Genomic DNA, 144179 nt, shown 5'->3' with positions numbered 1-144179 from the left:
AGAGTATTATAGGTTGTTTAAGAACTAATTTAATATACAAAAGCCAATTGAAAGTCAAATTCATAATGTTTAACGTCCAAACTCAAAGAAACGTAAATGGATAAACCACCACTTGCACGACCATAGACTGCCCTAAGGGATGCAAAGTTCAAATACTCATAATAACCAATTACGGGTTTCTTTTCCAAGAACCATCTTTCCTGAAACATTAAAACATCAAAATCCCCCCAAAATATTTCTGTATCTGGATCCTCTGTAAGGGTTTTCAGACCGTTAGTATTCCACAAGCAAATATTAAAGGGCTTTGTGTCCTTATTTGAGCCCTTTAAGCATCATTCGTGTGTGTCAACTCTCCCTTTGTTACTATTTTAGGAAGCCAACTCCAATCATCACTGAGGGCTATATCCTTCTTTAGCTTTTCACACACACAGGTGCCCGGGGTGCCACTTGTAATCTTGATCCCGGATGACAGATGGGCAATGGTAAAGTATAATTGGCTAATGATTTTTCTCTCCTCCACACTAGCAAAACAGGCAACAAGACCATCAGCCAGAGGTTCCTGAGTAAATATAGAATGTCGAACCGGGGTCTAGCAGTACTGTACTCACTGCAACCCCAGGCCTCTCGTAGCTAACAGAGTCTTGTAGTAGACGCTGGTGGAATTTTCCAAGGTGGCTTATGCAGTTTGTTTAATAATTTACTTAATGTCAGGGGGTCTAGCAATAAAATCCACATTGTATTTCCCAACACACCACAGGACTTACAGAGCACAAAATTGCAATTCTATACAATTTCTACATAAGTGAAGGTGTTTTGATGGAGAAATGAACCAATATGTCTATCATCTGCTAAGGAATATCTATACCGTAACCAAACAGATCAACACTCCCTCAACATACAGGTGATGCATAATGCAGAGTGTCAGACCACAGACATTGTTCGCATCTCCCTGGAAGTACCCATGACTCTTACATGGTTACCAACCAACTGGCAAAAAACTTTTGTGATAATGTTTTACTTGGTAAGCAAACCAATGAACATTTCCATTTGTTTTAGGTAACAGGCTATGCCTTGCATAAGAATACTGCAAAAAGAACAGATGTTGGATGGATTGCTGAACAATTAAAACATTCACCCCAGTCACAGAACTGGGTTAAATCGATTGTTTTCTTGCACACTATGCTATTTCAGTTTAGACCCACATATGCAAATCAGTCTTGACCCTGCTCCATATGCCAGGCCAGGTCCTACCTGAACCAGAAACCAGCATCCTGTGACTGGTTTCGGGGAATCACCCCTCATCAACCAGGCTAGTTAGAATCTGGTGGCATGGCGAGTTTTAGGTAACAGCCTATACCTTGCCTAAGAATACTAGAGATCAAGTGAACACAGATATACCAGTGCTCAAAAGAGAATCTACTCTGTTGTGTAAATCGCCTTAGGGCTCTTGAGGGGAAGAGTTCTATGTCGCCAGCTAAGTAGTGGTGCACTGCAATGAAACCTGAGGCCTGAAGCACGATCATGGCCGCCTGTGCTGTGTGGCACAATATTTCAACACAAAAGCGTCAACTCACAGTGACAGAAGGTGCTCAGTCAGATGATGACGATTCCCCGCTCTCCACACCAAGGCCAGGACTCAGTAAGGGCAGCAGAAGGAAGGGCATGATGCACATTTATCAGAGTGAATCATTTCTAAGGTTAAAGTTGACTATGCCAACAATGGTTTAACCACAACACCAAACAGATTTGCTGATAAACGTTTCTTTTTTTAGTTCTAGGCATAAAGTAATAAGACATATAATTTGCCAACTCTGGCAACGATTCAATGACGTGAACACCCGAGGATAAACAATATGCAAAATAAAAGGCTAACGTACAAAAATGTAATGCCTTTTCCTTTCCGATGTTGCCCTTGCACTACCTCTCGAACTTTCAGCACCAATACCACGGCCGCTACTACGCATGTGTTTTGTGGTTCTTAGTCAAATATGCGGTTATATGTCGTTACTACGAATTCCGTTGCAACGCATGCGTTACCACGGAATTCGTTTTCCCCGCATCACCTTTACCACGTCGCTCTTACGTCATAAAGAGGAAGCGGAAGTTTATTCCGCTTCCTCTCTAATGACGCTGATTTCTTCGGCACGGCGGGTTCGATTTTTATGGGGGGGAGACCCCCCCAACCCCCCTTTTTAATCCTACGGGGTTTTTTTATGCGTGGTAAAGACGATCGTTGAAGGCATACGCGTTGAAAAGACCTTTACGTGGTAAGTGCCCCGTTGTAAACGTTACGCGTAGTAATGCCTTCGTTGTTAATTATTATTATTATTTATTATTTATTAAAGGGGCTTATAAAGCGCCTGGTGACGCCTCCCGGCGTGTCCCCGCGCTGTGGAGAAGAATCATAACCAGAACCAAGGAGAACAGGCTGATTAACAGGTGAACAAATGGGTCTTTAGCAGTTTCCTGAAGGAGGCCTCATTATTTTCTAACCTGATGGGTGTGGGGAGGGCGTTCCATTTCTTAGCCGCCAGAGTGCGGAAGGACTTGCCTCCCATCCTGGCTTTTTTTATGCGTGATGTTTTAAGCAGCCCCATTCCCTCGGAGCGAAGGGACCTATTCGGCTCGTAGGGTATAGCTAAGTCGGACATATAAGAGGGGGCTTTTTGATGGATGATCCTGTGACACCACAGGAGAGCTTTGAATAGTATCCTCTGTCCAATGGGTAGCCAGTGGAGGGAGGCCAAGGAGGGTTTGGAAGGAGCCCTACGGGGAAGTCTCAGCACAAGGCGTGCAGCTGAATTTTGCAGGACTTGCAGTTTTCTGATGTTTTTATCCGTTGTTCCCAACAGCAGTACATTGCCATAGTCTATTCGGGAGGTAACAAGTGCCTGAGTCATGGTCCACCTGGAGTTCAGGGGGAGCAGATCCAGGGTGCGGTTAAGAGTTTTCATGACTCCAAAGCACTTGCCTACCGTTTTTTTGACATGGCTGTCATACGAGAGCTTGTTGTCTCTCCAGACACCCAAGTTCTTCGCTTCTTTACTAGGATTAGGTAGGGGTCCCAAACTAGCGGGCCACCAGTCCTTTGTCCACATAGTGTCTCTTCCTCCTATTACCAGTACCTCTGTTTTTGTACCATTTAATTTGAGGCACTTTTCATTCATCCAGGCTGCCAGTCTACTCATGCAGGATTTGAAGTTATCAGCCTCAGAGGAGGGTGTTTGAGATAGAGAGATCAGCAGTTGGGTATCGTCGGCGTAAGAGACTAGCTCTACGCCGAACGATTGTACCACCTCTGCCAGAGGAGCCATGTACAAATTGAACAGGGTGGGACTCAGGGCAGAGCCCTGAGGTACCCCCTGTTCCAGTATCATACTATCAGAGAGGAAGATCCCTCTTTGAACCTGAAAGCTTCTGTTGGTGAGAAAAGCCTTCAGCCATCCCAGAGCCTCTTTGATAACACCCGCTCGGTTTAGACACTGTAGCAAGGTGTAATGAGCTACAGTGTCAAACGCGGCACTTAGGTCTAGCATGATAAGGGCCATAGTCTTGCCTTCATCAGCTCCCTCCCGCAGTGTTTCAGTAGCTCTCAAGAGAGCTGTTTCAGTAGAAAATCTTGGTCTGAAACCGGACTGAGATGTATGAAAGGCATTTTGGGCTTCCAGATGAGCCATAAGTTGGACGTTGGCAATTTTCTCTGCTAGCTTAGCCAGATACGGTAGCAGGGAGATGGGGCGTAAATTCTCTAACAGATCCTGACTCACATTGGGTTTTTTTTTGATGGGGAGGACTATGGCTTTCTTCCATACTGCAGGTAGACAGGCATTGGAAAAGGAGAGTTGCAGTATGTGTCTGAAATGGGGCTCTAAGACAGACAGACAAGCTGCTAGAATTTTCGGAGGCGCAGGATCACTTGGAGAGCCGGATTTGATGCTTTTGCAAGTAGATATTAGAATGTCGGCAGAGGGAACAGAGAAAGCGTCTAGATGAAATTGAGTGCTTATATGATCTTTACTTTCTACAAAATCAATACCAGGCACTTTACTTCCAGAAAAACTTGCATATATGTTCGCGATTTTGCCAGAAAAATAATTGGCGATTTTATTGCAAGTTTCCACAGAATCATTGTGGGAGGCAGGGCTGGATTCAATTGTTGATATTTCCTTAAATATCTGAAAAAGCTCCTTCGAGGAGTTCTCAGCTTCCTGAATCCGGTTATTGTAATGGGAAGCTTTGGACGCTCGTACCTTTTTGCTGTATTCTTTTTGTGCGGCTTTGTAGCGGATTTTGATTACCGGACAGAAATTTAGACGCCATTCTCTTTCAAGCTTTTTGCAAGCAGTTTTGGCGCTTTGAAGCTCCTGACTAAACCAAGGGGCCGATTTATTTTTCCTCATGGCATTAGTCATGGTGCGTTTGGGGGCAGTGCTGTCAAGGGCTTTAGTAATGCATGCTTGCAGGTGATTATATGCTAAATCACATTCCAGACCTTTCGGTGGTCCAGCCTCTTGGAGGATTTTAGTGAAGGAGTCTATGGAGAAATTCTTCCATTTCCTACATGTGTATTGCTGTAAATTTTGTTTATGATATACATTGCCGTCCATTTGGAATAATATAGGGATGACAAAGTGATCGGACCAAGGTATTGGCTGGTGAGGTAGAGTTTGAACTCCCTTTCAGTTCCCAAATACAGGGTCTAATAGGTGTCCTAGTTGGTGTGAGGGTTCGGAGTTTTTAAGCTCTAGTTGTAGGGAGCGTAGCTCAGCTATAATTTCTGTCGCCTCCTTATCTAAGGGATCCTCAAAATGGACATTAAGATCGCCTAGTACCAGTAAGCGATTTTTTCTGAGAGCAAGGTGGGTAAGGGACTCCATAAGAGTGGGAATAAAATCGTAGATCCTGCCAGGAGGACGGTATATAAGGATACCAGAGAGAGAGTGATTAGGCCCTATGATTATGGTGAAGGAGCCAGCTTCACTGTGGTCAACAGAAGTCGGAGAGAGGGTGCATTCAATGGGTGCTTTCGTGGCGATAGCAATGCCGCCTCCTCTACCCTCCTTTCTATCCAATCGTGATAAGGAATAGCCAGGTGGTAGGGCCTGAATAATGTCAGGCTCAGAGTATTCGTCCAGCCAGGTTTCCGTGAGAAACAGAATATCAATATTATCATCTTCAAGTAGATGAAATATCTCTACACGATGTTTCCGCATGGATCTGCAGTTCAATAGAGCTGCCTTTACTGTGCTTGTGGCTTTGCCAAGAGTCACGTTAGTAAATGGCGTAAACGTACATGCGCTACAGTTCTTCATCGATAGTGCACTCATGTCATGATTGCAGCACAGGGGAATATGGTGCTTTCCCTGTTAATGATGTTTCCCCAAATATGCACCAAGGCAGAATGCCTTCTCACTCTCTTAGACAGATTCGTATACCCCACTTGCTGTCTGGTCTGCATTTCTTCAAGAGCAGTGTTATAGTACTGGAGTGGTATTTGCAAAGGCGGTTTACAGTTCTGCCAAATGCACCTAAGTGGGAGAATTAATGGTAAGGCCTCAGCATTTGCATGATTGAACCATGCAGCACACAACAATGGGTACTCATAGCTTTTGTCACCACCTTCAGTTTGTTTTTGAGTGCCCTGTTCCCTTCATCTATTCTGGGTTCCACTTTCGGGGATCCTTCTGCAATTGCTGTGTTCTAAGCCCTCTCTCTACCCACATATTGATGTCTTCCAATTGAAGGGGGTGGAGACTTAACATTATATGCTCAATAAAATGATATTGAGGCCATTTTATTAGCTGTCATTGATGTGCCAACACGACCTGAGCCAGACACACTACCTGGTGGATGCATTTTATCTAAACTGCCTTTTGTGACTGCGTGCTGCTCCTGTCTTGGTGCTTATACATCCCCTTCAACCTTATGCAACTGTGCTTGGTGGGGGTAACTCAAGGCCTAGATGTTGGTTTTGTGGTGCATGTAATGAACTGAGTGTGGGATCACTAGTCTCCTCAATCTCCATTTCAGTGTCATCACGTCCCTGCCCTTCAGTTTCTGTCCCTTGGCATGACGATATGTTGTGCGAAAACAATACTGCCTAATGTTGTGTTATTTATTTTAAGCACAGGACTTTTTATTCTATTTGGTTTTTCATATGGACCTATGCCCAGACACTGTTATTACTAACACTTTATTATTGACAACGTATGTATGAGTGGGAATGGGACAGGACCTTACTTCATGCATGTACGTATGTGTAATTTCTATAATCTGAACGGAGTCTAAAGCACTGGAACGCTATGTGGGATCAAAGGCAAGAATACATACAACAAGTGATTTGAGAACTGTTACTGCATCGTGACTAGTGTTCTTAGGAATGTGCATCTTCAGCTCTTTCCTATTGGAGCAGGGTTGGAACTATCCTGATGGTTACGAGGTGTTGTTTCAGATCCTGGTTGCATAGATGAAAAAGACCTGTTGCTTTTTTTTCTTTCTTCTTTTTTCTGGTCTCATGTCTGATAGTGTCCTATCTGCTGGTTTGCTGATCGCACTTGAGATGTACAGCTTGTCAGCCACATAGGCAGGGGTACACGTCATGATGGTTTTGTAAATTATGCAACTGGGTTTAGATATGGTTTAGTCCAGCGATTGGGCTTCAGGAGGAGTAGACAGTGGTACCACTGGACCTCTGCTTTCTCCCCTCAAGGCCGCTGAAGATTCCCAATGAGGAATCAGTTTCCACCACAACTGAAGGATTGGCAACTGATCAATGGTTGTGCCACCAGTGAACTCACAAGTCATTATTACATTGCATTGTAAATCCCAAATAGCAGAGGACGCCTCTGTTGGGACGACAATGTACTCTGCACGATATACAGTTTTTTCCCATCCTACAGACCTCTGATTATTTTTTTTGAGTGTTGGTTATGCCACACACTAATCCTGTGTGCGTGCATTGACATAGGCTTAGGGGTCCATTAGGATGGCGGGCGGATAGCCCCTGCCAGGCAGGCGGTAGCCACCGCCGGCCTGGCGGGGGCAATCCGCCCGCCATCCTGACTAAAAACACCCCCGCCATATTATCATGGCATGGTTGGCCGCGGCAGACGGAAAGACCGTCCGCCGCTTTTCCGCCTCGGTCGCCTTGCGGCCGGGGCGGAAAAAGGTTTATATGGTGGCCGTGTCTATTAGACACCGCCAGCCATATTAGGATAATTCAGAAAAGGGGGTGGTGATGAACAGAGTGCCTGAATTAAGCAGACCACTCTTACCCAGTCCAAAGATCAGGGCTTGATCCATCACCGTTTTTTAGCTCACTGCACCATCCCAGCTCAGAACTTGGCTATATGCAAATTAGTCTGTTCCTGTCCCAGTGCATGATGGGAACAGGGCAAACCAAACTACCAAGCCAATTCTTATACTGGGAAGGAAACAAGCTTCCGGGGACCGGTTTCTGCCATTTCAGGCGTCGTCGGCCCGGCTTGCTTGAATCCTGATGGTGCAATGAGCAAGGGACTCACATCTGAGTATACCCTTCCACGCTCAGGATTCAAGCAAGCCGGGCCGAAGAGGCTGAAATGCCAGAAACCGGTCCCCGGTAGCTTGTCTCCTTTCTGGTGAAGAATTGGCTTGGTAGTTTGGTCTGCCCTGTTCCCATGATGCACTGGGCCAGGGACAGACTAATTTGCATATAGCCAGGTTCTGAGCTGGGATGGGGCAGTGAGATAAATAACGGTGATGGATCAAGCCCTGATCTTTGGACTCGGTAAGAGTGGTCTGCTTAATTCAGACACTCTGTTCATCACCACCCCCTTTTCTGAATCGTTTTTGGCCACTATAGGTGTGGCAGGGTATACTCAGACATGAGTCCCTTTCTCACTGCTCCATCAGGATTCAAGCAAGCCGGGCCGAAGAGGCTGAAATGCCAGAAACCGGTCCCCGGTAGCTTGTCTCCTTTCTGGTGAAGAATTGGCTTGGTAGTTTGGTCTGCCCTGTTCCCATGATGCACTGGGCCAGGGACAGACTAATTTGCATATAGCCAGGTTCTGAGCTGGGATGGGGCAGTGAGATAAATAACGGTGATGGATCAAGCCCTGATCTTTGGACTGGGTAAGAGTGGTCTGCTTAATTCAGACACTCTGTTCATCACCACCCCCTTTTCTGAATCGTTTTTGGCCACTATAGGTGTGGCAGGGTATACTCAGACATGAGTCCCTTTCTCACTGCTCCATCAGGATTCAAGCAAGCCGGGCCGAAGAGGCTGAAATGCCAGAAACCGGTCCCCGGTAGCTTGTCTCCTTTCTGGTGAAGAATTGGCTTGGTAGTTTGGTCTGCCCTGTTCCCATGATGCACTGGGCCAGGGACAGACTAATTTGCATATAGCCAGGTTCTGAGCTGGGATGGGGCAGTGAGATAAATAACGGTGATGGATCAAGCCCTGATCTTTGGACTGGGTAAGAGTGGTCTGCTTAATTCAGACACTCTGTTCATCACCACCCCCTTTTCTGAATCGTTTTTGGCCACTATAGGTGTGGCAGGGTATACTCAGACATGAGTCCCTTTCTCACTGCTCCATCAGGATTCAAGCAAGCCGGGCCGAAGAGGCTGAAATGCCAGAAACCGGTCCCCGGTAGCTTGTCTCCTTTCTGGTGAAGAATTGGCTTGGTAGTTTGGTCTGCCCTGTTCCCATGATGCACTGGGCCAGGGACAGACTAATTTGCATATAGCCAGGTTCTGAGCTGGGATGGGGCAGTGAGATAAATAACGGTGATGGATCAAGCCCTGATCTTTGGACTGGGTAAGAGTGGTCTGCTTAATTCAGACACTCTGTTCATCACCACCCCCTTTTCTGAATCGTTTTTGGCCACTATAGGTGTGGCAGGGTATACTCAGACATGAGTCCCTTTCTCACTGCTCCATCAGGATTCAAGCAAGCCGGGCCGAAGAGGCTGAAATGCCAGAAACCGGTCCCCGGTAGCTTGTCTCCTTTCTGGTGAAGAATTGGCTTGGTAGTTTGGTCTGCCCTGTTCCCATGATGCACTGGGCCAGGGACAGACTAATTTGCATATAGCCAGGTTCTGAGCTGGGATGGGGCAGTGAGATAAATAACGGTGATGGATCAAGCCCTGATCTTTGGACTGGGTAAGAGTGGTCTGCTTAATTCAGACACTCTGTTCATCACCACCCCCCTTTTCTGAGCCATATTAGGATATGCATTTGGGAATGCCTTTCCGTGGCGGCAATGCCGCCACGGAAAGGCATGCGGAGTCCCCCTGCAGCGGCCCGTTGCGGGCCCCCAGGGACTCCGTGGGGGTGGGGGGTGCACATGGGGGGTACCAATGGTACCCCCCTGCATTTCAATGCACAACATGACAGGCACCTCGCGGTGCCTGTCATGTTGTGCATTGAAATGCACAACGTGCATTTTTAGCATTGCGGCGGGCGGTGCTTTCAGCACCGCCCGCCGCAATGCTAAAAATGCGGGACGCGCCCGCCACTGTGGCGGGCGCATCTTAATATGTAAAACGGGACCCCCGCCCTTATGGCGGGTGGTCCCATTCACCGGTAGGATGACGGGCGGACAAAGTCCACCTGTCATCCTAATGGACCCTTTAGTCTTTTCACAATTAAAAGTTCTGGAAAAAAATAGGAACAGGTAAGCGAACATCAAGAGCACCCTGATAGTAACAGAGAACTATCGTCACTGTCATAGGTTTAATGCGTGGAATGTGGTGGTATCAGTGTTCCATAGTCAGTCAATTTTAGTGATAGGCTTTTACCTGTAAACTATAAATGCATGCTTTCAGGTCTATTCATATACTATTATGGTGCTCACAATTGTAGTGTTGTGTAAATGATGAATGACAAACTCTTTTTATTTCCGATGGACTCCTTAGACCTGTGATGTAGGCGTTTGAGGGTAATGAAATGAATGCAGGTTTAGAACATTGAGTTCTTGCTTGCATGCTGAAGATTAAAGATGTGTATAATTATCCATCACCAAAGAGCTCTAAAGGACAGCAAGGGCAAGGTCAAAGTTCCTCAATCTATTAAGGTTGACCCTGAAGCCAGCACGCCACAAGGTGCTAGAGATGATTTGTATGAACCAGTTCGCCGAGAAAGAACACTACTATCCACCAACAGTTATTCTGCTGCTGCATTGTAAATACCGCCATCATCATTTGATACTGCCAAAAAGCACAATATTGATGATAAATGTCAAAGGAAACTCTGAACTTGGAGCAAGACTTCACAGCTGCCAGAGGTGAGGAGTGTGCTAATCGACAAGCGGCTGACATGGAGGCTGGAGGTACCCACAGTGCGCCAGTCATGAGCATGAAAAGAAGGCCAAACCCTAAAGCTGAGGGACGCAAAGTGATGTCTCCATAGGAAAAGAAAATGAGTTCCAGATGTGGATTGTCACTTCCACATGATGGTAGATGTCCTGCCGGTAAACAGTCAAAATATTGAGTACAAAATATCAAATGGACATAATATCGAGTTTAAAATATAGAATGGACAAAATATCGAATGGACAGAACATAGACATCAAAAATATCGTTTTTAGGGTAAGTAATGTAATATCGAATGTTAAAAATATAGAAAGTTAAAATATCTAAGTATATAATATAGGTTATTACAATTATCGAATTTTTAATAATATCGAATTTTTTATAGTGTTTTTTATGTTATTATATGTGTGAAAAGTGTGTATTTATGTAATAATTAATTTTAATTAATGAATTTTGTTTTTTTAATTTTTGCGTAATTTAATTCTGTAGCGGGTTGTGGGTTTATAGGGGAATAGGGTGGGAAGTAATTTAATTATAATTAATTAAATATGTAAATGTATTTATTGGTATTATTTTTAAATAATTGTTAATTAATTTATATGTGGTAATTAATTACATTTTAATTGGCAATTAATTTTAATTATTGATTAATTGCTAATTATGTTAATTTTACTAATTTATTTTCTGTAACGGGTTGTGGGTTTATATGGGAATTGGGTGGGAAGTAATTTATTTTTAATTAATTAAATATGTAAAATTATTTATTTGTATTTATTTAGAATTAATTGGTAATTAGTTTTTTATGGGTAATTAATTAAATTTTAATTGCCAATTAATTTAATTTAATTGATTAATTGCTAATTATGTTAATTTTACTAATTTATTTTCTCTAGCGGGTTGTGGGTTTATAGGGGAATAGGGTGGGAAGTAATTTATTCATAATTAATTAAATAATTTAATTTATTTAATTGGATTTAATTTGAAGCAATTGTTAATTAATTTTTAATTGTTAAATAATTAATTGTTAATTTGTAATTCATTTGTATTAATAGGTAAGTAATTGTAATAATTAATTTTAATTTGTAATTTTAATTGATTAATTATTATATTATATTAAATTGGTAATTACTTTAAGTTAATTTTTTATAGATATTAATTTATATTTTTTTAAATAATATATGAAGTATTTACTTTTCCTACTGTTGCACTCTCTGGAGTGGGAATAGTAATTTTAACCCCTACGCTATCCAATGTTTTCCCTACTGTTGCACTCTTTGGAGTGGCAATAGTAATGTTGACCCCCTACGCTATCCAACGCTTTCCCTACTGTTGCACTCTTTGGAGTGGGAATAGTAATTTTTACCCCTACGCTATCCAACGCTTTCCCTACTGTTGCACTCACTGGAGTGGGAATAGTAATTTTTACCCCTACGCTATCCAACGCTTTCCCTACTGTTGCACCCACTGGAGTGGGAATAGTAATTTTTACCTCTACGCTATCCAATGCTTTCTCTACTGTTGCACTCACTGGAGTGGGAATAGTAATTTTTACCCCTACGCTATCCAACGCTTTCCCCACTGTTGCACCCACTGGAGTGGGAATAGTAATTTTTACCTCTACGCTATACAACGCTTTCCCTACTGTTGCACTCACTGGAGTGGGAATAGTAGTTTTTACCCCTACGCTATCCAATGCTTTCCCTACTGTTGCACCAACTTGAGTGGGAATAGTCATTTTTACCCCTACGCTATCCAACGCTTTCCCTACTGTTGCACTCTTTGGAGTGGGAATAGTAATTTAAACCCCTACGCTATCGAACGCTTTCCCTACTGTTGCACTATTTGGAGTGGGAATAGTAATTTTTACCCCTACGCTATCCAACGCTTTCCCTACTGTTGCACTCTTTGGAGTTGGAATAGTAATTTTTACCCCTACACTATCCAACGCTTTCCCTACTGTTGCACCCACTGGAGTGGGAATAGTAATTTTTACCCCTACGCTATCCAACGCTTTCCCTACTGTTGCACCCACTGGAGTGGGAATAGTAATTTTAACCCGTATGCTATCCAACGCTTTCCCTACTGTTGCACTATTTGGAGTAGGAATAGTAATTTTTACACCTACGCTATCCAATGCTTTCCCTACTGTTGCACTCTTTGGAGTTGGAATAGTAATTTTTACCTCTACGCTATCCAACGCTTTCCCTACTGTTGCACTCACTGGAGTGAGAATAGTAAGTTTTTACCCCTACGCTATCCAATGCTTTCCCCACTGTTGCACCCACTGGAGTAGGAATAGTAATTTTTACCTCTTCGCTATCCAACGCTTTCCCTACTGTTGGACTCACTGGAGTGGGAATAGTAATTTTTACCGCTACGCTATCCAACGCTTTCCCTACTGTTGCACTATTTGGAGTGGGAATAGTAATTTTTACCCCTACGCTATCCAACGCTTTCCCTACTGTTGCACTCTTTGGAGTTGGAATAGTAATTTCTACCCCTATGCTATTCAACGCTTTCCCTACTGTTGCACTCACTGCAGTGGGAATAGTAATTTTTACCCCTACGCTATCCAACGCTTTTCCTACTGTTGTACTCACTGGAGTGGGAATAGTAATTTTAACCCCTACGCTATCCAATGTTTTCCCTACTGTTGCACTCTTTGGAGTGGCAATAGTAATGTTGACCCCTACGCTATCCAACACTTTCCCTACTGTTGCACTCTTTGGAGTGGGAATAGTAATTTTTACCCCTACGCTATCCAACGCTTTCCCTACTGTTGCACTCACTGGAGTGGGAATAGTAATTTTTACCCCTACGCTATCCAACGCTTTCCCTACTGTTGCACCCACTGGAGTGGGAATAGTAATTTTTACCTCTACGCTATCCAATGCTTTCCCTACTGTTGCACTCACTGGAGTGGGAATAGTAATTTTTACCCCTACGCTATCCAACGCTTTCCCCACTGTTGCACCCACTGGAGTGGGAATAGTAATTTTTACCTCTACGCTATACAACTCTTTCCCTACTGTTGCACTCACTGGAGTGGGAATAGTAGTTTTTACCCCTATGCTATCCAATGCTTTCCCTACTGTTCCACCCACTGGAGTGGGAATAGTAATTTTTACCCCTACGCTATCCAACGCTTTCCCTACTGTTGCACTCTTTGGAGTGGGAATAGTAATTTAAACCCCTACGCTATCGAACGCTTTCCCTACTGTTGCACTATTTGGAGTGGGAATAGTCATTTTTACCCCTACGCTATCCAACGCTTTCCCGACTGTTGCACTCTTTGGAGTTGGAATAGTAATTTTTACCCCTACGCTATCCAACGCTTTCCCTACTGTTGCACCCACTGGAGTGGGAATAGTAATTTTTACCCCTACGCTATCCAACGCTTTCCCTACTGTTGCACCCACTGGAGTGGGAATAGTAATTTTAACCCGTACGCTATCCAACGCTTTCCCTACTGTTGCACTATTTGGAGTGGGAATAGTAATTTTTACACCTACGCTATCCAATGCTTTCCCTACTGTTGCACTCTTTGGAGTTGGAATAGTAATTTTTACCTCTACGCTATCCAACGCTTTCCCTACTGTTGCACTCACTGGAGTGAGAATAGTAATTTTTACCCCTACGCTATCCAATGCTTTCCCCACTGTTGCACCCACTGGAGTAGGAATAGTAATTTTTACCTCTACGCTATCCAACGCTTTCCCTACTGTTGCACTCACTGGAGTGGGAATACTAATTTTTACCGATACGCTATCCAACGCTTTCCCTACTGTTGCACCCATTGGAGTGGGAATAGTAATTTTATACCCCTACGCTATCCAACGCTTTCCCTACTGTTGCACTCTTTGGAGTGGGAATAGTAATTTTAACCCCTACGCTATCCAACGCTTTCCCTACTGTTGCACTATTTGGAGTGGGAATAGTAATTTTTACCCCTACGCTATCCAACGCTTTCCCTACTGTTGCACTCTTTGGAGTTGGAATAGTAATTTTTACCCCTATGCTATTCAACGCTTTCCCTACTGTTGCACCTACTGCAGTGGGAATAGTAATTTTTACCCCTACGCTATCCAACGCTTTTCCTACTGTTGTACTCACTGGAGTGGGAATAGTAGTTTTTACCCCATGCTATACAATGCTTTCCCTACTGTTCCACCCACTGGAGTGGGAATAGTAATTTTTACCCCTACGCTATCCAACGCTTTCCCTACTGTTGCACTCTTTGGAGTGGGAATAGTAATTTAAACCCCTACGCTATCGAACGCTTTCCCTACTGTTGCACTATTTGGAGTGGGAATAGTAATTTTTACCCCTACGCTATCCAACGCATTCCCTACTGTTGCACTCTTTGGAGTTGGAATAGTAATTTTTACCCCTACGCTATCCAACGCTTTCCCTACTGTTGCACCCACTGGAGTGGGAATAGTAATTTTTACCCCTACGCTATCCAACGCTTTCCCTACTGTTGCACCCACTGGAGTGGGAATTGTAATTTTAACCCGTACGCTATCCAACGCTTTCCCTACTGTTGCACTATTTGGAGTGGGAATAGTAATTTTTACACCTACGCTATCCAATGCTTTCCCTACTGTTGCACTCTTTGGAGTTGGAATAGTAATTTTTACCTCTACGCTATCCAACGCTTTCCCTACTGTTGCACTCACTGGAGTGAGAATAGTAATTTTTACCCCTACGCTATCCAATGCTTTCCCCACTGTTGCACCCACTTGAGTAGGAATAGTAATTTTTACCTCTACGCTATCCAACGCTTTCCCTACTGTTGCACTCACTGGAGTGGGAATAGTAATTTTTACCGCTACGCTATCCAACGCTTTCCCTACTGTTGCACCCACTGGAGTGGGAATAGTAATTTTATACCCCTACGCTATCCAACGCTTTCCCTACTGTTGCACTCTTTGGAGTGGGAATAGTAATTTTAACCCCTACGCTATCCAACGCTTTCCCTACTGTTGCACTATTTGGAGTGGGAATAGTAATTTTTACCCCTACGCTAGCCAACGCTTTCCCTACTGTTGCACCCACTGCAGTGGGAATAGTAATTTTTACCCCTACGCTATCCAACGCTTTTCCTACTATTGTACTCACTGGAGTGGGAATAGTAATTTTTATCCCTACGCTATCCAACGCTTTCCCTACTGTTGCACTCTCTGGAGTGGGAATAGTAATTTTTACACTTCCACTATCGTACGGTAATAATATTGGATATTATTTAATTATATTATGTTACTATATATATATGTTTTAACAAATATGATTGTAATTTTTTTTATAACTTTCATTAATTATTTAATTATTATAAGTTAATTTAAGTATTTTTAAGTATATTTTAGTAATTAATTTTTAATATTAATTTAATTGAACATTGTTTTTAATAAAGTCGATATTTTTATAAACTATATGTTTTTTAAACGATATTTTTTACTCGATATTTTTGTACTTACCTGTTTGTAGATACAAACTCGATATTCTGTCTGTCGATATTTTGTCGCCGATATTTTTGATAGTCGATATTATGTCCCTCGAAATTATGTCAGTGATCCGTCCTGCCATGAGTCATATTTGCTACGGCTTTGGCAAAGCGAACCATTTTGTGATGGTTTGGAAGGTGAATGAAAAAGTAAGTGCCCCACAGCATGAAGACACAATGAACTACTGAGAGCTTCATTGATGATGTTCAACTCACTCCTATAAGGCCAAGTGGTCACATGAACTGAGGCAAATCAACACCAAACAAAGTTGATTGTCTTCTAAATCATCATCTAAGAGTTCCTGTGCATGTGGGACTAGTCGAATGTGAGAAAAACCACAGACTGAAGAAAAATCGACACAAAAATGCACTAAAGATTCATGAAACTTTCCAAAGATCACACTGAGGATAAATGGGTGTTTAACACCTTTTATTATTGATAGCAGTGCATCGAAAAACATCATGCCTGAGGGACAAATTGTGAATTGTATCCATTACCACAACTCATGCAGTCAAAAACTAAAGTGTGTACATGGGCTGCATCAACACCTTTAAAATGACAAGGTTATATATAGAATTGTTTATTTCAGGCACAGCCCATAAAACACATCAAATCCATAAAAACCTACAAATTGAATACTTAAAAAGGAATCAGACAATATAGGAGCTGGATACAGCAGAATATAAAAATGTTATTGAAAGCAGTTAAAAAAACATTTGATCATGTTAAAAAGGATAAAAAGGCTAGGCCTAAGAATGTAACTATTTGTGCAATTTCTTTAAGGGCCTCCTGATCTTTTTTGAGATAATCGAGTAATAGTGGCTGGGAAAAATTTGCAAAATAGCAATCATTAGGGAAATACAAGGGGGTAAATAAACCGGGTATGTATGTACAACAACTCATGTAAACGTAATATTTGAGAAAAGGGTAAAACGGTTCACTGTCAAGATTCAGGTTTGCCAATTGCCTTTTTCCTTAACGCCCAAGAAATGTACAGGTAGTTGGAGACTGCGCAGGCTAAGGGATTTCTAGTGTCACTTTTAAAAAGTCTCTCCGCTTCTCAATGGTGCCTTACACCCAGATTTTTACATACAGACTCCAGCCATTTTTTTGCGGATGTTGCTATCGGCTGGACAGAATAACATAAAATGGGACTCTGTCTCCACTATGCACGAGCAGTTTGGGCAACAATCTGCTTGTGTTGTAGCATTGGCCCATTTGGATGTCTGCGCTCTTAAAGGCAGGACCCCACACCTATATTGCACATACAGACATTTTAGTTGGTGGGGGAACATTTTATTAAAATAGGTTCAAACCTAGGAGTGCTTTTGTGGTTAAAAAATTTACCTGTGACAGAATTGGTCGGGTGGGTCTCCCAAGTTTGGGATATGACTGCTGCCCAGTAAGACTGTTTTATTTTTTGGGCATCACCTTTTACTATTTTTTCCGGAGCGGTCCATAAATCGCTCATTCCTATTTTATGCGTGATGTGTTTCAGCCATGGTTTTCTCAAATTTCTATCAAGAGTCATAAGATCTTTCACACACACTCGATAGGCTGCCAATTCATTAGTGGACTTTAATCAAACCCAAAATAAAAGGGATTTTAAGACCACTATTAGGTGAATAGGATTGAGAGCCAAGTCTAAGCGAAGAGGTGTAGTGGGAGAGTTTAGGGGGAGCTTAAAAAGTGTTTTAATTAACCTATTTTCTATTTTTGTAAGGCTCTCAGTGTCGATGTAACCCCATATCTCGGCTCTGTATATTGATGATGCTACAGCTGAGGAGTTATATACAGAGATAACTGGAGAGACAGCTCCGTTAGATGCTGCTCTACACAATCTCACTATGGCGAAGGCTTTGTGGTGGAGGGTAGTTTTACTTTTTGCCAACTGGGGGTCCCATGCCTGGGTGTCACTTAGCCTCACCCCTAGATAGTCGAAGTTGTGGACTACCTCTAATGGACACTAATCAAAGGTCACACTACCTCTGCACCCTTTGTGTGGGTTGATTAGCATGACTTTAGAACTAGACAAATTTGGCTCTAGGTCCCTTTCGCCGCAAAAAATGTTTAATTCTGATTGGAGACCCATAGGGGTTCGGGAGATCAGCAGGGTGTTGTCGGCAAGCATCAATATAGCGGTTGGTATTCCTGCCACTTTCGGGGCATCATTCCATCAGTCTCTTCACTGATCCATTAATAAATAGACTAAACAATTTTGGTGCACAAGAAAACCGTGGTACGATCGCCTATTCATTCACCTCCCGGTATGGCTTCAAGTGTTTGTTTGCTTAGTTTTATCACCACTGCTGAAATGGGACTGATATCAGTGAACTACAATATGAATGCTCGTCATGAAATAATAAGTCAATTTACTTCATTATTTCATTGGTTAGAAAAGATCAAGACTTTTAAAGTACAGTTATATATAAATGAGGATGTTGATCCTGTTGCCCAAAGACACAGACGTTGCATTTCACTTTCAAGAAGCTGTTGAAAGAGAATATAATTCAATGCTGAATTATGATACCATTGAACGCTCCACTCCCCATGGATAGCTCCCATAGTAGTAGTGCCTAAAAGAGAAAGTGAAGGAGCTGTGTTGACAGGAGTCAGGCTAACAAGGCAATTGAGAGAGAAAAACATCCAGATCCACACATTCCTACTATAATAACTCAATTGAATGGAGCAAAGTTGTTCTCTGGACTCAACTTAAACAAGGGATATCACCAGTTGGAACTTGACGAGAATTACAGGTACATAACAACCTTTCCAACACACATTGGCCTGTTTGTCTATAAGCGATTGAGTTTTGGTCTATCCTATGCTGTAGAAGTTTTCCAAGATGTCATTCAATATATCATGCAGCCAGTTGTTAATGTCTTCAACAATAGTGATAACATATTGTTTTTTGGAGCTACTCAGAAAGTGCATGCCGAAGCTCTTATTCAGGTATGCCATTTGCTAAATGATGCTGTATGGACTTTGAATGCTGACACATGTGAATTCCATAAAACAAGTTTGAAACTCTTTGGCCATATCTTTTCTGATGGGGGTATGAAACCTGATCCAGATTAAGTGCTATCTACTGCCAATCCCCCACAGGACATTTCCATGTTATATTCATTCCTTGAGATGGTCAGTTACTGTTCTAAATACATCCAAGAGTTTGCGATGGTCAGTGCACCGTTACGAGTACTGATGATGATGAAAAAGAAAGTTGTGTTTCATTAGTCATGTGAATGCGAACAGAGTTTCAAGAGAATCAAGCGAGCCACAGGGAATGCCACTGAAATGGTCTACTTTGATTTCAAGCTTCATACTGGGCTAGGTGCAATTCTTGCACAACACAATGGACAGCCGAATGCCCAGAGGCATATTGTGGCATACACCACTAAAAGCTTGTCACAAACTGAACGTGCTTATTCGCAACCTGAGAAAGAAAGCTTGGCTGTGATGGTGGCTTGTGTATATTTCCAGGTGTTCTTATATGGGAAACCTTTCACTGTAGTGACCGATCTTGAAGCACTATTGACAATATTCTGAAACCTAAAAGCCAAAATGCTTCCTTGTTTGAATGTTGGTGACTGAGATTACAGGAACACAACTACACCATCATTCACTAACCAGGAAAGGACCAAAATCTTGCTGGTTATTTTTCAAGAGTGCCCATACAATGCTCTGGTACCTGGTCTAAGACAGCTGAAGCCTACCTAAACTACATTGTAAAGTTGAGCAAAGCAGCTGCAATGTCTTTAGAGCAAAATGTGACTGCCACAAGCCAAGACAGTGACATTGTTGAACTTGAAAGACATTATTGCTCGCTAATCATGGAACCAGCTCTTTCGACATTTCATCAGTGACCAAGAGTACTAAAAATTCAGAAATGTCAGAAATGAACTGTTGGTAACTCAGGAAAGCCTCATCTTGCAAGGCACACTTATTTTCTTTCTGGAGAGTCTAAGACAACAAATAATTAAAGTGGCCCTTGAGGGACACCAAGGAAACGTTGCCACAAAGAGATCTCTTTGAGACAGAGTATGGCTTCCTGATTTCAAGGAAATAGTTGAAAGAGAGTTAAAGGCTTTTATGCAACTGTCTCTCATCCCACATTACTCCACACCCTTTAGACATGGCAGAATTACCCAACCATACATGCTTGGGAGAAAATTGCTGTTGATTTCTTTGGATCTCTTGGGATGGGACTTCACCTAATGGTCATTGTTGATGAGTAGTCACGTTTTCCATTGGAAGAAGTTCTTTCATCTAACACTGATGAAAAAGTTATTGAACGATTGTATGGCATCTTTGCGACATGGGGTGTCCCTGTGATCTTGAAATCTGACAATGGCTTGCCATTCAATAGTTGAGAGTTCTGAGACTTTCTCAGTCATCTCAATGCAAGCATTAGAAAAGTACTCCTTCTTGGCCCAAGGCCAATGACCTTGTAGAAGGATTCATGAGTACTTTAAAGACAACTGTGCATCGTGCTGCATTAGAGAAGCTTGACTTCATGGTTGTTCTGAATACCATTCTTAAAACTTACCTATCGACCCCTCACTCGACTACATGGGAAAGCCCTGCAACTTGAATGTTTGGGAGAGCCAAGATGACCAAGTTACCCCAATGGACCAATCTCAAATCTAAAACTGAGAAAGACATTTGCACAGAGAATTCTGGTCACAAATGGAAAATGAAAACTATGCTGACTACTGACATAATGTGAAAGATATCACTTTCAATGGAGGAGATTGAGTAACAGTACGACACAATCTAGATCTAGAAAGCAAAAATCGGATGCTCCTTTTGAGGCTGAGTCCTTTACTGTAACAACCGCCAAAGGACAAATGAAGACTGACCAACGTCCTGGGAAGTCCCTTCCAAGAGATTCTTCTAATTTCCAACATCTGACTCATCACTCACCAAACATTGATGTCACCATAGAGACTAGGTCTGGACAAACAGTGGATGATCCTGTGACTGCTGTTGTGTCCACCTCACCTATGCAGGTCACTGACACTTTGACAGGGTTTTTGATGACCCTGTCAGGACGTGTGATCCAAGTGACACGAAGGCTCATCAAATAGTGATAAGTGCATGTGTATTTGTAATTATTTATATATTTTTCTATTTAAATATAAAATAGTTGTAACTTTTTATTTAGAAAAGGGGGAGATGTAGTGTCATGTAAATAAAGAATGATGGAACTCTTTTGGTTCCTGATGGACTCTGTAGCCCTGTGATGTAGGAGTTGGAGGGTAATGAAGTGAATGCAGGTTGGGAACATTGAGTTCTTGCTTTCACGCTGAATAATAAAGACATATATAACTACTCTCTGTGTGTGACACAGTCATGGGTGAGTACCCGGACTGGGTAGTACCCTAAAGCGATGAATCCAGAATCCTGAATGCGATATCTCAGGCACTGTACATATGCATGCGTGCTAGATGTGATAGTGTGCAGTGAATAAGTGATACAGGTCTGCAGTTTTCATTTTGGAAACCCACAACCTGGACCAGAGAAGAAGATGCCACAGAGGTAGCTTTCTACAGACAGCATATGTGTATGGTTGCCTATCCAAGTTGGGTTAGGGAGCACCAGACTGTATGGTAAGAAAAGAGAAGGCGAGCTTTCCGTAGAAGTGCCAGGGCCCTTCTTGGTTCTGTAAATGACTCTGAATCCAGCAGCCTTTAGGTAGATGGCAGAGAGTAGATAGAGAGGGCTACAGTATCTGCTGTTAATGAAAGGAGCCCTTTGAAGAGGGGCACATTCTTGTCTCTCTTCCTCATTTCTCAGGGGATCAGAAATAGCTGGATCAGGCTGTGTGACCTTTGTCATTTATCCCCGTTGTAGGTACCAGGCATCTGGAACAGTCTGTTCATGCAGTAGGCCCTATTGAAGCCAAATAGGTGCCTGTTGGTGGCACTGCCAAATTTGTCATTGCTTCGGAGCCAGTCTGGAAGATGAAGTGATCCGAGATGTGCTCTGTGGCACCTTATGAAGTAGCAATGTTGGTGCCTGGAGAAGCTGTGTGGGGAAGATAGTACCTGGCATCCACTGTACCGAAGACTCATCACCTGCAGGCATGTGGCCGTCACGCTCAAGAAGAAGCAGCAAGTTCTCACCAGAGTGTTCAAGTCAAGTACCTACCAGACTTAAGTTCCTACCAGAGCACTGGTGTAAGCCACGATCTGCAGGCCACTGCCCGTAAGCGGTCCCAGTGAAAATCCTACTCTCTTGTCAGGGCCATACAAGCAAGCCACTGTGCGACGGGCTGCTGCATAGCTCCTGAGAGGTCTGCTGTGTGCCACCTGTAGGATTCTGTTGCTGGTGAGATCTCATTGCATCAGTAGGTCTGAACGCAGCCTGAGCTGCTACTATAAACTTAGTGAGAGGATGAATGGGTGCGGCCCGAGAGACTCAGTGCTAAGAGTAAATCATGGGGAGAAAGTAAGAGCTGCACTCACTGATCTACCAGGAATGCTGAACCTGAGAGGAGGAGCCCAGAGACAGGCAGAGGGCTTGTCGACAGAAGACCCTAGTGCACAAAGTATTCACCTGTGGACCAGGTATTCATTCATTATTGTTTGTGTGGTGGAATTCTATGTTTTTTGTGTAATAAAATACCTGTCGTGTTTACAAAGAGAAGCATTGGGCTGGATCTTAATTTTATTGCATTGTTGGGGGTGATTCTTGAGCCTGAGTATCCCCCACACTAACCCCCCTGAGAAGCCTGTGACTGCTCACCCTAACCCTCGCTCCTAATAGTCAAATGCTGAAAGGCTGCACTTGACTCAGTTTGAAGAGCCACAGTAGCTCAGATCGCGACAGCAGGGGTAAAAGACCTCAACACCCACAGTGGTAAAAGGCCGTGGCACCCACGGTTGTGGCTCAGTAACTGCCTGCCACCTAGCCTCCTAAACGGGGTCTGACAGTCATTTCACATCCACTCTTTTTTGGGGTTCATAAATAATGGATCAAAAAAGCCTTTTTAACTAATTGCCTGACTTGTTAAATAGCTTTGATTCTTTTTAAAAAGTTATTTTGCGGTTGTAAACCCTGTGTTTTTGTGAACCAAAGGCTTTGCAACCACAAAACACTTTTGTACATGAGGCCCTGAACCTCAGTGCACAGTATCGGTTTCTTCACCCTGCGTATCCCGGTCAGTCCTTTAGTCCTTACTGATGTGAAATGTTAGAGGTCTTTACATATCCCAAGTGTCTTCAATCACTGACTTTCCTGTGAATTCTGGCAACAAGAGTGACAGTTCATGCCGATGAGAGTGTTTAGTGAACCAGACATGTAGCAGGATTTAAGCCAATGATCACATTTCACACAAGACACCAGACTGCATGCAAGAAGGTGTTGAAATGTGATCTCTTCTTACTCGGTGACAGGGATTTGCAATGCATTCACTGAGTCCGTTTTCCATCTTTGTTCTCACCCTGCAGCCTTTACTCCTGGAGCCAGGAGTTATGGGGATTCTTTCCCTCGGGAATCTGCACATCAGTTCCATATGTTTTTTAAAGTTCTTGCATTGGCCAGCACTTTTCAATCGTTCAACACGCGCCTTTTCATGGTACCTTCAGCGAAGGGGCATAATAACACACGATTACTGCAGAGGGGTCTCAACCCTCATGAGGCCTCCATTCAGTCTATGACTTAGGAATATTCGTGGGATAAGGGGATCTCAGGTGCCCCTCGCCTTAGCCCCATCATTTTCTGCTTCAGCTACTATGGAGAACACTTAACTCCTTCGTGAAAGAGCAGTAGAAGAGATAAGAAATATGTTGTTGTGTGACTAATCACAAAACTCCACTCTGACATCTGAATGGTCCCTTGTGAGAGCGCTCTATTTGCAAACCTGCAATGGCTGCTGTGGTGCTTCTTAACATCGTTTCCTTGTTCCACTCAGAAGTTATAGGAGGGCAGGTTTGCATTATCTGGGATCGTCGTGCGAAGTTTCATCAGCTTAGAATAGGTCAGACGCAATTGAAGTCAGGAAATAATCTGCTTTTGAAGCAATTTGAGAGTGATTTTTTTATTGTACCACCTTGAGATTTAGATGTGAGATATTCGTAATAGCAGAGATATGAAACTTGGTCCCAAATGTGAAGCGTCATATAGGCCACGTACCCCTCTGACGTTTATAGAGAAACTGAAAGGTGAAACAATTCTCCTTTTGAGGCCTACATCATAGAACGCGCTCTGTTGTAAAGGAGACCCCTCACACACTTACACGACTGACCTTTTTCAGCAACGAATGAAGTCAGAAAAAATTGCAAAGGCTGATTCTTGTTTTTTTTTTAAAACAATGATTCCAGTTTTCCTTAGAGTCGGAATATTTCCTGAGGATGTTAGAGCTCTCTAAAGAAAGTACAGAAACAAAGTGCTACCCGTAGGGTTTCATATTTAGTTTACTTCTCAATACTTCATAAGTATATTTATGGGTAGAATATGTATGTAACACCCACTCACAAAAAAACATTGAACATTGGTGGTTTTACGTTAACCATGATCTCAGCAGTTAACATTTGAATAAGTGACCCTCAGGAGAAGGGAATTTGAACAGTCTTATGAATAGTCTTATGTGGAGAAGCGTGGCTCAATGGTTAGAGCGGCAGACCCTGATGCAGAGGTCTGGCCCGGGACCAGGGTTCAATTCCTGCCTCGCGGTTCTTGGGTCCAATTTCCCCCCCCCCCCCCCCCCCCCCCCTGGACCTGATAATTCTCGCCTCGGTGCCTATTCTAATCATGGGTCCCACTCTGCAACTCTGGGCAATAGCTTGCTTAATCTCCACAATGGCCCCACCAGCGCTGGGATGCCTAGCTTCACCTTGGGGGTGCCCAGGAGTGAGCATTTCACAGGGAAAAGCCAGGAAGGGTTTCACAGCGGTATGAGTACAGCGCCAGGACACCTCTGGGTATAAGTGTGCTATACAAGTACAAATTCATTTAATTTCATTTCATGTAAGGGTATAGTATGCAAAATAACGAATCTGGGATATCCAGCAGGTAGCGGTAACTAATAGTGAAATTAAGCGGGAGAAGGTGAGGAATGCAAAAGGAAAAGAGGGCAGAGGTTCATCGTGAATGAGGTAGTCCAGTTAGAAGTAGTGTAGGAATTTCCAAACACGATTAATAGGAAGGAAAACGTGCAATCAGTTTGAAATACTCAGGGGCCCATATTGTAGACAGGGCACATTGCCTTAGTCTCTGCCACTGGGCTCGACTGGCGATTTGAAGTCTTCAGTCCACATCTAAGTATGCAGTTAGCAACACAGCCTGCTTTTGAAAGGGTGGCAGAGATCCCCTGCAGACAGGCGCAGTGAGAGGGCATACTCCTGCAGGAGGATGGCTGGAGTTTCCATGGGACATGTCCATGGGCGTCCACAGGGGGGCAAGGAGGGGCGCTTGCCTCAGCCTGCCTGCTCCCACAGCTTGGAGTAAGTCATAACCTCTCCTGTTTTCTGTCTCTGTCTAGCTCCTCACTTGATGAAAACCAAGACTCGTCTCCAAGAACTGCCTCTTACCCTCTCTTTCCTCTCCTTTGCTTCATTCGTTCCCCCTTGAAATCAATCTAAAAAGGAAGTAATAGCTATTGCTGGGAATTTCTTTTTCTGACATTTTCTAATCCAAAGTGCAGCCTCGGAATGGACGTTAGCACGATCTATGTGCACCCACTACACCAGACACTTTTTAATGAAATACCTGCTCACTGGACACCAATATAGGGATTCCGCTTTATGAAGGTACTCTCACAGCAGGGATATCCTATGTACGTGGCAGTCACACCTGCTTCATAGAATGCTCAGTACAGCACTCTCTCCCGTACTCCATATAATTGGTAAATATTTTGCTTGAATGGCACTTAGGTGAATCTTTTTGATCTGACTATGTGAGTGTTTTAACCGGAGTCCTCGGAACAAGCGGCACTTTCATTGTAAAAGGACGGAGTCCAGCTCTGAATGCACCTCGATCCCACGCAGAGTAGCACCACAGCGACTAGGTGCACTTGGGGATATGTGGAGGCTTTGGAGGAAACGCGCCTAGACATCCCCATGGTCAACGGAGGCTGGCGACCTAGCACCCTGGCTTTCACCCTCACCCCCTGGTGGTAGGGGCTCCAGTAATATGTATTGTAAGCTGTGGCGCAGACGGGCCTTCGAGGCTGGCGCGCGGTGCAATGAGGGGGTGGGCCCCTGACCTCGGCTCTCGTCCGTTGAGGCTGTGTGTGAGGGCCAGACCCGCCAGAGGGAAGGAGCAACCAGTAAGGGCCTACTCAGAGCTCCAGCCAGCTACTGCCCTGGTACTGAGAGGAGACATACACCTGTGTGAGGAACGCTTCCACCTTAGGGGGCAGGAGGCCAGGAAGGTGTGTGCTCTGAGCTCCTACCACAGTCCTGAACCAGAGGGTCTGGAGGGGGGTAGGGGTTGGGTAAGGGGAGGAACATGCCCTTGGCACCCCGTAGATGATGCAGTGTGTGTGACAGGCATTCCAAACTCAGAGGACAGGAGGCCAGGATGAGGCCTGCTCAGAGCAGCTTCAGCAACAAACAGACCTGGACACAAGGGGGTGACGGGGATAGGGGGCTCCTGCCCCTATCACCCTTAGGAGATGCTGCGTGTGAGGCCTCGACCAACTTGAGAACAGGAAAAGCAAGGAAATGGCCAACTGAAAGTACTAACTAAACCGATGGTGTGTGGGAGAAAAGTTCACCCCTTATTATGGAGCAGTCACCAGCCACTTAAGGGCACAGGACCAGCCCCTGCTCCACATGGCTCCAACAGTGCCCTTTGGAGGAAAATAAAAGATACCACACTGTCTGGGTACGTTTGAACGCATTTGAGTATGTCAGGACATTATACTTAATAGGCAGCCACAACCATCACGTCCTGGTTGGATCCATCCATCTGCCAATAACCGCCACCTGCCTGCCTCCCTCTAAGCTCCCATCCACCTGTCTGCCTCTACCCTCCCATCCACCTGCCTCCTCTAAGCTCCCATCCAACTGCCTCCTCTAATCTCCCATCCACCTGCCTCCTCTAAGCACCCATCCACCTGACTCTATAACCTACTTTACACCTGCCTGTCTGCCATCCACCTGCCTGCGTCTAACATCCCATTCACCTGCCTGCGTCTAAGCTGCCATCCTGCTGCCTCCTCTAAGCTCCCACCCACCTGCCTCTAACCTGTTATCCACCTGCCTGTCTCCCATTCACCTGCCTCTTCTAACCTCCCACCCACTTGCCTGCCTTTTACCTACTATCCACCTGCCTGCAAGCTCCCATCCACCTGCCTGTCTCCCATCCACCCTTTTACTATTTCTGCACCACTCTCGACTGATGACCAACCTGCTGTTATTTTGTTTTCATTTATTTTATTTATTTAAATGTGCTTTGCATACACACGACTGTGCATGGACTGTTTGTTAGGTGCGATGCTCTATTGCTCCAGCCTCTTTGTATAGGTCAATTGTTATGTTATGTTGTAGGTAATTTATTGAGCGCACATACACCAAAGGTCTCTTGGCGCTGAATTGTTAACTACCCCAGAAGCAGTCTCTGTGGCTCTTTGCACACACCCGGATAGACATGAGTGCACATGGTGTACATATTACACAAAATATCTATAGATGAAGAATACCTGTGGAACTCAGCAGTGCCATCGTGATAGCCTGTCTGTCACATGGACAGGAATGACCTAGGAAGTGCAGAGAGCTTGGAAAATAGCAAGAGGGGAATTCAGAGCTACATGTCTCGTCCTGCGCCCTAGTGTTTCTTGTGCCACACCTGGCACACATCATGTCGGAGGATGGTGATGACGTTAACATGTTGCGCCCCCCTGGAAAAATTTCTGCGGACGCCCATGGACATGGCATCCTCATGTACAAGGCGCACCCACGGGGAGTGCACTAACTGTGCACCAGCTCTTTGGAGCATGAACTCAGAGCACCTCCTGATGGCCTCTTTGCCTCTGTGCCTACAACTGCAAAATTGTGCAAGAGCAGAGGCAAAGTATTTGCTCCTTTGTGTGAGACCACTTTCCAATGCAAATGATGTTACACCTCAGGGGAGAGAGTGACACCGGAGCAACAGTCGGGCAGGAGTACAAGCCCCAGAAGCACACGTAGCTGGGAAGCCGCTGACAACTTCCCTTTGCACCCAGGAAGCGCTTAAAAAAAACTTGTGTACGGTCCAGCAGCATGGGAGAGGGTGGCACCAGAGGAACAGTGGTGCAGTACTACAAGCCCCACAAGTGCAAATGTGTGGGAGGCTGCTGACGACTTCCCTTTGCACCCAGAGGCGCTTTAAAAAACATGTGGAGAGTCCTGCAGCACGCGAGAGAGGGGCACTGGAGGAACAGTGGACCAGGACCATAAGCCTCAGAAGCACACTTCTCTTTGCACCCGGAGGTGCTTTAAAAAACTTGTGGAGGGTCCCGCAGTGTGGGACATGCCAAGAGGGGGCCCGTCTTTACCAGTCAGCGGCCGGATGAGGCTGGGCCGGGCCAGCTCTCTTGGTCTTCTGGTCCCCCAGCCTGGCTCATTTGATGTAATTATTCAGCGGCAGTGGCAGAGCTAGAAGACATGCAGTAATAGTTGAGTTGTTGCCTACTCTGTCACCTCGGTGCCGGGAAATCTTCTATTACTTCTGGCAGTACAGTTATCATGGAGAAAAAGAAAGCTGCGCCTGGCACGACGCCTACAGTCCCAAGCAGTGCAACTACTGACTCTTTTTTGGCAAAATTTCCAATTAAATTAACTGGGGTGAAAGACAACTGTCAGCGAGCCCCAGAGTCTCTGCTTTATTGTTGCCTCTGAAGGCTTCTCAGATGGACGCCCCAAAAATGCAGGGGAATGTTTCTGCTGCTTTTTTGCCAAATTCTGCCGACACCAATCCCATCCCCGGCTCTGAGGCCCCATCCCCTGACTCCTCTATTAGCAGGGCCTCTCTGGTTTCACACTCCAGCACAAATAGGATCCTCGCAGCTACACCCACTTGATATTGGTATCAAACCACTACCCCTGAGCATTTCTCATGACCCCCACCGTATGCTTCCCGCTTAACAAAGTCTACAGGTTTGGGTGGTGTTGATAATGCCCCAATTGGGCAACTGGCACACCTAAATAGCTTTGTTCCCCTGGGGGACCTCAATGATTTGGATTGACTTCCTCAGCACAATATTACAACCACACCACAGGGTCCAGTTGATCATGCAGGCTTGTCCCTTACAAACCCAATGCCCCATCTCATACCCTGTGTTAGACCTGGCACCTTGGCGTGGGTCACCCTTCCATTTTTTGCTGTTGCCTCATGCCTTTTTGTTGGAGTTAGATGCTTTGGGCACTGTGCCACTGCTGTCCAGTGCCACCGTGCAAGTGCTCCCTATTGTAAATTGATGTATGGATTAGTGATTCCACGATTGGCTGGTTTGGTATACCTGTCAGACCATAGTACAGTGCACCAGGAGTGCTCAAGCTGGTTCCCCAAATGCTGCTGGTGGGCTTGCAGCACTGGGTGTGCCACCCACAGAAGCAGCCTGTAAAAGTGTGTCTAAGGCTTGCCATTGCAAAGCCTGTGTGCAGTCTGGTAATGCCATACTAACTGGGCAAGTGCGCCCACTTGCCAGTCCCTAAACCTTCCCTTTTCTTCATATCAGACACCCCTATGGTAGGCCCAAGGGCAGGGTGCATTGTAAGTATAAGGTAGGACAAGCCCTGATGTGTGTGGCATGTCCTAATAGTGAATTACAGCCATTCTTGTTTTTCACTATTGCAAGGCTATCTATTCCCCATAGGCCAGAATGGGCAGTTTGATTATTACATCTTATAATCCTAACTGACTCAGGGAACTAGGTAGACATTCGAGTTTAGTATACCTGAACTCAGAATGATAAAATACATACTTTAGTGAAGTTGGTTTTAAAATTCTGTGTTTCAAAATACCACTTTTAGAAAGTAGGTATTTTCTGGTCTAACCATCCAAGCCTGCCTTTGCTAGGTTGTGTATTCCTTGTCTGGAGTTTGACTGACAGGGGCTGGGGGATTCCAGGAGACAGGGTGAGTCAGCCCAGTGCTGAATAGAGAGACCTGAATCTAGATGGGAGGGAGGAGTTGCAACTGGGACCTGAATAGGGCTGTGCCTTCCCTCCACAATGCTGGCTCCAACTCCTGTGGTGCGTCTGATGTCTCTGCCCTGCACTGTGAAAGGAAAGAAGGAGTCATGTAAACAGAGTGCTTCAGGACTGACCAGAACTGGCTTGGACTAGGCAAAGGCTTCTCTGCCTTCACAGAACAAAGAGAAATTGTGTATAAAAGAGGGGATCCAAACCCCAGAACTTTAGATCACTTTTGGACAACAAGAAGAAACCTTTGCTGTGGAGAGGAACCAGAGAGACTGAGGAGAGACTATTCCTAAGCTGAAGTGCTGCTTGGGGGATTGATCTGCAGTAGTCTGACTGTCAAAGAAAGGAGAAAGGAACTTTGTGTGTGCTTGCAAGCAGGTCACTCCCACTCCACTGCTCGGCACCTGACTGCCTGGTTGCCTGGTTCCTGCCTCCTTGCTGCCTGCCTCCTTGTTCCTGGGTTTCATTTTACCTCCCCTCTTCCCTGCGCGCCAGTTCGCCCCACCCCCCTACTACTCTTGATCCCGGCCCTTTCACGCCACTGCCTCCTTGCGGCCCCGCCCCCCTGCACACAAGTTGGCCTCCCCGCTCCCGCCTCCCAGCTGCTCCTCCCTCCCAAGCCACCTCATATGCAGGCCGAGAAGCAGCCCACAGTGGCCGCGTGCAGCGGGCGCGCCGAAGGCGTGACTAAGGCAAGCCCGTCTGCGCCCGTCCGCACCTGGACCGCGCCCAGTGCCAGAACCCCTGGACCCTGTGAACGCCACGACACCAGAATCCACTTCGACGCCAGCACCCTCCACGCACTCAATGCCAGCCGAAACCACACCTGCTTCCAGGCTGCCCTGAAACGGACCCACGGACCCTTCTTCTGCCGCACTTGCAGCTTCACTTCACCTGCGACAGAATCACCAAACCCCCAAGGACTGGACCCAACCACCTCTGCTGGATACTCCTCAACACCCACTCCGCACGCAAACACACCGTCGAGCTCTGGGATCTGCTCGACACCTCCACCCCAGATGTGGCCTTCCTGACCGAGACCTGGTTGAAGGACTCCTCGGCGCCCGACATTGCCACAGCCATCTCAGACCGCTACAAGATCACCCGCAGGGATCGCGCCAACGGAATCGGAGGAGGAATAGCCATTGTCCACAAGTCCACCCTCAAGGTCGCCACCCACGCAGACGACACCCTCAACACCGCCGAACACTTCTGGATACACACCGACCCCAACACCACCCTCAAAGGAACACTCATCTACAGACCCCCTGGACCCCGGACTCAATTCAGCGACTCCATCGCCGACCTCGCCAGCTCCCACGCACTCGCCTCCACGGACTACATCCTCCTCGGGGACCTGAACTTCCACCTCGAGAACAATAACGATGCCAACTCCGCCACCCTGATCGACAACCTCGCCAACCTCGGCCTCAGACAACTCGTCACCGCACCCACCCACGCCGCCGCCAAACGCTGGATCCCGTCTTCTCCACAGGCTCCCACGTCCCCTCCGACCAAACCACCGAACTCCACTGGACCGACCACCGCTGCATCCATTTCACCTTCAAGAAACCAACCACGCACCACCGCACCCAACAGCTGCCTCGCCACTGCTGGCGCAAAGTCACCGAAGACCAGCTGATCACCTCCCTTACCAAGAACCCACCACCAACCCCACCAATCCAGACGTCGCAGCCCGCAACCTCAGACAGTGGTTCAACGACTGCGCCAACACCCTCGCCCCACTCAAGAAACCCTCCAACAGCCATGCCAACAAGAGAGGCACCTGGTTCACCGACGAGCTCCAGACCACCAAAAGCGCATGCCGGAAACTGGAGAAGACATGGCTCCGCGAACGCACACCAGACAACCACGCAGCCCACAAGGATGCCACCTGCAGACACCACCACCTCATCAGATTAGCCGAGAGATCCTCTTTCAAAGACCGCTTGGATAACAATGCACATGACATCAAAGAGGTCTTCAGCATCATAAAGGAACTCTCCAACCCCATCGCCAACGGCAACGACATCCCGCCCTCACAAGAACTGTGCGACTCACTAGCCATCTTCTTCCACCGCAAGATCGCTGACATCACGACAGCTTCAACACCACGACCGTCCCGACCACACCAGACTCCACCCCCCCTGTGAACACCACCCGCATTAACCGCCTGACCTCCTGGTCCAACATCAACTACGACGAGACACGCAAGGTCATGAACTCCATCCACTCGGGATCTCCATCTGACCCGTGCCCTCACAATGTATTCAAGTTCAACAAAGCAGACACATTCATCGCACCCCAACTACGAAAGGTCATCAACATCTCCTTCGAAACAGCGACATTCTCAGAAAGCTGGAAGCACGCCGAAATCAACGCCCGCCTCAAGAAGCCCAAAGTGGACCCCAAGGACCTCAAGAACTTCCGGCCCATCTCCCTGCTCCCCTTCCCAGCAAAGGTCATCGAGAAAATCGTCAACATGCATCTGGCCCGCCACCTGGAAGACAACAACATCTTGGACCCGTGCCAGTCTGGATTCAGACGAAACCACAGCACCGAGACAGCCCTCATCACCGCCACAGACGACAGCAGGCGCCAACTAGACAACGGCGAAACATCAGCCCTCATCCTCCTGGACCTGTCAGCCGCCTACGACACAGTCTGCCATAGCACTTTAAAGACAACTATTAGAAGCCGGAATCCAAGAGAAGGCTCTCGACTGGTCCACATCCTTCCTCGCCGGCAGAACCTAGAGCGTCCGCCTACCACCCTTCCGGTCCGAAGCCACCGACATCATCTGCGGCATCCCCCAGGGCTCATCCCTCAGTCCGACGCTGTTCAACGTCTACATGGCCCCCCTCGCACAAGTGGCCCGCCATCACGACCTCAACATCATCTCCTATGCTGACGACACCCAGATCATCCTCTCCCTCACCAAGGACCCACACACTGCCAAAACCAACCTCCATGAGGGAATGAAGGCCGTCGCCGACTGGATGAGGAGCAGCCGTCTGAAGCTGAACTCGGACAAGACGGTGGTCCTCATCCTCGGACCCACCCCCTCAGCCTGGGATGACTCCTGGTGGCCGACCACACTGGGAACAGCACCAACACCCACCGACCAGGCACGCAACCCAGGTTTCATCCTTGACTCCTCCTTCTCCATGTCTAAGCAGGTCAACGCCATCTCCTCCTCCTGCTACAACACCCTCCGCATGCTCCGCAGGATCTACAAGTGTATCTTGACCAAAACAAGAAGAACGGTGACACGGGCCCTTGTCAGCAGCAGACTGGACTATGGCAACACACTCTACGCAGGAATCCCAGCCAAACACCTACGATGACTACAACGCATCCAAAACGCCTCTGCCCGACTGATCGTCAACGTCCCCCGCCCCGACCACATCACCCCCCACCTGGGAGACCTACACTGGCTCCCTGTCGACAGAGGATCACCTTCAAGCTCCTCACCCACGCACACAAAGCACTCCACAACGCCGGACCAGCCTACCTGAACAGCAGACTCAGCTTTCCCCCGCCAGCTCCGCTCCGTCAGCCTCGCGCTCGCCGCTGTCCCCTGCATCCAACGGACAACCTCCGGTGGCAGATCCTTCTCCTACCTCGCCGCCAAGACCTGGAACACCCTCCCCACCCACATACGGCAGACCCAAGACCTACTCACCTTCAGAAGGCTCCTCAAGACCTGGCTCTTCGAGCAGTAGCAGCTCCCCCCTCCCCTCAGCGCCTTGGGACCCTCACGGATAAGTAGCGCGCTTTACAAGTACTCTGATTGATTGATTGATTGATTGATTCAAATTGTGAAGGATCTCAAAGGGCTTGAGAGAAGAGCTTGCCTCCTGCTGGAATCTCAGGGACAACAGACTTCAACCACCAGCCCCTCAAAAGTTCTTTGGAAGTGCCTGCAGCTGTTTTGGGCCTTCATGTCGCCGTCGTAGCCGCTGCTGTCGCATCACTGAACAAGGGTGTTGCCACTGTAGCTGTCGCATTGCACCGCATCACAAGAAACGTCTCACAACATCGAAGAAGTGTTTTGCCACCGCAGCCGCTGCCATCACAGCCGCTGCCGTCTCATCACTGAACAAGGGTGTGGCCGCTGTAGCTGTTGCATCGCATTACAGAAGCACCTCGCATCAACGGAGAAGTGTGCTACCGCCGCAGCTGCGTCTCACTTCGTCGGAGAAGAGTGTCGCCACCAAAGCCACTGTCGTCGCATCACTCAACAAGGGTGTCGCCGCTGCAGCTGGCACATCGAGTCGAGACACCTCGCAACATCGGAGGAGCGTATTGCATCAAGAAGAAGCCATCTTTGTTTCTTTGCACCATATCTTCAATGCATCACTATCTATGCAACAGTTTAGTTGTAGAAGTGTTAGGCATCTTAAGGTACATTGACTCAAAAAAGTGTCTCATTTTAAGATCTAAAGAGAACTAGTCTAATTCTACCATTTTAGGTACAGTATTGTGGATTTTTGTCGTTTGCGGTCTTGTGTTAAATCTGTATAAAAGATACTTATTTTTAATATACCACTGGTGTGGTATCCATCCGTAGTGTTGTCACTGGATTACTGTATGTGTTCACAATGCTTTACACACTGCGTCTGAGATTAGCCTGTGTGCTCATGCCAGGTTCCCAAGGGGGTGAGCAGGGGTTATTTTAGGAGTGTACCCCCTTACCATGACTAGACACAAGGGTCCCTATTTGTCACAGGTCACAGGTAGCTACCTATGCCAACTAGGGACCCCCAAATCTAATACCCTGCCCGAGGCTCTGTGTACCGCCCCATAGGCCACACACCCCTGCGGTATCTGCACCCGTAGTCGGGTCAGTAACTTCTTATTTAGGCCCGCCATATGGCATTGGTATGGATCTAAGACTCATCTCCTGGTACGTTGCAGGTTTGCCAGCAAAATTACTTGACGTGAGCTGGATCTTGTTCATTAAGTCTTTCAACATTATTTTCCTACAAGACAAGAGCGTAGGAAGATAAGAGTATTTTCTTTTCAGGATGGATATAAAACTTTATTTTGCCCAGCGGTGGAGTTAAGTGTTGGAAGAGCGGGGGTCTAATTACTTTTGTTGCCCTTGAGTTTTGTGGCCACATTAAGGAGTTAAAGTGGGACTCACAAGTTTTTCATGATTTTAAACTGTACACAGGGAGATCTTTTCCCTGGTTTTGATTTGTGATATTTGTGATATTTGTGAGGTTATTTGTAGAGCGCGACGTTCGCTCCGGAGGGAGCATCTTGGCGCTAAAGATCCTGAGTGACCAATCCTGGGTTTGAAGGAGGGATTAGATGGCCGCTTTAGAGTAGTCATCGGAGAGGTTGAAAATCCAGGTCTTAAGGAGCTTTCTAAAGGGTTTTTCCAGCGTCTGTTGTCTGAGAGTTTTGGGCAGGTTGTTCCATGCTTTCGTGGCCAAAGAGCTTAAGGTTTTGCTACCCTTAGTCTTTAGGTTATATTTGGCCGGGAGGATAAGATTATCAAGAGACGAGCGTAGGGAACGACTAGGGGTGTAGTGGGGGAAACGACTGGAGAGGTATTTAGGGCCGGTGTTGCTGAAGGCACGGAAGGCGGTGATCAGAATTTTAAAAAGAATTCTCTTATGGAGAGATTAATTTTTACAATGCAAAAAGGCAGTCACGTGGGACATCAAAACTCTCAGCCCTAAGTGGTGCTCGTGATTTATTATCGTAGGGCCTTGCTCAAGAGAAACTTATCCTGGCCAGGGATTTTACCTGTCATCTGAGTTTAAATTCTCTAAATCCTACCTATAGTAATTCAATCTGCACATTCCTAGAGGGTACTCATAGCGAGCATACGACTAAGGTGCTGATTTGAATAGTTTTTTAAACACCGACAATTTTGGCTTCACTTTAGACAAAATGACTAACCCAGACAAGCTACAAATCCCCCCCCCCACATTCAAGGGGGGGGCTGCAACACGATTATCTACTTTATTTTTGTTTCAGCTTCCTGGGGATGGCCCTCGATTACCTTCAACATCTCCTACAGCCCCTTCAGTGACCATAACCCTCTTTCCCTGGTACTTGAGCGAGTGGGCGTGCAACAGAGCACCCCTGTAAGTCCCCTGGATCTTATCTTTAATTGACCAGGAGAGACATTTGCGGTGGTGACAGATAAACCCTAAGGCTTTTAACTGCTCACTTCTTGCAGTCTGCCAGCAGGAGATATTCACCTGCCTCGATCCTCTAGTGTCAGAGGAGGAGATTTTAAGCTCTTTTCTTCTAATTGCTCAGAAGGTCTCTAGGCTGCTAATGGCTCCTGTCGTCAGATCCTGGCCTGAAAACCCTAGTTGGTTTGAAGAAGAGTGCTCATGGTCCCTCCGCAGTTTGAAGAAAGCTCTGAAGCAGTCAACTTGTGAAAGAGGGGAAAGGAGTTGGCCTAACGGCTAGGGCGCTCAACCTCGGACCTGGGGATCTGTGTTCGAGTCTCGGTAACGATGCCAAAACCCCCTGTGATTCTGGGCAAATCACTTAATCTCCCCGTGCCTAAAATGAATATGTGTCCGTCCTCATGTAACGTAACTGGTGCTATGTAAAGCGCTCTGATACCTGATTCGGTTCGGGTCTAGTTCACGTTATATAAAACTCTTAAAAAAAAAAGAGGGGCTCTGAAAAAACAAAACCAACTATTATAGAAGCAGACATGGGATAAGCTGACTTAAGCTAGTGAGATGATGGACAGCTCGCTTTTTTTGGTAGATCATCAACAGGCCTTGCTTTTTGAAGCCTTCAAGACCAGCATTATGCCATCACATTACCCCCCAACAATGGGGGGGAGCATTTTGAGGTTGTGTATAGTTTTGAACTGAACAAAGGGAGTCCAACCGAGGTCGAAATGACACACTAATATTATTTTTACTCTAGAGGAAGTAAGTCAGGGCGTCCAAGGATTGTCCCGGACTAAGGCCCCAGGACTCGAAGGAATTCCCCCAAACCTTTTTCGGGATAATATTGAGGTTTGGGTTCCAGTTTTGACTATAGTATTAAATGCAGCAGCACGGGAAGGGACCCTACCATCTTAGTCATCTGCTCCTATTATAGCGATCTTTAAAAGGGGTGATAAGAACAGCCCACAGTGCTATCATCCTATCTCCCTTATTGACGCAGTAGATAAGGTCCCGGGCAGGGTCTTGTTGACCAGATTGTATGAATTGGATAATATCTGAGGTGCAGTTCGGTTTTTGTCCTGGTAAATCAACTACCGAGCATTTTCTTGACATCTAATTACTAGTCGACAAATACACAGTATCCCTACCTGGTGCCCAGTTTCTAGCATTTATGGACCTCACATCCACTTTTGATTGGGTGAATCGCAAGAAATTGTGGCACTTACTTACCTCTTAACGCTTTGACACGGATATTGTTATTTTATTGATGAATCTCCATGCCCACACTCCGGCAGCGGTTAGATACTCTCACGGGGTTGGCCTCTCAGAGCATTTCAAATGCACAAGGGGTGTCTATCAAGGATCCATTCTCACCCCCTTTTTGTTTATAATTGATATTAATGCTATAGAAGTTGCCCTCTCTTTACTACAGTCTGACTGCCCTAGAGTTGGCAAGAAATTATTGCCAGTACTATTATACACAGACAACTCCATGCTTATGGCACGCACAGCAATGGGTCTGCAGGTTTTATTTAATGGACAGACTGGGCCTGACGGTCAACTTTTCAAAAACATTATGTTTCGGAAGTTGGTCCTCAGTCCACTAGGTCCAAAACATTCAAGGTAGCGCCCTACACACTAGCACAAGCCCCAGCTTTCTCGTACTTGGAAACCCTGTTTGACGCAAAATTGACCTGCATACCGCTGATAGAGGAAAACATTGGGTGATATAAATACATTGACAGGGGCTATTGCTAGCTATTCCCCGAGATTGGGATTGTGGTCACCAGGTGTACTTTTAAAGCTGTACCAGTCCAAATGGATCTCCAAGATTTTATATGGTAACGAAGTTTAGGGATACACCCCGGTGCTCAAGCTACAGCTTGCCCCAAACAAGTTCATGATACAAATTTTGAGTGTCCCCCAGAGCACCTCCTCACCCTCCGTATACAAAGAACTTGGAGTAAAATATTTGGTCGATCTGGTAGCAGTAAAGCCTCTGTTGTGCTGGGTGAAGATATCGACCAGGCCAGGCGCCGAGCTTAACTGCCTGATTATGTCAGATTGTTTGTCATTAGATCATGCACTCAAAATTCCTTGGAAATTGTATGTTGAGGAGTCCCTCACCAGGTTAGGCAGGGCTGACATCTTCTGCAAACACAACTCTTTGATCCCCTAAGAGCTCAATATAGTAAAGGATTTGTTCTTCAAGCATGCCTCTGCCCACGGTGAAAATATTGAGCTTTTGAAAAACGCAGTGAGGAGTCACATGTTGCTGAAATCAGTACAAGGTATGGAGAATTGTCTCTTAATCCTCACCAGCGCAAGTGATAGATTTTTTGAGGCCCAATTTAGGTTCAACCATCTTCACCACCTGTTGGCTACCCCGTCTGGTTATACTCACTTAAATCTGAGAGGGCCCTGTAGCTGCAACTCTAGGTCTCCCCAGTATACCCTACATTTTGTATTCCTATGTAAATATTTTAGCTACCCTAGGAGGCAGCTTCTTCATCCCCTTTTGAAATATTCGAGCTTCAGACAAACACAAGTGGCGCTTATGTACCATGTTTAAATATTTATGGATTTGTAAGGAATGTATTCTGTACGAATGATTTTATCTTTTATGGCTGTGATTACATCCGAATAAACATTTACTTATTATTAATAATAAAGATACACCTCATTAAGATAGTGGCTATTCTACATTAGTAATCTGTATTACTCAAGAGGCCACACAAGCATCCTGAGGCCCCTTATGTAATACCAAAATGCCCCAGCACCACAAATGCAGATGCACACGCCCTTTAAGCCTCTAGGGTTTTTAGGTCGAACCTAGCGCAGCCCGCATGCGCTGTTCTAGGAAAATAACTTAATGGAATCACTCAGGACTTTTCACACGCTTGTGCATGTGTTTTTTTTTACAATTATTTCTATTGGGCTTTGAATGCGTCTTTATAATTGAGCAATTGGGCAAAGGCGGGTGCATGTCCCACCTTTCCCAGGGAATGTATCCACCCACGGTCTACGTGTTGCGGTTACGAGTAGGGACGCCATCTGTTCGGGGTCAGGGGCGCGCAGGGTATCTGTTCTGTTTCATGGTTGCTTTCACTTTTTTTTTTTAGAAAACCAATAAAGTAATTCACAAAAGCGTTCTCTTAAGAACTCTTTCTGCCCACAGTGTACATGTAGTGGCCGTTGCCTACTTGTAGGCGTTGTTTAGCTCCACAGGCGAAACAAATGGTCTTGTGGAGTCAAATTACCTTTAACTGCTTCAGCAATTTTGAGAAGGTGCCTGTGATGTGTGTGTTTTTCTCCTGATATTTTTTCCAGGGAGGCGTTCTGAATGTGAAGATTCTAAAAATTGGATCCGAACAGTTGATTAAGTATTACGTGCTTTCTCATGCGTATGCGTTGATTTTCTTTCAGAAATGCCGGAACGGCTCCAAATCATGTGGTAGCATTCTAGTCAGCCGCCTGAAAACACTTTCTTTTACGGGGAGTCAATGCGTCCTGCTTGTACGGTTAGGGAAAGTGCGTTATCAACATGCAGCTTTGGTAACCAAAATTACCCCATACACAAGTTCTCTGTAACAAGCTGCACCCACTCAAGTCGCTGCTGCTGTGCTGGTTTAAACAAACCGGCATGGCGCAGTTGCCGTTTTGCGTATAACCTGCAATACTCTTGGGTTCGGTGTTGAGTTAGATAACTGGGAGTTTGAAATCCAAAGACGGCCTCACAGTAGTTTGAATCCTGGGTCAATTAACCGTGACTGAGATTTGGGTGTTTAAAGAAATCCATTTTAACAGTGTTTTCGTTGAACGCCATGACCACTGATTTCAGGCCTAATCTGGTTTCTAATCTGGCTTTTAAAAAAAATCCAAATCATCAATGTGTATGTAGTGCATAGCGTTGCATCCACACACAAGGGACCGGAGTGCTGTGTATTTAATTACACGTTTTCACTGTGTATTTAATTAAACATTTGCCCGAGTGCTGTGTATTTAATTACAAGTTTTCACAGTGTATTTAATTACACGTTTTCACTTTTTTGAACATGCATTTCTTTATAATTAAATGCACATTTCATTACTGTTGCCATTGAGTTCCTGTTTTTCTTTGTGGCACTTTTGTAATCTGTTTCTTTCCCGCTTTCCAATTCGTCATTTTCTTTTTAAAGTGGTTTGTCTTTTCAGCTGAGGTTTTATCAAAAGATGTGGTGGCTTATAAAACCTCAGATTATATTTATATATTGTTATTATCAGATGCACCTCTACGAAACATTTTCCTTTTGTACATTTTATTTTAAACGCAAAAATATTTTTCCTTGTATTTGTTGGTGCGGAAATAGTTCAGCAGGTTCTGTGTTTGTTGCGGAGAACGAATGCCACGTGCATTTTGCATATTGACATTAAAGCTTGCCCTTCTCTGTTTTTCAGTGCTGAGGCTTGCTAAATACACACAACTCCGTAGGAGGTGCACAAAGACACGGTAAGCAGGTAAACTTGTGCTCATTGACCAGCATGAAGAGGGTGTGCCCCGCAATGTGTGAGGTATACACTGCCACCTCCTACGCAATAAAACAGACTCTGAACTGTAGACATTGTAGAACCCAGGATAACGTGCCGCATGGCTAAACACTTAAAAAGTCCCAAAGGCGAGACCTATTGTCTATGCCAATGCTTGTTTTTAATAATACGGCCCCAGCGGTCAAGATTGACAGAGCAGTGCATTAGGATGTATCAAGTTGTTTAAATGGTTTTGTGATTCCTCTACTGTGGCCAGCAAGAATAATGTGAGGTCTGCTATAACAGTTTGGAAGGGATTATTTCCTTTTACCACATATAAGGGTATTCGGTGAGCCAATGTGAGACTTTGTGGTGTCTGATATAAGTCAGATAGTTACGAGAACATAGGCATTTGGGTGCAGTAAGCACCAAAATCTGCATGTTATTCACCAAAAACTCGTAATTGAGTGGTATTTTCTTACCCAATAAATTCAGACTCACACCAATTACAGGGCCAATCATAATAAAGACCTAAGAGTACACTAAGATTCACTCCTACCAGGAAATGGTTACATTCTTAGAAACTAGAGTCACGTTCTACATGAACCGTACTTTTTCTACCTTACTAATGGTATGTTGCTGTTTCCCAAGCGGGATAAATGTCAGACCCTATTTAAAACATCTCTATTTCTGCCGTCAGTAGTCTGACACATCTTTCAACATAAAGTGAGAAATTGTTCTTGTCTGGTTATAATTACTGTAATTCGTAGTCGAAAGAGGCCTGAGGTGTGGGTTTCTCAGAATATGGTAACCCTAAGGAGATGAATGAGGCGCCCCTGCTTCAGAAACTCCTGGGGATACACATAGACACACTTTCTATTTTTTACCATGAGTCACGGTGAGTACCGCCTACCTTTGCAATAATTGCCTTATATTGAGAAAGTGAAGTTGCTTTTTCAAAATGTCTTGGATCAGTCTTTCGAGGGCCTGTCATGGCAGAGTGCTCTGCTGGTCACAGACACAGCAGCCATGTAGATGCTATACTTTTTGTGAGGAGCCCTTACATCAGACAGAAATGACCCAAATTAATGATCTATGCCAATTTAGAGTGTAATAGTTCATACAAAGAGGGAAACGAAAAAATATAAGCCCTGGTGGCACTTAAAATGAAACGGCTACGGCTTAACACCTGCAGCAAAGTGCCTCGTGGTTCTCAGCCCGAACACTGCACACATTCTAGCAAAGAAGCTGCTACAGTTTAAAACAGTAAAATCACTGGACAAAAGTAGAAAGTAGAAATACTTCCTTAAAATACAAAGGATTACTGAAATAGTGAACTATAGGAGACTCATTCAAACGAAGCCTATAAAACTTTGAGGAGTGAGCCTTTGAACTAGCAATAAAGTTCAAATAGTTAATGTTAACAAGATATTTAATACAAAATTATTTAAACCTGAAGGCTTACTTATAGTCAGTAGACATAATAATGCAGTGCTTGGGTAAGGGCCTACAGACGTGCTAAAGCTATCCACATTGTCAACCAATGTCGGTTATGTGTAACGCAAGTATTATCAAAGACACAGGGGCACATTTATGAGGAAGTGCCGCAGCGTGGCACCGGAAGCCCTTTGGCTGCGCCACGCTGCGCCACTTCAAAAGCACAGGAATGAGACATATTTGCAATAATATGTCGCATTCCTGTGCTCTCCCTTGCACTGGCGCAGAAACAGCTGCCTTGCGCCAGCGCAAGCACCCTTGCACCATGGTGCAAGGATGCCTGCGTCATGGGGACATTGTTTTTGTGCAGGAAGGAGCACCTGCCTGCACAAAAACAATCACTACAGGCATTTTCCTCTTACAATGTGTGCTGTAGAATGCAGCACGCATTGAAAGAGGAAAAAAAGGAGAAATGAACAAATTTTTCTTGTTGTGTCTCCCTTCGCCTCCTCTGGGGAGGCATAGCGTCCACACGCATTTTTAGATTTACGATTTCCCGTAAATCTAGAAATGTGTCCTGTTCGAAGGGTGTTGCGTTGGAACACCCACAGCAACATCCATGGAACGACCCTTTCACGCAAAGTGCTGTGTGTAAAGGGGCCATATTTACAAGGACAGGAAAATCCACACAAGGTGGCTTTTCCTGTCCTTGTAAATATGGGGCAAAGAAATACGCCACCAGTACGTTAAAAAAATGGACGTACTGGTGGTGGAGGGGGCTTGTAAATCTGCCCCAAAATGATGAAGACATTGGGTCTTAATCACAAAACCATTTGCAACAATGTGGCCTAGTACAGTCTGTGTCAAGTGGCACCTCACAAAAACACACTAGTAGTTTCTTACGTTTAAAAATGCAAATCCCTGCTCCACCTACTAAAGTGCAAATCAGGCTTAATTCATAAATAATACAGCCAGTACTACTCAAATAACACTACAGGTCAAGCAGACTTAAAGTTACTCACGCCCAACTTTGAAGGAAGCAATATACCATGCACTGGTCACTCATAGGTGCTGCATTTGTAGTATGGCTGTTAGGGACATTGTCGACATCGCTAAGTTAGCATGAGCCCAGCTGCCATGATGTTGCTTTTGCGCACGTTACTACATGACTTTATTTTTGTAAGAGTCTGCTTATGCCTTTCACATGAGCACCGCTTGCTTGGTGTGTTCTCTGCTGGTTCCAGGAGTTTAGTCTGAACACTAAGCAAGGTAGATAAACAATGCCCCTTGTTATTCTGTTCTGGTCAATCCCTAGCACCTAAACAAAAACATGCTTGCACAGCTGCTGCTGCTGGAAACACATGCTTTGATATTATGGGGATGCATGTTTGCTTAACACACGCTTGGAGAGGGATCTTTCCAGGGAGAAGAGCCATGCGGTTCCTATGATGTAGATATACCATCTAGACACTAAGGTTTGGGGTCTGCTGACAAAGCCCAGAGATCTTCTAGTATATAATAATAATATTTCACTACCAAGTGGAGGGTGGTTAGGCCTTGTAGACCTTTATCCATTGTCTTTATAAAATTACATCTCCCTTTAAAATATATGGCCTTGTGGCAATGCTAACTGTGTTAGGTTTGTGTATTTTGCTGCTTGTTGTGGCTCGTATACTGTGTTTTAGAGCACGATAGTTAAAATAAACATTTTAAACTATATTCATGTTTCGTTCAATTCCTATTGTAGACATGAACCAGTGAGTGAGCGAAAAGGTGTGCCTTGTTACGCGATTCCTGAGAGATCCTGGAGTGTTGTGTTCTGGGGTGTCTAATCATTTGCATCTTCGTGAATGTTTAGGAGAGCGAGTGAAAAACTAAAGCTAGTCGGTCAAGGGATTGTGGATACTGAGGCGGTAGGAAGGCATAGCCCATCTACAACAAGATCCCGTATTCCTGTGCATAATTCTGTGTATGTGCAGACTCCCTGCAACATGGAACCAACAACATTTGACTTTTGATGTAGCGCTTGTGTGTGTGCACAATACCCTCTCACCCGCTACCGGAGATGTCCATAGTGAGAGGGCTTAGCCTCCTATATTTGATGTTTATAAGTTTTTCAAGCTTAGATTTTAAAATGTTCTTCTTTGTTTATTACCCGTAGTTGCGCAACCACTCTTTCGTTCTTTTAATTATGGCAGTTGCCATAGTGGCTCCAAACTGCGCTCCAGTCACAACTAATTTGAGTCAATATGGAGTCCCTAATGCTGGGGCTGCTCTTATTTTTGTTGTTGAGGTGGATGCAGCGCACGGCTTCGAGGTTTTCTATTCTTGGGTTACCTTTCCGGAAGTGGATGGCAACGATTATTTGTTTCACGTATAGATAGCCTAATTGATTCCGCAGGAATAAAGACCTTATAGAACTCTCAAAGTTCCATTGACAGCCTGGCAGCACACCATATGGTTTAATGGTGCCCCTCCTCACCCTATTTCTGTGGTCTGTTTAGACCCTTTATCAGTTGATGAGGCCACATGACCCGTTTTGTCTTGGTATACACCACATCCAAATTACCTTAACGCTCCTATCACAGAGCTACGAAAATTACATATGTCGTTGATTCATATACATAGAGCTGTGATACAGTTTATGTTGTGCAACATACAATTGGCACAACCTGGAGTTGCTGCACAACCACTGGGACACGGTGGTCTGGTTATTAGTCACATCATGAATAATTCCGTGATGGGTAAACGCCCTCAGAATAAGGATGATCTCCCTTTTTGGTTAGCAGAAAAGTATGAGCAACTCGAAGCTGTCTTTCCAAATACCACTCCTTTGGAGAAGCACAGGATCCTGACCATGAGTTTACCTGAAGGCCTTATTCCCGAATTGGCTGACTATACCACTCTAGGAAAAGTGTTTGCAGCGGTTTAGTCACTGTGTTTCATCACCCCCTCCATGACCGTTCTACCGTCCATCCTTAAAAGGGTTCAGGATGAACATGGGGCTGAAGCTGCCCTTGAATTGGGAATGCGATTGGTGGGGTGTTCGATATTGTTTGCGATATGATCCTTGCTAACATAAAGGGAGAGGCTGTTGGCTTACACGTGAGTCAGTGCTTAGAAGCTGTTGCTGACGCAGACAAACAACAGGAATTGCCAAAGATTATTGCGAAGGCGTATAAAACCTTAGGGCAAATAGTCTGGGAGTTAAGGCTTTTCCACAAACTCAACAAAAAGGCCAACGTGAAAAAGATGGTCATCTAGTCTTTCCTAAAAAGAACTGGAATAAGAACCAGCGGCAGCAACAATAGAAGCAAGGTTCGCGTGCTGGTTCGCCGACGCCTGAAGCTTCTGAGCGTAGATATGATTTGTCTGAGAGGTTTCAAGTTTCTGATCAGCGCTCTCCTTGTTCTTTACAGGACAAATCAGATTCTCAAAGTGGTGGTGGAGAGCGCAAGGATCGCAGACAAGGCAAGGCCGCACAGCAAAGGCGTGATACGCCATGCCAGTTTGACATAAAGGCCAAGCCGGAGGGTCTGCCTCTATTTAGGCCCCCGTATCAAAATAAGTAAGTTGCCGCTTTAACAGCAAATTATGCCTCAGACTGTGACAACACTGTTCATAGATTGGACATGGGCGGTGACACTCCTCAACAGAGCAGCAGAAGTTACCTTAGACACTTTCATTGCAGTGAAAAAGGCAGACACACGAGTTGCACCCCCAGATAGACTTTATGAAATAAGGTAGATTATCACTTTTAAATTGCCATACCACCAAAGGCGCACCCCCTGGCCATTCATCCCAGTTCCTTCACCAAATAGGCTTTACAGTCATTGCCATGCAGAAAAACGTTTTGGTGTTCCCATTGTGGTGCCCATTTTCAGAGGCACCGCCGTGGGACCACCAAAAAAAAACAACCAGACATGAAGAATCTTGTATTCTGGGGGGTGGAGGGCATGCGGTTTTGGCAGTGTGGGAGAGAGCATCCTGTGTGGTGGTCCACTCCGCCACAGACAAATTCAGAATCAGGCCCTACATGACATCCCAGACAATCATTCATATTCGAGAATCTTATTTTGTGATAACAGCATAAACATTGTCAAACTAGACTACCGTGACATTTATACAAAATACTCTATGTTCTGGTATGATAACAAGAAGAACCAGACTTTGTTAGAGCTACACAGGCATGTGAAAAGGATGAGGAATTGGCTTGGAGAAGATGGTTTACACTTCAAATTGTTACAACCAGCTGCATTCCATTTCTTTTCTTTCCGCCCTCAGAAACCCCTCGAACCCAATGGACCACATGTGAAACCTCAGCATCATACTAGGCTCATCACTCACAATGAACTGCCAGATCAATGCAGCATCCTCAGCCTGCTTCAGTACCCTGCCCATACTCGTTCAGATGGATCCCAACCGAATCCCAAAAAAATGTCATGTATCAGTAGCAGACTGGACTATGGCAACACTCTCTATGCCAGAATCAACAAGAAACAACTGTGCAAACTCCAGACTGTCCAGAACTCCGTGGCCAGACTGATCCTAGAGATCCCCTGGGGCAGCTACATAACCCAACACCTCCACAATCTCCACTGGCTCCCTATCAAAAGAAGAATAACCGCCAAACTCCTCACTCATGCATACAAAGCCCTGCACAACACCGGGCTAACATACCTGAACAACTGCCTCTCCTTCCATGCACCCAAAAGACACATCAGATCAGCTGACCTCTCTCTGCCTACTGTTCCACTCATCTACAAGTTCAGAACAGGAGGAAAGTCCTTCTCCTACCTCACAGCCAAGGCCTGGAACGACCTCCCCTCCACCTCCGGCAAGCTCCCACACTGCTCCAGTTCAGGAAGGACCTCAAGACCTGGCTCTTCGGATGACCCCAGCACTCAACGGAGCCACCACCCCTCCACTACCAACTCCTTGAGACCCTCACAGATGAGTAGTTACGCTTTACCAACCCTGATTGATTGATTTGTGCATATTCAAATGCGTTCCATAGAGTTTGAAGCCGCACTATACTCTAAGATTTGTTAAATCCATCAAATGGATCAAGACTCATGTAATTTTACATGTGAGAATATCAAAACTTTTGTGTATATCAAATATGCAGTTTCATTAGTAGTTAAGGCTACTTGTGCACCCGTAGTTCAATTTCCCTGCAGAGATGTCTTTTTAAATCAGGTCCCTTAATTCTGCTCTGGTTCTGGTTTATTGTACTTGTGTGAAAACAACTGAGGCTATTCACAAACGTAGGTTACACTTGTGAGTAATTCACACATGTACATTTAATCTTACACTTTTGATTAACTTTGCTAATTTTGGGTATTTGCAAAATCTGAGTTTAAAGTTACTCAAAAAAGTAGACTAACATGCTCGACCCCCTGAAAAAAATGGATGAAGCCTAACTTACAAATGTAAGTTACTGCATAAAAAAATAGTAGTAAGTCCAGTACCAGACATGTCTAGCTCCTAGTAGTGCAACACCCTCCTATGGAAATTAATGGATGCAGTGTCTTAAATATTAACCCCATAGAAATTATTACTAATTCAATACACTTTTTTATAATTATTCATGCCTACTAAAAAATGTAATAATTGTATTTTTAAGTGGGAATTTCTTTTTTAATTTCACTGTGGGAAAAATAATTTTAATGGAATATAAAATACTTTAAATATTTTATTTTTTAATTCAAAAGTTATTTAACAGTGTTGTAGCATTTTCCTCATCAGTAATACATTTACAATAAATATATGAAAACAATTTACATTAATATTTAACATAAAATATGTTTGAAAACGTATTCCTAATTGATAAAACTTTTTTACTTTTCCCTATACTTCAACATCTGGAGCTCTCCTCCACCAAGGTGAAGTATAGGGGAAAGTAAAAAAAGTACGGGGAAGTATAGGGAACATTTCCCTAAACCTAACCATGTGCAGATCTCTGAACTGACGACAGAGTCTCCCTATAGTAAAGTATATGAAAAGTAAAAAGGTTTATTCAACTTTGTAAAAATATGTTTGCTAAAAAATATTAATTTAAATGACTTTTATATATTTATTTTTAATATAGGCCTAGGGAACAACAAAGCTACAGCACTATTAACTACATTTGACTTACACTTTTTTAATGTAAATGTATTAATTACATAAAAAATATTTGTCTCAGGAATAAATTAAAAAGTACATTCCGACCTAAAGATTTTTTTTCACTATGAATTATTTATTATTAAAAGTGATTAATAACATTAATTAAACATATTGATATTATATGTAATCATGTATTGTTACAATAATTGTTTAAAATAAAACAGGTATTGAAATATTTCATAAACTAAAAATATGTAGAATTTGTATAGCTATTTTGTATTACAAAATATTATTTATTTATATTTTAATCTATTTGAATGAATTTAATTCAATGTAACATTATTTCCTGAAGGGTTTTATTGGAACTCCCCAACTTCATTGATTTCAATGGGAGGGCATTGCTTGGTCATGTAATGCTGAACTTCACCTCTGAGCAGGTGTACTTTACTATCATTTTGGGTTCCTCTTTAGCTGTAGTAACTTTAAAAGTGCAGTTTGTGAATAGTAATGGCCTTGCTCTTTGTGGGTGGGTGGACCTCCATTCCTAAATCCCCCCCTGAACCTTCCTGAACACATTCTTACTTCTGCTCATTCCCCTTCCTTTTTGTAGGAAGCAATCCCCATTTTCCAGCCACTCATCTCTGTCAATCACTCTCCTTCCGACAATTACTACTAAAATATATACTAATGTGTCAAAGGACTCAGCACTCAGGGCGGAGATCTCAGCACAGGAAAACGACAGCAGAGGCGGGGACATACACTCGGCACATAGATTTGTGGATAGCATTTTCTAGTACATTTTGACATACTACAAAACATGCAACAAAATGCAGTTTGTGAAAAGGCCGGCGGGATATTATGGCCATGATGGTCCATCTTGGCAGAACTGTGACTGCACCAGCATTACACAGATGAGGATCTATAGAGGCATGTTTATGAATGTCTCCCATAGGCCTTGCCAATTGTCAACAACGTAAAACAACAATGGTTCAAAATGGCTGCACTAACAAATTGAGCATTGTCTGCTACTGTTCTTTTCGATAAGAGAACCATTTCCTCAACTAACATGTTGGGGACTAGAATTGTACATAAGAGAAGCTAGTATTCTGCACAAGGAATTTTGAAAATCTCATATCTTTCCTTGTCACTCCCCATAAAGATTGCAATCACTGCCTCTTCCAAGAAATCCGCCTTTGAGTGAAATTACAGAACTTTGTGATACATAGGCTCATTGAAGAAGCAAGCTCGTGTTCGCATGCTGTCAGATAATAGGTAATGTTGATATGCGATGTGCCACGCAGCCTGACAGTTTTCTAGGAACTGCGCTCTTATCTATTAGACAGATGCCGAGGACCGCATGGCCTCCAGGGCTTTGCTTTCTATTAATACGCAGGTGAGAATGTTGCCTTCTAAAGCCCAGTCAAGCTTGCCTTGCTGCCATTATTCAAGATGTAACTTTCTATGTGTGAATCAGCACCTGATGCATGTACATGAAATGAGATTAGGCGGAGGGCAATTGTGCGTGATCTTCAGTAATGCCAGACGGGTGCATTTTCATAGCTTTTAAAAGAATCATACTAATAAAGAACCCTTTTCCTTAGCTCCGCTCCTTGCCAAACAAATCTGAGAGGCGAGCAAACAGTAACCGGTGTATTCTGTACTAATAAGAAAAATAATTTGACATTCATACAATACGTGTATCCCAACTGCTTTACATGCAACATCTTTACGTACAATTATTGTTATCCAAACGAACCTGACACTCATTCACATAACTCGAAAGACCAAAAGATCCCTTGACCATGCCGGATTCAAAAATGGTCTCAACAGCAAGCACTCAGCTCGCTGAGCTATCTCTGTGTGATTGTTCCATACACTACTATTTTCAGATAGTTTGTTCTTTACTAAAGGGCTCCATTCGAAGCGGTAATAACTTTAATACAAAGTATCATCAGAGGAATCAGATGTCCAGTGAAAAATGAGGAATAACATGCAATGCAACAACTAATGCAGATTTTTGGCACTTTGGTAAGGACAGTCTTTTGTTGGTCTTTGCTAGTCGCTGGATGCCTGTGATTAACTGAGATACGATAGAACTACTAGTTAATACAATTAATACAAGACGGTGCAAGGAGCCCATTAATGAATTGATTTCAAAATGATCATATATTAAGTCTCCTCAAAAATACTTTTTTTTAATAAATGCAAATTAGTGTCCACATTAAATGTCAATGACAGGTCTGCAGACATGTCCTTTCAATTGCAATTTATAATTAGAATGCTAGTTCTTTTGCCTTATAAATCATTCCTGGTAGGCGGTAAAATAGAATGCCAGCTTAGGATAGGTGCTCATTTTAAGTTGATCTGAAAATCCAGGATTTGCAGAATAGTGCTTGCCAGAGTTGTGCGTTATTGTGCAGTGACCTCTCCCTATGCTTATTTCGCCAGGTAGTAAGTGCTGGCGAAATTTGGATGATAAAAGGAACGCAAAAAGAGAGCAAATGTGCACTGGAACCCTCATTAAGATCTAATACACCAATACGCGGCTATAGCACCTGACTCTGAAGGAAGGCCTTAGTTTGCACTGGTTGGCAACATGAAATAAGTTTTTCCTAACAAAATGGATGCACGCTTGTTTTGTGGAAATGACCAGCGTAGAGAGGTTGACTTTTTTGTGGGAAATCATGTGGGTGAACGTATGAGTCTCCTGCCATTGTTTTCCATTTTTCGAAAACCTTGGACCAGATTTATAACTACTACATTGCTGTGAGACGCTAATTCTCCCACAACATTTCCATATGTAGTGTAAATATTATTAGGAACTTTGATTTTGTGTTTCCACTTTATGTTCACTCTCAGAAATTAGTAGCAGTTCCCAATTACAACAAGAATTGGCGGGGCAGCTCCTCCACTAGGGCGGAGGAGCGTCACACCACTGCTTTCTCGCAGTGCGAGAAGCAGAAACATAAGATATGGGGCGGCTCCTCCATTAGGACGGAGGAGAGTCGCACCACTGCTTTCTCACAGTGCGAGAAGCAGAAACATAAAATGATAATAACTACCATTTTATGTTTCTGCTTCTCTCACTGAGAGAAAGCAGAAGGGTTTGGTTGTGGGCGGGCAGGTGGGCGGGGCTGCTCTGTGAGCAGGCTGGGCAGGGGAGGAGTGATGTGCCGACTCCGGAGTGTGCATGCACACTCTGCCCTTGTCCATGCAGGTTGCAATGCAGCCTACATGCAGAACATGGCCGGGCCATTAGTCCCTGGCAGGGCAGCAACCCGACCAATCACAACACTGTTTGCAACGTTGTGATTGGCTTAGAGGGGGGGACTGGGAGCCTGGCTGACTGGCTGCCTGCTTCCTGTCCCTGCCGGAAGCAGGAGAGCAGAAGAGGAGCACCCACGAGTCATGCCGCCTGAGACTGTATAAAATGGTAATAACTTCCTGTTGTTACCTTGTTTAGTTGCAGGCGGGCGGGATTGCTCTATGAGTAGGGGAGGAGTGGTGTGCCCACACTTGAGGGCGCAATGACTGCTTGGTCGGCCCTCTAAGGCCGCCCAAAACAGTCATGCGCACTCTGCCCTTTCTCCATGCAGCAGAACATGGCCTCCCCGTAAGCCCCTGGCTGAGCAGCATCCCCACCAATCACAATGCTGATGGCTATGAGGAGGGGAGGGAGACTGTCTGCATCCTGATCCTGCCAGATGCAGAAGAGCAGGAGCAGAGAAAACGCCAGACCCGGCCAGCGGACACGTACGTTTTTTATATATTATTAAATTAAACCCTCCTACCCACGCCCCCCACCCGCGTTTAATGCCAGCCGTGACTGAGCATTGATATTGACAGGGGGTCTGGTTTAGGAATGCACTAAGTATGTCAATTACTGCCATTCTCCCATCTCTGCTGCTGCCAGAGAAATACTCCATGATTTATCCAGTTACCTAAGACATTTTATTAGCATTACTATGTCATGTAAGTGCCCCTGAATGTTGAACCTCAGGTAGCTGGATAAATAAAATGATCACAGCTGTGTAGAAGGCAAGCCTTTTTTTTATGGAAGCACACAACTTGGTCCTAATCAAGACATGTACTCCTTGCTCATAACAAGTGGGTGGAGCCAAACTCTCTCTAGTGATGCTCACATAACTTTCTAGCGACAGCTTTGCTGTCAAGCCAGAACATTAAAAAGTATTTTTGTACCTCAAATTATTATATCTCTCTTTCAAAAAGTCCCACCTTTATTTTAACCGAAGTGTTGCCAAAGTTTCTGAATTTCATTAAGCATCAGTCACAATCTCTGAAAAACGTCTCAATACTTTTTATCACCTCGTACATTTTTCCTGATCTAAATTGCTAAGATTTGTCAATAATATGTATAGTTTTTTCGTAAACACTTGCACATGTTTAAACTCTTAAATGCATTTTATATCATGTTTAATAACATACCACGTTTGTAAAAGATTCTGTTAGCAATGTTAACAATGGAAAAACGCCTGCATTTACCCCAGTCCCTATGTTCTTGTGTACATTGCCTCACATTTTCCATTCATTGCAATTCCTGCAGACCAAGAAAGTCCAGCCACTAGGCAGACCACCTGAATGTCACTGTGAATGCAATAATATTCACTGGCGGTCCATATTGCAGGTTCATCACTGCCTAGTCATGTGTATTCATGTCTTTATAAGGCCTTGAGGAAAGCATGCAGCAATTTTCCACTGTGTGCCAGTCACAGGGCAGTGAAGTCTTTTAACTCACAGTACAGCGTCGAGTAAAATAGCATTGAAAGGTGACATCGCTATATATTTATGGATGAATGCGTTGATTTAATGTATCGAGCGGGAACCCAGATGCTAAACAATGGAGCACTGTATAAAATATATGAAAGCGCTGTTGATTTGGAAATACATCTCTCATATGTATGGAAAATCTGCATTGAAAATATATAGTTTTGAGATTTTAAAAAGGAGGGGCTGGGGAAGTTGTAAAAGACACATTGTTCAGTCCTCAAAATGTTTCTTATTAAAATATGACATATAGGTCAATGTTTTAATCAGAACCTAAAAATATCGCCATCAGAAAAACATATTTTTTTAAAATAGGGCGAATAGGAGAACATTCTGCCACAAAACTATTTTTTCAGAAAATTATCTTTTAAAGCAAATTTGTTTGAGCTACTTAAACGTTTCAATTTCTTTAAAAAAACACCGAACCCTTTAAGCTGCCTATCTGAAACCTAAAGGAGATGGGCGGAAAGCTCGCAAAAGTCTCAGCCAGTGGCATTCAACAGGACTGCAGTGAACGTCATCTTTTTTTTTTACCAATATCCTACACCAGACAGGGATTGGCAATATGAAAATGAGAATTGCGCATAGTCCAGCCTGAATTGCCAGGTCAGGGTTACTCTAGATGGGCACATACGCAGTGCTAGACCTGTTTTGGTCTTGTGGGGCCTCATAAATGAGGTGCAGCTTCAATACTGAGGTATTGCATGTAAATGACTTTTATATATTTATTTTACATGTAGGCTTAAGGGAAAACAGCACCATTGACTACATTTTGACTTAAAAATATAATTATTTAAATATTTTACCTAGATCAAAAATATTTGTATGAAGATTAAAATAAAAAATACATTTTCACCTAAAGTAATTTTTTTACAATAAATTATTTATTATTAAAAAAAAGTGTCATAGCGTGGAGTAGCGTGTTACTCGCCAAAACAGCGCTTCGACGCCTCGTCAGGGGTAGTAAGCATTTTATATATGCAATTACAATACAATTTAATAGCTGTCATTCTTAGGTCATCACAGCGGGAATGAAAAAGGTGATGGATTGAATGCTTAAAAAAGCCTCAGTCGATGTCCGATTCAGTGACATCATTTCTGATACCATGTAGTGTTGTGTCTTAAAATGTATATCATAACTCCAAAGGTCACAGTCTCAAATTCATATTGGAAAATATAACCTGCCATCATGATGTTTGCCTGTGGCATTACTCACATTGTTTGACTTCAATATTTGAACATAATACCTTTGATCAAATGAGCGTTGTGCAAAGCGCTGCCAAAAATGTTTCTTTGAAATGAGAAAAAATTCCTTCTTTATAAGGCTTTGATTAATGAAACATTGTTTGCTAACTACAATACTTGTGCTGTCTGCCAAAGAGCAAATGCGTCAAACAAAAGAGATGATAAATAAATACTTTGATCAATGTATGTTGCATATCATTTTTAAGGAACTAGTAGCTTTTGGTTAAATGGATACTCTACGATATTTATAATTAAGGTTGAAGTACTTGCTCCACTGGTGAGCTCTTTCTCGCTTGAAAAAGTAATATGATGAAATTGTATGAGCCTGGTGGCTTGCCCTGTTTCTTAATAACTGTACGTTTCGGCACTCCCTTTCCATGGAACTAGCCTCTTGTGCTCACATATCAATTTGTAGGTTGCAAAAAGGCAGCTGTGATGGGCACTGAGGCAGTCGGATTAGTTTGTATTTATATAAGTGTTGTTGACTGTGTTATCCCTCTTATTCCTCATAGAATACAGATATGAATCTTGTTTATATTGTTGAGATTTATTTGAAACCTGTTACTGCTGAAACATGTTTCCCTTAATAGAGGTCTCCCATCAATATTTCTAAACAACAATTTGTAATATCCAGTCAGCATACAGTTTCACATTGTAATTCAATCTTATATTTATTTTTCGATTTCCAGTATACCATGTGATTCTTTCCATTTGCTTGAGCTGTAAGTCTAAGTGAACAAAATATTTTCGTGAAGTTCATCAGATGGTCTCTCTCTGTTGTATGAGGGTGACTGCAAACTATTGCAGTGTAACTTTATCTATATGTCTTAAGTGCCTGTGTCCCTGTGGGTCCAATATTGTTTAGTTTCAAGTACCTTTTAAGCTTATGCGCAAGAGTTGTCTGTATGGAAAAGCACATGAATTTGCTTGCTTTCATGGAACCTGGGTCATGAGGCAATATTCATAAAATAGTGATTACGCACTCTTTGCGGAAATGGGAACTATGTAAACAAGTCCCTTACAGAATCAATAAAACTACAAACATACAACCTTCATAGCGATTGAGCACCCACCACAGCTGCTTTTTAACAGTTCAAGACACAAAATAATCCACATGTGTCTTTCTCCTCGATACTCGAGTGTTGCATTGCACTCAATAAGACAAGGACAGGAAGGTTTATTTTGCTTGTGCGAATGACACTCATGTAAAAATCTGAAACACATTACACCGAAAAGTAATGTAAACAGACACATTGAATAAACAATTTATATGGAATTGACACTACCCCTGTCTTCCACTAACAATGGATTGAAGTTTGAACATATATCATCATGAATACATTCAAAGATTCTGTGTCAACATGGAGACCCTCAACAACCTCTTACATATCTCACCAAACACCAGATCACCCTAAGAAAATAAAATGCCTCATACCATCACTTCTGCTGTTAGGTACAACTAGCTAATATGCCACTTGTATTATTCATAAATCTACAGAAGACACAATTGGCATCTCACAACCTGCATATTTATGATTAGAAGGTAGATTGAATGGAATGACCATCTAAGCGCAAGCGGCCTTCTTCGAGAAAAAAATTGAGAGCTCCTCCAACTCTTCAAAGGATCTGTTTAAAATTGTAAAGTCCCTCTCCGCAATTGACTCATGTGCTAACATGTCCCAATACTCAAAAGAGAGATGCAATGAGCTAGCCTCATTCTTTAAGAGTAAGGTGGAAAACATTTACAACTCACTACACCCCAACACAAGCCCGACTGCAACATCCACCGAAGCCCCCACCACCTCCCTAGAACCTCGCGAGAGTGCAGAACTGTCGCCGCCCTCTCCCCCCCCCCCCGAACTACTCTCTTTCCCCAAACTGAGTGAGGAACAGGTTGGCTCCCTGTTACTATATATAAAATGAGGGTCACCCCTAGACCAGACGCCTTGCACATTCTTGTTCAAGGGGGGAAATGGCTGGCATCCTTCCTGATTGGTAGATCTTTCCAATGCTTGGTGGCCGGAATCTTCTCAGGCGCCTTTTCAGCCCCATGGGTGGTTCCTCAGGGATCCTCTCTGAGCCCAACCCTCTTTAATATATACCTGAGCCCACTGGCTCATATAGTACAGGAGTTCGGCCTGTCCATCGTGTCATTTGCCGATGACACACAACTAGTGGTTTCAATCTCAGAGTCCATCAACTCGGACCACAGGCAACTCGCCCCTTGCCTGGAAAAAATCGGGTCTTGGCTGATTGCATCCTTAAGCTAAATGGATATAAAACCGAGCTCATGATCCTGGGCAGTAACTTTAGCCCACGCTAGGAGATCCCCTGGGCAGCAAAATGGGGTTCCCCCCACCCAAAACCTTCATAAAAAACCTAGGAATTTGGCTGGACCAGAACCTAACGATGGAGATCCAAGCACAAAAACTGGCGAACACCTGTTTTGGGATGCTCCGAATGATTAGAAAGATATTGAGCCTGCTCCCAGAAAAATCAAAGAAGAAAGTGGTTCAAGCCTTAGTGGTGTCATGGCTCGACTACGGGAACTCATTATACCTGGGTTCCCCCAAATATGTTACAGACAAACTGCAAATAGTACAAAATGCGGCAGCCAGACTGCTCCTGAAGATACCCAAATACCAGTCAGAAAGGGCCTTCCTCAGGGAGCTACACTGGCTTCCGGTCAGTGCCAGAATCAAATTCAAGTCCCTCTGTCTGGCCCACAGAGCCATGCACGGGAAAGGTCCTGAGCTGCTACGAGACTTGATCTCCCTGCACTCACCACGTCGCCATCTCAGGTCAGGATGAAAGTCCCTGATGAACACCCCAAGAATCAAGAGATCCAGATGGGGTGGAAGGTCATTCAAATACCTGCTCCCCAAGCTGTGGAACAATATGGACCCAGAACTGCGAATAATCGAGAACGAAACAACCTTTAAAAAGAGACAAAAACATGGCGGATCCCCTAAATATCTGCTGATACTCCCCCTAACTTGCCTCATACTAGCGCTGGGATGTCTAAGGGTAGTCATGCGCTCTACAAATCCCTAACCTAAATCTAAACCTAAACCTAAGTAACTTTATAGGATCAAAAGTGTTAAGTGTTTCACAGAGAGCTAGGAAAAAATGCAGCAGTCAAGTTAAACTTTACAAAGTACATGGGGCATATTACCAAGCAATAGCAATAATTATCGCTATTGCTTGGTTAGAGACAAAAATGTATCGCCGACCTGCGGCGATTTTTATCGCAGATAAACCTTGGTATTACCAAGGTTTATCGCAAATGCGATAAAAATCGGCCGCAATGCATGAATATCGCTGAAAAGTCAGCGATATTCAGGCATTATCGAGCTAATGCTCTTAGCCATGTTATCCACCTCCCATTGAATAACATGGCTAAGAACTGCTCAGGGCAGGTGTTAGCTTTTGGAGATATTCGCGCTTAGCGCGAATATCTCCAAAAGTTGGTAATAGAAGATAGCGATGTTAGCGACTGTTTCCAGTCGCTAACATCTTGGCACGCCCACTTTGCATGTCATTAGTGATAAATTTCTCTGACATGCAAAGTGGGGCCCAAGATGGTCGCTATCTCCTACTAGCTGTCGCTAACTGGTGTTAGCGACAGCTAGGTAATAGGGAGATAATTTTATCTCAGCTTTCTTGGCTTTTAAAGCCAAAAAAGCGGAGATAAACCCCCTTGATAATATGCCCCTACATGTTTTTGTTATTTTTCATATGTTGCTAGTACACATAGCTCATTTGGTTATCAGCCTTGGGATTCTTTCATTGTATGATACCCACACACAAACACATCTACGCTTAATGCCTTTCCTTTAGAAATCAACAAAATGAGGGGGTACTTGTTGTCATAACAATTAGGGTTAGTGTTCTCAAAAGCTAAAATGAAGACACATTTTCTATGAGTTTTCAAGTATCTCTCTCATACATTTCAGTAAAACATTCTGAAATGCAGACTAATATATGCAGAACAGAAGTGAGGCACAGCTGAATGCCAACTTGATGGAATTAAAGCTGTACAACTGAAAGCATTTCCTACTGAGGATACTGAGGTAAATGAAAAAAGCAACAGCAAAGCCACTATTTCTCACCTATGCAATGCTATTGACTTTGGTAAAGTCTATTAGCCATGTTGTGTAGCAGCTTGGCTGTACACGATAGCGAAAAATAACAAAAATAAAGCGGTGTGATGAGACCAGTGCTGGCACTGTGCAATAGTGATTGTTTTCCAGGTAGAATGAGCAAGTAAGAATGGCAGAAGGGGTGGACGTATGGGAAATCAATGATGATGGAGAGGGGTGGGGGCTAGAGACAGTAACACATTGATTGTGGACGGAGAGTAAAGAAGCAACACAGAGAAGGGGTCGGTATGTAAGTGCAAGGTACCCCCAAACTCTAGACACCCCAAAATTCACCTGAATGAAAATGCCCACTTTTACTGGATCAGGGACAGTGTTAAACTTCAGTTTCGTAAGGAATATGTCCTAGTGTTAAGGCATCTCCCAATGCATCAAAATATCAGGAAATCAATCAACTAAGTAAATGGTCACACTCAATTACTGAGTTCTAGATTACAGACATGTCAAAAGTTTTTATTAAAACATTAAAATGTAAGGCAATACAGAGTCAATGCGATGAAGGCTCTCAATGGAAAGGTTTACAGAGGGAATACAAAATCAGAAATTATTCTAAGCCCCAAGTGGGCAGCAAAATCAGGAGAGTACTGGGCATCATCCCTCGCAGAACACGAAAGTGTATACATTATTTTTGCATATGAAATTTAAAGAAATTACAGAAATACTGAGTGTGAGCAAGTGCATCGTTTCATCAGCAAATTAGTTTCAGTTTATAACTGAGCCATGGTAAGTTAATCGAGAGCAGCATTACCACTGACATTGGAAATAAAACAGTACATTTTAGCTCAACTGTGTGCTGCAGAAAGTGCTAGGAGGGATGTGGGCAGGAGGGGAAAGGCATGAATGACAAGGGTGATTTCCATCTTGGACAAGATAGCATTTGTACTAAATTGAGTCCTAGTTAACAAAGATCCGTAAACACACACTTCTACACATAATAGAGAATGTGTTTCAAAAGCAATATAACTATATCAATATGTACATGTTCAATCTATTAGGAAAATTAATTCTACATTTTGTTAATGACGCACAAAAAATAAATGCAAAATCTTTAATAAATGGAGGGGCAAGAAGCACCACAGACAAAGTGGAGTGGGAGGGGAAGAAGAAATAGTACCTTAATCACAGTGTGAATATTGGACAGACACTACTCAAGAGAAAGCAATCTGTGCTTGGGCCATGCACCACAGAAAGAAAAACAAGTGACAGCAGGTAAATGCTGCCCAATTAGGAGGCAGTAAAAAAGAGTGACAAGGAACCAATCAATGGTAAGCAATGGGCAGACTCGAAGCCTTTTATTGTAAAAGATATCTCTTGGAGCGACAACGCATGCACTGGTGGTGGGCAAGACATAAAAGTAGAAAGTATGGCTAGCATTTTAGAAAGCTACCATGAGGTCCTAATTTCTAGAAGTTCCCAAATATCTTCCTCATCCATTTTAGTAAAACATTTTTGGCATGTAGTCAAATATGTACTTCCACAACCAGCAGCAGTCTGTCAGTAAACTCTCTAGTAATCAACTACAGTGTCACCACAGAGTTATACTGAAGAACTGGAGTACTAACTTTTTGTATCAAGACAAAAGTGTGACAGTAAATGCCATTTTATTGGAATAAGAACTGTTGATTTTAAAGTCTCGTTGAAGAGCAGCCTGAAGAAAATGAGCATTTATATGTTAATACCAAAGGTTTAAAACATTTGAGGTACAATGCATTTTTTAATATGCTAAAAATAGTTAGAGAGAGGCGTGTTTATAAGTACGGCATTCCTTTTCTACATCTGTTTATGCAGCCTACCCATTTTCTCAGTCACTTAACAGCTCTTAAATTCTAAGATAGTAACATTTTGCTAGACAAAAGTATATTTTCTCTAACTTTGCTGAAAAAGACAATGTTTAATGTGACTTCATTGTAACGTGTTGAAATAAGGCAAAAACTAACATTTCAAAGCAAAACAAATCTGAAATTCTCTAGTTCTAGTTTACTGAGCTAACTATACCCATGCACTTCTCAGTATCTCAGATATTGCATCACTCGGGACATGTTAAACGGCATCATTGATTACATCAATAAAGACATCAGTGAAAACTCCATAGTCATATTTAGCATAGAGTTAATGAATGTATTTATATATATATAATTGTAATGACCTGCTTTTCTGTATGTTTTGGTGCTTCTGTCAATCACCGGGCCATTACTTACCACATCCTTTCTCAGGATCCAGAAAGACACCACATTTCACAATACTTACCCAAGAAAGGAATAAACACTAACAACATATAAGACCATTGCAGAGGAGCTCGCAAATAACAACAAGTCACAACACCTCCCCATCCGAGAGGGTACACAGTGCATGCTCCTCCTAGCAATGTATTGGATAGAATAATTAGAATTTAGACATCCCTGCTAGGAGCCAATTTCCCTTCTGTATCAACATTTTCCCATTAGAGGGGAATCGCCCATCCCTCTGTTAGTACTTGGTAAAAAAGGGGCCTGGCCTTCCTTCACAAGGAATAAAGACAAAGTATATGCTCTAAGGTTTCTTTATTACATGATAATAGGATGACAAGAAAAAGAAATACTTAAACATCACAGTAAACATTTGTAGTAATCACCAACACATACATATACATAGAGCTTGAAAATAAAAGACATACAGCCTGATTCATCAAGATAAATTGCACTTGCAAAGGGCAAGATTCTCAGAATCTTGCCTTTTGCGAGTGCAATTTTTGCATTTGGGATTCATCATCCCAAATGCAAAATTCGCCATTAAAGAATTCTCACATTTGCGAAGAATTGTATTTAAGGAATCTCTATTTGAGATTCCTTAAATGCAATTCATGAATCATTTTAAAATTACGAAATTGCAATTTTGGGCCGCTATTTCCCCAGAGGTCAGACCTCGTGTAAATAGCAAAAACTTAGAAAAATGCATTTAAATGCATTTTTCTAAGTTGCATGTTACACACACACATGTCCTTTGGACATGTGTGTGTGCAACACCAATGTAGATTACATTTCAGGGGTGCTACAGGGTGTCCTTTGGACACCCCTGCACCCTTGAAATCGCATCCTTATTTGCGATTAGCAAATTGCTAATCGCAAATAAGGAATAACTCCCCATTCATTCCTATGGGCCTGTAGGCCCATAGGAATGCATGGAGTGTTACGCCTGTAGGCCCATAGGAATGCATGGGGAGTTATTCCTTATTTGCGATTAGCAATTTGCTAATCGCAAATAAGGAACATGTAGGAATCGCAATATTTTTTGCAATTCCTACATGAATCCCGTTTTGCAAGTCCTTAATAGCGATTCCTTATGAATCGCTATTAGGGGCTCGCAAAACGGGAGAATGATGAATCTGGCTGACAGTTAGATAAAGTTAGATATACATGGAACACCTCACCATAATCTTAGGCATCTTTGCATCTGAAGAAGGGTCCGTCTCTCTTTCCCTCTCTGGTTGGGCCAGGACTCTCTGTTCCACAAACACGACTGCACGTCTGCACCGTGATGTATCATCAGACCGCCAAAACCACCAGACCAGCATCTCACCCTCTCTCGGACCTCCTTTCTCTAATATAGAATGCAGCTCTCCATCGAAGTTTCTAGCAAACTCCGCCTACAGTTCTCACTGGATTCCTGTACCACCTCGTACCAAGAGAGTAATACAAGCAGCTGGCCAAGCGTTTTGCTATGACTCCGGCATCGAGTGAGCACATTCCTCTGATAAGAACTACTTGGAAAACAGAATGATATTAGACCTCGTCAAAGCCAATAGCCTAAAGTCATAATTCACCTAACTCAAATAACATTATGCACTTAATCCCTCAGTATCCACTATGGAGCACATGTGTGCACCATCACCAACAACACTGCACCTCCACATCCCATACCTTCTATTCTTTGGCAAGATTATACTACTGAAAAACAGCAAGAGTATAGAACAGAAGAGAAATAGGCATATGCAAGCCCATCCTATATTAAGGCTAAGGTAACATAGCACACTAAAGTCAGTACATAGTGGTGGTGATCGAGGGTCATCATAGGGCATCAGACCACTAAAGTGGCTGATTCGCTACAATAATATATCACACTCATACCCAATGTACACCTTATTCTTTTATGATGAGTGTAAGGAATTAGGCTACTGGTTGGGGAGGAGAAACCAGACTAAAGCAACAACCATAAAACTTCTCAGGGTGAAGTTACAAGCAAACCCCAAATTAACATGTGCTCAACCCACTGAAAGCTTGGCACAGAGCAGTCAGGCTTAGCTTATAGGCAGTGTTTAAAGTATTTATGCAACACGTCAAACAGTAATGAAGTGAAACACAATACAAGAAGAATTACCACAAATGTTAAGAAACATAGAGCAAAATGTAATAAATAATTTAACATCAAAATTACAAACATCAATTAGTAGGACCGCAAATAAGCAATTTTAAAGATTTAAGTAAAAAATGGTGCTAAAAAGAAAAAGTAGCAACTGTGGTTATCTGTTTGCGCTGGATGGGGACAAAGTCAGAGGTTCAGGCCCACCACAATGGAACACGGGCCAGCTGCAGGGACCCACTAATGCTGCGGAACACAGTCTCTTAATCCTGGTTGTGAGGAGAGTATGTGTCGCGCAGCAGAGGCAATGCCAGGTCCGGGCGAGTAGATGCAGCAGACAGTAGTAGTTCTGGGGATCTGTGAAGTGTGATGCAATGTCCTTGCGTGGAGAGGTGTCAGACAGCAGTGGTTCCAATGGGCTGTAATGGACATGGCAATTTCACTGCGTGCAGATGTGTCGACTGTGTTGGTTTGCAATGGGCTAATCAAAGTCCTTGACTGGAAAAGCCTGCATGTTGCAAAGTCATCCTGTGCCCTGGGTATCCCCTAACTTTTTGCTGACTGATACTGGTGCTAACTGACTCTGAATGACCCTGGGCTCCGCCTAACCAGGCCAAAGGCCGGTGCTATGCTGAAAGAGACACATTAGAATACAGTTAAAACACCTACATACAGAAGGGTACAAAATGGTATGGTGGGGTACCCCTGTGATTGGCATGACCTGTCCTATATGCCCCTAGTATATAATAGGGCAGGGAGATTTAAACTACCTAGAAGTCCATAGTACCCTAGGGGATGGCAGCTTAGAGGCCAGCAGCTCTTTTTGCACTTGCATGTGTGCACAGCTGAAGCCTGGGGTCAGTTTAAAAGCAGCACTGGGTGCCAGGACTGTGTTTAAAAAGTACATTGTGCCCAAACTCGACTTTAGGGTTTGGGGCACTTACAAATGGATAACCTACAATATGTTTGCATATTAGGAACCCCCAGGGCCTCCCCTATGTGTCCCGGGGGGCGGAGGGGGGGAGGTCAGTTATTTATAAGGTACACCCTTATAAAATGAGTTTTATATGCCCTGGGTGAAGTGAAGTCTCTCATTGCACTCCCCATATTGTGGTAAAGTGCTGGTCAAATTTGACTTTGATACTAGGAGCACTGTGGAGGGAGGACCTGCAATATTTCTACAGATTCAGAAACCCTAAAGTCTCCCCTAGTTGCACATGGGGTGGGATTCCTGTAGCTATAAGGCAAGTACCTATAAAATATGTTTTTGTAAGTCCCGGTGCTGGAAAAATGGCCAAAGTAATTTTTCCCATTGCACATCCCCTGTTACATAGGTTAACATGGTAGAACGTTATTGATTAATAACTCTTCATAGGAGAGGGCTAGGAATGCCATTCAAAGAATTCCCAGAATGGTATTAATAAATCCAACAATATCATATTGTTGAATTTCTCCTAAAGTGTACATACAAGAAGTTATAAGACGTTCTTGTTTTTAAGTCCAAATTCAGCATTCCAGTGGTCTGTCCTGAGTGGTCAGAGTTAGGTGGATTAGCCTGGCTGCCTTGTGGAAGTGATAAAGAGTCCCTTGGGTTAACCTGCTCTGCTGGCAGAGCAATGTGCTGTTCCATAGGAATGCCAGGCCAGGTGGAGGAGTCATACACTATGTTCTTCAAAGAGGAGAGCAGTGAAAAGTATCATTTCCAACTCTGAACTTCCCACCTTAAGCAGATGGTAGGATTAAGGAAGGTATGAGCAGATGCAGGGAGAGAGAGTCGAAGTAAATTAGCCATCCTAGGGGTGTGTTCAGCCAGCTCTTACCTCCTTGCTGGAACATCAGCCTTTATGGATTTGGAAGATTTGATGCACTCTGGGACAAAATAATGCCACACTATGATGTGGTCATATCTTAGAGGAGTTATGCTGCTCCCATTGGTCAGAAGTGACCTCCTGATTGACCCCGAGAACTTGGAATAAGTATCTGAGAGGGGCAGAACCCTCCAGATCTGCTGCTTGAAACTTACTAAAACAAGACATTGCCAAGCTGAGAAGTTTTGCTGTGTAAAGATTCCTAAGGCCTGACCTCTGAAAACTGCATCATCTGAAACTACAGCCCTGAGGATTATTTTGCTGAAAAAGAACTAAAGAGTGGACTCCCTGAAAGCTACAGGTTAAAAGATCCCATCTGGAACATCACCAACTAAATCTACACCTTGGAGAACTACCAGTGGATTTGTAAGGGTTTTGTACCAGTGGATTGTGGGAATTGAAGTCCTCAACTTTCAAGGACCATCTTGGAGTTTCCAGAGCCTTGGAGTGAGTTTGAGATACTCTGGGACCCCTTGCGGAACTTCAGGAACACGTTCAAGAAGTTTGGAGAACTTTGGAACAACTTTGGAAAACAGCTCCATAGAGGGACCGATGCAACCTGGCCAGCCAGGCCACCTGCCATCAACCTTGAGCTGGCTAAGGAATCCAGGTTAATCCAGCTAAAAGCTCCATCACTCCAACTTCCACAGATTGACCGGGACTAGAAGAAATCTGAAGCCAGCGAACCCTCACCGGATCCGGCTAGATGAGGAGCATCGAGAGACCCTGCGAGAAAATGCTCCAGAAAAGTCCGCTCGTAGAAAAGGTGACCGGGAGCAACCGCGAAAGCTAAGCCGCCTGCCTTCCATCGTATGCCAGCCTGGATTCCTGGGTTGCTCTGCTGAAGCGATCTTTAGTAACTTTCTAAGTCCGCTCCTGGGACCTCGTCACAACTCAATCCGTCGAAACCTTACCGAATCCGGACTGGCTGGGAGCTTCGGGGGGCCTCGAGGAGAAAAGCTCCGGAAAAGTTTTTAAGTGTGAAGATAGAAACTGAGACCGGGACCTGCCGCCAGCTGTAGCCGCTATGGGCTCCATCGCGCCCAGCCTGAAACTTTGACTTTGGCCTAGTCTATCGCGAACAGGTATCGCAATATGGTGCTATAATCTTCTAAGTGCTATATTTTCTTACATCTTTGAAAAATCATATCTCCGGTTCCCTACATTGGATGTTTGTCGTTTTGGTGTCATTTTAAAGATAAAAATATTCCCTATTTTTATAAATTTGTGTTGGAGTTTTATTATGTGCTGTGCCTTAATTATTTACTGAATTGGTGTTTTTAAATATTTTACATACCTGTCTTTGAAGTTAAGCCTGTCTGCATGCAGCCACTTCACCAATGGTTGAGCGTAGGAATAATTGTCTAAGACCTACACTGAGTCCTACCATGTATTAGTGGCCTTATTGCCAGTGGCAGACCCACATTTGCCCCTACCAATAAGCCACTTTCCAACACTGCACAGCAGGGGAAATACATCAGTTCCGAGGGTGATGCATTGAGCAGCCTGGACAATGAGCCAGTTCTGCGGCACATGCACTGCCCCACGGAAGAGATTTGTTGATTCTACTGGATCCACAGATGGGCTGGCAGCGCACATTCAGGCCCACTTATAAGGGTCAATGACTGGGGTGGTACAACTTGGGAGGGCAGAACTCACATATTGCAGAGTCCAGGTGCTGGATTCAAGTTGTTGGAAGCCTGTTATTTCACTCAGGCTTCTGATCAAGAGACCAGCTAATAAGCCCTTGAGTCACTCTGGGGGTCACCCAGGTGCAGAAGGGCAGCACAGCAGAAAGCAGTCCTTAATGGCAGCAGTCCTTCAGAGCAGCAGTCCGACAGAGTGACAGTACTTTCAGAAGCACTGCAATCTTTCTTTCTTGCAGAGTCTTCTACAGGTCCAGAAGCATACTGAAGAGTTGCATCTAAGGGCCCAATATTTATACTTGGTGCCCTCTTAGATGTAGAGGAAACTTCTAGAGGTTTCTTTCCACCCGTCCTCCCTGTCCTGGCCCCAGCTTGCTGGAGTCACAATAGACTAGTGACAAGCCCTTTGTGAGAATGCTCAGGCAAGACCTTTGTGATGTGCAAGTGTAGTAGGTGACAGCTCCTCCTGCGCGTTAACCCAGAGTCACCCTTCCTGCCAACACCAAAAACTTTCTCTAACTCACTGGGAGCAATACACAAAGTCCAACTGCCAGCTACACCTAGTCGTGTGACGCAGGATCAGGCTACAGGCACCAAATGGTTTGGAAAAGAAAAATTCCAACTTTCTAAAAGATCAGTCTACAAAATGACACCCAGAGATATCATTCAAACAACAATACTGGATATCCGTGATAAAACACTGACCTGCATCTAATGCTATTAGCATATATTCATATTTTAGACCCTCTATGGACTTTAGCAAAACTTTTATCATGAACATTTTTTGGGGAATCAGCACCCATCAAAAGAATTTCTTTAACATTCAAGTCCTTTCACAAAAAATCAATCCAAAGAAAGAGTGGTAAAATGAACAGGTCCAGGCTCCACTGATGATTGGAATGTTTTCTTTATTGTTCAATCCAAACATTAAAATCCAGAAATACTATTAATTTTCTTTTTTAGCCAACGCGTTTCGTCTCTTAATCGAGACTTCTTGGCTAAAGATAAAACATAAACTAATAATACACCTAATATATACATATATACATACATAAAATCAAGCATTATTTTCATATTGTGGCATTCCAAGTTAGCTCGTATCATAATTAATAGCATGTTTGCGCGGACCATAGAACTAGAGGATAGGGAGGATTTTGAAGGAAGGCATACATTTATAAAACATACAAATACATAAAAATCACTACCATAATATAAAGACACTCAAGTTTTTTAGAGAAGCTTATAGAACCGTTGATGCACAAAGTGTATTACAAATAATATATCACAATCAAATAAGAAGGATTTTGACACACTGTCGCAAGTTGTTCATAATATAATGGATTCTTAGCACATACCTCAAAAAAGTCACAGTTAAATCTGTTTTGGAAAACTATTGACGGTTAAGGACATCAATGTACATTTTTTTCAGGTCTAGAAAGATGACGAAATAGATTTCAAGAAGAAATTAGTAATATATAGAAACACATAACTCATATTTCACAAACATAAAAGTTATAGTCAGTTTAAAAAGATGTGTTCTTTTTCAATAGATTCCTCATATAAGAACATATTGTGTAAACCACAAATTAACCTTATTAATACGCATTAAGGTCATTCAAGAAGAGCACTGGTATACTTCCCAGGGTTAGTGTTGTACTTTTTTAACATTTCTAGATTATACTAGTCCTTATTCTTCAAAAATCGCTATTCACATAGTATTAGTGCAGTTCATAATATATAATTTGATCGTCTCTGTTGAGTGCAATTGATGTTACAAAATTGGGGGTATTCGTTCAATATACATTACACATTCATTAGGCACTAGAGATGCCAGTGTATATGTACACACAATCTTTATCAGGGTCACATAGTGAAGGTAAAATGTACCTCTAATTTACACCTGTATTGGTTTTAATTATAGACGAGAAATACAAACGGAAAAAACTATATATTAAACGCTCAATAGTGCCAATATCTATGTAAGCGTGATATTTAACAATAATCCATGATAACGGGTAAGATAAACCTGTAGGCTTCAATTATGATAATCTAAGCTACAAGAGAAAGAGAAAACGAATACAAAGCATATGTTAAACGTTCGTCCGGTACCATGGGTATATAGGTAAATCACAATAATTATTAAGGGCATCATAATAGTGGGTAAGTATACCTGTAATATTCCACGGTAGTTGTTTAAGCTATAAGAGAAAAATAAAAATGGAAGCAGCATGTTAGAATGATTTTGCGGTATCCTGCTTCCAGCACCGACCTTACACAGTTCGAGGCAAAAATAAGTATGCTAGAAACACCATCACCGTTAGTAACTAAATGCTGTCCCATCAGACAAGAAGACAGTCTTAACCCGAAGAAGAAGCGCACCCGCAACTGTCTAAGCACAGACTTCAACTCACCGTAGAGGGCATGGTGGCCAGCAAAAAAGAGGAAAGTCCGTGGTCAAGTGGTAACGAAATCTGCATAACAATCCTCCCCATTTTATAGCAGTAGTTCATTGTTAAAGTGAAAACACCTGTGAAAACGCTGGGTTTTTTTCATCAGTGGAGCCCGGACCTGTTCATTTTACCACTCTTTCTTTGGATTGATTTTTTGTGAAAGGACTTGAATGTTAAAGAATTTCGTTTGATGGGAGCTGATTCCCAAAAAATTGTTTCATTGTGTTTTGGGCTTCTGCTCAATAGGGAGTAAATAGGTTTGTATTCCCTGGTTTCCAAAGCACCATCACGATAATAACAAAGCCACATATATTAGTAGGTGCAGTACTTTTGCCTCGACCCTTTGTATCATTGTTTGAAAACTTTTATCATGTTCATTCAGAAGGATAATTATATAGAACATTGTTCACCATACAGATTTCAATAAAAATGTGTGCAGAGTGACCCCAGTGAATAAAGATCCACAGAACAAATCAACAAAGAAAAAAAAAAGTGTGTCCTTTTCTTTTAACAAACAATGTTGAATTCTAAAATTACTCCATTAGCCCAATCAGGGCTATACGCTACTTACATTTGTTTGTTATGTGTGTCGATGGCATTTGATTCCAGAAGGATAGCCAGGTCTCAGCAGGACAAAAAGGATGGGGGACCCATATAGAAAAGAACTGATATACGAATGTTAACAAAGAATGGGGTTGGTCTCAAAAACGAATAATGTGAAGGAGTAATCAATACCACCTCGCACCCGGAACACAAAGGACCGCTGTGGTTTGTATAAAAAAGTTAAATATAAGCCAGGAGGCGGGTCACAATATACTGGAAATCAGTCATGGGGCTGCAGATTAACACATTGTCCCAGGAGGTATCTTGATGGGCAGCAGCCGAGGGCAGAGCCTTGAACAGAGAAGAGTTGAGAGGCTGTTGTATATTAATCCATAAGACTTGTAAGATTAAGGTAAAGTTTATTCCACGATACAAGAAGCAGGTTCATCCTCGTCAGCAGCAGTGGAGAAACTGACTGAGAAACAATCCAAGCACAGAATGGAACACTCAACATTCCATTCACTCACTTAAAGGTAAACAAAGAATAACATGACACATAACACATCCCCCTCCTATACAAAACAAATAGATTAAGAATTCACTTCACGTGTTGTCTTACAGCAATAATAATACTTACAGTAATACTACAATTTAAAAAAAAAGTAAATATTCAACCTAAACCTACCCCTCATTTATTAATATACTAAAAAAAAAAAACAACACTAGCTTAACCTACTGCAAAATCGTTTAACCACATGGGTAGGTTTTTCTTCCTTCTACAAACAATTCCAGAACTACCTTCTTTGGATCCAACCTCCCTCTCACATGGCTCAGTCACTTCATTGCAAAGTGACAATTCTTGATCAGATCCATAAGAGCATTTTGTTTAGATTCCTTATTCAATTTTCCCTTGCATAATGCCACCCTTTTCAACTTCCAAACTCTACCATCGTCCACATGAATTGCATTGTTCAAAATTTCTACAACTTTTATTGGATCGGAAAATGTACTCAAACATTTTGCTACCTTCTTAGGTTTTTTAATTCTAACCCAATCCCCCACGTTGATCATAGGGTTAGAGACATTTCTCCCTGACTTATAAAATTCTTTTGTTTTGTTCTTTTCTGAGCAAATCCTATCTTTAACTTCTTGGACTGGCGACTCTGAAACAGAGCAATCTTTCAACCAAGAAGGAGTAAACTTACATCGGGGAGATCTGTCCCACATCATTAAAAAAGGTGAAATCTTAGCCACATCATTCTTAGTAAATCTACATGCCCATACTGCCTTCATCACTGCAATTTTCCAGTCAAGATTGTTACCAAAGGCACCTTGAATTACACCCTTAAGTACCCTGTTAAATATTTCCACAGTTCCATTTCCGCTTGGATTGTATAAGGTTGTTGTTTTATGTTTAATGTCTACTCTGTCAAAATATTTTTTAGCAACATGAGAGGTAAATTGTACTCCGTTATCGCTTAGGAGCGAAACAGGTATCCCTTCTGATATGAATGTCTGATCTAAAAATTCTAGCACAGAATTGGAATCAGCTATTCACAATTTGAACAACGGGCCATTTGGTGAATAAATCCATCAAAACAAGAATGAAATTGACCAATTGGTCCCATTATATCGATGGCTACATTATCCCATGGTTGACTAGGAATACTTACATCAGACACCGGAGGATTCAAGGTATGTAAGGTCGTATCAGAAGTAGATCAAAATGTGCAGATATTTACAAACTTTTCAATTTCTTTGTCAATAGAGGGCCACCAAAATGAATCTTTCACTACATTCTTTGTCCTCACCACACCAAAATGACCCTCATGACAAAGGTTTAAAGTAGTATTCCTCATTCCAATAGGAGGAATGATCTTGTAACCCCTCAAAGTTATTTCATTTTCAATAGATAACTCAGATCTGATCTCCCAGAAAACTTAGCATTGTTTGGATAACAATTCTTTCTTTGGCCACCCATCAGACATGTATTTCATGACCTTCAAAAGCTCATTGTCTTTAGATTGTTCCCTTACCCAATCCGTGTGCTTAATAGCTGACAACCCAGAATCATGTACTACTAGTAGAGTAACCTTAAATTCGCACCACGGATCATCTTCACATGTTTCTAGAGGATTAGGTAAGCGAGATAAAAAGTCTGCAATTAAGTTGTCTTTCCCTGGCACATAAACAATCTATATATGTAATCCTTCAGTCTCATTGAAAGGCGAGCCAGTCTTGCTGAAGCAGAGGAAATACCTTCAGTTGAAAGTATCTTGACTAGTGGCTTGTGGTCGGTTCTTAAAACCCCTGGTAAACCCCAAATGAAGGATCTGAAATGGTCTAGTGCCCAAGCACAAGCAAGTGCCTCACGTTCAATTATGGGATATTTATCTTCTGATGGTGATATTGACCTTGATGCAAACAATATAATTTTCTCCTTCCCCTCACTGTCAGCCTGAGTAAGTACGGCACCCAGGCCTTTATAACTCGCATCCACTGTTATGATACTCTATGAATGTGGGTCAAAATTTGAAAGATGAGGAAACTTATTTAGGTACTCCTTGATATATTGAAATTCCTCCTCACACAGTAAGTCCCAGTCAAACTTTGTGTGTTTCTTTAACAGTTGTCTGATGTTAAACACTCTCCCAGCAAAGTTTGGTACAAATTTTGCGCAATATTCCGCCATCCCAAGGAAGGACCTTACCTCATCCTTGTTACTTGGGGATGGAATATTCAATATTGTGTTAATCAACTCCGACTTGGGTTTGACACCATCTTCCAAAATTATATGACCTAAAAAAGAAACACTTCTCTCAGCAAATTTACACTTACTTAACTCTACAGTAAGGCCATTAGACTCTAAAATACTCAAAACCTTCTCAAGAGTTTTGTCATGTTGATCCTTACAATCCTTGTGAACCAAAATGTCATCTTCAAAGAATGATATTCCTTTTTCACTGCCAAAAAGATTGTACATTAGTCTCTGGAATACGGCGGCTGCTGATGCCAGCCAGAATGGTACAAAAGGGGCTGGTGATGGACGGAGCATCAGAACCAATCAAATACTCACAGCCAGTCAAAAGATCTGGGTTTGATCCATCACTGTTCTTTATCCCACTCTGCCACCCGAGTTCAGACAAATCATGTCAGCCGGAATGGCATGCGTTTGTACTGAAAACACTCGAAAGGTGTAATAAATGCTGTTATCTTTCTAGATTTTTCAGATAATAAAATCGGTTGATATGCCTTCGATTTATCAATGGTTGAAAACCATGAAGAACCATTGAGACATGACACCTTTTCAGTTATTTTTGGTAAGGGGAATCTGTCAATAGGAATATTGTTGTTTACATGACGAAGGTCCAGACACAAATGGATTTTGCCATTACTCCGACATGCCACTACAATCGGAGAAATCCAATCTGAGGACTCAATTGGTTCAATCACATTCAATTCAACTAATTTTTTGAGTTCTTTCTAAACTTCATCTCTTAAAACAATAGGTACCATTCCCATTTTGTGAATCTTAGGAATGGCATCCTTTTTGAGAACGATTTCATGTTCAAATCCTTTAAGGGTACCAAGTGTCTCTTTAAAAACTTCTGGAAATTTTGCTTTCATGTCTCTCCCAATAGATGCTACTTCGACAATAACTAAAACTTTTTCTACACTATTTGGATCAAGAATAATATGTAGGTTTCCTTGGTCCATCCAGCCAAGGACTGATGGGCCTTCTTTCGCTACATAAAGTTTCCCTCTTGCACTCCTGTTTTTGAATTCAAATAATAACCATCTGTATCCAAGCATATCGACACTTTCACCAGTAAAACTCTCTGGGCTTATAGCTGGTGGGGACAAGTACTCACCAACTTTATCCTTAAATTTACTAGCCCATACCTCTTGATTGATTATGGTAAAAGGTGAACCTGAATCAGCATAGATTCTCACATTGACTCCTCCAATATGCATACCACACTCTGGTTTACTCTTATTGCTTTTTCCGTCAATGTTAAGAACTAATCTTCTTTCTCTGAGATTTAAAACAGTGGCTTTTTGGTTCTCATCATTGTCGTCACTCTCACTACTGCTAGTGCTGACTTCTAGCACACATTTTACTTTAATTTTCTTCTTGCGGCAACTTTTCGCGAAATGACCAATCATGCCACAATCCATTCACCGTTGTTTGAGAGCAGGACATGTTTCACTATCTGCCATGTTGTCCTTGCTACCACAACGATAGCATCTCCATTCAGAACTATTCTGTTTCCAGTCTGAGTTGTTCTTTTTCCATTTAGGATCATACTTCTTATTCTTATCTACTTTCTTATACCTGACTTTGCAAACTTCAGTTTTTCATTACTTGGGTGCTGTATTTCATTCGCACACCTTCCTGACAGTTCTGCTTTGCGTACTAAATTAACTACATAAATTAAAGGGTTATCCCCATTGATCCATAAGCGATCTTGTACGGTACTGTTGTTGTTATGCATTACTACTTGGTCTCATGAAATCATCATGGAGTTGACCAAACCTACAATCAATAGCTAACTTTTTTAGTTCTTCAACGAAATCATCAACAGTTTCTCCTGTAAGCTGTTTTCGCTGAAAGAATTTATATCTTGTAACCCCTATACACACCTTTGGGGTAAAGTATTTATCCAAATCACCTAATGCAGTTAGATAAGGATTCATATCTCCACTGACAGTAGTTTTCGGCATTCTATTAAATGTTTTTAGTCCCTTTGGGCCTAGAGAGAGTAACAAAATCCTCTTCTTTTGATCTGCTGACATCTTTTTATTCTCATCTATTGCCAAAATGTAATTATCAAAATACTCCTTCCACTCAGCCCATGCCATTGTAGGTTCATTCCCTGATACCCAAAAGTTGTGAGGTGCACTTATCGTGAAGTTTTGTTGGGCCATTTCTGTTATTATTTGTTACTTATTATTAAGTATATTGTAATGTAGTTCAATAATCTTCACAAGATTGAATTGTATTACTGGTATCAATAAGCATTACTAAACCACAAAAATGTCACTTTTAAAATTAAATGTTTCATAAAATTGGACTCCCACCTGCTTCTTGTGTTTACTGTCTTTTCATCGTGGAAGGAATCGTAATAAAAATCCTCCTAGAAACTATTGTTGTGTAAGGCTTCTTACGATATAATTACCGGAAGCCAAACAACCTAAAATGGCTTCCTACGTCGGGTCACGTTTCGTGACCTTGACGACTGCTTCCTTTGTCTGCGCGATGACGTGCTACGTAACAATGCCGGAGTAATGCGGTGAGTTCTAAACTGCTGCAGCTCTTGAAAGATGCACCACAACGGTTTCAGCGGATCGATCGTCCCACGCTAAATGATACCAGTTGTTAAAAATAAAAAATGCACAACACGATTTCAGAGGACCGATCGTCCCACGCTGAATTTCACTCAAATGTTCTCTTTACAATCATACCAGCTCAGTATTAGTAACACCAGGAATGCACGGTCACTGACTTGTGAACTTCCCACGAAGATAAAAACGTAAAAAATACCTCCCAAATAATGGGATATTATTAATCCTCATGCAATAAGCGAATAAACAACAGTACTTTAATGTTCCTTTAGTAAACGTATTTCATGGCTTCCTTATCCTCAATTCGTCGATGTAAGAAGGATAAAAAAATATATATAAATAAATCGATTTATAATGGGTAAGTTCCTCCAACTCTTCGCCAATAAAACTGTTGTATATTAATCCATGAGACTTGAAGATTAAGGTATAGTTTATTCCACGATACAAGAAGCAGGTTCGTCCTCATCAGCAGCAGTGGAGAAACTGACTGAGAAACTATCCAAGCACAGAATGGAACACTCAACATTCCATTCACTCACTTAAAGGTATACAAAGAATAACATGACACATAACACAGGCATGCGTAAGTGCCCAATAGCTGAAGCATGGAGAGACGTCTTATCTAATTGGGACCACACGAGCGGCCATAATCGCGAAGATGATGATAATGAGACCTCCGCGGAGTAGACAACTGATGGTGTTGAGAGAACAAGGGGAGGACATGTTATGATTGCCGTTGTGGACGTCCTGACTTCTGGATTTGAGATGGCATGGTACTGGTCCCAGTGTTTGTTCTGTCCTTCCCCCACATTGCCACAGTCGTTGGGACTGATATTGTGGTCTACCTGATCATAATACATGTTGGCTTGGCCCCACCCAGCGGGGAAACCAACGTCACATCACCTTCACACCGAGAGGAACAGAGACATGGGCACCCACATAAATTAGTTGAGGATGTTTTGTTTGTAAATTTAATCTGTTATCCAGTAAGGATTTTTAAGGCATGTCAGAATTAAGGAATATTTAATAGATCTTACATCATAAATATTGACTAGCAGGCCCCAGGGAGGGAGTAATAGAGCGTATAAGCCACACTCTACTTGATTGAAGGGAAAGATATTAATAAGATATCACTCACACAGGAACACTGAAAAGGTCGCAGCAACCATCCTTCTGGATTATAGCTTCAAATGTGATTGCTCCCCCGGAATGTGAAGGTATTGTAACAAAACTTGTCGACTTGGAATACTTAGTGAAACTGCACATCAAACTTCCGGTATACTTAAGTCTTGTACACAAATGTATAGATATGTATAACTACAAATTCCAATAAAAAAATATTTTCCCCCCCAAAAAAGTTCACTATAACCGTGAGATACAAGACCGCCACTTTTTATAAAAAATATTCCAGTAGGATAAAAGATTGGTTACTTACACAGGTGTATGGGTAAGCCTGTGAAAAATATAATACAATTGGTTACTTACACTGGTGTATGGGTAAGCCTGTGAAAAATATCATACAAATAGAAGTCATAAATGTATCAAAATGTGTCCACGTTACACAGGGAAGCATATAGAGTTTGACTCACCCCTTGAGAATACATGTGAGAAGGATAAATGATCTTCAAAGGACCACGTATAGCGGATCCATGCTGGTAAGATGCGGGCAGCGGTAACCAGAACTGGTAACTGAGCAGTGTGGTGCAGAGACCGTGACTGTCTAAAACATGTGCGCAAACACTGATGTTGAGTGAGAGCGAGGCTTGGAGTAGAGCAAGTGTTCCAGCCATAGCCGAAGGTACCTGATAGGTGGGAGCCTCCGGGACAGGGAGAAGACACCAAGGCCTAACAGTAAAAATGGAAGAAGGCCAAAGACAAATATGCACACTAGAGATATTTCACAATAGGAGTGGAAATACATCCAACATCCAGTCAGGAAGGAAATCAAAGTACCAAGGGGAAAACAGTGGCAACTTAGATATATATAATGTAAAAAAAATACATAAAGTCATTATACAGTATAATGAAGGATACAGTGGTTCCAATGTTCAATCCTTTAGAAGGGGACGAGTCCACACCATTCCTGAATCATGTTTAGACCATTCTCAATCAAGTTACAATGCATTATCTATTTGCATTCCAATTCTTGTAAAATGAGGTTAATGTTTCCTCCTCTCTGTAGTGCCTGTGCCATGTCGAGTACCTGCCATCTAATGCCATTGGATAAGTGGGCAGCCTCAACGAAATGGGGTACCAAAAGTGCTAAGTTCACACCGCATAAAATTCTACTTCTGTGCTGGCCAATGTATGTCTTAATTTGCTGTATAGTCTGACCTGTAGATTAACGGACATGAACACTATATGCAATAAACAACATTAAAAGGGTTACAGTTCGAGAAATCTCTAAGCTCCACATTGATATTACCATCCACAAAGGTCTTAGTATTACTAATAAATTGGCATATCACACATCCTCCATATTTATAGTGTCCTTTATTAGAAGGCTGTCCCCACAAGTCCTGTATTGTATTATAGTGAGACTGACTGCCTTGTGCCAAATGTACTAGAAAGCCCCTAATGATTTTGCCTCTTTTGCATGAAAACAATATTTTGGAAAATGGACCTCTCTGAAAGGTCATCCCAATCATTTTCCCTGCCTCCTCCTCTTTTATTGACCTTCTTTTTGTTGGCTTTAGGACTCTGGGCACTTTACGACTGCTAAAGTGTATGTGCTCTCTCCCCTAAACATGGAATAATTGAGTTACACCTGTTTGGCATATTTGATTTACCTTAGTATATCATATACCCAGGGCCTGTAAATTAATATGCTACTAGTGGGCCTGCAGCACTAAATGTGGCACACACAGAATTAGCCTTTCTATCCTGTCTCAGGTCTGCCACTGCAGGGCCTGTGTATGCAGTTTACTGCCACTTGGACTTGCCATTAAATACTACTTGCCATGCCTTAAACTCCTCTTAGTTTTATTACATATAAACTACCCCTAAGTTAGGCCCTAAATAACCCTATGGGCAGGGTACCATGTAAGTTCAAAGTAGGACATGTACTGGTATGTTTTCCATGACTAGCTTTTTCATGTTTCATATGTTTGGAATGGTAATGACAAATCCTCCTCACTGGTGAAGTTGGACTTAAAATTACTGTTTTAGTAATGCCACTTTTAGAAAGTAGATATTTCTCTGTGCCTATAACTCTTTTGCTGTGTGCTTTGCTGCCTGGCTCCAAAACATGTCTGGGCTGGTTGACAGCAAGACTTTGTGCATTCCCTTAAGACATCCACAAACACAGGAAGGTGAGACTCATCTGCATTCATCTGCACTCCGATGGGTCTTCCTTGCTAGGGAGGGGCTAAAACTTACACTTCAATAGGTACGGTCCTCTCCACACACAAAGCACTGATTTACCTCCAAGGGTTAGCTTAAAAGACAGGACTGGGTTAAAAGGGACTCTTGTGCACTTCAGAGAGTTCCTTTGAAGCCCCTTTTACATTATCAAAGGCACTTCTGGGTATAAGTACCCTACTGTTAGAATTGGGGGTCTCTGGTTGGCACAGGTAGGCACTTGTGACAAGCAGGGACCCTCTCCTCTAGTCAGGGCAAGGGAATTACTCTCTCAAAATAACCTCTGCTCACCCTCTAGGCGGCGTGGCGTGAGCAGTCAAGGCTTATTTCAGAGGCAATGTAAGTTGTGACCACATACAGTAACCCAGTGACAACACTACAAATGGACACCACACAGGTTTTATATAAAAAATAAGTATACTTTATATAGAGTTATCACAAGACCAATAAACGACAAAAAGAATCCACAGTACTATTACGTTTCAAGAGTTCAGGTTAAAAGGCTTAAATCAAAGTTCTGTGCGAGTCTGTAGCCCGCACGGGCTACAGCGTTGTTAAAAATAACAGTCTCTAGCAAATCCAGCAGACCACGTCGGTACGGGTCCACTCAAATGGTCGACAGACTCAGTCACAGTACCTTTTACTTGGGGCGGCCGGCACGGACGTGCGAGCTGGTTCCGGTGATCGTCGCAGTGCAGAAAGGAAGCATTGCAGGACGCGTTGTCCCTCGATGCGGTGCAGACAGTGACCCGTTGACAGAGTTGGTGGATCCAAGGCTTGCGTTGCAGGGCGAGACTGTGCTTCGATGCGGTGCTTGCAGCTTGCGGTGCGGCAAACGAGTCGGAGTTCGGAAGCTGGCGTCGGTCAGTCCGGACAGCGGTGTGAGTCGGGCGTGCTTCGCAAAGCGTGCGAGGCGGTGCCCAACTCTGGTGCGGCGAGGTCAGCAGCAGTGACCGCGTCAGTCAGACCAGTTCGATTCGGTGTAGTGAGGCGTTGCACGTTGCGGTGTCCTTCCAGTCGCGGTGCAGGCTACGGCTCTATGACGGAGTCGGTGAGCGAAGAGCTTGCTTGGTGCTGTGCCTACAGGACACCGGGCCGGTCGTGAGAGTAGGTCACAACTCCCTGCCCCTGTAGCCACTTGTTTCCAGCAGCAATTCACAAAGGCTGGTGAAGTCCACTGGTCCTGGGACTTCGGTCAGGGGGCAAGCTCTCTTGCAAGCCCTTGGAGATCTTTTCACAAGTTGAAAGAAAAGTCCACAAAGTTCTTTCTCCTCCCTTTAGCAGCAAGGCAACCACTGCAGGCCAATTCCCCGAAGTAGCACTTCAGCTTGGGAATAGTCTCTCCTCAGATTCTTCAGGTTCCTTCTCCTCAGCAGAGATTTCGTCTTGTAAGTCCAGAAGTGATCAAATTTCATGGGATCAGGGCCCCAATACTTATACCCCTAAATCCTTTGTTCTCTGAGGGGAGAGGGGCCTGTGCCCAGTTCAAGCCAGTTCTGAAGTACTCTGTTTACCATACTTCTCCTTTCCTTTCACCACGCATGGCAGGCACATCAGACGCCCCACAGGAGGTGGAGCCAGCATTGTGGAAGGCAAGTACAGTCCAGGAGCACTTTGTTGACAGTCTTCCTTCTCTTCTTTCAGTGTGCAGGGCAGAGACATCAGACACACCACAGCACGTGGAGCCAGCATTGTAGAGGGAAGGCCCAGCCCTATTCAGGTCCCAGGTGCAACTCCTCTCTCCCATCTAGATGCAGATCTCCCTATTCCCACGGGGCTGCCCCAGCCTGTCTCCTGGAATTCCCCAGCCCTGTCACACACAAACCCAGACAAGGAATACACAACCTCGCAGAGGCAGGCTCAAATGGTTAGGCAAGCAAATACCTACTTTCTAAAAGTGGTATTTGCAAACACAGAATATTAAAATAAACTTTACTAAAAGATGTATTTTATTATTCTGAGGTCAGGTATACTAAACTATGGAGAAAAGGTAGCCTTGTACTAGTGAAAAACGAAAATGGCTGTAATTCACTATTAGGACATGCCACACACATCAGGGCTTGTCCTACCTTATACTTACAATGCACCCTGCCCTTGGGCCTACCATAGGGGTGACTAATATGAAGAAAAGGGAAGGTTTAGGGACTGGCAAGTGGGTGCACTTGAGCAGTCAGCATGACAGTACCAGACTACACGCAGGCTCTGCAATGGCAGACCTTAGACACGTTTTACAAAGCCGCTTCTGTGGGTGGCACAACCAGTGCTGCAAGCCCACTAGCAGCATTTGGATTTACACGCCCAGGGCACACTCAGTGCACTGTACTAGGGTCTGACAAGTAAACCAAACATCCAGTCATGGAACCACAAATCAATACATCAATTTACAGTAGGGAGCACTTGCACTGTGGCACTGGACAGCAGTGGCACAGTGCCCAAAGCATCTAACACCAGAAAAACACATGAGGCAACAGCAAAAAATGGAAGGGAGACCCACGCCAATGGTGCCAGGTCTAACACATGTCCCCTCCAGTTGAAATGTAGGGAGAACTACCCTACCTCCTGGGAGTTCTCATCAGTAAGGCGGAAAAATCTGGACAGACCATCAGCCTTGGCGTGTTCTGTACCAGGGCGGTGTTCCACTGTAAAGTCCATACCCTGTAGGGAAATGGACCACCTCAACAGCTTTGGATTCTCCCCCCTCATCTGCATCAACCATCTGAGGGGCCTGTCGTCTGTCTGAACCCGGAAGTGAGTCCCAAACAGGTATGGTCTCAGCTTCTTTAGTGCCCAGACCACAGCAAATACCTCACGCTCAATAGCACTCCACCTCTGTTCCCGTGGAAGAAACCTCCTACTGATGAAGGCTACCGGTTGATCTAGGCTTTCTTCATTCATCTGTGACAAAACAGCCCCCACCCCATTCTCTGAAGCGTCTGTTTGAACGATGAACTCTTTGGAGAAGTTGGGTGCCAGGAGCATGGGCGCCGTGCGCATGGCAGCTTTCAGGGCCTCAAAAGCTTTCTGACAGGTGTCAGTCAAAATCACTTTCTTGGGCTGCTTCTTGGAAGTCAGCTCTGTCAAGGGTGCAACCATGTTGCCATACCCCTTGGCAAACCTCCTGTAGTACCCTGTGAGTCCTAAGAAGGCCCTCACATCTCTCTGTGCTTTGGGGGGGTTCCCAAGCCAGGATGGTTTCAATCTTGGGTTATAGGGGCGCCACCTGGCCGCTCCCAACTTGGTGTCCCAAGTACACCACAGAACCCTGCCCGATCTGGCACTTACTCGCCTTGATTGTGAGGCCTGCCTTCCGCAGTGCCAACAACACTTCCTAGAGGTGGCGCAGATGTTCCTCCCAAGTGACACTGAACACTGCGATGTCATCCAGGTAGGCCGCACTGAAATCATCCAGTCCAACAAACACCTGATTGACCAACCTCTGAAAGGTGGCAGGGACATTCTTCATCCCAAAGGGCATAACACGGAACTGGAAATGCCCATCTGGGGTGGAGAATGCTGACCTCTCCCTTGCCCCATCAGTCAAGGCGATCAGCCAATACCCAGACGACAAGTCAAACATGCTGAGGTACCGAGCAGCCCCTAACCGATCAATGAGCTCATCAGCTCCAGGGATGGGGTGCACATCAGTCTTCGTGACCGAATTGAGCCCTCGGTAGTCCACACAGAACCAGAGCTCGGGTGTGGCACCCAGCACTGCAGCCTTCGGGACCAAGACCACTGGGCTGGCCTAAGGACTGCTGGAGGACTCAATCACCCCTAGTGCAAGCATCTTTGAGACCTCCTCTTTGATGCAAGCCCTTATCCTGTCAGGTACTCTGTAAGACTTGTGCTTCAGAGGTAAGCTGTCTCCTGTATCCACATCATGGACACACCAATCTGTGATACTAGGAACCTGGGAAAACAGATCAGAAAACTCTCCCAGCAACTGGCGGCAGTCATTCTGTTGCTCAGGGGTCAGGGTGGAAGAGAGGTTAACACCATCCACTGACCGATCTTGCTCTGTGGCCGCCAGGAGGTCAGGAAGAGGCTCAGTCTCCTCTTCCATTCCAGCATCTGTCGCCAAGAGCATGCCCACTTCAGACCTCTCTAAGTGGGGCTTAAGGCGGTTGACATGCAGGACCCTCAAGGGGTTCCTGGGAGACCGCAAGTCCACCAAGTAGGTAACTGGACTCTTGCGCTCCACAACCTCAAATGGTCCGGCCCACTTATCTTGAAGCGCACAGGGCTCCACTGGGGCCAGGACCCACACTTTCTGACCAGGTTGAAACTCTACCGGAGTGACATTCTGGTCGTACCACTGCTTCATCTCCTCCTGGCTGGCTTCCAGATTCGCCTCAGCGAGTTGCCTGAAACGCCTAGTCTGGTTCCTGAAGGCCAGCATGCAGCTATATACGTCCTGGAGAGGTTTTCTGGGAGATTGCTCTCAGCCTTCCTTGACCAGAATCAGAGGTCCTCTGCCCAGGTGCCCATAGAGAAGCTCAAAGGGACTGAACCCTAGAGATTTATGTGGCACCTCCCGGTATGCAAACAACAAGCATGATAAGAGGACGTCCCACTTACGCCTCATGGGTTCCTCAAGACCCATAATCATGCCCTTCAGGGTTCGGTTGAACCTTTCAACCAACCCATTTCCTTGGGGGTGGTAAGGAGTGGTAAACTTGTAAGTTACCCCACACTCCTGCCACAGAGACTTCATGTACTTAGAAATGAAGTTGGTGCCCCGGTCAGACACAACTTCTCGAGGGAATCCTCAGGGAATTTGCGGGGAGTAGGATTTAATGCAACACGTCATACGGGAGCGCAGCGGACGTGCCGGCAACGTGCCAAAGGCAAGCCCGTCTGCGCACGTCCGCACACGGATGTGCCCAGGGGCCAGCCATAATGCCCGTGCTCCTATCTATCCCGCGGAAACGCTTAAAGGTATGCATTCTATCTGTCTGCACCCTACCAGTGATACACTGCCTCTTCTGTCTGAAAATGAAATCTTTATAAAAAAGGACCTCTTTTTCTGAAATATCGACCTGTACAGCCCATGAGGGTATTCCTCAGATCCAGGACATGTCAGGAACCAGGCCCTTAACGATCTACTATTTGAACACCCGTTCTCTTGTTAAGCATCAGCTAGACATTCTCTCTCTGTGAGGAAAAACAGCCCAAATTACAACCGATGCCCAGGCTGCTGGCACAAGACGCCTCTTAGTTCCCATTTTGATCAGTTACCAAATAAAGAGACGGGCGCTGGAAGCGGGAGTGCAAGAACAGATTTTTATTTCTCATGAGGAGAGCCTGTCATTTCGGACACGCGCACAATGTCTTCAAGAGGTGCTCTAACAAGTTTCTCTGAGGGTCCGTCTTTTATACACAGGTTTATGATGCACAAACATTCCTTATTGCAATAAAGAAACTTTGAAGTACGAAAAGGCACGTTTGGATTCCCAGCTTCAGGCCTATTCCCATGCCTGTCGCTCGGATGTCGTTTCCCCTCCCAAATGTAACATGTGATTGTAATCTTGCAGCCGGACATTCCAACAGGACACGAGGGCAAGAGGGGGTGGTCAGATCTAAGGTTGGGCAGGCGATAAGATCGGGCACTTCAGTTGGTGTATCACGTTTTGCTATGCGGGGCCAGGGGGGGTACATCCATGAGGCTTTGTTTTATGACTTGGGACCGGGTCGAGAGGCCAGGTGTAGCCGGGGGGGGGTCATCAGAAGAGGGGAAGGGTGTTCCTGGGAGGAATGCAGGGGGGTGTCGGTCAGGCAGGGGTGTCACTTTTAGAGCAGGGTCGCGCAGAGGGAGAGGGTTTTATGGCCTATGCATGAGAGAGCGGGGGTGTTCAACGGGGGGGGGGCGTGCTGGGGATTTAACAAACCGGCAGAGAGGCCTTGGTGCCTAAAATGGCTGTCGTGTACATGCGTGCATGGGCCTATGCTGGCGGGATGATGCGGTCAATGCTTCGCGGTATTCGTTCTGCTTACAGCGAGGGGTATGGTGAACACAAATGAACTCCGCTTATGTACATATACATTGTCATTTTCCACAGTCGCCGCTTTTTAACATAAGTTAGTTAATTTCTGTGTTTATCATAACTGACGGGGTGTACATATAGCCATGTGTGGTCAATGAAATAGCGTTTGTCAATACTGGCGGATTGCATATAACCATGTGCAGTCGATGCGATAGACGAGGTGCAATACAGATGAATTTACATTTGTCGTGTTATATATACGAGTCTAGAGATCGGTATACTACTCAGTCGGAGTCAATCAAGGAAATGTTCCGACACATTATGGAACCATGTTCTGACTCTCTCTCCGGCGGTATCAATGTACAGTCAAAAGTGACCAATGAAACATTTTGAAAGCAATACAAAGTGGTTGAGGAAGGAATTCAGTTCAATACAAGCAAGTAGTCAGGGGGGGGTAGAAAGTTCAGAAAGGGGAGGAGGGGGTCTTCGCCACAGTGTCTTTTTAGCAGCGAGCCATCACTGGTAGGCTCTAGTAGTTCGTGTTCTTCCGTAGGCGCTATTGAGCACCGGCGGTGGAGCTAAAGGTCCAGCTCGGATCCATCCTTACACGTCGCAGGGTGCGATCTGTCCTCTGCTGTTAGACCACAGTCCTGTTTCCTAACTAATCTTTTGAAGGGTGCCTCATGCTGGGCATCTGCATTTCTTTCTCCTTCCGTGGCAAACCCTATTCTACCTAAATGCTGTTCTTCTTCTCTGAGTCAAAATCCATGTGAAAAAAAGGGGGGGTTGTCGGATAATCGAGGGAAGAGAGGGCGGAGTGGGATCAGATCTTTAAGACAAACCAAGGGAGCAAAGGATAACGAGCAGGCAGGCCCATCAATCGGGCACAAAGGGGCGGGCACTTCTGGCACGCGTGGGTCAGCAAGCAGAGGGCTTCAAGGCAGCCCTCCATCCTTTCATTTTCCGTGTTTGAGAGTGGTGCCTCGTCCCGCGTCTCGTTGCTCTGCGGCTCCACCTTTGGTCGAGGTCACATGTGCTTCATGATCTGCGGCTAGGCTGTGCGTCACGTCCGGCCCCTCTCCTCCGGTGATTGTGTATCTTTGAATGGGTACAAAACAAGCTTTAGAGAACTGGCAGGAGAAGACATTTATACATTTCAATTCCGCCCCCAATCTTAAGTAGTTGGGGATACGTTCATCGGTCACGGTCAGAAGTTATCACTATGGAGTATGTATGCGGGCATTTCTACTGAGTTCGTACTAAGTCTATTTGGCGTTCATTCATGACGTATATGGAAAGAAGTCAGACTCCTATCAACTGCGTATTCCATCAAACTCGAAATCGGATCCTTCGGTAGAGACTCGTCTTTCTAACCCAAGCCCTGGCAGTCTTCTATCATCATGAGAGAGGGACAGAGGCTAAACATTCTTTTCTCGGGGAGCAACGGTTAATCAGGGTCATCAGTTATACTTTGGGATATGGAGCTGGGGTCAATCGGGAGAAACGAGGACGCTTTGGACATCCGTACTTGGGTGCAGAGAGGTGGGGCAATCTGGGCATTGGGGATTGTGCTTCTAACGAACTGAGAACAGAAGGCCACTGACATATAGTCCCCCTATAAAAAAGGCCAGATTAGGGGACATCAGTCGTCTTACCTGTCCTTTCCTTCTTAGCCAATTCAAGTTCCATCATTTTACAGAAAGGAGAGGTAGTAATATGGCAAATTACAATTGTTTTAGTTTCTGTCAATTTTGCCGAACACCTTTGTGTTCAAAAACCAATTAGGCTTGTGCCGGCGGGGCACAACGTTACCACACAAAGGAAGAGGGAACAGGGGGACCCTCAGAGAGAGAGTCGTCCGCATTTTAAACGAACTATTCAGTACACGTACGACATGGAGAGAGAGAGAAAGAGAGAGAGAGAAACGTGTACAATAATAGGCCATTTAGTGCGCACACAACACAGAACAGCAGGGGTCAAGTTATATAGAAACACAGGCTGAGTGACGACGTAGATCCATACATTACGTACACATGAATTCAGGCGGGGGGGGAAATAGTACATGTATTACATACAAGAATCCAAGACAAAACATAGAACAGTACTTGGCCAAAAAGATTTCTTCCTGCATGCTACGCATCCTTAGTATCCTACTTAATTCATCTGGCTGCCTTTGCTGGTGGCCTCGGTTGCAAATTCTTACACCTTTGTCAATTGTTCGGGAACTAACCTGGTCGGGCTAATACTCACGGTGGGATCTTCGAATCATTTTTAGCGAATGGGTATCCAGGCTGAGGCAACGGAGGGTGTCAGTCGGGAGAACAATGGGGCAGCTTTGAGTTTCATGTCTATGAGGGTGCAAGAAGGAGGTGGTAAATCTTAAACATTTGACAATATTCCTAGTCTTCCAGGAGGAGGGTACTTGGGTAAACCTCACCCCGGAATATTCCTGAACCTCTCCCTATTTAGTTACCGTATCAATTTACTCATGGGTGCACGTCATTCTTGGTTGCATTATTTGGGGCGCCGGTTGGAGTCATATTTCGTCATACTGCAATAACCCGTCAAGTTTCTGCTTCAGGCCACCCTCCCAGTCGCTGGGTTCAGAGAGAGAGAGACAGTCGTTTCTAAGTAAGGGAGTGCTATATCTTTGTTTGTTCGTCGTGTATAGGCACCATGTTCATTCAGACCCCTTTTCCCCATTCCATCGGCCGTTCGATCATCACTTAAGTCATACATAAAACATTTCTCTTATCAATCCAAACGTGTGCAACGTGTATTCAGTCGAGCTATACACATCAGGGCATACACGCGTGCATTCATATCACACAAATTCGTCACGTTCTCAGGGCAGTCCCCATAGACAATATACAATTTCTCCGTGCGGAACCATGGCGTGTTGCGTAGGTCTTCTCCATACTCTAGTCGACGTTCCGATGTGACCTGCAGCAAAGAAGGGAAAAAAGAAGGGGTGGGGGCAGCGTTTTAAAACATATCAGCGCGCATAAACCCGAAAATGCTTTTACTTACCACATACTCGACCTATCTCCGCGGGATGCAGTCCCTTTCATCTCGGCGTTTAAGCCCAGAGGGACCGGCAGTGCGGGAGAGATAATCATTGATGAACTGTGTATTGCATAGATCGCCCAAGTGTGGTATTACGGATCGTGTGTAGGGAAGGGTCAAAACAAAGGGCAGTCAGTGTAAAGTGGGGGGTGAACTCGTGCTCTCCTTCGAGGAGGAGGGATGGTCTACAGTGGTACAGGGTCGTTTTTGTTCATCAGGCACGGAAACTAGAGGGGCTAGGTGGCATTCCTTCGGAGTGGCTTAGGGGCATCTGAAACAATTTCCCTGATACATGTGGCACATAAAGTAAAGGCTAAATACCGGAACCTTTATCGATTGCTTTACGTTGCACAAAAATAAAAATATATATAAAAACACACACACAACAAACCTGGACTATTCACATTTGCAATATTTCTGTGTACTTTGCTTTTTAACCTTTAAGTAATCGAGTTGCTTCATTTCACCTGTATTTTACTTATATCGGAAACAGTGGCCATTTATTCGAAACTTACCAATCTAAGCGCTACAACTATGTTTGCTTTTCAAAAAAAAAAAAAACCTTTATTCAAAAATGTTGGTGCACAAATACGGGTCTACAACCACGTGGGCCGGCCACGGAGCAGACTGGAACTGTACATGAGGGGATATTTATTTGAACGGAGTCGGTGACCGTTGATTTCATAAAGGTGCGACAAGTGCAATAAAATCATATCGAAAATTCATTGTGGGTAAGTACCATAAGTGTCGAAAATTCGAACTTTCAATAATACGGTAATCAATGACGCGTCAGAACTTAACATCAATTCATTGTCCAAGTGTTCAATCAGTACCCATCCCCTCCCGCCATGCGATCAAGGCTGAGCAACCGGAACACAACAGGGAGTTGCGAGTTTCATTTGTACCGGCGCCATTTTGGGTGAGGTCAGGCAGGTCCAAGTATAGTCAAAATGTCTCCACCAACTCGTGGTTGGACCAGAGCCTCTTTCGGCAGTCCAAAAGTTTCGTTAAAGGGCAACAGAAGGGGCCGTCGACATGAACCATCAGTCAAAGGGGGGAGGGAGGCAACAATCTTTCCTACCGGGTCATACTGGTGTTCCACCGGAACTGATCAAATTGGTAGTCTGCAGGATTTTGGTCATTCAAACTGAGGCTGGCGCCAGCATGAGAGCGCCGACGTCTCGTGGCTACGTCTTGGTCGTTCCGCGGGCAATCATGGCAGTCATTCCCCATCGGGGGGCCCGCGGGGGTCGGGGGCCCCTGCAGCTCTCATAGAATCTTCAAAGCTGAGGAGAACGCTTCTGGACGGGGGACTCATTTTCTAGCTGGCAAGCGACCTGGCCATCTTTGCACGCCAGGCCCAATCTCCCAAGAGTCAACCGTTATTTTATGAGTTCCGCGGCAACCGGCAGTCGCTGGATCGCAAGAGTAGACGGACTCCAGCCTGTCGGGCGTGGCGTTGCACCGCAAGAGTGGACGAACCCTTGTCGGGTGAGTGGAGCGTTGGGGGTGCAGCTGAGGGGCCTCCACCTGGGGAGGTGGGAGAGGCTCGTCCGCGCCGCCTCTCCCTCCCAGTGCACCCCACGCCGTCTCCTGGCGCTGACATTCGTGAGGCCGGACCAGGCGATGAGAGAGGGGGGTGGTCGGAGGCATAAGCAAGACATCCCCCCCCGTGGCCTGCAAGGCGCCTGAAGAAGGGGATGGGAAGACCAGTACATTTCGGGCCATCCACTCCACGGCCTCTCCGGCTGATGGCGGCCAGCCGGGCCCCGCCCTGCACGTGTTGAGGCCTCGTCTTCCGGATGGGCGTAACCGTGGACCTGTTGCACTTCAGGAGCTTCCGGAATGGGGGTAGGTATCTGCTGACTTGTATCTATCTTATGTTACCGTTATTGGGCGTGGCGGGCGGTGGGACAGACATGTTTGGAGCAGTGAGGGGCGGCGGAGCCTAGCTACCTCGTGGCTGCCATGATGTCAAGCTTGGCTTCTCTCACCACTTTCATGTTTCTTATTGCGGGCTATTTCTAACGTTTCTTATTTCTAGCGAAGTCAAAAACCTCATCAGTGGCCTACTGATTTTGCTCGATTTCTTTTTCCTTCCTTTTCTAGTGTGTTTTTGCGCTAAAGTTTCTGTTAAAAGGATACGGTGGTTACTTCGTATTTTACATATGTCCTTTTTATTAGGGGCGCCCTCCGGTTGAGCCAGATGATCTACCTCTAATAAATGGTCCGGGTGGAACTAGTTTACCAATCAGTGGGGAGTAGATAGGCATGACAGATTACAACGGGGGACAAAGGTCCGCATTACCTACCCTTCACTACTTGCAAAGACTAGACAGAATATTTCTATTCCACGTTATTTGCAAACAGAGAATACCTCAAAAGAACTATTCCTTGAACAATAAATGTCCAGACAATCAATCAATCAGTGGGGAGAAAAACAGGCATGACGGATTACAACGGGGGACAAAAGTCCGCATTACCTATCCTTCGCTATCTGCAAAGGGAGACAGAATATTCCTATTCTTCTCTGTTTGTAGACAGGGAATATCTCAAAAGAGCGATAATCGATAAAAATCGATAACAAACAATCAGTGGGGAGAAAGATAGGCATGACGGATTACAATGGGGGACAAAAGTCTGCATTACCTACCCTTCACTATCTGCAAAGGGAGACAGAATATTCCTATTCTTCCCCGTTTGTAGACAGCGAATGTCTCAAAGAGCAACAGAGCAACCAATCAATCAGTGGGGAGAAAAATAGGCATGACGGATTACAACGGGGGACAAAAGTCCGCATTACCTATCCTTCACTATTTGCAAAGAGAGAGGAACGTTCCTATTCGTCGCTGTTTGCAAACAGAGAATGTCTCAAAGAGAACCAATACTTCAAGTAGCAACCAAAGCTAAATGAACCAATCAATGAACAATACCAGTATTTAAATACCGATTCCAATATAAACAATCAATCATTCAATCAATCAGATGGATAAAGTCATCCTATCAATCAGACGTAAAGACGTCCTACTTAACCTTACCCGGACCGGACCGTGTGGAGAGTTCTTCGCCTTCCCTTTCCAGTGCCCGATCGTTCTCCTACTCCATGTTTTTACCGCAGCATTCCTGTGGGATCCCAGTCAGGACAGTAGGTCGCTTGAGAGAGGTCCGTTCGGAATCGGTGAAGTTCATTCAATCGGCAGCCGGACGAGGGCCCTCTCAAGGCAGGTATACTCCAATCGTTCAGATGTTCACCCCATCGTCTGGACCTCTCTTACCGGACCTTATGTCGCTGATGGGCCCCGCGTTGGGCGCCAATTGAGGAAAAACAGCCCAAATTACAACCGATGCCTAGGCTGCTGGCACAAGACGCCTCTTAGTTCCCATTCTATCTGTCTGCACCCTACCAGTGATACACTGCCTCTTCTGTCTGAAAATGAAATCTTTATAAAAAAGGACCTCTTTTTCTGAAATATCGACCTGTACAGCCCATGAGGGTATTCCTCAGATCCAGGACATGTCAGGAACCAGGCCCTTAACGATCTACTATTTGAACACCCGTTCTCTTGTTAAGCATCAGCTAGACATTCTCTCTCTGTGAGGAAAAACAGCCCAAATTACAACCGATGCCCAGGCTGCTGGCACAAGACGCCTCTTAGTTCCCATTTTGATCAGTTACCAAATAAAGAGACGGGCGCTGGAAGCGGGAGTGCAAGAACAGATTTTTATTTCTCATGAGGAGAGCCTGTCATTTCGGACACGCGCACAATGTCTTCAAGAGGTGCTCTAACAAGTTTCTCTGAGGCTCCGTCTTTTATACACAGGTTTATGATGCACAAACATTCCTTATTGCAATAAAGAAACTTTGAAGTACGAAAAGGCACTTTTGGAATCCCAGCTTCAGGCCTATTCCCATGCCTGTCGCTCGGATGTCGTTTCCCCTCCCAAATGTAACATGTGATTGTAATCTTGCAGCCGGACATTCCAACAGGACACGAGGGCAAGAGGGGGTGGTCAGATCTAAGGTTGGGCAGGCGATAAGATCGGGCACTTCAGTTGGTGTATCACGTTTTGCTATGCGGGGCCAGGGGGGGTACATCCATGAGGCTTTGTTTTATGACTTGGGACCGGGTCGAGAGGCCAGGTGTAGCCGGGGGGGGGGGGGTCATCAGAAGAGGGGAAGGGTGTTCCTGGGAGGAATGCAGGGGGGTGTCGGTCAGGCAGGGGTGTCACTTTTAGAGCAGGGTCGCGCAGAGGGAGAAGGTTTTATGGCCTATGCATGAGAGAGCGGGGGTGTTCAACGGGGGGGGGGGGCGTGCTGGGGATTTAACAAACGGGCAGAGAGGCCTTGGTGCCTAAAATGGCTGTCATGTACGTGCGTGCATGGGCCTATGCTGGCGGGATGATGCGGTCAATGCTTCGCGGTATTCGTTCTGCTTACAGCGAGGGGTATGGTGAACACAAATGAACGCCGCTTATGTACATATACATTGTCATTTTCCACATCTGCTGCTCTCGGATAAACCCAGCATTTTTTTGCTGACTGAGACATGGCTTACTGATGACTCGGGTCCTGATATGTTGGCGGCTATTTCTAACGACTATTATATCATCCATGTAGACCGCCCTTCGGATAAATTAGGTGGCGGCGTGGCAGCGATCATTCACAATGATTATAGGTTCTGCTCCCTGCCTAGCCTATCCCTTAAAGACGCTGAGAATATGGTAATAAAATTAGAATCCCTCCGTGACTCCTTTGTTTGTGTACTTCTCTATAGGCCTCCAAAAAAGACCCCCTCATTTCCTTTGGAACTTATCGACCAGATAGCAAAACTTGCTACTGATCATGCTAAGGTTTTACTTGTGGGAGACTTTAACTATTGGTAAAAAGATCCCGACGAGGGGCCACATTCGACCGAAATGACTGATCTTCTCATGAACTTGAATTTTGTCCAACAGGTTCTGTCCCCTACCCACCAGAAAGGGCATATTCTGGACCAAGTCCGGACTAATGGGTTGGTTACTTCCACCCCCACTATAGTACCCTGTACTTGGTCTGATCACCATTTGCTGAAATTTACCTTAAGGTTTCCGTCCATTGAGAGACCTAGTACAACTAAAGGCGGCCTAGCCAGGAAATGGAATACTGTAAATAAAGAAGAACTTCTTCGAACTTTAGTCGAAACTGCCCCGAATGGCGGGACGAACATGGAGACATTGGAAACAAATATCTCAAAGTGGTTACTGAATGCTAGTGACAAACATGCCCCCCTTACCAGACTAAAATCTGCCCATCATACTGATGCAGTGAGATGGTTCTCTACTGACCTTAAAAAGCAGAAACTGTCGCTCAGTAAACTGGAGAGACTGTGGCGATCGAAGTACTGCCCGGATAAAAAACTCATATATACTGCTGCTAGGAAAGAATATAAGAAAAATATCCTCACAGCTAAAGCCGCTTACTTTTCTACACGCATCACTAATTCTAACAATAACTCTAAAGAAATATTTAATATTGTCAATGAACTCTCTAACCCTGAGAGAATATTATTAAAGGCTCTGCCATCTCAGGAATTGTGTAATTCCCTAAATGATTACTTCATTGACAAAATTACTGCCATAAAGAACAATATTCCCTACGCCTAGTCCCCATGCTCAGTTTAAAAACAATAATACCTTAAGTCAATTTCCTAGCATTGATATTGGAACCTTTTATAAACTCCTACTGAAGGTTAAATCTGGTGCTTCTTCTGACTGTTGTCCACCCCATATACTTAACGACTGTTTTACTGCCCTCCCTGGCCCTGTACTTGCTCTGCTGAATGAATCCCTCTCTTTGGGTAAAGTTCCTTTGGCCTTTAAAAAGGCCATAGTTGTACCGTTATTAAAGAAACTAGGAGCTGACCCTATGCTCCTATCTAACTATCGCCTGATTTCTTTGCTTCCATTCCTTGCAAAGTTACTGGAGACTCATGTAGATTATAGCCTCTCCGATTTCCTAGAGGAATCCAAATACCTTGATCCCCACCAGGCAGGGTTTAGGCCGGCCCATTCCACAGAAACTGTCATCGTGGCAGTATTGGATACTCTTCGAGACCATGCTGACAAGGGCTCCCCCCAGGCATTAGTGCTCTTACATCTTTCTGCCGCTTTCGACATGGTCGACCATGTCACCCTGATCGACCGTGTCGAATGTGCGGGCATTCCGGGCACTGCCGCCTGCTGGCTCTCCTCTTTTTTGGATGGTAGGTCCCAGGCGGTTCGCCAAGGGCCCTTCCTGGCTCCCCCTCATAAAATCACATGTGGAGTTCCTCAGGGTTCAGCACTGTCCCCCCATTTATTTAATATTTATATTTCCCCTCTGATCCAATCCTTGAAGGAAAGAAAGGTGACAGTGTTCAATTATGCATACGACCTACAGCTGGTCTTTAAGATAGACGGCTCTGACAGCTCTATTGTGGACTTTCAGGCTACAATGCTATACATATAACAGTGGATGGACATTAACCACCTTAGACTGAACCCGGGTAAGACAGAGCTCATTCTGACCGGGGAAAGTTATAAGTGTTGGAGCCCACACTACTGGCCTGCTGAGCTGGGTCAAACACCTTCCCCTTCCAGCTCGGCAAAAACATTGGGAGTCTCCCTTAATAATGAACTCACATTAAAGTCCCAGGTAGGCACTGTGATCTCGAAGTGTTTCTTCCAGATGCGCAAGATCAGGAAGATTCATCGCTTCTTCACCCATGATGCTCTGATTCGGATTATAACTGCCACCATCATATCTCATCTGGATTATGCTAACTCTGTGTACCTGGGAATGCCACTATATCTGTTTAAGCGACTGCAGTTGGTTCAAAACCAGGCAGCTCGATTGGTCTCCCGGCAACCAAGATGGCAACCAGTTACACCTGTGCTCAGAAAGCTACATTGGCTTCCCATTTCTCAGCGCTGTGTTTTTAAAACAGGTTGCCTTGTATTTAAAGCCTTACATGGCAAAAGTCCTGCGTTTATCAACAGCCTGATATCTAGATAGGCTCCTATTCGAAGCCTCCGCTCTGCCCATCTTTCACTTCTTACTATCCCTACCTTCAAGCGAGTTCACCTAGGGGGCCGCAGATTTGCGGTCCTCGCTCCTAAACTTTGGAACTCCTTTTCTCTGGAAATTCAGTCTAGTACTGATATTATGCAATTTAGGAAACTCCTTAAGACCTGGTTGTTTATGCAAGCATACAATGTGGTATAGAGGCGAGCACTGCTGTCCCTTTAGTTCACTTTGTAGCATATCATGTTTCGGTCAGCGCCATGAAGCCACCCGGTGTAAGTGCGCTCTATAAATACTCACTGACATTAACATTAACAATCCTACTCGTGAGAAAATTCCCATTAGTGCTCGTCCCACCACGGGGGCCATCACTGTCCGCAGAGGTATGGCTTCCGGGTACTGGGTGGCATGGTCCACCAAGACCAGGATATACCTGTTGCCCATGGCTGTCGTGGGATCCAGTGGCCCCACAATGTCAATCCCCACCCGCTCAAAGGGGGTACTGACCACAGGGAATGGCTGGAGAGTAGCCTTCTGCTTCCTCCCACTCTTTTCACTTGCCTGACAAGCCTGACAAGTCCTGCAATGAGTGTCTGAACTCTTGCGCATTTGAGGCCACTGAAAGTGGGTGACAAGACTCTCAAATGTCTTGTCCTGCCCCAAATGTCTTGCCAATGCCACATCATGAGCCAGCCCCAGTAGGAAGGCTCCGAAGCTCTGGGGTACCACCAGCACATGGGCTGACCCAGGCTCATCAACCTTAGGCTCACTATACAGGAGACCATTCTCCCAGTAGACCTAATGTGACTGTTAGACCTGACACCTTTTGGCGTGGTTCTTCCCCCATCTTTTTGCCTCTGACTCATGTGTTTTGATGCTGTGCTGGATTTCGTTTTTGCTGATTAAGATGCTTTGGACACTCTGCCACTGCTGATCAGTGTCAGAGTGTAAGTGCTCCCTCTGTAAATTGTGATATTGATTGGCATATTTGTATCACCACGAAGTCCCTAGTAAAGTGCACTGTGTGTGCCAGGGCTGGTGATGACAAATGCTACTAGTGGGCCTGCAGCGCAGATTGCGCCACCCACATGAGTAGCTTTAAAATGGTGACTCAGGCCTGCCAGCGCAGAGCCTGTGTGCAGTCAGTGACTGCCATGTCAGCCTGGCCAGTGTCCCCACTGGCTGGGCCTAACCCTTCCCTGTCTGTGCACATCAGTCACCCCTATGGAAGGCTCTACGTACCCCCTGGGCAGGGTGCAGTGTATGGATAAGGTAGAGCATGTACTAGTGCAGGTCACATGCCCTGGTAGTGGGCTGCAGCCATTTTGTGTGCTCACTGCTGTAAGGCTATCTTGCTCCATAGAGTAACATGGAGGAGGCTGGGCCCATGTGATACCAGCCTATCTTCCCATAGGAACAAGATGGGACATAAGTGAAAGATATCCCTGAACTCAGAATTTAATGACACAACTTTTAGTGAAGGGTGTTTTTAAATCCTGTGTTGGAGAATAGCACTTTTAGAAAGTGGCTGTTCTCTTGTCTAAACCTTTCTGTGTGCCTGGGTTTGTGGAATGCCTGCCTGGTCTGGATGTGACAGGGGGGGCTGCAGAGCCCCAGAGGAGAGGGTCGGAGCCATCCCGGGGATGAAAGGGCACATCTGCCTGCCTGGGAGGTGGGAGGAAGGAATGCCTGATAAGTGCTGGGCTGTGCTGGTCTGCCTCCCACTGCTAGCCCCCTCCTGATAGACAACAGACACCTCTGGCCCTGAAGCTGACAGGAAGAAGAGAGCCAGAGACACCTCAGTGCTCCGCAACCCCCAGAACTGGTTTAGACTGGACCAAGGGCCTCCATGCACAAAGACTTCAAAGAACTTCAAAGACATTGAGGGGTATAAGGAAAGGACCCCTGACTACAGAGATTTAGATTCTGAAATTCTGCAACCAAGAAGGAACCTCGGCTGGAAGGAGGACAGCTAGAGAACTAAAGGAAGACTGCCTTGCTGTGTGCTCTAAGGGCTGACCTGTTCTACTGTCTACCTGGAAGCTGAGGAGAAGAAAAGGGCTTTGCTGTGTGCTGTGACCCTGCCTACTTGAAACTGCCAAGACTTTGCTGTGTGCTGTGTCTGCAACTTGAATCTCCAAGGGCCTGAGAAGAGCTGGCCCCCTGTCTGCAACCCAGGGACATAAAGGTTGCCCAAGGACTGCAAGACTCTGCTGTGCCCCCCTGAAGCTGCTGGGTAGCAAGGAGATCGTGAAACCTGGCCGGTTGCCTGCTTAGCGCACGGGCTGCTCTCTAATCTGCTTGAGAGCGCCGCGCTGACCCAGCCTGCTGAGTGGCCAAGATCGGCGTGTTCATCGACACGCAGGTGTGGGGCTTGCCGGAGACTTGTGGGCCTTCACAGTGCGAGGCGCCCTGAAAATCACTGCCAGCCGTGTCACCGCCGCGGCCCGGGGGCCAGGAATACCCCCCCCAAGATCGTCGATCATTGGGGAGCTGAAGCAGCGAAGAACGAAGCCGCCGTGCTCCCATTGGTTGAGGGAGCCGAGCCCCCTCACTAACGCCGCGACGGGATTGGCCCGTGCGGCGCAGCGTCATCGTCATTGCCGAGCTGTGGTTGGTGGAGGAGCCGAGCGTCATTGAAGGCCTCTCCCGGGAGCCGCACTGCCATTGGCTGACTCCCGGGTGCTGCTGGAGGCTCGCCCAGACGCCGCGACCGGATTGGTCCCCGTCCTCGGGACCCAGGGAAGCGTTGCGCGATCACCGCCGGACCCGGGAAGAAGAGACCAGCCCTCGCCGAGGGATTGCCCCGAGTGTCTTCCGCCCCGGCCTGCTGTCCCAGCCTGGAGAGCCAGGCCCGCTCCCTGCCGCTCATTGGATGATCCAGAGCAGGCGGGGGAGCAGGAGGGACCGGCCGGGCCCGGGGGAGAGTGAGTTCTGGTGGGCGCAGGGTGCCGAAGGGCACACAGAGGAGCGAGGTGGAACCGGGGAAAGAGGAGAGTCCCGGGGCCTCGCGAGGAAGCGCGCTTGCAGCGCTTAAAAGCCAAGAGTAAGATTTCAACGCTCACATTGGTTGACTGCTCGTTTTTAGAGCTACTTGAACAGAAATCAGGGGCACTATTATTTCTAGCCACTGATTTGAGAGATTAGAGACTATTTTTGTTTTGATTCTGAGAACTGCCTATTTACAAGAACCATTAAGAATTAAGTGCAACATTTTTCTAAATGAAGTGTTTATCGTGCAACTGCTTGATTTACCTTGCTGAAGCTAGATAAAGTTATATTTTATATATACTTACCTGTGTGGTCTCAGTTTGTGGTGGATTGGGAATTATTGTTGTGTTAAGTGCAAATGTTATCCACATTGCCTCTGTTTAGCCTAGATTGCTCGCGCCATGCTACCTAGAGGGTGAGCAGGGGTTATCTCAGAGGGTTATTCCGTCGCCCTGACCGGAACCAGGGGTCCCTACTTGGGCTAAGGTACTTACCTCTGCCAACCAGAGACTCCCGGTTCTAACATTGGTGGCTCGCGGTGCAGATTTTGAACTAATAATTGCACTTGACCTGCAGTGATTTCTTGTACATCACTAGTCTAGTTTAGCGGAACAGGTTGCGCAAGATTTTTTCTTTTTGGTGAAACCTTTTTAGTTGAAAAAGGGTAGGAAGCATCATGTCTCAGAACGCGCCGAGCGTGAATGGAGAAGTAGAAGTGGAATTTGAAGTCCAGAAGTTGCTCACCTATAACAAGGAGCAACTGAGGAAATTCTGCAGACTGCCTGAATGCCCAGTAAGGGGCGGCGCAAATAAGGAAGAGCTACGGACAGCTCTGAGGGCCTGGTGGGAGGCCAAACATGGTGCCCCGGAAGCTGCTACTGGAGAGGGAGACACACAGGAGAATGGGTTTTTGCCCAGTGAATTGCCAGTGAGGAAGCCAGGGTCTAGGACCGGCAGCGACCACTCCAGTAGGGGTATGTCTCCAGAGGAAATAGAGGAGAATCAGCGAGTTAGGGCCCATGAGATTGAGCTTTTGAAGCTCAGAGCGGAAGCCGACGAGAAGAGACTGCGCCTAAAAGTTGAGAAAGAGGCGCAGGAGAGAGCGGCGCAGGAGAGAAGACATACTCTCGCTTTGGAGGAAAAGAAGCTCCAATTGGCTCATGAGAGGAGCATGAAGGAGTTGGACTTCAAATATAAAGAGAGGGTGTCCAGTTCTAATGGTGGCAGCGCACAACCAGTACAGGCGGGTAAGGTATACATACCAAAGGATCTGGTACAGAATTATCAGAGGGGTGAGGATATTTATGCGTGGTTCAGAGCGTATGAAATTGCCTTAAAGATGAATGAGGTGCCTGAGAAGAATTGGGGAGCAGGATTGTGGAAGCATTTTGAGGCCTCTGGGAGGGATGTTTTGGCACCCTTAGAAGCAAAGGATGCTTTGTCCTACTACGCCATGAAGGAGGCTTTGTGCCTCAGGTATGGGCTCACTGCTGAACAGTACCGCCAGAAGTTTAGGAACTTCAAGAAGCTTGATTCAAGTACTTGGGTGGAGTGTGTGAGTATGTACACGCGTGCACTGGAAGGTTGGATGAAGGGCAGCAAAGTTACTGATTATGTGGGGTTGTGTCACTTGATTAGTAGGGAGCACTTAAGTAGTTTATGTGTCCCAGAGCTGCGCCAGCATCTTTTGGATAGCAAGTTAACTGATCCCAGTGAGCTTGCTAAAGAGGCGGACCGGTGGACGAGCACCAGGGTCCACAAGGGGGTGGTAAGTACCCCAGCCAAAGGTGGACAGGGTCCCCAGCAGAAGAGTGGGGGGGACACGGGTAAACAAAAGGAGTCTTCTAAAGGGCCCCAAAGTAGTTCCCAGGAGAAGGTGTCTCAACCCCCCAAGCCTAAGAAGTCCTGGCCCCATAAGGGCCCACAGGACAAAAAGACCCTTACTTGCTATTCATGCAGGGAGGTGGGGCACATTGCTCCAAGCTGTCCAAAGAAGAAATCAGCACCCACTGGTGCTCCAGCTCCAGCTCCGGCGTTGGCCAGTGTAGCTTTGGGAGGGGATTTGATTTCTAGTGGGGAGGAGGGGTTAGCATTGATGACCCTTGTCTCTCTAGGAGACCAAGAGAATGCCCAGGAAACCTTGCTGCCCCAAAATACTAAGAAATACGGGCAGAAGGTGACCATCAATGGACAGGTGGTGGAGGCTCTGAGAGACACAGGGGCCAGCGTGACATCTGTTAGGTGTCGGTGGGTGTCGGAAGAGCAAATTGTTCCCCAGGTACTCCGGCCTGTGGTGGCGGCTGACAGTTCAGTGCGCTACTGCAAGTTGGCAAAAGTTCCATTTGAATGGGGAGGAGTCTCCGGTATTTTGGAGATTGTTGTAAGTGATGCCTTGCCTGTAGATTGTCTATTAGGTAATGACCTGGAGAGCTCCCCATGGAAAGAGGTGGAGCACAGGACTCACTTGGAGATGTTGGGTTTGCCTGCGTGGATCTGTGTGTCCACCCGTGCAACGACAGCCAGAGAGGGCGGACTAGCAGAACTGGAGCCTGGAACAATGGCCCAGGGACCTGCCAAGAGAGGAAGGGGTAGAGGGCGCGGGAAACCGGCCCCCACTGTTCCCACGGTCCAGGAGGAGGCAGACCCGGAAGGGGATGCCCTGGAACCTACAGGGGAGCAGGTGGCCGAACTAGGGGAATTGCCTGAGCTGTCCCAGTGGCAGCAAGAGGGTGGACCCTCCAGGGAGGAATTCTGCCAGGCTCAGAAGGAGTGCCCTTCTCTCATTGGTGTGCGGCAGCAGGCTGCAGACCAGGCCGCAGGCCTGGGGTCCAAGGAGCATTTGATCTACTGGGAGGATGACTTACTTTATAGGGAGCCTAAGTTCGCTGAGCCCGGTGCAGCCCGTGTGCTGGTGGTACCGGAGCGCTTCAGGAACTTCCTACTGGGTCCTGCTCATGACGTGCCTCTCGCAGGACATCTGGGGCAAGACAAGACCTATCACAGGCTTGTCACCCATTTCTACTGGCCCCAGATGAAGACACACGTCTCTGCCTTTTGTAAATCTTGCCAGAATTGTCAGGCCAGTGGCAAGAGTGGAGGGAAGCGCGTGGCCCCCCTCCAACCCTTTCCCGTGGTGAGCACCCCTTTTGAGCGGGTGAGCATTGACATCGTGGGGCCCCTGGATCCCAAGACAGCCCTAGGCAACAGGTTTATCCTGGTCTTGGTGGACCATGCCACTCGGTACCCTGAAGCCCTCCCGCTCAGGACAGTCACCGCCCCAGTGGTGGGCCGTGCCCTGATGGGGATCTTTTCCCGGGTGGGATTTCCCAGGGAGGTCGTCTCAGACCGCGGGACAAACTTCATTTCTAAGTATATGAAGTCCCTGTGGAGTGAGTGTGGGGTGACATACAAATTCACCACTCCTTACCACCCTCAAGGAAATGGTTTGGTTGAGAGATTCAACCGCACATTGAAGGGCATGATTATGGGCCTGGAAGAGCCCATGAGGCGGAAATGGGATGTCTTGTTGCCATGCCTGTTGTTTGCCTACAGGGAGGTGCCTCAGAAATCCTTAGGGTTCAGTCCCTTTGAGTTTCTGTATGGCCACCCTGTCAGAGGGCCTCTTACTCTGGTGAAGGAGGGGTGGGAGAAATCCCGTGGGAAAACCCCTCAAGATGTGTTCAGCTATGTGCTGGCCATTCGCAACCAGACCAAGCGCTTCAGGAAGCTCGCTCAAGAGAACCTGGAGGCTAGTCAGGAGGAAATGAAGAGGTGGTATGACCAGAACACTTCTCTGGTTGAGTTCCAACCTGGTCAGAAAGTGTGGGTGATGGCGCCAGTGGAGCCTTGTGCGCTCCGTGACAAGTGGTCTGGGCCATATGAGGTGGTGGAGCGCAAGAGCGAGGTTACCTATTTGGTTAACCTGAAGACTCCCAGGCAGCCCCTGAGAGTGCTGCATGTGAACCGCCTCAAACCCCACTTTGAGAGGACTGAAGTGACGATGCTCATGGCTACAGATGCTGGAGGGAAGGAGGATAGTGATCCTCTCCCTGACCTCCTGGCAGTCAAGGAGCAAGATGGGTCAGTGGATGGTGTGGTCCTCTCCCCCACCCTGACCCCAGAACAGCAGGAGGACTGTCGCCAAGTCTTGGGTCAGTTCGCCCCACTGTTCTCCCTGACCCCAGGTGTCACCAAGTGGTGCGTCCACGACGTGGACACTGGAGACAGCATGCCTGTGAAACAGAAGTTTTACAGGGTGGCTGACAAGGTCAGAGCTAGCATCAAGGAAGAAGTTTCCAAGATGTTGGCGCTTGGGGTTATTGAGCCCTCCAGCAGCCCCTGGGCTAGCCCAGTGGTCTTAGTGCCTAAGAAAGCTGCTACCCCCGGTGGCACCCCAGAACTTCGGTTCTGCGTGGACTACCGTGGGCTCAATGCGGTCACGAAGACTGACGCGCACCCCATCCCCAGAGCGGATGAGCTGGTGGATCGGTTGGGAGCTGCCCAGTACCTGAGTACTTTTGATTTGACTTCAGGGTACTGGCAGATTGCCTTAACTGACGGGGCAAAGGAGAGGTCAGCATTTTCAACGCCAGAAGGACACTTCCAGTTTCGTGTCATGCCCTTTGGGTTGAAAAATGCTCCCGCCACATTTCAGAGATTGGTCAACCAGGTACTGGCAGGGCTGGAGCAATTCAGCGCAGCCTACCTGGATGACATTGCTGTGTTCAGCTCCACTTGGGAGGAACACATGCAACACCTCACTGAAGTGTTGAAGGCTCTGCAGAAGGCAGGCCTCACTATCAAGGCCAGTAAATGCCAGATAGGGCAGGGATCTGTGGTGTACTTGGGACACCAGGTGGGGAGCGGCCAGGTGGCGCCCCTACAGGCGAAGATTGATACCATTCTGGCTTGGGAACCCCCCAAGACCCAGACTGAGGTGAGAGCCTTTTTAGGTCTCACCGGGTATTACAGACGGTTTGTCAAAGGCTATGGCACCATCGTGGCCCCTTTGACAGAGCTGACATCTAGGAATCAGCCCAGGAAAGTGAATTGGACGGAGGCCTGTCAAACTGCTTTTGACACCCTCAAAACTGCCATGTGCACAGCACCGGTGCTTAAGGCACCTGACTTTTCCAGTGAGTTCATTGTGCAAACTGACGCTTCAGAGCAAGGCGTGGGAGCAGTGCTCTCACAGATTAATGATGAGGGCGGAGACCAACCAGTGGCTTTCATTAGCCGAAGGCTAATCCCCAGGGAACAGAAATGGAGTGCCATCGAAAGAGAAGCTTTCGCTGTGGTCTGGGCTCTGAAGAAGCTGAGGCCCTACCTGTTTGGGACTCACTTCCGTGTTCAGACCGACCACAGGCCCCTCAGATGGTTAATGCAGATGAGGGGTGAGAATCCAAAATTGTTGAGGTGGTCCATTTCCCTACAGGGGATGGACTTTACGGTGGAGCACCGCCCTGGTACAGAACACGGCAATGCTGACGGTCTGTCCAGATTCTTCCGCCTTAGTGATGAGGACTCCCAAGAGGTTGGGTAGTTCTCCCCACTTTCAGCTGGAGGGGAAACGTGTTAGACCTGACACCTTTTGGCGTGGTTCTTCCCCCATCTTTTTGCCTCTGACTCATGTGTTTTGATGCTGTGCTGGATTTCGTTTTTGCTGATTAAGATGCTTTGGACACTCTGCCACTGCTGATCAGTGTCAGAGTGTAAGTGCTCCCTCTGTAAATTGTGATATTGATTGGCATATTTGTATCACCACGAAGTCCCTAGTAAAGTGCACTGTGTGTGCCAGGGCTGGTGATGACAAATGCTACTAGTGGGCCTGCAGCGCAGATTGCGCCACCCACATGAGTAGCTTTAAAATGGTGACTCAGGCCTGCCAGCGCAGAGCCTGTGTGCAGTCAGTGACTGCCATGTCAGCCTGGCCAGTGTCCCCACTGGCTGGGCCTAACCCTTCCCTGTCTGTGCACATCAGTCACCCCTATGGAAGGCTCTAGGTACCCCCCTGGGCAGGGTGCAGTGTATGGATAAGGTAGAGCATGTACTAGTGCAGGTCACATGCCCTGGTAGTGGGCTGCAGCCATTTTGTGTGCTCACTGCTGTAAGGCTATCTTGCTCCATAGAGTAACATGGAGGAGGCTGGGCCCATGTGATACCAGCCTATCTTCCCATAGGAACAAGATGGGACATAAGTGAAAGATATCCCTGAACTCAGAATTTAATGACACAACTTTTAGTGAAGGGTGTTTTTAAATCCTGTGTTGGAGAATAGCACTTTTAGAAAGTGGCTGTTCTCTTGTCTAAACCTTTCTGTGTGCCTGGGTTTGTGGAATGCCTGCCTGGTCTGGATGTGACAGGGGGGGCTGCAGAGCCCCAGAGGAGAGGGTCGGAGCCATCCCGGGGATGAAAGGGCACATCTGCCTGCCTGGGAGGTGGGAGGAAGGAATGCCTGATAAGTGCTGGGCTGTGCTGGTCTGCCTCCCACTGCTAGCCCCCTCCTGATGGACAACGGACACCTCTGGCCCTGAAGCTGACAGGAAGAAGAGAGCCAGAGACACCTCAGTGCTCCGCAACCCCCAGAACTGGTTTAGACTGGACCAAGGGCCTCCATGCACAAAGACTTTAAAGAAATTCAAAGACATTGAGGGGTATAAGGAAAGGACCCCTGACTACAGAGATTTAGATTCTGAAATTCTGCAACCAAGAAGGAACCTCGGCTGGAAGGAGGACAGCTAGAGAACTAAAGGAAGACTGCCTTGCTGTGTGCTCTAAGGGCTGACCTGTTCTACTGTCTACCTGGAAGCTGAGGAGAAGAAAAGGGCTTTGCTGTGTGCTGTGACCCTGCCTACTTGAAACTGCCAAGACTTTGCTGTGTGCTGTGTCTGCAACTTGAATCTCCAAGGGCCTGAGAAGAGCTGGCCCCCTGTCTGCAACCCAGGGACATAAAGGTTGCCCAAGGACTGCAAGACTCTGCTGTGCCCCCCTGAAGCTGCTGGGTAGCAAGGAGATCGTGAAACCTGGCCGGTTGCCTGCTTAGCGCACGGCTGCTCTCTAATCTGCTTGAGAGCGCCGCGCTGACCCAGCCTGCTGAGTGGCCAAGATCGGCGTGTTCATCGACACGCAGGTGTGGGGCTTGCCGGAGACTTGTGGGCCTTCACAGTGCGAGGCGCCCTGAAAATCACTGCCAGCCGTGTCACCGCCGCGGCCCGGGGGCCAGGAATACCCCCCCCAAGATCGTCGATCGTTGGGGAGCTGAAGCGGCGAAGAACGAAGCCGCCGTGCTCCCATTGGTTGAGGGAGCCGAGCCCCCTCACTAACGCCGCGACGGGATTGGCCCGTGCGGCGCAGCGTCATCGTCATTGCCGAGCTGTGGTTGGTGGAGGAGCCGAGCATCATTGAAGGCCTCTCCCGGGAGCCGCACTGCCATTGGCTGACTCCCGGGTGCTGCTGGAGGCTCGCCCAGACGCCGCGACCGGATTGGTCCCCGTCCTCGGGACCCAGGGAAGCGTTGCGCGATCACCGCCGGACCCGGGAAGAAGAGACCAGCCCTCGCCGAGGGATTGCCCCGAGTGTCTTCCGCCCCGGCCTGCCGTCCCAGCCTGGAGAGCCAGGCCCGCTCCCTGCCGCTCGTTGGATGATCCAGAGCAGGCGGGGGAGCAGGAGGGACCGGCCGGGCCCGGGGGAGAGTGAGTTCTGGTGGGCGCAGGGCGCCGAAGGGCACACAGAGGAGCGAGGTGGAACCGGGGAAAGAGGAGAGTCCCCGGGCCTCGCGAGGAAGCGCGCTTGCAGCGCTTAAAAGCCAAGAGTAAGATTTCAACGCTCACATTGGTTGACTGCTCGTTTTTAGAGCTACTTGAACAGAAATCAGGGGCACTATTATTTCTAGCCACTGATTTGAGAGATTAGAGACTATTTTTGTTTTGATTCTGAGAACTGCCTATTTACAAGAACCATTAAGAATTAAGTGCAACATTTTTCTAAATGAAGTGTTTATCGTGCAACTGCTTGATTTACCTTGCTGAAGCTAGATAAAGTTATATTTTATATATACTTACCTGTGTGGTCTCAGTTTGTGGTGGATTGGGAATTATTGTTGTGTTAAGTGCAAATGTTATCCACATTGCCTCTGTTTAGCCTAGACTGCTCGCGCCATGCTACCTAGAGGGTGAGCAGGGGTTATCTCAGAGGGGTATTCCGTCGCCCTGACCGGAACCAGGGGTCCCTACTTGGGCTAAGGTACTTACCTCTGCCAACCAGAGACTCCCGGTTCTAACAGTGACCCAGACTGATCACCTGCTGCCTGGCTTGCAGCCTGCTGCCGCAAGCCCTCAAGAGAAGGGCATTCTATCTGCTCCCTGCAGAATTCTTCCCTGGAGGGCCTCCTTCTTGCTGCCAATGGGTCAGCTCAGGCAGGTGTCCCAGTTCAGCTACTTGTTCCCCGGTAGGCTCCAGGGCATCCCCCTCAGGGTCTATCTCCTCCTGGGCCATGGGAAGTTCAGGGGCTGGTTTCCCGCGCCCCCTGCCACTTCTCTCTAAGGTAGGTTCCTGGGCCTCCCTCTCAGGCTCCAGGTCCTCTACCCCTACTGGCTGCCATTGACCGGGCAGACCCACCATCCTCAGATGAGTACTCTTCTCCACCTTCTCCCGAGGTGAGCTCTCCAAATAGTTCCCCAACAAACAGTCAGCAGGCATGGCGGGCCTCACAGATACCTGAGGAGTACCAGAGACCCCCCACTCAAAGGGAACCTGAGCCATCGGACAAAGGCTCTCTGTGTTGTCGGCGTTAACAACCCGGCAGAATGCCTGTGGGACAACCTGCTCTTGAGACGCCAGGTGATACCTGACAGCTGTCACACTGGATCCTGTGTCTCTAAGAGCCTCCACCTTTTGGCCATTGATGGTCACCCACTGCCCATATTTCTTAGTGTTGTTGGGCAGTTGGTTTTCTGGGACCACCTCACAGTCTCCTAAAGAGACAAGGGACATCTCTGCGAGACCCCTCCCACCTTGGACTTCCACCTCATCCCCAAAGGCTACACTAGCCATCTGCCGGGGCGGGTTTACCAAACAGGCAGCACCTGGCATCAGTCGCCTTATGACCCAGGTCCCCACATCTGTAACATTTCAGGGGTCCCTGTGGAACAGGATTACCTGTCGGGACCACTGACTTTTTCTTAGGGGGAGGCTGGGAACCTTTCCCTTGGTTCCTTTGGGAATTACTCTGGGGCCCTCTGCGGAACTCCCTCTGTTTACCCCTGTCCCCCCCACTCTTTTGCTTGGGACCCTGCCCACCTTTGGCTAAGTCTCCCACGTGACCCTTCTGGACCCTGGTACTAAGCCACCGGTCCGCCTCCTCAGCAAGCTTCCTAGGGATAGTCAGCTTGCTATCAATCAGGTGCTGGCGCAGCTCTGGAAAACAATTATCAGACAAGTGGTCCCATGCAATCAAATTCAAGAGACCTTGAAAATCATTAACTTTGCTGCCCTTTACCCAACCATCCAATGCTCTGCAACAGAAAGTGACATACTCTTCCCAGGTACTATTTTCTATCTTTTTGCACTTCCTGAACCTCTGCCTATAGAGTTCAGGGGTCAAACCATACCTAGTCATGAGTGCCTCTTTCATGTGGCTATAGGAATTATGGACTTCAGAAGGCAAGTCCAACAGTGTGTCACGACCCTCACTAAGGAACCTTCCCAACAACCCCGCTCCCTAATCTCTCTCAGGGACCCGGTGGGAAGACATGGCTACCTCATAGGCTTTGAACCACTGCCCAACTTCATCATTCTTAAAAAACTCCTTTACCACATCTTTGGGGATGTACATTCCACCTTCCCCGGGTGCTGACGGTGTGCTGCTTCCAGAGAGAGAAATCTCTAGGCTCCTGTTTTCAGATACAACTCCCTCAAAACTTTGTCATGCTCCAATTGCAATCTCTTTTCCTCTAGAGTCATCTTCTTGCTTTCTAGCTCCAGTTGCCCATTCAATTTGAGCTTGGCCGTCTCCATTTCATGCATCCTGTTTTCTTTTCTGTCTGCCAACTATTCTGGGGACAGACCTCGGGCAGAAACACTGCTACCAACTGGGGAGGGCGCACCCCTCCTCTCAGGCCCCAGTGGCCCACCAAGCTGCTTCTCTGCATCCTCATAATTCACTATATCACCAGGGGCATTCCTTGCTTCCACCCAGGCCCTCAGCACCTTGTGGTATTTCTCCTTTTTGGTGATTCCGGCCGTGAACATTTTAAACTTCCTGCAGAAGCTCTTGAGCTGCTTGTTGGTGGAGCTTTCTATTTTCTCTTCTTCCCAATCAGAGTCAACAGATGTGACTGAGGCTGTCTCCTCCATGATGAGTGAATCAGGCATGATTTAAAAAAATGGAGACCTCTGGCAAAAACAAGTATCAAAAGTACGTGGTTGCGTTATGGTCTGCACTCACTAAGTAGTGTTCACCAATCACTGTACATGAGTCACAAATGCAAATTCGGAATCCTTCCAGCTTGACTTCCAATGTTAGAATTGGGGGTCTCTGGTTGGCACAGGTAGGTACTTGTGACAAGCAGGGACCCTCTCCTCTAGTCAGGGCAAGGGAATTACTCTCTCAAAATAATCCCTGCTCACCCTCTAGGCGGTGTGGTGCGAGCAGTCAAGGCTTATTTCAGAGGCGATGTAAGTTAAGCAGTTGTCACTGGGTTACTGTATGTGGTCACAACTGCTTAACTTACATCGCCTCTGAAATAAGCCTTGACTGCTCGTTCCACACCGCCTAGAGGGTGAGCAGGGGTTATTTTTTTGAGAGAGTAATTCCCTTGCCCTGACTAGAGGAGAGGGTCCCTGCTTGCCACAAGTACCTACCTGTGCCAACCAGAGACCCCCAATTCTAACACCTACCAAATCAGACACTTCTGGATCTTGAACTGAACCTCTCTCAGAAGGACTTCTGTGCCTCTCAAAGGACTAAACTGGACTGCTTTTCTGGAAGGACTGCTTTACTGCTTGTTGCCCAGCTGCTTGCTGCTCCCTGACTCTGCTGGACTGACTCTGCCTTCCTTCCACGTGATCCCCAAGGGCATGCTTGCTTGCCTCCTGTTCTTGTGAAGTCTCATGGACACAAAAGATTTCCCACAAGTCTGCTGGTGCTGCTGGACTCTGACTTCTGTTAGACCTACCCTTACCTGAGGTGCTTCCTCCAAACTCTGGGCCTCAGTAATGTGTTTTACAGCTGTTTTCATCAAAAACCGACACATTGCATTGACTGCGTGAGAAATTCCACCACATCGCCCTTCAGCAACAGTAGCTCCACAGCCTGCACAGCTTGATGGCGATGTTACGTGGGGCTCGACAATGACGTATTGCATTCACTTCAACAGAGTTTGACGATAAAGCAGGATGCCCTTTTGTGCAGCTTGATGATGACACAGTAGACTCTCGACTTTAACAAAAACTCCATTCAAGGTATTTCTCCAGCAGGACCTCTCTGGGTCCTGTAGCCAGCCTGCCATTGATCGCAGTTGGCCTAAACTTTGGATTTGCACCAGTCTCTCGTGATCTCAACTCACGTTGTTTCCACTAGTGACTTCTAAGGACTATTATTTGTGACTTAATCTTTAAAAATTCCTATCTCGACTTTTACTGGTTGGATTTTTGCCGTTTTTGTCTCATTTTGTTCATATAAATATTCTCCATTTTTCTAAACCTATGTGGAGCCTTTTTTGTGTTGTTTTCATTAGATTACTGTGTGTGTGTGTGTGTGTGTTTTGTACAAATACTTTCACATTGCCTCTTTAGATAAGCCTGAGGACTCTGTGTCAAGCTAGCAGGAGATGAGCACAGTTTATCTTGTGCATTTAGGTTACTCTGACTAGAGTGGTACTTCTAGCCTGGCCTGGGTGCATACTTCAGCCTATCAGGAATCCCACTTCTAGCAATGGTATTTCAAGTGTGCTTTCTATGCTTTGTATAACGTGCTAATATTTGTTAATCATGGGTTTAATCTTGTTAATGTGGGGGCAAAAAGTGGTAAAGAATACCACCTGTTGGCCACTCTTTCTAGGTTTTGTTGGCTGTATCTCTTCTTGAATGCAATACCAAACTCTTTTAAGAGCAGTTACTACAATGTTTCTAGGATAGCCACTATCCAGTTACCTTTTTTGGAGCATAAATGCTCCACTAAAAAAGTCAAATTCAGGAGTACAATTATGATCTGATCTGAGGAGCTGTCCATATGGAAGGCCATCTCTTAGTGTCCTTGGATGAAAGCTTTGGTATGATAGTAATGAGCTCCTATCAGTGACTTTCCTATAAAAGCATGTAACCAATTGACCGTCTTCTTACAATAAGTAAATCAGGAAATGGAATTTATTGGTTATCCCAGTGACCATGAAATTGGACATTGGTCTGCGACTGGTGGAAATATAGAATACATTCTTAAAGTCTTATGGCAGAGACACTTGAAGCAATGAAAATATCATCAATATAACTCGTCCAGCATCCAGTAGAAGATCTAAAGGGACCGGAATCCCTTTATACAAATTGCTGTTCAAAGGCAGCACCACAGAGAGAAGGAAACATCATCCTCATTTTACAAACGGAACACAGATGGGGTTTCAGGGCCTATGCTAGAGGATAGATAAAGAAGACATACACATAACAAATCCATGTACTTTAGAAGGTCAGGTCATTTTTTTGTTAGGGAATGATAAAGTAAACCTAGAATAAATAAGACTAAAGTATCAGTAACATAATGCACAGAAAGACAACTGCCAGCAGAAAACTAGATTTGTCAGTAATGAAAGGAGTGAGGGATTTAAGTCACTTAGAAAATGAGTAGTGAACAACACTGTCTTCCATAGCTCGCATGACTGGGCCAGTAAAAAATTACTTTGTCAGCTGGGCAAAAAGCATTTTTTCAGACCATTTAGTTTCAGGAGCTTCAGGAAATTATATGGACATTATGTTTAACCAATCCCTACAAATAACTGTGATTACACAAAAGGTTTCCTACAAAGCTAAAGGCACTGTATGATTTTATTTTGTCTTCATGTCCTGCATGTTGTTGTACACATGTGATGGCTTGCATTGGGAACCAGATAAAACAGCTTTATTTTATTTAATAGATGCACCTCAGTTACAGATGATTCGAGTTATTCTGGGACAAGTACAACTGAGTTCTGACTATTGTTTTAATAGAATTTTAATATTAAGTGAACCATCCAGAGACCATCCTTCGAAAGCTTTAGCAGTAATGACATTATTTCAATGTATTGGTTGTGTAACTATTTTATTACCTTGTTATGAAAGTTTCAGGGATGGGTTTGAGGAGAAAAAGCAACTATGGGGCTATTCACAAGAACGTGCGACAATCTTCGCCAAAATCGGTTATCGCAATGTTTCATATCGCCAACTATCACAGGAAAATAACTCTGTTTTAACGTCTTATTCACAACATGGAGGTAACATGCGATATTATCCCAATAACGCGTCAAATGTCTGCAATAAAGTCACCGGGACGGCGATAAAAATCTAAACCCCCAAAATGAAAAAAGATGCGATGGGCCCAACTGCGATAGAAAAATCAGTGATAAGCTGCATCAAGCCTGCAATTCACACACGTCAGGTGGGAAAAATCACTATAAAAGTAAAAAAAAAACACCAAACAAAAGCATAACAACTGCAAAGGACAATGGAGGTAGCCAGAGCAAGCGCAGAGGACAACCAGAACCCCACAAGCCTCCCTGCAGGACCAGCCTGAGACCTCAGGGTCAGGGAAGGGCAAGGACAAGAAGAAGAGGAAGATGCGGTTCAGCCTGCAGGAAAACAGGATCCTGATAACGGAGGTGATAGAACACCATCAACCACTGTTCATCACTTCCACTGTGTCATTGGCAGCAAAAAATGGAAGATGACAGTCCATCGTGGACAAAGGAATGTAGACGGAGTGCTGAGGAGGACAATGGAAGAGGTCAAGAGGCGCTGGAATGATGTGAAGCGCAAAACCAAGCAGAAACTTGGCAACAACCAGAAGGCAGCAATGCAGACTGGAGGTGGGAGCCCAGAGCCACAGGAGGAGCTGGATGAGATGGAGGAAATGGTGTCTACAGTTATCAGTGTGGAGATGGTGGCAGGAGTTGGGGGACCAGACATTGCTCAACATGACCTGACACAACAGCACCAGGGTGAGTAACGACCAGGAACTGGGGGGACGGGGGAGATGGGCACAATGGCACACATGCACAATTAAGTACAGCACATCTGTGGACCAACCATTCCCCAGACACCCAAATCCCACCAAGAGTCCAATGTACCCAAGTATGCAACATCTCAGCACTGTATAAGCACAGAAGTCAAAGGCACATGAAAGGGATAAGGGGCAGCAAAATCAGAGCTGCAGGGGCGACTCTCCCAAAATGCAGCACACACACATAACATGTAGAGCACATCAACATTGACAACAATGTGGTACAAACTGCAACACGTCCACAACAGAACAGAGGACACAACTGGTGCCGCATGTGTGTAGAAACTGGCCAATCAAATTTGGCATTGCAGGGAAATGTGAGTTGACAATGTACAAGTACAAACAAACATCTGTGATGTTGTTGAAAAGTCCACTGTCCCCCATCAAATAGGCAGGTCCTCCCAAACAGTCACAATTTACCATGTCATGCAGTCTATATGAAAACATGTACAATGGTTTTTGTTCACACACTTACGCTGGACTGGCATACGCTAGGCCAGCTCACTCCGCTTACGCTCACAGGGGCGACGACAACGCTACATGTCCCAGGTCTTCCTGTAGTGATCTACTGATCACAGGTCTGGTTTTCAGCATGCCAGAGTCACTCACTCATGACTGGTTTACACCCATACCACACACATCCAGCACACAGATCACAGGACATGTGACCCTACCATTAAAAAGGGCTGGGTGCACATGCTCAATGCCATTTCCTCTCTCTATCTGGATGTATCTGGGTGGTTATTATTAAGGCATGAGGGTTTAGGGCCCTACTACATCACATTCCCCACTGCTGGAGGTGACATGATGGCGTCCGCACCACGATACTCATTCATAGAGGGTCTCTAACTTGTGTTGCACAGACTTGGTGGCACTGGATACACTGCGGCCGGCAAGGGCCTATGGCCACGGGACGGTGACTTTTGGTGCACTGAGGTAGGGGGCCCTTAAGTGCTGAGTCGGTGTGCAGCCTGCGATGATGCACCGTCCTGGTGGTCCGGACTGGTAAGAATTCGTGGGAGCCCTGCTGGACAGCAGTGTAGGCATGAGCCAGGGGGCAGCACGGGCCTACCAGCACGTGGCGTTGCTTCGCGGTTCACAGACTTGGTGGCACCCAAAGAGCTGACCGGGTGTGTAGCCTGCGATGATGCCGTGTGCACTGATATGATCTCTGGCACTGCGAAATCAAGACCCAGAATAAAGCGTGTGACCTGGTGTCCTGCGGTGCGGGGCTGCATGATGTCGAGGCTGCCAAGATTGTGGGCCCGGGGCTTGAAGCTTTCACCGGCACATGGTGGGCCCTCTTGGAGACACGCCGGTGGCAGAAGGTGAGCAGTGAGGCGCAGGGGCGGGCAGTCACCGCTGGGTGGTGGGAGGGGCTGGGGTGCAGCAGCCTGTGTGTGCAGGAGCGGGCAAGCGCTGATGGCGTGTGCAATTGTATGAACTTTGCCATTCATAAATCTGGACTCTGTTTCAGATAAGGGACCTGGTGGACTGCAGTGTATACCGACACATGGTTGGAGACACAGGTGAGCAGTGAGGCCTGGGTCCGCAGTGTCCGCACTCTCCCTCCCTCTCCCTCTATTCCTTTCACTGTCTCTCTCTCTCTCCCTCTCCCTCTCTTTCTCTCTCTCTCTCTCTCTCTCTCTTTCTCTCTCTTTCCCTCTACCTCTCCCTCTCTTCCTTTCACTGTCTCTCTCTTTCTCTTTCTCTTTTTCCCTCTCTCTCTCTCTCTCTCTCTCTCTCTCTCTCTCTTTATCTCTCTTTTGCTCGCTTTCTCTTTCTTTCCCTCTCCCTCTCTTCCTTTCACTGTCTCTCTCTCTTTCTCTCCCTCTCTCTCTCTTCTCTCTCTCTCTCTCTCTCTCTTTCTCCCTCTCTGCCCTTTGATGAGCGCATGATACAGCTTCTTATCTTGAATTTGTCTTGTAGGCTGTGATTTACAGATTGGCCAGAGAAGACCCGCCATGACTCTTCCAAATAGTGGTTTTTAGTTTAATTTAAATACAATGTTTTGTTTGAAAATTCTGAGATGAATAAGTGATTTTCCTTTTTCTGACCACACATGAATATTAAGTGTTGTAATTGTGCGACATCAGGTGAATTGTTTTGTTCATGATTTTGTAAAGTTGATGTAACTTATCTTTGTCCGGGGGCTGGGAGAGCCCTGGGGGCCGGTGAGGAGCTGGCAGTCCTGGGGGTGGTGGTGAGCTACATGATCAGTAGCTCCATGGCATCTGTTGTTCTTCAGGTGTAGCTCTAGGCTGGGCTCCCTTTTATGGTGGAGGTTGTCGTCCGACTTTACACCAGGTAAGAGCAGGTGTTAAATTCTTGCTGCAAGGTACCTTATCGCCTGTTTTGGGATCTTATCGCCGATCTGGCTCGTGGTTGTGAATGTTGCGAAGTGGTCTTTTTGCCGCTTTTTGCACGGGAATGCCTACTCTTCATCTCATTAGCGTTAGTTTTCGGGGTCCTCTGTGGCGATGTTTTTTGCAGCTGCTATCGCAGGTAAACTGGTTATGTCAGCTGTTAGCACCAGCTTGTGAATGAGGCAATACATTTATCACCACATTAGCTGCGGTAAAGTGCTGATAACTCAGTGATAAGTTCTTCAGAATATGCCCCTTTATTTCTTCCACACTGAAGTTATGATTGAGAAATTTAAACTGCTGCATTGATATTGTGTAGTCAGACATCTGTACTCAAAGAACAGATCATCTTGGATAGTTATTTAGATAAGAATTTGACTAAAGGCTGTATTAGGTTATTACAGTTGAAAGCTTATTCTCCAAATGTTTGATTTCAAAGACAAGAGATGGGTTCAGAACATGTAATGACTATACAACAAATAGCAGAATTGCATCAAAAAGGTGAAGCTGTTTGCTTCTCATATCCATTTTGCTGGATCAGAATAGAAATGCAAAGCATACCTTTGAGGAGCATACCATCTACTCATTATCTGAGAGTGTGACAAGTGGAAACGGCGTGTCCACACAATATTTGGTTTCTTTGAAAATAAAGTAATACTTTTGGGAATTTACAATGCCCTTCAGCCTTTCAATACTTCGATACTTAGATGTATACTATTTAGTTTATCTGGATAATATTCTGATTTATTCCGTTTTTCTGAAGGCTCAATTTGTCAAGGCAGTCTTACAATGGTTTAGAGATCACTATTTCTTTGCTGACATTGGTAAGTGTGTCTTTCATACTACTACTGCAGTGTTTCTGGGTACATAAATACCCATAAGGGAACTTAAACGCATGACATGCAAGTGTCAGCAATAGTTCAGTGGCCAACACCAATAATAGTCAAGGCTATACAAACACGTTTTGAGGATTTGTCAACATTTGTAGAAGGTTAAGTTATTCGTTTTCTCAAATATTAATAAATTAGTACTTCGGGGGGGCAGTTTTTTGCATGGACTAAAGAGGGAGACCAGGCATTTTGTTTTTTCATGTATGTTTTTCTACTTCTCTAGTTTGGCAATATCCCAATGAGGATCATCCATTTCATTTTTTTAACACATGGCTCCTATCTTGCTGTTGGAGGTATTCTGTAGCAGAAAAATCCAGATACTGATCAGGCACATCCAGTAGCTAATTTTCCTAAACTTTTTATCCAGCAGAACTAAATTATAGCATGACTGGAAAAAACTTTTGGTGAGAAAGAGGTACTTTGAGCGTATTTTCTTAGGAATCAAGCACGCTGCAAAGGTATATACTGATAACAGAAATTAACAACTTTCAAATCGGCCACAGCACTGACTCCAAAACAACCCCGAAGGATGTTTAACCCCTTGGCCACGGCGATAATTCCACCGCGGTGCTAGGGGGGAGGGGGGACCGCGAGGCACCACCATGCTCGTGGCGGAACCACTCTGTCACGAGCCACGGTGGCGCTGTGCTTGTGACGGAATGGTTTAGTCACAGCCCAGCCCGCTCAATAGAACGTGCGCGCAGGCGCGAAATCAGCCTTGCGCAGGCGCGGCGGCCGGGCCGTGACGGAACCATTCCGTCACCAGCACAGCCCACCGTGGCTCATGACGGAATGGTTCCGTCATGAGCGCGCAAGGTGTTAATTTAAGTATTTGTTGTTGTTCTATTACAAAGTTAGCTTAAATTGAGACATCTCCGGGCATTCTCCCATTGCTTGTTTTCCATCTCTCCTACTTGCCTATGGTGTATTTGCTAATGTGTATTTAACGCTAGGTAGGGCAATTATTTTAAACATTGCAGCTCTTCCTAACAAATGGCAACAGGAGTATACTCCTGTTTGAGGTGTCCATATCCAGCCAATTTAATAGCAGTTTTAGATTGTCAAAGTTGCATGTTTTCTCATAAATTTTGATCCATATGCCAAGAAATTTATTATTATTATTTTTAATATTATTATTATTATTATATTCTTCTCTAAGTGGCATAAGGAGCATTTTTGAGGAGTTGCAGTTTTCTGTTTTTTTTTTTTTTTTTTTTATTTCCGAAATTTTTTATTGTATATAAAAAAATATATATTTACATACATGGACAAGGCTCATACATGAGTGGAAGAAGAAAGAAGAAAGTAGGTGGAGGAGGAAAAAGGGAGGAAGGAAGAGGGGGGAGGGCGGGGGGGAGCGGTAGTCTGTATTCTTGAGGTTACTCGCTAGTCCGTTATTCCATAGTTCGTATTCCGTCGTTTTGATGTTCCATGACATTTGTACGTCTCTGTGGTCGCTCATCTTATGCCCCGCACCCCGGGCCCGAGGGGAACAGTAGAGAGAGATAGATATAGGTATAGTAGGAGATGTGCACGGTGTTCCGTTCTCACAAAGGTTTCAGCATGCGCCCTCAGTTGTGTCTTGTTCACGCCTATGGTGGCTTGTGTGATGAAAGGTAGTGGTCTAAGGACCCCCACATGGTCGACTGCTTGTGCGTTTTCGGTGAGTGTTTTGCTGTGATGTTGTCCGCCCCCCTCAGGAACGTCACCCAGTTGAGCCATGCCTGTGGTGCGGCCTTTGATGTGTCCTTCCAGTTAGTTAGGACTATTTTGACTGCGGCTGTTAGCAGTAGATCAATGAGGTCACGATCCTCTGTATTTGTGATTGCCTCGGATGTGAAACCTAGGGCCAGGCTTGTGAGGTCTATTTGTATGTCTATGCCTGTGATCTCGTGGATAAGTATTCTGATCTTCCCCCAGAAGTCCTTTATATTTGGGCATTTTAGTAGGAGGTGTTCTAGATCTCCCCTCTCTTTATCACAGTTCCAGCATACGTCGCTACCTCTAATGCCTAGGGTGGCTAGTCGGGCTGGTGTCCAATATGCCTTGTGCACCAGCCAGAATTTCGTTTGGTTCAGTGTGGCCGTTACTTTTTTCCTAGTCGTGGATCTCCATAGCTCGGCTTTCACGTCCTCACTTAGTGCCTGCCCTGCTGCTTCCCCCCAGAAGTTTATGACCTTGTCATTAAGTTTGGTGTTTTTGGGGCACAGGACCTTATAGAGGTGTGCTACCTGGTGTCCTAGTGTGTTCAGGCTAGTAGCGAGCAGTACTATCGATGGTGTCTGGGTGTTGAGGTTTGCCTTCCTTATCGCGACTTTTATCTTTAGGAAGTTGTATAGTTCTATGCTGTTTAGGCTGTATTCCCCCTTTAGGGTGTCGAACGTTACGTCAGCGCCTTTGTTCTTAGAGTCTCTGGCTATGGATATCCCTTGGCTATACCACTCGTGCATGTCTAGGACCTTACCCCTGTATTTTAGGGTGGGGTTATGCCAGATGGATTCAAAGGGTCCCCCCCTGATGCTCGTGTTTAGAATTTGTCAACTTTCAGGAGGGCTCGTTTTGTGTTTCTGAGGACTGGGTTGTCTTTGATCGCTGGGTGTTTGGTGGCCGTGAGGAGAGTGATGGGTTTCATGCCTTTTAGCAGCCCTTGTTCGAGTGTTAACCACGCTGGGGTGTAGTCCTGTCTCGGGTCTAGCCAATGCAGTCCCTGTCTGGCTATACACGCTTCGTGGAAGCGTTTGAAGTTTGTTATGTTTAGTCCCCCCTGTTCTTTTGATAGTCTGAGTTTTTGCATGCTTATTCTGGCCTTCTTCCCTCTCCATAAGAAATCGTTCAGTATCTTGTCTACCTTTTTGTGGAAGTCGTCTGTGTTGGTTAGTGGTAGCATGGTCAGCATGTAGTTCACCATTGGTGTGAGCATCATTTTTATTGTTTCTACCCTCCCCCACCATGTTGTGAATTTGGGGGACCACCTGTCTACTTTGTCCTTGATCTTCTGTATTGTTGCTTGCTCGTTGTGTTCTAGTGTGGTTCTCAGGTCCCTCTCAAAGAGGATGCCTAGGTACTTAATAGGTTTTGTTTGCCACGCTAGGCCTGACGCTCCTAGTACTGTGCTTGTTGTGTGAATGTTTAGCGGTTTGCACTCTGATTTGTCCTTGTTAAGTTTGTACCCTGAGACCTGGGCGTACCTCTCTATTGTGTCTGTTAGTGCCTTGATGGATCTTTCTGGGTCTTCTGTCATTATTAAAACATCGTCCGCATATGCTGCTAGCTTGAATTTTTCCCCTCCTATCGGCACTCCTGCTATGTCATCGTTCGTTCTTATCATTGTTAGGAGTGGTTCTATTGCCAGTAGGAAGAGGCCAGGTGAGAGTGGGCAGCCTTGTCGTGTTCCTCTGCCCAGGTTTAGTATGTTTGAGGTGCCGCCGTTCACTACCACCCGCGCCTTGGGGCTGTTGTATAGCGCCATCACCATCCTCCTGTAGGTAGGTCCTAGGCCGAATTTCCCCAAGCACCGATCTAGAAAGGGCCATGAAACTCTGTCAAACGCTTTTTCGGCGTCTAGGGCTATCATTACGGCAGCTTTACTACTCCGGGCCGAGTGGTTAATTATATGGCATAGTAGTCTGGTGTTGTCGTGGGACATGCGGTTTTTGAGGTATCCTACCTGGGAGTTGTGTATGAGCTTAGGTAGGTACGCGTTAAGTCTGTTGGCCAGTATCTTCGCGTATATCTTGCAGTCTACATTTATAAGTGAGATCGGCCTAAAGTTCTTCGCCTCTGTCATGTCTTTCCCTTCCTTTGGTATGACTATTATGTTTGCCTCGGCCATTGATGGGGTCATGCGTCCTTTGTGGACGCACTCCTCAAATACCTGTTTCAATGTAGGTTGGAGCATGGTGAGGTATTGTTTGTAAAACCCTGCAGAAAAACCGTCTGGCCCTGGTGCTTTGTTTTCCTTGAGGCTGGCCGTAGCTTTCCTTATCTCTTCTTCCGTTACTGTTACCTCTAGAGTGTCTCGCTCTCTTTCTGTTAGTGTGGGTGTGGATATGTTTTTCAGGAGTTCCTCGCCCCCGTCCTCTTTTAGCGCGTCATCTCTTGTGTATAGGCCCTCATAGAAGTCCCTGAAGACCTCCAAGATGTCCTTATTGGCAGTTTGGGCCTTGTTGTGTTTGTCTTTGATTGCCCCTATTGTGTGCTGCTTTTGTTTCCCTTTTAGATAGGTTGCAAGGTTTTTCCCCGCTTTGTTCGCAGTGCATAAGTTAACCGATTTGTATTTGTTGATCCAGGTCCCTGCTCTTTCGCTTAGTATTCTGTTGAGCTCGTACTTCCGTTTAGTTAGGTTTGTGAGTGTGTTGTTGGCTTCTAGTCTAGTGATGTGGCTGTTCTCTAGTGCTTTAATCTCTTTCTCTAGGTCGGCTATTCTTTTGTTCCTTGCTTTGTTCATTCTGCCCTTGATTGACATTACTGCCCCCCGTATGGTAGCTTTTAGAGCATCCCATAGTACCTCTCTGGGTGTCTCTGGTGTATCATTGATTGTCAGGTACTCTTTGATCGCTGTCTCTATCTCTGCCTTCGCTGATGTGTGTTGAAGAAGGCCGTCGTCGAATCGCCACCTGCGGGTTGGCTTTTCGTTGTGTCTGCCCGATAGGGATAGACTTATGTGAGCGTGATCTGATATTGTTCTGGGACCTATTTCTGTGTGGTCTATGAGGTGGGTGTGTGTTTCTGACATTAGTATATAGTCTATTCGACTGTAGGAGTTGTGAGGGTTGGAGTAAAATGTATATTCTCTGGCGTCTGGGTTGCTTAGGCGCCATGGGTCTTTAATTCTCAGTTTGGAGCACAGGTTTTTAAGGATGTTAGGGCTAGTTGCTGGGTAGCGTCTACTGGGGTGTTTGTCAATCGCTGGGTCGAGAACTTGGTTCATGTCTTCGGCGACGATCAACATGTCGTCCAGTGGTAGGGTGTGTAACTGCGCTCCTATCCCCTCCCAGAATTGTTTATCCTCACTGTTGGGGCCGTATATGTTCGCGACATGGTAGGTTTCCCCTGCTCTCTTGAGACTGGTCACCAGTGTTCTTCCCTGGGTGTCTGCTTGGTAGCTTGTAAGTGATATGTTCGAGTTTTTGCTGATTATTTTTACTACCCCGTTCTTCTTGTTCTGAGCTGGAGATCCCACCACCTCCCCTATCCAGTTGGCTCTTAATCGCGGGATGTCTTCCTCTTCTAGTCTCGTCTCTTGGAGCACATAAATGTCGCCTTTAAGTTTCTTTAGGTGTTCAAGCACTTTCCTTCTTTTCACCGGGCTGTTTAGCCCCTTGACATTTAGGGAGACTATTTTGATATCTGACACTATGCTATTCTGGCTGTTGTATGTCATTAATGCCGCTTCGTGTTCGCTGTACTGGTGGATTACCTTTGGGCACTTTTGCCCTCAGTGCCATGTGCCTGTTCATGTCTTCGTGCATGCCTTTGCTCCTACTAGCTGTGAGTGTGATGAAGGAGAAGTAAAAGATGCAAAAGTTGCAGAGAAAAGAAAGATAGTCAGTAAGCCCATGTATAGAACCTCCCCCCCCCCTTTTCCCCCCCTCCCCACTCCCCCGCTCCCCCCCCCGCCCCCCTCCCTCCCTTACTTGCTAAGTGGGTGTGCGACGACAAAGTTCCTCTGCTCGCATCATCCCTGAGGTAGAGTTGGTTTCTTCTTTGGCTGTTGGTGTATCGCGTAAGGCGGCCCGGGCAAAAAAAAAAAAAAAAGAGGAGTTGCAGTTTTCAATGGAAAAATCAAAGACCTCTTCTCGTCTCTGTCATTAGCCAGATGACTAATGAGAAACCTGTAACTGTGGGGAGGTCGAGAAACCCAGATCTTTAGAGTATTGGTCTGCCAGAGGTAAGAGCAACTCCTTCCAGTAACCACAATGCTGCAGACACATGAAAGCACCTGAGCAAAATGGTGCCTTCTAGGAGAAGCCCCAGATGGATGAAAAGCCTAAAGGCAAAATAAAACTGTTAGTTGACATCAAGGCTCAGTAGAAACCCAAGAATAAGAGGCTAGATGCCAAAGAGCAGGAGTTTCCAGTATATACAGGAAATGTCAGGAGCGAGGAAACACACCAACAGGGAGCAAAAAGTGTTGCAACGCAAGGAGAAACAGATTAGTGGACTTTTATACCCTAAAGTCAGCAAATATCTCACAGGAAGAGAGCTTAGGCATATTGGATTGGACTGGGAATCACCTCATTTGGAAATGTGGCATCTTAGAAAGGACATGTATGTATTTCAGAAATCCTCACTAGGATATTCATGGAAAGAGAAGATAAAGTTGTAGGAAAGAGAAGATAAAGTAGTAAAGCAGTAGAGAAACGCCCAAGGCGTCTTCCACCCAAGCCCCCACAGGGAGAAAAGCAAGAGTGTAGGAAATCTTACCGGGACGCCCTTGCAACATTTTATAAACAGACCAATTATCATGTAGAAAATACTTTCATAAGCTTTGTAAGGAATATCTCAGGCCTGCTTTATGTACCAGCATGTCATCTGCTGACAGTGAAATGTTCTCATCCGAGGACCTGATTAATGACCACCTCAATAATTAGGCGTCTCCTCTTATCCATTCAGCCTGTGGTTCTAGAGCTGGTGTGAACAACATCGGGAATAAATGGCTCTTTTGTCTTGTCCCTCTGCCAGTTGGGACGAATTTTAAAGTGGGTTCTGTTCATCCTCATGTTTGTAGTCAGCACACAGTATAGTAATTTTACAGGAGATGACATATAGACAGAATCCCATTTTCCCTATCATCAAAATATGTAATCTGGACATGCAAGTAATTTGAAGGTAAAAATATGTCCTAAAAGTAATTTGGAAATATCTCCTCTACCTCTAGATCCTTGGAGGTCTTACTGCCTGCAAGCATGTTTATTTCTGTGACGCAACCATTCTTCACAGCTATTCAGCCATGCCAAGTTTCCATTGCTTACCCGAGAATTAAATTCTACCTATATTAATAGCTACTGATCTGTGTTAGTCATTCTTTGTAATATTTGTTTTATTTATCATGTATGTTTTTTTTTCCAAATGTAGAAGCACTTGGAGGCCCATTAGGATCTCGGGCGGATCGCCACCGCCCACATGGCGGTGGTGATCCGCCCAAGATCCTTCCCCGCACGCCACCTGTTTCCCCCCTGCCATATTACTATGGCGGGGGGACCGCGGCGGACGGAAAGACCGCCCGCCACTTTTCCACCCGGTCAACGAGTTGATCGGGCGGAAAAGGGTTTAATATGGTGGCGGTGTCTGTTAGTTGCCACCAGCCCTATTACCAGGGACTCTAGGGGGTGGGGGGTGCACATAGGGGTACCTATGGTACCCCCAGCAGTTCCATGCACAACATGGCAGGCACCGCGCCATGCCTGCCATGTTGTGCATGGTAGTGCACAACATGTCTTCCTGGCAATGTGGCGGGCGGTGCTGAGTGCACCCCCCACTACAATGTTAGGAATGCAGGATGCGCCCACCACAGTGGTGGGCGCATCCTAATGGCAGCCACGGGACCTTTCCTTTGTACGACGGGAAGGCAAGCGGACAAAGTCCTCCCGCCATCCTAATGGGGCCCTTGGTGTTGAAAATAGGTCGCGCTTGCAGGAGGGAACCCTGCTCTTATCTGCCGTGAGGGGAACGGCTCGAGTGCTTCTCTCTCCTTCCCCAGCCCGGACATTGCCGTGAGGGAAACAGCCAGCGATCCATCAATCCCAACGCCGTGAGGGGAACGGCCAGCAAGAGGGCAGGAACTACATCTACCAGCATTCCCGGGCAGCGCGGAGAGGTGACGACAGCGCTTGCCCGGGATTTCCTACAATAGCGTACCTGACCCACGCCACGCGGGACGCGCACGGGCTAAGTGCGGGCAAAGGGCGGGCCATCTGTGGCCGTCCGTGGCAGACCGTGGCTGGGCTGGGCCACCCCCCTTGCCAGGATATAATCTAATGACACATCCTATAGCTGCCAGCACATCGGGTCAGTGTCAACAACTGTTTTTTTACCCCAGTTACAGCGAGTTACAGCCTGTAGGGAGCCACTTGTTGTATATTTCCATTGAGCATAGTGTGATCAATACATATCATGGGGAAAAAAATACCGGCTGTGCCTGGGCCAAGGATTAGGCAGAACATGGCTACAACAGCTACTACTACCCCATTGCCAAGCCTAACGGCCATAGACAAAATGCTCCAGAAGACTATTGTTGTTGTGGCAACAGCCATAGAGAACACTGAAAGACGTCTTTCGCTCCCACTAAGCCTGCCCCCATTTACATATCAAGACAACTCATTTGACTCTCTGCTTGCCGCATCATATGCAGGGCTCCCCGGAGTTGATCCCAAGGAGAACTGTACAATTCAGGACACGGCGCCTTACACAGGAAGTAGGCTTTCATCAACTCCCACTATGCTGTCGCCAAACATGAACATGAGTCAAGACTCTTTTCCGCTTACAGTAAATGACTCGGTACACATAGAGGGTAGAGAAGTGTGCCCGAACCTTGACATGTCAAATACGGATAAGGAAAAAAGTGTCAGTACACCGGTACGAACTAGGGGGCAAAAGGCAAAGAGTAAATTAAAACATATAGTCATTGAGCCACCGACAAATAAGCAAAGAGGCAAGGGTGGACGTAAGCAACGAAGACATGCCGTTGGCTCTGTAGGGCAGAGAGGGGATAAGGGGGAGGGACAACCCAATGACATAGACACTCAAACCATAGAGGCTAGTGTAGTGTCGGGGAATGAAGGATTTTGGGGGAGGATAGAGACTCTGTTTTCCACTCTATTAGGGCCCATCAGCCTACAAATCTCAACCATTGAAAAGAGGCTGAGGGTGATAGATGAACATGTAGTGAAACTGGGTATAGGGCACAATCCAATAAATAAAACAAACCCGGGGACAATTAGTGGAATTAATGCCAAAAACAATGCAGTCAATACAAAAAATAGATGTCCATAATAAAGTCCCTCCCTCAAAACCAAGCACGAGCAAAATCTCAGTAAATGCCCAACCCCCAGCTAAACGGGCTCCTAACCCTAATGTGACAAAGGTAATTAGCCCAGACGGCACGATCCCAATTACTGACAAAAGCAAAAAGGTACCTGCCGGACAAGTTAATAAGGATGTTCAAAAGCTCCCAGCAGTTAAGTCGGGCCAAACAACGGCAACTAATGTGAGACAGATCCCGGCCCGCATTAGTTTACCCCCAGAATGTGGGGCCTATGTCGCGGTCCTAGTTAACGTCCCTAAATTGAGGAAGGACCAAGAGGAAAATCCAGAAAGCCTTAAAAACAGAACCCTTCACTGGCTATCTGGAAATTTTTATTTTCCAATGGAAAATTCTAATGAGATCATCCAAACCCAAAGAGTGGGATGGGTGGGCCCGTTGAGAAAAAAGTTTGAGGGGGACTGCATAATCATAAATTTGAGGTCCCCCCCAATGGGCCCAGATTACACTCGCTAATGCCACATTGCCTTCACCCTGGGAATTTAACACAACTCTGCTTCCTCTGGGCTATTTTTACAGGCACTTAATGGACCCAAATTTTAATCTTAGGAATAACTCCTCAGCGTGTTATCAAGATCCAAAATTGAATTTTGGACACGTTAAGGAGTTATTCCTAAAATTGAATTTTAGGAATAACTCCTTAACGTGTCACCAGGACCAAAATTTTGACTCCAGGAATAATCCCTCATTGTGTCACCAGGCTATACTCCCAATGTATTCATTGCCCCATCCATGCTTTCCTACTCCCCTTCAGTACAATCTAAGAGGGAGGCCCAACCTAAGGTTCAATCAAAACCAAAATATGCTCCGGAATGAGTTGAGGCATACATATAACATCCCAACATACAACCAGTTTGAACAAGCCTTCTCAAATCTGGAAGATCAAGATTGACTGGGGAACAGGGATAGTAATACTAAACCTGAAGAGGCAAATAATAACGATGAAGGGGAATACTTAGTATCTACAAAAGTTAAAACCGCTAAGGGAATAGCAGCATATGATCATATTCCCCCATCCACATTCATACAAGTGGATGTAACCCCAACACCGATTAAAGCTAAGCCGAGCATAGATAAAGGTGTTAGGAATAAGTAAGCCAGCCCCTTTAGGTATTCTGACTTGACAATCCTTAGCTGGAATGTTGCTGGGTTAGAATTAAGATTGTCAGACCCGAAATGGGTACAGCTATTGGATGGTAAAGACATTATTATGTTTCAGGAGACATGGGCCACAGGAAATTTACATATATAGGGCTACCACTGTTTTAGTGTGACCGCTCAGTCATTCCACAGGGCTTGGTCGCTCCACTCACTGCTGCCGCTCCTGCCTGCCTGCCGCCTCCTGACCTCGCTCTCCGCTGCTCCTTCCCGCTGATCGCCGCTGGATTCCCGCCGCTGACTCCCTGCGGCCCTGCCCCCCCGTGATCCCATTGGCCGCCCGCTCCCGCCACCCAGCTGCTCCTCCCTCTGGGCTCCTTACTTATGACGCCCCCTGAGCGACTGTGCAGCGGACGCGCGCAGCGGGAGCACCGACGGAGCGCCGAAGGTGCGCCAAAGGTAAGCCCGTCTGCGCCCGTCCGCGCCTGGACCGCGCCCAGTGCCAGGACCCATGGCCCCCGACGATGCCAGCCCACACGACGGACCTACGACGCCGGCACTCTCAACGCACTCAATACCGGCCGGAACCACGCCTGCTGCCGAGCCACCCCGAGATGCACCCACGGACCCTTCACCTGCTGTACCTGCAAGTTCACCTGCCTCCGAACCTGCCCCGCACTCGCCAAGCCAAGCACCAGCAGCAACCACCTCAAGTGCATCCTGATCAACACCCGCTCCGTCCACAGACACGTCGTGGAACTCTGGAACCTCCTCGACGCTACATCACCGGACGTCGCCTTCCTCACGGAAACCTGGATGAACGCCTCCTCTGCACCCGACATCGCCACCGGACGGGTACAAGATCATCAGGAGGGACCGCGGCAACCAGACCAGAGGAAGCATCGCCATCGTCCACAGGAACACCATCCGCATCACGACCGACTCCAACGACACCTTCGCCGCAGCCGAGCACCTCCACTTCTAGATACACACCGACCCAAAGACGACCCTCAGAGGCACCCTCGTCTGCAGATCCCCGGGACCACGCACACAATTCAGCGAAGACATCACAGACTTCATCAGCCCGCACGCCCTCCCCTCAGCTGACTACATCCTCCTTGGAGACCTCAACTTTCACCTGGAGAACAACAAGGACCGCAACACCGCCGCCCTGCTGGACAACCTCGCCAACCTCGGACTCAAGCAACTGGTCAACACCCCCACCCACTACGCCGGCCACATGCTTGATCCAGTCTTCTCATCCAGCAAGCACATCACCTTCAGCCACTCCACCAGACTCCACTGGACCGACCACAGCTGCGTCCACTTCAGCTTCAGAAGAACCACGACTCACCACCACCCGCTTCAGATCCCCCACAGAAGCTGGAGTAAGATCACCACCGAGCAGCTCACCACCTCTCTCAGCCAGAACCCACCCGCCAGCGCAACGGAACCCAACGAAGCAGCTCGGAACTTCACACAGTGGCTGATTGCCTGCGCTGACGACCTCGCACCACTGAAGAACCCTCCCAGCAGACCCAGAAGCAAGAAGGCATCCTGGTTCACCGACGAACTCAAGGACTCCAAGAAGACCTGCCGCACCCTCGAGAAAGCCTGGCTCCTCGACCGGACCACCGACAACATGACCGCCCTCAAACACGCTACCCGCAGGCACCACCAGCGTATCCGCACCACCAAGAAGAAATGCCTGAAGGAACGACTGGACAACAATACCCACGACAGCAAGGAACTCTTCAGCATCGTCAAGGAGTTCTCCAACCCCAGCACTGGCACCAACGACATCACTCCGTCACAAGACCTCTGCGACTCCCTCGCCTCGTTCTTCCACCGCAAGATCGCCGACATCCACAACAGCTTAGGCGCACCATCCACGCACCCAACCGCAGAACCAACGCCCCCCACCGCCACCCTCCGCACCTGGACCACGGCGACCACCGAAGACACAGCTCACATGATAAACACCATCCACTCCGGATCTCCGACCGACCCCTGCCCCCACCACGTCTTCAACAAGGCCGACTCCACCATCGCACCCCAACTCCGGAACATCATCAACACCTCCTTCAACACCGCCACCTTCCCGGAGAGCTGGAAGCACGCCGAGCTCAGCGCCCTCCTGAAGAAACCAACAGCGGACCCCACCGACCTCAAAAACTTTCGCCCCATCTCGCTCCTCCCTTTTCCTGCTAAAGTCATCGAGAAGATCGTCAACAGACAGCTGGCCGCCTTCCTCGAGACGAACGGATCCCTCGACCCCTCGCAGTCCGGCTTCAGAGCCAACCACAGCACCGAGACCGCCCTCATCGCAGCCACCGACGACATCCGGACCATGCTCGACAAGGGGGAAACAGTGGCCCTCATCCTCCTGGACCTCTCCGCTGCGTTCAACACTGTCTGCCACCGCACCCTAGTCCAGCGCCTCAGCAATATCGGTATCCAAGAGAAGGCACTGGAGTGGATCATCTCGTTCCTCGCCGGAAGAACTCAAAGAGTCCGCCTCCCCCCATTTCGCTCCGAGGCCACCGAAGTCATCTGCGGCGTTCCGCAAGGATCTTCACTCAGCCCCACCCTGTTCAACGTCTACATGAGACCTCTTGCAGCCATCGCACGCCAGCACGACCTCAACATCATCTCCTACGCCGACGACACCCAGCTGATCCTCTCCCTCACCAGGGACCCCGACACCGCCAGAACCTGCCTACACGAAGGGATGAAAGACGTCGCCGAGTGGATGAAGGACAGCCACCTGAAACTGAACTCGGAAAAGACGGAAGTCCTCATCCTGGGATCTTCGCCCTCCGCCTGGGACGACTCCTGGTGGCCCCCAGCCCTGGGCACCACACCCAAGCCAACCGACCACGCACGCAACCTGGGCTTCATCCTGGACTCCTCCCTCTCGATGACCAGACAAGTCAACGCCGTCTCCTCATCGTGCTTCAACACCCTGCGCATGCTTCGCAAGATCTTCCGCTGGATCCCGACCGAGACCAGGAAGACAGTCACCCAGGCACCCATCACCAGCCGACTGGACTACGGAAACGCCCTCTACGCCGGAACCACAGCCAAGCTACAGAAAAGACTCCAGCACATCCAGAATGCCTCCGCCCGACTCATCCTGGATGCCCCCCGACGCAGCCACATCTCCAGCCACCTGAGGAACCTGCACTGGCTCCCCGTCGACAAGAGGATCACTTTCGGGCTCCTCACCCACGCACACAAGTCTCTCCATGACCTGGGCCCCAAGTACCTCAACGACTGCATGACCTTCTACACGCCCACCCGCCAGCTACGGTCCACCAGCCTCGCCCTCGCAGCCGTACCACGCATCCGAAGAGCCACCGCCGGAGGAAGATCCTTCTCTTACCTGGCTGCCAAGACATGGAACTCCCTCCCCATCCACCTCCGGCTGACCCAGGACCATCTCGCCTTCAGGAGACAACTCAAGACCTGGCTGTTCGAGCAGTAGCATACCCCTTCCCCTAAGCGCCTTGAGACCCTCCCGGGTGAGTAGTGCGCTATACAAATGGTATGATTGATTGATTGAGTGTGAACGCACGCAAACCCAACTTTGGCCATGCAGTAGGTGGATTATTCATTGGGATTAAGATATTGGCAGGCGGCACTATCAGAGATTTATCAGTTGAGAATCTGAATGTACAGGTCCTCGATTTCAAGAGACAGACCCGGATTTATTTAATACATTTTTATAATAATGATTTTAATTCTGTACCTAATAAGAATTTTATAGCGCTCTCTAAGGTTTTATGTAATCTGGAATCAAACTTAGATAAAGAGGAGGAGATAGGGATCCTCATTGGGGGGGATTTCAACGCGAAAATTACAAAGAACTATCGGTCTGAGGGAAAAATTCAACTAGATTAAGCGGAACGAAGGGGTATTGAATTAGAAAATATGTTAACTGAGCACATCCTCAGCAACGCCCTGGAAATAGGTCACACTTCTAGTATTCATCATGCCCCTACATTTAGAGGCAGAGATTGTTCCTCAACCATTGATTTTATTTTTATGTCCCCCCACTTAATAGATCGTATAATAAAGTCCACAGTGTTGGAAACACCATTTGGAGACCATAACCCTCTCACAGTTACCCTGCATCTAGGGCCTAGCCCTGCATACGCTAATTTAAATGGTGCAAGAGATATTACACCCTCAGGAGACGGTCTGAAATTAAAATGGAGGGGAGTTGATAGTGGGGTCATATTAGAAATTGTGAAAAAGGAACATTCCCACCTGATCAACTCCTGTCTATCCTCTGATGGGAATTGCCTCAGGATAATCGCGGACTTTGGTAAATGATGTCTTGTAATAAAAACTTGCTTATCAGTCCCTTTGCCAAAGAAAGAGAAAGATCCAAGGTGGTTCGATTCCGCCTGTTCATTGGCAAACAGGGCATTGCGCAGGGCACTAACTACTAAACCTAGATGTACAGTAGAGGTACAGGCGGCTAGGAAATATTACAAATTTAAAATAGCCGAACGGAAAGCTGCATTACTGACGGAACAGTGGGAGTCACTGGTTGGAAGTGCAAACCAGAAGAGCAGTGGCCCCTTCTGGACGGCCGTCAGGAAAATGCGAGACATGGGCAAACAATTAACTTTGATTAGTTGTAATATAACCAGCAGTGTCTGGGAGGCCCATTTCTCCAAAATATATGCCACACCAATCGAGGAATCAACAAGCTTTGTTCCTGGTCGACTGTGTTGTCTACAGATTGGTCTCCATGAGGTAGAAGTAGCCATCAGACAGAGCCTTGGCAACAAAGCTCCCGGCCCTGATGGACTCCCCATAGATGTTATTAAGTTTAGCCCGGATCTATGGGCACCGATTCTTCTTAATGTTTTTAACAGTCTGCCCTCAGTGCCTATGCCTAACACCTGGTCCACTAGCACGATAGTTCCAATCTTTAAAAAGGGCGATAGGTCAGATCCGGTCAATTATCGACCGATCTCACTCTTGGATAACACCTTAAAAATCCTGGGGCGAGTCCTTTATAATAGGGTGTTAGAGTGGACAGAAGATACCAACTTATTGGACCCTTGTCAGATGGGATTTAGGAGCAAGGTGGGCACGGTGGAGCAATGTTTGAATTTGAAGTTGATAATTGACAAGTATAACATTGCTCGATCGTCCCCTATTTACCTTGCATTTATGGATCTTTCATCCGCCTTTGATCTGGTCAATAGATCTAAACTTTGGTCCATTCTTTTGGACTATGGACTAGATGAGGCTCTTGTTAATTTTTTGGCCTAACTCCATACTGACCTTAAAGCACAAGTTAGGATTGGGATGGGTGGGGAAGTATCTGGACCTATTAAAGTAGGTAGGGGGGTCAGACAGGGGTGCGTTTTAGCACCCCTGCTTTTTATTATTTATATAAATGGTTTAGCTAAATCTTTAAAACAAGTGACTCCAGATGTGCCAATAATCCAGGGGCAACCATTACCGGTTTTATTATACGCAGATGATGCGGTCCTTATGGGTCGCACACCTAATGCCCTCCGCTTACTTGTTAAAACCTTTGTCCAATATATGGAGGCTCTAGATCTGCGTGTGAATTTAAGAAAATCTTTTATCATGCCATGTGGCCCAGGGAAACGGAAGCTCAATACCATATATGTAGGGACAGATAAATTAGAATCTGTGAATACATTCCCATATCTAGGGTTGGTTTTCGCTGCGAACGGCTCGTGGAGTGGGCATTTGGCCCACGCCACGGGCAAGTTCTCGAAAGCCACCAATTCCATCTTGAGCTTGCCACGCCCAAAGAAAATAGGTGCCACTAGAGCTATTTAAAAAATGTTTAGGTTACAGTGCATACCAGTAGCCACATATGGGGCAGCGGTTTGGGGTTTGGGGTTAAGTCCCAGTATCCGAGAAGTATAACGAGAAGAAAACCGATTTTGCAGAAAAATACTGGGCGCCCCAATCTCATCCTCTGAGTTTATTTGTCATAAGGAATTAAACCTCCCCTATACATGTGATTTTATCAGGACACGGCCAGCTCTATTCTGGCTTAGGATCTGGAGGAATAACTTAGCTGCCCTAACGCAGGATATTATAAATGATTGTCTTAAATGTGAAAAGGGCTTAGCTATCCCCTGGCTTGCGGGAGTCTTAAAGACACTGTGCCATGGGTAGGGGAGATCTTTTTTCCGACCCATCCAAGATCGAGCACAAAGATAAGAATGAGGTCAAACAAGCACTATATGCACTTTATAATTCAGAAAGAATGGGAAGGGAATCATTCAAATCTACTGTTGTGACATACATGGAGAATGAATTGTGTAGGCAACCGCTCCCACCCTATCTTACTCTCCCCATGACCAACTGGGAAATATCACTGTTATTTCGCCTAAGGGCAGGCTCTGTGAAATTTTTATTGAGCTTTCCTTTGGTTCACACAGCACATTATAACCCATGCCTGTGTGATGGGATAAGCACACAGAACGATTTGCACTTCCTATTTTTCTGTAAAATTTTATTTAAAGTATATTAACTGGTTTTTAACTCCATATTTTAGAAAACGAAGACCCCTTTCTTTAGGGGAGTCTTATTTAATGTTGCTTTCTTTGGATACAGATGAATTAACCTTTAGAACTAGCACTTTCTTGAGACTGATAATCCGTGTACGCAAAATGATGGAAAACCCCTGAAGATTTACGAGAGCTGTAATAAATGTTAAGGATCATGATTACTGTAAATAGATTTGCTTAGAGATGGGACTGTTTTTATTGTATGTACTTTTATGAATTTTATGAAATTCGAATAAAGGTCTTTTGAATTGAATTGAATTGAATTGGGTCTCTAGTTGGGATGGGTATGCACCCTGTCCTAGTAGGAGCTACAATGCTAGGCAGGGTAAATCTAATGCACACCCTAAATTAACCTGCCCCCTCAGTGGTAGCTTGGCACAGAGCAGTTAAGCTTAACTTAAGAGGTAATGTGTCTTTGCAACACTTAAAACAGTGAAACAGTGAAAACACCACACCCATCATTCTTTTGCTCACCATGCCACCACAGTTTAGACCTGGCCATATACAAATCAGTCTTGACCCTGTGCCTCATGGGAATAGTCCAGCCCGGACTGCCAAACATAAAGCGACAACCTGGGCTACCTGGTCAAATCCAAAAGTTCAGGTGACCACGATGAAGTGCGAGTCCAATACAGGGACCAACCTTGTCATGCTGACAAAATAACTTGGTTGGAGGATCTGTCGACATTGAGGGTGAGAAACGAGGAGGAGGAGGGAGGTGATTCGTCAGTTGTGATCCTTTAGATCCGTAGACGATGCATCATCATCGAGCAGCACTGAATGTCGCATATGCATCATCATCAAGCCGTGCAACTTGCAAAGCAATGTCCTCGAAGCAGTTGATGCATTGATGCTGAAGGAGATGTGTCAGTTCCAACAGGTGCAATGATGATGATGCAACGTTTTTGATGAAAATAGCACAGAAAACCCACTTCCAAGGCACCTCTCTGCAGGGAAATTCCCACAGTTGGTATAGTCCAGGTTCTGTAGCAGAGTTGTTGGAAGTCTCTGATGTCCCTGAGACTTCATAACAGGAGGCAAGCCAGCAAGCCCTTGGAGTCACATTGGTTCTGTAGAGATGCAGGTCCAGTCCTTCTCACTCCCAGACAAGTAGGGCAGCAGGGCAGGTACAGCATAGCAGGAGTCCAGCAAAGTCCAGCAGAGTCGAGTCAGCAGCACAGCAGTCCTTCTTTCTGTCAGATTATTCTCAGGTTCAGAAGTGTACTGAGTTGGTGGTCTGGTATTTATACCCAGTTGTGCCTTTGAAGTGGGGGAGACTTCAAAGAGAGGCTCCCCCATCCCCTGCCCAGGATGGCCCATCAGGATGTTAATGGCCCATCAGGATGTTGATGGCCCATCAGTTACATCTAATCTCCCTTTGTGTGTGGCTGTATGGAGGGTGTTCACAGAGTTCAGCTGTCACACACCCCAGACGTGTATTCAGAGACAGGCAGAAGGCACAGGATGGTTAAAGTAAGAAAATGCCAACTTTCTAAAAGTGGCATTTCCGACTTGCAACTTAAAATCCAACTTTTCCATAAGTTTTGATTTTGAATTGTAAGTCCAGAGTCACCAAACCTGAAAAGTTTATCTTTTTCCAATTGGAAATGATACTTAAAAAGGTTTATAAAGTAATCCCTACGTGAGAGAAAGGCCTTGCAGTAGTGAAAAACAAATGTCAGAGTTTTTCACTACCAGGACATGTAAAACCTAATGGTACATGTCAATCTATTAAATTCCACTGCACCCTGCCCTTGTGATGCCCAGGGCCTACCTTAGAGGTGTCTTATTTGTATAAAAAAGGGAAGGATTGGTTCTAGCAAGAGGATTAACTTGCCAGGTAGATATGGCAGTTTAAAACAGCTCTGCAGTGACAGTGCTGAGGCATGTTTAAAGGGCCACTTAAGTCAATCAGTGCTGCAGGCCCACTATTGGCATTTAATTTACAGGCCATGGGCACATGTAGTGCATTTCCCTGATTAGCAGTGGTAAAGTCACCAGAGTCCTATAGTCAACAAAAACGAATTCAGCAAAAAGGGGAGGAGGAAGGCAAAACATTTTGGGGTGACCCTGCAGAAAGGACCAGACCCAACACATGGTCTAATTTCTTAGTTTGCTTTCTCTTTTTCTTTTTCTGTTGATCCATACCTTTCCAGATTGTGCATGTATCACAGCCTTATTGGCCCCCCCATTTTATTTCTGCACTTTCAAGTAAACCTTCAATATCAGACATGTTTTGGTTAACCACTAATAGTTCATCTATCACTCTTGCTTTTATGAGACAACAACCTTCTGTGCTCCAGTCTCTTGGCTGTTCTGTTTCACTTGTCTGGAGTGTCACAATGAGGAGGGAATGGTTAGATGTTCTTCTTGCACGGTATCTCAAACTTTTTAATCTATTTCTTATTGTAAAAGGAGTAGGAAAATAGTAGGTTCTTCAAAATGAATTGTGGGCTCCTGGGTATTAGGAGAAACATGTATTTATGCTTTGAAGTCCTCTCCACATTTCACCCAGTCTTGTTGCTTGGGGAAAGTAACTTACTTTGTTTCATGTAACATTAATGGCATGTTGGAGGCGCTAGGGGGCGCACAGTGGAATGGCTGCCTGAACTGCAGCTCCGCCGGGCGATATCACACGATGTGATCCATTGCCACTAAAACCCCACCATTCCACACTGCGCGACCAGAATTTGGTGTGGGAAGATGTGGAGCGGAGGCGGACAGGTGTGGAAGTGGTCGATACCCCCAGGGCGCCAATAAAATACCGAGGTAACCGCGGCATGCACCGGTGTGCCTGACAAGATGGCCGGCGGACGACTGCGAGAGTGGAGCGAACAACGCAGGTTCAGCAGCGTACTGCCCGAGTAGCCCAGCAAGTATCGCCCGAAGGTGAGCGCAGATTGCCAGGCCCAGCGTGTCCGATTACACCGTTCCAGCACCGAGGCACACGGGCGGTGCGCGCCCAAACTTCGGCCGGCTGCCTGACAATATGGCGGCGCCCACTGCCGTCACAGCGGACCCTGAGGTTTAGCGCCGGCGGGCTCCTGCACGGAGTGCTGGGCTCACTGCTGGCGGACTGGCGGGGTGGAGAGCGGGATATACCGTCAGGTGCATGTGAGACTGAGAACGGCACAACGCAGGCCTCCTGCTCTCAATCGATCCAGCAAACAGCGAAATTTACGTCCATAGTGCCGACAGGTATAAGGAGCGAGATAACGCACGAGCGAGGTGGCGTCCCATTGCCGGGTTGATCGCGCAGTGGCACCCCAAGGTCACGGGCACATATCTCTCCCTTCCTTCAAATTGCCGCAGAGGTGACCAGACCGCATCCCCCCCGTGGTACTCACACGCTGGCGAAATACAACTGGCGGAGGCCATCTTGGAAGAGAACTACCACCACGTGCAGCTGCTGGCTACCACTAAAGAGGAAACACGGCGACGGCGACCAGAGTAACGAGGGCGTCTGGACCCACATTAAGGAAAGTGCACTCTCCGGCCACCACTATGGGGAAGCCAGACAAACAGCAACCAAAACTTTCCTTCGACAACAAGAAGGTAACTAAACCTGCGGACGACATGGCGGAGGCCGGCGGTTCTGCAGATCCACCGCCAACTACTAACATTGAGAAGATTCTGCTGGCTATCCAATCAAATCTGCAGGACATCAATGGCAAGCTGGACAATCTGACGTGCAGGATGGATGGCATGGCTGCCCGACAAGAAAAACATGGCGAACGGTTGGACGAAGCTGAAGCGAGAATATCTGCCGTCGAAGGTGAGGCGCATACGTCCACCACTAAATGCGCGGGATTTGAACGCATTCTGGCAGTGATAAAAGCGAAGGAGGAGGATTTGGAAGCACGCTCGAGGCGCAATAACGTGCGAATCACGGGCCTGCCAGAATCTACCAACACAGGGCGCATGGAACACTACATCGAGGGTCTCTGTAAGGATATCTTTGGGACGGAGGCCCTATCGCAGATCTTTATTGTGGAAAGAGCCCATAGATCACTGGGTCCCAAGCCACCGACCGGCGCGACACCCAGGCCGATAGTGGCGCGGATCCTCAATTACAGGGACAGAGACGTGATCCTAAGGCTGGCAAGGGAAAAGGGCAAAATCACTCATCAAGGCAACTCTCTGGAGTTTTACCCTGATCACACGGTCGCTGTGCAGCAGGCACGTAAGGAGTACGCCACAGTGAAGGCTAAGCTACGAGAATTGAACATTGGGTATTCTATGCTATATCCTGCCCGACTTCGAGTGGTGTGGAAGGAGCAGACGATCGTGCTGGCGACGCCCAAAGCGGCCCTCGACTTTGTCAAAAGAATACAGCGTGAGGCGAGGTCGGAATCCCGGGACGACCAGAACGAAGTCTCGGACTGATGTCACTGAAGGTATCCAACTTTGCGCAATGGTAAGGGTTGCCGCACAGATGACTATGTGGGACTGCTTTATGGCCCTCCTAAGCTGCATTGCACAGGGTATGCGGACACGAGGCTACCGAAGGTGAGAGGATAACGTTTAAAGTTGACAATGTGCGGTGGAAAGGCAGGGACAAGCTGGGATGGCAGGGGAGGTCACACACCACTGTCCTGAACTGCCACGGATATTCATAAATTGACCTTGCTGCTATGCCTTCCCCGCTGAATTTTTGATCACACGATCGTATCAAACTGTAAATAATGCCACCACTGCGAGCGATGGGTCAGGACCCTTTATTTCAAAAGTGATCGCAGACCCTCAGAACTGGAATAAGATAGCGGGGGGAGTGGCAGACCACTGTACACTATGACTCACTTTGCATTGCGCTGTGTAGACTAACGGTGGTGACATCGCCCCCACACGCTGCTGTGTTCCGTACAATGTATAACCAAATGATTGCTATGTGCGGGGAGGGCTGTGCACTGGTTCTATTAGGCCTAGACTCTTCCGCACACGTATGTTCGCGGCGAGACGCAACAGCATATCCTCTAGAGTTACTCCACTACTTGCACCCAGCGGGAGGATGGTGAGGGGGAAGTGGAATTTTGGATTGATGGACACATATATTGCGATTATGTCTGATTCTATCAAGTATCGCCTACACCCGTACATCGGGTGAAGAGTTGCACTACTGGCGGACCTCCATGAGGGTAATACCCGACACAAGTTCTGCCATGAGCACCGAGTTGTTGGTTCAGTGGTTGAGGGAGTTGTGCTCAGAAGGGGTAAGGCTTCGGCAGGTTGGGGATGCTGGAGTGGGTGGGTTTTGGGGAGGGGGGGATGTTTGACTGTTTACTAAGACCAATTGCATTGCAAATGTACACATCATTCAGATATTCCTTGAGGGGGATTGTATTTGCAACTTACGACCATGGTAATGGGTGGGATCAGGATCCGGGTAGGGTACTTGTATGTGCTGGTATGTGTGGTATGGAAAAACAAAGCATTGGCCGGGCAGTATTAAATTAACATCACAGTACACAGACCTAGTGTAATAAATCACTGGGTTGGACAACCATTTGTGTTGATTGACTTATTATTTTTCATATAAAATATTTTGTGCAAGAAATTCTTTGGCATCAAAAGATACAATACAACATTCATAACACAATACAAAAACCAAATTCAGTGGACTGAGAAAAAATTATCAAAACAGTGTGAAAACAAAGAAATTGTCATACATAAATAACATGGACAACTACGGAAAGGCCTCAAATTAATCACTTTACAGAGGCTCCAATCCTGGATATGAAATGAACAAGGGGACTATAATGTTTGAAAAAACCTCCTTGTTACAACCATCACAAGATACACAGTAGATACCACATCAGGTGCTTAGGCTAGGAACAACATGGGAACAGTTGAACAATTCCAAAATGTGTTTTGGTTGAATCCTAGCGTGCCCTAGCAATTTGGTATCTTGGAGGTAAGAACCTCGACGCGTTTCGAACCCAAAACCATTCAGCGGGTTCTCCTCAGGACAGGGACTGGGGGGTTGTTGTCACTGTGAAACAATTAAGACACGGTGTAAGTGAGGGGTCGTTTCAATAAGCTCATCGCATGGACTCACCCACTTAAAAATAAAAAGGTACCTTATTTGTGAGATGGAGGGGTCACTCCCTACGGGAAAAATGAAATGCGAGATTTACATTAAATACAATCTACCTCTGTTGTAGATATGCCGCAGACAAGTTGCTACATAAAATCCAAAGCGTACCTTGACAGTGGACGAAGTTGCCGCTGAACAAGGACGCCGTGCCGGCCGTGATCAGTTGTTCGGTGTATAGATCTAAGGTCTAGAGAGAGGATTGGGGCTCAGTATAACTCTTGTTACCATGATGATGCACTGGTAAAACACAGAGTGGATGAAAGAAATCCTACCTTTCTTGTGTCGTCTTCCCTATATAGATTTTGCCGCAAGGACAAGTTATGGCGTACACTGCGTATTTCGTTTTGCAGTTTGTAAAGTCCTCATGGCGCCAGTGTTTTGTTCCATCGGTGAAATGAGTGCCTTCCATCGTCAAACCGCAGACTGAACAAGTTCCACATTTGTGATGGCCTTTCACTGGGCCCATGTTGAAAAGGGTACTTTGTGTCTCTTTTCTGATAGCACCCCTGGTGGATGAGATTTGCTGTCCTATACTTCGTTTTTTTTTCAATGCGAACAAGGGCTTGCTAATCTCAGGGATAATTTCCTCCACGAGGTGCCAATTGTTCCGGATGATTTTTTGTACCGGATTTGTGTGGGGTCCAAATGTAGACACGCATACCATCCGATCTGTTTGTTGCTTGGCCCTTTTCTGAAGTAGATGTTCTCGGGGTGTCCATCGCGCCCTCTTCATGGAGTGTTTTACAAGCTTCTCCGGGTATCCTCTCTCTCTTAATTTGTACATGAGGGCTTCGCCATGGATGTTGAAATCTTCAGTTCTTGAACAATTCCTTCTCACCCTAAGGAACTGTCCATAGGGGAGGTTGTTCTTCAGGGTTTTGGGATGGTAGCTTTTGTAGTGGAGCGAGTTATTCTTATCGGTCTTCTTCTGGTATAAGGTCGACTTGAGACCATCAGATGTTGCTTTGATCTCCACATCCAGAAATGGCATCACTCGGCAATCATACGCCAGGCTGAACTTTATGTCTGGACTTCTGTTATTCAGCCAATTATGGAACTCTTCTAGAGATTGTGGTGTACCGTTCCAGATACACCACACATCATCTATATACCTCATCCACTGCCCAATGTGGGCTTTGTACGGGTTGTTGTTGTAAACGAACCTCTCCTCGTACTGGGCCATGTATAGTATAGCCATCTCCGGTGCAAACGGACACCCCATAGCTGATCCTTTAATTTGTAGGAACATCTCTTCTTCGAACATAAAGAAGTTCTTCTTTAGGGCAAGGGCCGCGAAGTTGACAATCAGCTCAGTTGGTACTCTGTGAGGACGTGGTCTGGTGTCCAAGTACATTCCAATTACATCCACTCCGTCTTGTTGCGGGATTTGGGTGTATAAGGACGAAACGTCCATTGTGACTAGAAGTTGAGTATTTGGGTCAAAATCCACACCTTCCACCTTATTAATGAAGTCCATAGTGTCGCGAAGATACGATGGTACCTTTGTGACAAATTCTTTCAGGAACACGTCCACGAATTTGGAAATGGGCTCCAGCACTGAATCGCATCCCGATACTATCGGTCGACCCGGTGGTGTCTTGGGGTCCTTGTGTACTTTCGGGAGAAAGTACAAGTGTGGAGTTCTGGGATAGCGTTTCACCAAAAATTCAGCTTCCTTTGGACCCAGGATTCCCTGTTCTTTCGCTTCGTTCACCAGTCGTGTTATTTCAAAGGTTATTTCCGCCGTCGGATCCTGTGTGATGCGGCGGTACCAGTTTAGGTTGCATTGCAAATGTACACATCATTCAGATATTCCTTGAGGGGGATTGTATTTGCAACTTACGACCATGGTAATGGGTGGGATCAGGATCCGGGTAGGGTACTTGTATGTGCTGGTATGTGTGGTATAGCATCATTTGTGCACACCAGGTTCTAGAACTGGCAGCGGTAACTGTCTAAACGTCCTCACTTGGAATATTCGTGGGTTTTCTCGCCCACAGAAAATTAGGCAGGTATTTGCCAGTCTTACTAGATGGAATATTGATATAGCATTCCTGCAGGAATCGCACTTAGCACCGCACACTCATGCTACATTGGGGTCGAGGTGGGCAGGTACTTCATACAGAGCCTCATACTCGTCTTATTCCCGGGGGGTGCTTATACTGATTAGGAAGGGGGTCAATTTTGAGGAGGAGCATTTGACACAGGACCCAGCTGGCAGATATGTGCTAGTGACGGGTACACTAAGAGGCCAACACATAACACTCCTAAACGTGTACGGCCCGAATATAGACGCGCCGGAATTCTATCGTGACATTTGGGGACACCTGCAGAAACATGCTTGCACGCACATTTTATGCGGGGGGGACTGGAACGTGACACTACTGGACGGTCTGGATCGCTCCTCACAATCAGTGGAACAACACAAGCAGTCGAGACTAATGGTGGGTCACATGATGGAGGATCTAGCGTTGGCGGACATCTGGAGACTAAAACACACTGACGACCCAGGTGCTACACACATCACAGCATCCCACAATAGTTGGTCCAGACTGGACTACTGGTTGGGTTCCAAGGATGTTGCTCTGTGGGCGCGTAAGATACAGGTGCTGCCACGCACGCTATCGGATCACAACCCGGTTCACTTACAACTGGACATACCTCATTACACACCCCCCCCATTCCAATGGCGTTTCAACTCCCAGGCCCTCACAGACCCAATATATGTAGACACCCTGACTAAGGCGATCAAAGACTACTTTGCTAATAATTCTCAACCTACTGAAGACTCTTGTCTCCTCTGGGAGGCCTTTAAGGCCACGATAAGGGGAGTCTGCATTAGCACTACCATAGGAGTACTCAAAGACATACGGTGCCAAATTCGCCGCTGCGAAAGCCAGATGAGGGACTTAGAATTGCGCTATGAACAAACGCAGGACGTATTGTTGTTACCCAAGCTGCGCGAATTACACACAGAACATGCCGATTTTTTAACGGCAGAAATCAAATATCTAGATCGCAAACACGAGGCCAGGGCTTTTGGGGAAGGGGGTAGACCAGGGAAAGTACTGGCGCGGAAAATATGTGAGGGACGAGGACACTCAACGATACTCCGAGTCAAGTCAGGGGAGGGGATTTTACAAACACATCCAGCAGACATAGTCAAATGTTTTGTAGACTCCTACAGCACACTATACCAATCCCAACCAACAGCTACTAATGAGGAAACATATGACTACTTACATGATGTGGCGATTGGCTGGCTGTCGGATGCCCATAGGGAATATCTGGCTCGACCGATCACGGTCGAGGAGGTCACTGAGGTGATCGCCTCGCTCCCCAATGGAAAGGCCCCAGGCCCTGACGGGTACACGTCCGAATTTTATAAAAAATTTGTGGATATCATCGCCCCCTATTTGGTGGACATGTATGGTACTTCCTTTGAGGGATCATTACTCCCCCCACTCTGCGGGAGGCAATGATCATAGCACTCCTTAAACCATCCAAAGATCCGGAAAATTGCGACTCCTATAGACCCCTTTCCCTAATAAACGTAGATTCGAAAATACTCGCAAAGTTACTGGCCGTTAGGCTGTCCCCACTGATGACTCGACTAGTACTCCCGGATCAGGCGGGGTTCGTGCCCACTAGATCCACCTCGCATAATACCAGAACCCTGTTCGCGCTGGCACACTATCTGAATCCCTCGGTTAAGGCGGTAGCTGTCATGCTCGACACCGCGAAAGCGTTCGATTCGATCGAATGGCGTTACATGCTGACTGTCCTCAATAGGATGGGGTTCCCTAAAAGGTTTGTCCTGTGGATTTCCTTGCTGTATACTAAACCATGTGCAAGAGTCCGAATCAATGGTTATGTTTCAGCTCCATTTGACATTGGGCGGGGCACTAGGCAGGGCTGCCCCCTGTCACCCCTGCTCTTCGCGCTGGCGTTAGAACCACTAGCGTGCATAGTACGTCAAAATTACAAGGAGTCGGCACTGCAATTTGTGTCTAGGCCACTGCACATATCACTCTACGCAGACGATATGTTATTATATGTTCGCGATCCAGAGACACATCTGAACCCGCTGCTTAGAGAATACATCCGGTTTGGGGGTCACTCGGGTTTAGCAATAAACTGGTCCAAATCCTCACTCATACCTCTCACCGATGCCACTACCCCCTTTGCAATGGATTATCCACTAGAGTGGCAGCAGGACCCGATTCGATACCTAGGGGTCATGTTCCACAGGAATCCAGACGAAGTCATGCGAGCAAACTATGGGGTGGTTCTCTCCAAACTGGACGATAAGGTCCGTCGTTGGATACACTTACCATTATCAATAGCTGATCGTATAGCGATAGTTAAAATGAACATTTTGCCCAAGATATTATATCTCTTTAACAACATACCCATTACGCCTACGAGAGAGGTCTTTCAACGCATAAAGTCACTAGTACTAACCTTGATATGGGCGGGTAAACAGGCTCGAATTGAACTGCAAACACTGACGCTCCCGATATCGAAAGGTGGGTTCGGGGTCCCAGACTTTCTCCTATATTACCTTTGTGCCCAGGCACAGTACGCAGCATATTGGTACCATGAGGTCCCCTATATTACTCACGTGGCCATTGAGGAAGGGGATGCCCATCCCGTTCCCCTGTCGGCGATACTATCACACACCAGACCTCCACTCCACAAACAGGACATCAACACTGTAGACACCACGATCAAAGCTTGGAACAAACTAGGACAATTGGCTCACAAAACCCCATTGTATGCACCGGACATGCCATTGCAGCACCATCAGGCTTTGTCAGTCACTAACGAAAAAGTGGGGATGTCTCTGCTGACAAGAGCTGGAATCGACAGGATGGGTGACGTGTATCAGGGAGGCACATTTATAGACATCGACAACTTGCATTATATCCGGAACCAGTCTCCTATGTTCCGATTCACGTACTACAGGTTGAAAAGGGCATTGAGGGAACACTACCCATCGTTCCCAGCGGAACCGGCAACTCTAGCGCCCTTACAGATGCTGATCACTACTAGGGATCTATCTCACTTGGTGTCCAGATTGTATAATGCTGCACAAACGGAAATAGCAGGCCACACACTGAAAGCTAAGGAGAGATGGGATGCGCAGTTTGATACTCCCCTGACAGATGAAGAATGGTACAGCACATGCGCACTGACACAGATATTGACACCCAATGGGAATCTGAGAATTATACATTTTAAGATCCTCCACCAAGCCTACTACACACCGGTGAAAATGCGTAAATATGGGCTACAAGAGGACGACAAATGTAAGCGCTGTGGTAGTGAGGGTGCGGACTTTGTACATCTGGCATGGCAGTGTGCGAGGGTAGCGGATTACTGGGTGGAGGTCACAGCCGCACTATCGGCCATGTTGGGAGATGAGGTGCGGTGCACGCCACAGATCTGCCTGCTGGGTATTGTACCTCAATTCAGAGCACTAAAACGCAAATTCTGTGCAATCGCACTACTGCTAGCAAAAAGACAGGTGGCGCAATGCTGGCACAGCCGTAGAGTACCGACTACAAAAGTGTGGCTGCATGACATGTCCATCTGCCGGGATAAACTACAAACTTACGAGGAAGACTTACCTGTGAAATCGAAGCCGAAGGACATGTGGGGCTTTTTATCAGACTATCTAAATTCCTTGCAGGAACATGAGGAGGACTAGCTGATACACTAGAAAGACTGGAGTGTGGATGACTGATGCATGCATTGAAGATGACTGAGGGCGGCACTGGGGAAATACCGGGATACTGCTCCACTCACTGTATAGGTTGTATTCGAGAGCACTGTAAGGTCTAGAGTTGGAGAATGTTATAGTTCTGTTTATAAAATTACAAAATGTAAGACTCATACCGACTAACTGCTAAGAGTTCTGCGTAGGGCAAATGAGACGGTTCTGCCTACCGTATCTGCACAGTTTTGCATGAATCACATATGCTATATTGGACGAACGTAGTAACGTGGCGAGCCGGCCTCAGGGTTGTAGGCTCATGCAGTGTAACTTGCTTTCTGTTAATAAAGGTCTTACAAAAAAAAAAAAAAAAAAAAAAAACATTAATGGCATGTTTATTTGTGTCCTTCCTATTAATGCATCCATTATTATGTTTAAGTTCCCTCCCAATACTTTTAGTGATGGCAGGAGATACACAAGGAGTGTGTTTAGTTTCTATAGTACATCATTCTTTAATCCTGGAGAGAAGCATGCATTTGCTAAGAGTAGTGATTCACTCTCTAATTTTCCTAACAATTCTATGTACCTTCCTGCTGTATCTGTCCTTGCTTGCTTTGGGTGGCTTCCTGATAAAAATTGCCCCACTCATAGAGCACTGAGTGGGCCAAAATCCTATCTTTTACCCAGGTAATGAACTGGCAATATATATCATTTGCAGTTCCAGGCCTCTCTTTATTGTGTTGCCATTGCCCAGCAGTGACAAGCCACCAGTTCTTTTCTTTTTTTCTTTTCTTCACTGATGTCATTTGAGATGTCATCAGTGATGTCATGAGTGATGTCACTGACCATGTCATGAGTGATGTAATATGTGACGTCATCAGCAGTGCATTGCACGCGCAAGTTATAGTGAGTCCAACTAACTATAACATGGGAATTTCAATGGGTTTATGCGAGTAAAATTTCCACCTAACTATAACTGGTGTGAAACCTATGGTTTTTTCAGTGAATATATATATATATATATATATATATAGAAAACCAAGTCTCCAAACACTGCAAACACTCCTGCAATAGAAGACACGGACCCCAGGCTGCAGTAAGGTAGGTTTTAATCTCCTCTCAGGTAACGCGTTTCGAGCAACACGTGCTCTTGATATATATAAATATACACTTGCATACACTCACTGATAGACAGACC

The sequence above is a fragment of the Lissotriton helveticus genome, chromosome 2_1, assembly GCF_964261635.1.
Source record: "Lissotriton helveticus chromosome 2_1, aLisHel1.1, whole genome shotgun sequence".
NCBI classification, from domain to species: Eukaryota; Metazoa; Chordata; class Amphibia; order Caudata; family Salamandridae; genus Lissotriton; species Lissotriton helveticus.
This window is presented reverse-complemented; position numbering follows the sequence as displayed.